The sequence below is a fragment of the Hyaena hyaena genome, unplaced genomic scaffold (assembly GCF_003009895.1).
Source record: "Hyaena hyaena isolate Hyena2069 unplaced genomic scaffold, ASM300989v1 scaffold_975, whole genome shotgun sequence".
NCBI classification, from domain to species: domain Eukaryota; kingdom Metazoa; phylum Chordata; class Mammalia; order Carnivora; family Hyaenidae; genus Hyaena; species Hyaena hyaena.
In genome coordinates this window covers 1-143,360 of record NW_024081609.1, presented here as the reverse complement: position 1 = coordinate 143,360, position 143,360 = coordinate 1, and the positions used below count along the sequence as shown (strand labels likewise).

At 35.2% G+C, this 143,360-nt stretch overlaps 1 long non-coding RNA gene across 1 annotated transcript; it reads right to left on the bottom strand.

The window, feature by feature from the left end:
- Positions 1 to 54,717: 54,717 nt before the first annotated feature.
- LOC120223276 lies at positions 54,718 to 120,038 on the bottom strand. Its single transcript, XR_005526258.1, has 3 exons — positions 119,896 to 120,038; positions 55,120 to 55,166; positions 54,718 to 54,817 (listed from the first exon to the last, which is right to left on the bottom strand). It is a non-coding gene; the product is annotated as an uncharacterized LOC120223276 (long non-coding RNA).
- Positions 120,039 to 143,360: the final 23,322 nt, after the last annotated feature.

The window sequence follows — 143,360 nt, the reverse complement described above, 5'->3', positions numbered from 1 at the left end:
ATTTTTGCATCCGTATCCATCAAGGATATTGGCCTGTAGTTCTCTTTTTTTGTTGGTTCTCTGTCTGGCTTGGGAATCAGAATGATACTGGCTTCATAAAATGAGTCTGGGAGTTTTCCTTCGCTTTCTATTTTTTGGAATAGCTTGAGAATAATTGGTATTAGTTCTGTTTTAAACATCTGGTAGAGTTCCCCGGGAAAGCCACCTGATCCTGGGCTCTTATTTGTTGGGAGATTTTTGATCACTGATTCGATTTCCTCACTAGTTATGGGTCTGTTCAGATTTCCTACCTCTTCCCGTGTGAATTTTGGTAGTGGGTGTGCGTTTAGGAATTTGTCCATTTCTTCTAAGTTGTCCAATTTTTTGGCATATAATTTTTCATAATATTCCCTGATAATTGCCTGTATTTCTGAGGGGTTGGTTGTAATAATTCCATTTTCATCCATGATTTTGTCTATTTGGGTGCTCTCTCTTTTCTGTTTGAGAAACCTGGCTAGAGGTTTGTCAATTTTGTTTATTTTTTCAAAAAAACAACTCTTGGTTTCATTGATCTCTTCAATTGTTTCTTTGGTCTCTATGTTGTTTACTTCTGCTCTGATTTTTACTATTTCTCTTCTTCTACTGGGTTTAGGGCGTTCTTGTTGCTCTGCCTCTTGTTCCTTTAGGTGAGCTGTTAGATTTTGGACTTGCGCTTTTTCTAGCTTCTTGAAATAGGCCTGGAGTCTAATGTACTTTCCTCTTAGAACTGCCTTTGCCGCATCCCATAGATTTTGGATTGTTGTGTTTTCATTTTCGTTTGTTTCCATATATTTTTGAATTTCATCCCTAATTGCCTGATTGGCCCATTTATTCTTTAGTAGGGTGGTCTTTAACCTCAAGTTTTTGGGGGTTTTCCAGGCTTCTTCCTGTGATTGATTTCAAGTTTCAAAGCATTATGATCTGAGAGTGTGCATGGTATGATCTCGATTCTTTTATATTTATTGAGGGCTGCTTTATATCCCAGTATGTGATCTATCTTGGAGAATGTGCCTTGTGCACTTGAGAAGAAAGTAAATTCCCTGACCTCAGGATGTAGAGTTTTAATATATCCGTCAGATCCATCTGGTCCAATGTGTCTTTCAAGTCCGTTATTTCTTTAGTGATTTTCTGTCTGGTTGACCTATCTATTGCTGTAAGTGGAGTATTGAAGGCCCCTGCTATTAGCACATTCTTATCTATATATTTATATCTATATATATCTATATATTTATATATTTAGGTGCTCCCATATTCGGTGCATAGACATTTATGATTGTTAGTTCTTCCTGATGGATAGACCCTGTAACTATTATGTAATGCCCTTCTTCATCTCTTGTTACTGTCTTTAATTTAAAGTCTAGTTTGTCTGATATAAGTATAGCTACTCCGGCTTTCTTTTGATTTCCAGTAGCATGATATATATTTCTCCATCCCCTTACTTTTAATCTGAAGGTATCTTCCAGTCTAAAATGAGTTTCTTGTAGACAGCATATAGATGGATTTTGTTTTTTTATCCATTCTACTACCCTATGTCTTTTGATTGGAGCATTCAGCCCATTTACATTCAGTGTTATTATTGAGATATGTGGGTTTAGAGTCTTTGTGTCCTTTGTGGAGTTCATGCTTGTGGTGGCGTTTCTGGTATCGTTTTTCCTTGCAACATTTCCTTCAGAGCGTCGCCCTCAGGATTTATTTTAGGGCTGGCTTAGTGGTGACAAATTCTTTCAATTTCTGTTTATTTGGAAAGGTTTTTATCTCTCCTTCTATTTTGAATGACAAGCTTGCTGGGTAGAGGATTCTTGGCTGCATATTTTTACTGTTCATCACATTGAAGATCTCCTGCCATTCATTTCTGGCCTGCCACGTTTCAGTAGTTAGGTCTGTCACCACTCTGATAGGTTTGCCTTTGTATGTGAGGGCCCTTTTCTCCCTAGCTGCTTTCAAAATTTTCTCTTTGTCCTTATATTTTGCCATTTTTACTATGATACGCCTTGCAGAAGGTCGATTCAGATTACGTCTGAGGGGGGACCTCTGAGCTTCTTGTATTTCAATGTTTACTTCTTTTCCCAGGTCGGGGAAGATCTCTGCTATAATTTGTTCCAAGACTCCTTCAGCACCTTTCCCCCTCTCTTCCTCTTCTGGGATTCCTATGATACGGATATTGTTGCGTTTGACCGTGTCACTGAGCTCTCGAACTCTTCTTTCATGTTCCTGTATCAGTTTGTCTCTTTTTTTGTCAGCTTCTTGTTTTTCTATAATGGTGTCTTCTAAATCACTTATTCTCGTTTCTGCCTCTTTAATCCGTGCATTGGAGGCCTCTAATTTATTATGTATCTCATTTATCCCTTTGTTTTAATTCTTCATCCCTATTTATATTCTCCATTTTGTCTGTAGCCATAGTTTCTTTGATGTCCCTTATGTTTTTTTCAAGCCCAGCTATTAATTTCATGATTATTAATCTAAAATCCTGTTCATTTATGCTGCCAATATCTGCTTTGAGCAGTTCACTAGCTGTCAATTCTTCTGGGAGTTTCTTTGGGGGAGAGCTTTTTTGTTTCATCATTTTAGTTTTCCGGCTCTTGTTAGTTTTTAAGACCTGTTATGCTCTCTGCACCTTTGTGCGCTGCTGTATCCAGGAAGACTCTTTGACTGTCCAGGGCCTCTCCTTTCATAGAGTGTTTTTTGAATGGTATCTCTTGGTCTCTCTTGTTGAGACCTTGGTTATTTTCTTTTCCTACTCGTAGTGATATCTGGGCTTCTCCACCATGTGTACTTTGGCTTGTTTCTTGAGGTAGCTGTTAGAAGTCTTTCTCAGTGGAATCTGCGTCCTTTTTCTCCCAATCTTTTGGGTTTGGTACGTTTTCCTATGGCTTCAGATCTTTTCCGTGTGATGCATGGGCACGAGTGCAGGTAGGAGCTCCCTACTTCTCTGCCATCTTGCCCCTCCTCCCAAAAGGTGAATTTGAAATAGATCCTGGTAGGTGTCAGAATGAGTCCCAGCCAGTGGAAAAGAGAGGCAGACATGCTCCCTTTAACAACTGGGTGGTATGAGGCACACTTCGTCTATCACGATTCAATGGGCAGCCGCCATCTTCCAGCTCTCCCCCTTCTACCATCCATTAATTCTTTATTGTCACATTTTCTCTCATTTTTACAAGTTTCCTTTTCAGTTTTATTTCCAAATCTGTCTCACATTTTTTCTGTTGGATGTTTAAGAAATTGCATAATTTGGTTCTCTAAGAATTTCATACATAAATACCCTATATTCTGTAATTGGCCTTCCAAACAAAAATAATCCTTGGAGTTAAAATCCGTTGTTCATTGTTTTTTTTTTTTTTTTTTTTTTTTTTAGAACTTCATTCATGGTTTCCAGGATTCTTGAGTGCTTGGCCATCTTTGGCCATGATTGTATTACTTTATGTAATTTTGCATGGGTTCTGGATCTTGTATTGAAACTTTTCTCCAGGGAATGCTTGTTTCTACTGGTGACTTGGAAGTGGTTATGTCTCTACTTTATTCCTGTTCCAAAGTTTACTATCCCCAAAACAGTTGCTGTTTCCTGAGGCAACCCTATCCTCCCTTGCTGCTTCTGAATCCTGGTAGTCTCCCTATAGCTTTCTGCACCCTTACTACCCCAGCCTGCATTGCCAGCCTGTGATGTCTTCTTTTCTGGCTGCTCTTTCTCCTGGCTGTCCAGCTCCATGCCCTGGGATGATTCCCACCCAGACACTTTTGTTTGTTTAAAGACATTGCTTATTTTTAAGAACCTTAAATGGATTTTTAAAGGCTGACAAGTGCTAATTGAAGAGAACTGAAGAGAAAGCATTGCTAGTAGACTTCCCAGGATAGTTTGGAAAGTGAACAATTTTAACAAGTTTTTATTCATTTTATATTTTAAGCATTAAAAAAGAAAGTGTATCTCTCACTGATGCCATATGGCCATTGACAACTGTGAAGGGATTCAAGCCATAGTAGTTACTCATAGAACACAACTGGGAGAAGCTCTATCTTAATAAATGGTATATGATTTTGGAAGGAGAGAGAAAAAAGAAAAAACATGTTTGGTCACATGACAGAATTTTCATATATGTATGACACATATCATATCAGCTCACAATTTTATTGGTAAAATAAAATAAAATGGAAATGCCTTAAAGTGAGTAGAGATGGTCCATGTTTCTAAAGTGATACTGTTATGGAATCTGGTCTGGAAAAACCCCAGTGGAAAAACCAAGCAGCATTCAGAGATCTTGGAAGGCAGGAGGTTTATTTTACACCAGCGAGCTCAAAGGAGATCATTCTCCAGAGATCTGAGCCCCACACATTAGTAGAGGGAACAATGTATAGCCTGTTACTTCTGCATTCCTCATTAATCAGGGACAGGTGTTTTCTTATTAGTCCTGTTGACCATCTTACAACAGATTTTCCCTATCAATACCACTACACATTTGTGGGTACTCTTAATGAGTAGAATATTTTGCCCTTATATGATAAAAAAAAAATCACCCACGCATAATATACTGACCCCTCTTCAAGGGAGACAACCCCAAAATCTCCATCACAAGTCATTTTCCATGTTCAGGCTCTTTGGAAAATCTTACATGTGGCCTAAGTCCAGAAATTTATGAACAAAGAAGACAAGTAAAAAACTCTCCACAAACCTAATAAAAGGTGATAGCTTTGGGACAGGGTAATTATAATAAACACTAACTTTCTGGAAGAAAGAATTGGGGCTATACATCAGTCCCTTTTTACAGCTATATTTAAATTTCAGAAGACAAATACTGGGTGAAACCTTTAACCTCATATTCTGAGAAAGGAGAATTTTTAGATTAGACAGATTCTAATCCCAGAGAATAGCTTCTTAGTTCATTCTGTAAATCAGCCTGTCATCATGCATGGTTCTTTCCCTTTTAAATTCTCTTTTCAGCTCCACCTTTATGGACTAAGGATCTTTTTTCCATCTGCCCTGCATATAGAAGGTAGCAAGCTCAAGGAAGGGTTTTAAGTACTGAACAGTTATGTTTTGTTTAATGTTTATTTTTGAGAGAGACAGAGAGACAGAAGCAGGCTCCAGGTTCTGAGCTGTCAACACAGCCTGATGTGGAGCTCAATCCCACAAACTGTGACATCATGACCTGAAGTCAGATGCTTAACCAATTGAGCCACCCAGGAGCCCCAGTTAATCCAAGATGGTGTTCCTTCATGTAGCAGTGCAACAGTCTTAGAAACATACTAGGCTTATTATTTATTTAACTTCAATCAGTTGCCTGTGCCAAAAATCGCACCCACAATTCACTGGACACATAACTAGATAAATTGTATATACCTTAAGCATATGTGACCTCCCTGGGAAAGCCACAATTGTCTTTTCCCTTAGACACTTGTTGTACTGAAAAAACATTTTCTGGGTGTCATATTAATCCAGTCAGAGCTTTTAGACAAGGTGGGACAGCTACACCATTTATTTTATGCTTATTAAGAGAGTAAGATAAGTCTTTGTAGCTAAAAGCATTTCTAAATTATGTCTTTGCTTATTTGACTTTAAGGAGTTGTTTTTCCCAACATGAAAGTCTCTGAATTTCTTTCATGGAAAACAGTTTTCTGTTTCTTTCAATTATTTCTTTGTAATGTCTTGTCTAATATAAGCAATAGTTACCAGCCTACGCTCTTCTATGCTCTTAAATTCTCTTTGTCAGCCTTCACATCCGGCAGGACACTTGTTTTGGTAAATAGCATTTTATTAAAATAGGGTGACAGCCATTTATTTACATATTGTTTGTGGCTACTTTCCTACAATGATGGAAGAGCTGAGTAGTTGCAACAGACCTCATATGGTCCAAAAACCTAAAGCACTTACTATCTAGTCTTTTATAAAAAAAAAAAAAAAAAAGTTTCCAACTCTTGATCTAAAGCTCCAAGTTCATTATAGAGAAGTAGTTTACTACATTTTTGACATTGCTTAACATGAATAGGTCGAACAGCTTCCACTTCCATTAACTCCCAAACTCCACTAACACTCATTTCACCATTCTCTGATTGATTCCCAGGGCCGTGGCACATATTCAAGGTTATTTGCAAATCACTTTTGGTTCCAATTTGCCTGTCATCTGGAATAAGCCTGGTTATGCTATGCAAACAATCAGTCTCAAAGTTCCTCATGGCATAAAACAATGAAGTGCATTCTTTCTTCATCCTCCATCTCTCATGGGTTATCGTGGGAACTCTGTTCACTGTCTTCATTCAGTCACAAGCTAATGTAGGCCTTGTCTTGATACATGCTTCTAAGATACGAGGGCAGACCCAGAAGAAAAGTGAGTATAGTGAGAAGCAATTTGGTTTTTCAAATTTCTGCCAAGATGTATATTGATCCTTCTTCACATTGCACTGGTTAAAATCAATCCAAGTCCATGCCTGAATGAAAATCATTGAGAATTGTGATTGTATTATGTGACTGAGTCATAGTGATCCACGTTAGAGAAAAGCTGGGTTTTACCACAGCTGGTAGTAGAAGGCACTGCAATGAATTCTTACCTAGCTCAATCTAGGATCAGACCAGTTGATTAAGAAGCAAGCATATGGACACATACATAATAAAAGATAACTGTTCATTCTCTGGAGGGCCTACAGAATGCTTTGCTTTGATTAGCTGCTATTAAATTTTTAAAAAATTTTTAATGTTCATTTATTTATTTTGAGAGAATGAGAGAGCATCTAAGCAGGGGTGGGGCAGAAAGAGAGGGAGAGAGTGAATTCCAACCAGGCTCCACACTGTCAGTGCAGAGCCACACACAGGGCTCAGTTCCACAATCTGTGAGATCAGGACCTGAGCCCAAACCAAGGTTCAAAAGCTTAACCAACTGAGCCACCCAGGAGCCCTGATTAGCTGCTATTTTAAATAGGAGATGGAAGAAGATAAAACAACTTAAGTAAACCATAAGCTAAAATTCTCTTAAGTTTTAAATTAGAAAGATGATGCTCGTATTATAGTCTGAATTTAATACCTTATTAACAAAGAATGAGGAATTACAGAGACCTCCTTTACTGAGGACAGCTGCATGAATATAATTTCTCTTCCACTTTATCCATGAAAAGTAAGACACTTGAGGGGTTTGGGGAATGCTCCAATTAATCTTAACCTATGTAATATTAAAAAGGATCCCTGAATTTGGTAAATTATTATCTTTTTGATTACACTCAATCATATTTCATTTGGGGAGGTCAAAATAGCAAACCCATCAACTAAATTGAACCACCTTTAATCAATGATAATGATAGCTTAAATTTCCTCTCCCTAAGAGAAGCTCTCAGTTGTAAAAATGGGAAGATTTTGTATCTACTGAAACGGTTCACACAAATTTTGTATTTTAAAAAGAAAAGTGATTATATATTTGGGCAAATAAGTTGTTTTATAACTGTAATCTATTAATTTATCTATTTGTTTTTTTTTCTGATTTATATTCCACATTATCTGTATATAACACAATGAGTTTTTACTTACAAACTTAATAAATGAGGCTATTCGGATTTAGGTAATAAGTACGTAGTAAATGCTATATAGACAGGATTATAATTACGTGCCACATTTCTATCTGTCCAAAGACTAAAAAATCAAAAGAGGAAAAGAAAACATATTATGCAGTTTAATAATATACACTGAATTTTGTACAATGTATCTATTTCTATTTACTTCTCTTCATTGTTGGTCATATTTTATTAACTTTACATATTATATAGACACAGACATAGATACAGATGTTTATGTATTTTAAGATATAATGAATATCCTTAATAAAAGAGCCACAGAACCTCTAGAGAAGGGGTTATCTTTACCTTTGAAGGGTGTTCTCTCTTTCCTCTGACAGGCAGGGATAGGTGATGTCCATTCACCACTCAGGCCATGTGCTGGCTGGAGGTTCTTTACATTCTCTACACCATCTATATCTGGTTCGCTGTGGCCTTCCAATTTCTGATTGAGAACGTGGCACATCTCCATTTCTATATCACCAAAATAATTGGAAGATCTGTCCTTTAGGGAATCCTTTAGAGTTCCCATAGAGGGAAACAGGTACATATCTCAGAAGGTATAAGGTTAATGAGTAATATGAGTTAACATATTTTATATAGTATATAAATTTTCATTAGGAAGGGTGCTATTTATTGAGAAATTTTAAACAAACTACATCTTTGCTCAATACCTAGGTATTATTCAAAATCTGGGGCGCCTGGGTGGCTCAGTCAGTTGAGCGTCCGACTTTGGCTCACGTCATGATCTCACAGTTTGTGGGTTTGAGCCCCGCATCGGGCTCTGTGCTGACAGCTCAGAGCCTGGAGCCTGTTTCAGATTCTGTGTCTCCCTCTCTCTCTGACCCTCCCCTGTTCATGCTTGCTCTCTCTCTCTCTCTCTCTCTCAGAAATAAAACATAAAAAAATTTTTTTCAAAATCTAACACTTATTTTTTTTTCTATTTTGCATCAGAACTTCCTGTTACATATATGTGAGACGATTTTAAGGAATTTATATTTGCACTTTTGCATTTTAAGTCAAGGTGTATTTGAATAGCATGTAGGGGAAAGAGTGTAACAAGAAGAGCCAGCTGTCGGCCTCTCAATTACGAAAACAAGAAGCTTCAATGTACTGACAAAGAACAAACAACCCAATCACAACAAGGCAGCACACAAAGCAAAAACTGTAACAGATGCTGTTTTCAATATTATCAAACACTCTATATAGAAGAAACTCCCTTGAAAATTTAGCAGAGAGAACATGCCAATTTTTGATTAATTCAGATTTTCCTCAGCTCTCAAGAGCTCAACCAGAAAACCTACTTGCCCCTGTGGTGCTTGAAGTAGAAGCAATGATCAAGTAATTCAAAAGAAATAAAACTTTGAGTCCAGATGGCTATAGAACAAACTATAAAACTTCCAAGGAAAGTCTAAGTGCACTCATTAAAAGACCTTTCTTTCCCTATGATAAAACAACATTTTATTACCTACCCAGCAAACAGTAACTTTCAATGTAATCTCCAACGCTGTTTGATTTCTGTCTACTAAGTAGGTTCACCACGATTCTATAGCAGCAACTCTGGTGGAAAGGTTCACCAATGCTCCTTCATTTAAATGCAACACCTTTCAGCATGTTGCATTCTCTGTGTGTGTGTGTGTGTGTGTGTGTGTGTGTGTGTGTGTGTGTGTGTTTGACTACTTAAGGATCTAATTAACGTTAAGGTTACTCAGAAGGAAATGCATATTTTAACTTACAGAGTTTTATGTAGTATTATAGATAATTTCCTGAACCTTAAAAGTGATAGCTGGCCTTTAAACAAGCAAGGTCTTAAAGTTAAAAAGAAAAACTGCTCTATAGACCACATGTGGATATGAGAACTAATTATGATACAGAAGTCATATTTCAAATCAGAGAAATATGTTCAATAAGTGATATTAGAAAATGTTTACAAGAGCATTCCATTAAATCCCTACCTCATACTATCCCCAAATCATTCCTGATGTATTAAAGATTCTCAATATTTATATAAAGAATAAAAATAAATAAATAAAGGAAACTATGGGAGAACAAATGTTTGCTCTTGGGGTAGGGGATGGATTTTTTTTCAAGAACACATTAAAAGCTAAACCATGGAGGAAAATAAAATGAATCAAAATGTGGCAAAGTTACAAACTTCCTTATGAGAAAAAAATGACTATAAAAATTATAAAGACTATTGGCCCTCAAGAAGAAATATTTGCAACACTATAATAGGCAAGTAATATCCAGAATATAATGATAATAATACTATTATTTTCAAAAGAAAAATAAGCAAATAATCTAAATAGTCATTTCATAGAAGGATAAATAGAAATGAGCATTAATGATATGAAAAGATGATTCTATTAATTATTAGGAAAGTCAAATTAAAACTTCAATGATCATTTACATGGCATCATTTTAGCCATCTAATTGCCAAAACATAGTTTAAAAATATTGACTATTAGCATATATATGGGAAAAAGAGTAAATCTTTAATGTAGCTAATGGGTTTATAAACAGGTACCGATATTTTATTTTATTTTATTTATTAAAAAATGTTTATTTATTTATTTTGAGAGAGAGTGCAGGAGAGGGTCAAAGAGAGAGGGAGACAGAGAATCTCAGCACTGACAGTGCAGAGCCCCACGTGGGGTTCAGGCTCACAAACCATGAGATAATGACCTCAGTCAAGATCAAGAGTTGAATGCTTAACGGACTGAGCCACCCAGGTGCCCTTATATAGATATTTTAGAGATCTACTTTGTGATGGCTATAAAATAAAGAAAACTATAAATGCTATGACTTAGAAATTTTGTTAGTGGGATCTACACAAGAGAAACCTTGCATATTTGCCTGATATTTTTATAAAGATGCTCATTACACTGTATTTTCTATTAATGACCACCCTGAAATCAGTCTCATGTCCATAAATTGAGGAAGTGTGGCATAAACTATGATTCAGTCTATGGTTCAGTTAGAAAATAGAGGTAGTTTCATACCTGGACACAGATAGCTCTTCACTATCTACTAAGTCAAAGAACAAATTATAGAACATGAGGTTGAACATTATACTATTTAGGTTAAAAGAAAGGGAAAATAAGCATTGAAAGAAACTGCATATCTACAGCCATACAGATCCTGTAATGTCCAGAAAGAGACCTGCAAGATATACAACAAAATAAGAACAGTAATTGTTTCAGATAACAGTTACTTAGTAATATTTGAATTTTTACAAAGAACATATAGTGTCAGATAACTTGTTCAATTAAAATAGTTCATTTCATGTGAAGCTCATTACAGATTTGAGAAAGTTTAGAAGAGCAATGTATAGTAATATAAACACTGACCACGACACCTCCAAATGGTACACATTTGAAATGTTACTTCTAGGAGGCTTAACAAGCACTTGGCATTGTGGTACTGGCCAAACAAAGGCATAAATTAAGTTTTACAACAACTCAGTGAGTTGGGACCTCATTTTACAGATGAAGATATTAATACCTGGTGATTTAAATAAATTGAAGGCCAATAATAGGAGTAAGATGCAGGTTTGTCTAATTCCTAATTAAACCTGGTTGCTGGCATCTAGCAAGTCTGTGCTAATAGAGAATAAAGCTAGAAATTTTGTTTTTAGTTTATAATAATTTTTGCGACCTGAAGGTAGTGTATTTGAAGATGTCCTAGACAAAGGTTAAAAAGTCACAGTCTTAGGTGGCTCAATTGGTGTGTCTGACTCTTGATTTTGGCTCAGGTCATGATCCCAGAGTCATGGGGTTGAGCCCTGCATAGTGCTCAACTCTGAGTGTGGAACCTGCTTAAGATTTTCTTCCTCTCTCTCTGTCCCTCTCCCCTACTCGTGCTCTTGCTTTCTCTTTCTAAAAAAAGAAAATAAAATTAAGGTTAAAAAAATTAAAAATTACTGGCGAGAAATGTATATGCGAATAACAGAAAGAGAATATTAATTGAAGATACTACAGTCAGGTCATGAAAAAGTTTATTTACATCCATTTAATTTTTTATTAACATTTCTAGAAGTAGATTGAATAAGCAATTATTGGGGCGCCTGGGTGGCTTAGTCGGTTAAGCGTCCGACTTTCACTTAGGTCATGATCTCGTGGTGCGTGGGTTCGAGCCCCGCGTCGGGCTCTGTGCTGACAGCCAGTTCAGAGCCTGGAGCCTGTTTCAGTCTGTGACTCCCTCTCTCTCTGACCCTCCCCTGCTCATACTGTCTCTCTCTCTCTCTCTCCTAGAAATAAATAAAAACATTTAAAAAAAAAAAGAATAAGCAATTATTAACATCATTGAATACACTACTCAGGAAAAAATTCTTTAAGACAATTATTTCATTATACATCTTTTCTTCAGAGTATATTTAAAGTAACTGTCCCAACAAATTAAAATTAATTATGACAGTAATAAAGACAAATAAATATGTGAACTATTAATGAAAGAAACTAAGAAAAATGATATTTAGACATAAATTGCTATGAAAGATAAGTAAATGATTAGGTACATGAAACTTTCATTTATGTAAGTTAAAAATAGTTGAATAACAGTGATTTCACATGGTTCAGGCTAATATTTTAGAAATTGCCCACATACTGTTTTTAAATTGTCCATTTCCCTCTTGGGGTGGGTATTGTTCTGATTGCTCAGTGACTACTGTATTTGTCCATTTCATTTACATTTTAAAATATTTTTAAATTATAATATATAGTGAAGTAGACATTCTCTCAATAATATTGGCATAAAAGTAGGATCAATTTATTTTATTTATTTATTTTTGAGGGAGACAGAGGGAGAAAATAAATGTGAGTGGGGCAGAGGAAGAGCAGAGAGGGAGACAGAAATCTCAGGCAGGCGCCATGCTGTCAGTGCAGAGCCAGATGTGGGCTCGACCTCACAAACTGGTGAGATCATGGCCTGGGCCAAAATCAACATTTGGGCACTTAACTGACTGAGCCACCCAGGCACCCCATAAATTACAATTAATTTAATTTTTTAAATTTTTTTAATTAAAAATTTTTATGTCTTTATTTTATTTTGAGAGACAGAGAGCGAGCGGGGGGTGGGCGGAGGGGGCAGAGAGAGAGGGAGAGAGAGGGAGACACAGGATCTGAAGCAGGCTCCGGGATCTGAGCTGTCAGCACAGAGTCTGACATGGGGCTTGAACCCATGGACTGTGAGATAATGACCTGAGCTGAAGTTGGATGCTTAACTGACTGAGCCACCCAGGTGCCCCAACAATTAATTTTAAAAGGCAGTCTAAAGCAAGGAAAAATTAGGGGATCTAAAAATGAACAAAACAGAGACAGAAATTATTTATCAAGGTGATAAAGTAATAGAATGTGAGACAGCACATTTCAAACTACTGGTGGCAAATATTGGATATAGTAAACAGTATTACAGATAGAATTTTTAATGGAAGTTCTATTTTAGTCTGACAAATATAGTATTTACATAAAATAGCATTTGCTAAGTAACAGTTGATTTATAAAAATTACATGTATAATCACTTAACATGTAATTTTTAACATTTATCATACATTAGGAATTCTGCTGAACCCTGCAAAACAGCTGTGAATAAGACAGAATGCATGTTTGCTGTGACTTAAGATCAGTTCATCGAAAGAAAACATCATACAACCCAGCTTCACTCTTGTATCGTCATGCCAGCATTACTGAAAAAGGTTCGTTGAAGTCAGAGTTGGTCAGAAACAAGTTATTTCTTCAATGATTCTATAACCACACCGACTCTATAACCACAGTGACTATTATTTACTGAGTCACAATAACCAATTTCCATCCAATAATATATACCTGTAAACTCCGTGTCAGGGCTAAAGCGTTGTTAAATAGTTTAAATCTCAACTTTGAGACCATTTATGTAGTCACCATGATTTTCCAGATTTAAATTGGAGTAAGATTCATTCTCCACATCAATGTGCTTTATCAATAATCCTCCGAAATCATTTTTTGAAGCCAGAAAAAACTATGAATCAGGCAATTGTGAACTATCATATAATAGCATCCTTTAGCAGGTTAATAAATCTATAAATACACAATTATGAAATTTATAATTTTCAGGGATGTTTGTAATAGTACATTTTAATGTGACAAAAGTCATATTTTATTAATAGGCCACAATATCTTTTTTCTTTCTGTAAAAATTCAAAAGCCAATAGTAAATAAATGAATGATTAGGAATTAATACCCCAGTGTATTATCTTATTTGGAAGTTATATAGATATTAAACAAATAGCTATTATTTAGTTTGGCTTATTTATATCTGCTTAAAAACCTTATTTTAACCAATTATGTTCAGATTAGATATTAAACAGCTAATCATCTTATTTTTTTTGTTGTTGACAAATTTTGTAACAGAGATCTAGCATGAACTTATTTCACTAGTAAACCAAGGTAGAAAACGTTGTATGTTTGCATTGTTTTTAATATTAACAACTCAGAAGATATGCCTGCTTTATTAAACCATCTAACATAAAGTAGCATTTATATATCAAAAATAATCCTAGATCATGTGAACTTGGAAATCATTTGGATTAGTTTCTACATTTTGAGAGTTTTAGGAATACTTTATTTAAGTGCTCACTTTTATTTAAGCCAATTAAATAGAAGAACTCTTTTAAAACTATTGCATATACATAATATACATATATACATACATAAATACACATAATATTATATGTGTACATATCTGCACATATATATACACACAGAGAGAGATGTTATAGCTTTCATTTTTAAATTTTAGCCATGTCTCAAGTACAATAATACAAAATTCAAAAGAATAGCTGAATCTGAATTGTGTTTGTGGCAGATGGACTAAGTGCAGTTTACCTGCTCAGTTGGCCAAAGGATATTACAAAAGATTATTTACATACTATCAGGATTCTTTTAGGGAAGTTGTTTTTGGAGTTATGTTGTCTTTTAGAAGCTTCTGCATACCAAAGAGTGCACTGCATTTTATCTTCTGTGGAATTTGGGATCCTCTTCTTTCAATCATGCCCCCTAAAGTGGATTATATTCTCTAAATTAAAGATTCCCAAAGTGGTGACTACAATTCCAAATTATCCAAAAATTTGCTCATTTTCCAAACAGGCATAAGATCCTTTTCCATAGAGGGTATACATATAGGAAGCAGCAGTTTGTTTGTTTGTTTGTTAATGTTTATTTATTCTCCAGGGAGAGAGAGGGAAAAGAGAGAGAGAGAGCACAAATGGGGGATAGGAAAAGATAGAGAGAGATGGAATAAGCAGGCTCCAGGCTAGGAGCTGTCAGCACAGAACACCATGCAGGGCTCGAACTCGCCAGCCATAAGATCATGACCTGAGCCAAAGTCTGACGCTTAACCAACTGAACCACCCAGGTTCCCCAGGAAGCAAAAGTTTATGAGGGGTGGGAAAAGAGTTTTCTACCTATAGACTTCTGTAGATCTTTGAAGACCTCTTAACAATGAGGAGTCCTATTTGTAACAGTTATTTCAAAACACAAGGCATTACATGCTTCCCCCACTTTTGAACAACATAGGGTGACTTAACAAGAAGCTTCAAAATCAAATTATAGATATGTACAATCAGATTGAAGAGTTTAAAAAACAAAGATAGTAGAGCTTGGCTCCAAGATAGACTTACCAGTGTGGGTGAGAAAGCAGTAAGAGCAATGGGGTCTTTGAGTCCAGCACCAACTTGCTCATCAGCCTCAGCATCACTGAGGGGCCTTCTTTGCTTCTCACTTCCTATTCCAGAAACTGTCACAAATCCATAACTATCACAATTAAAACTACCAAATCAATAGATGGTATTTAGAAGCAGGTTAATGTGCAAAAAAGAACAGTTCACGCTCTGGGAGCCTTCAAATTCAAAGACTGATAGGAAGCACCATAGCATGAAGTTAGAGGATAGCTCACCAAGTGAAAAATGAGGAGGAGTTTACCCTTTCCAATTGTTAGTTATTACAACGAGGGCTTCTAGACAGCAGAGGATTGGTTAAAAGTGATCATCACGTGCCATTTTTAGGAAGATGGCAAGTTTCTATTGTGGTTGTCAGAAGTATTTACAAGAAATAGCCTAAGAAATTTCCTGAGCTTATGAAATAAGATAGAGTTAGTTTTGCTTATGTGGTTTAAATGGTTTTGTCTGCTCAGGGAATTCTCAAATCTGGTCTTCATTTTGTATTTAATTTTAACAAAATAAAATTCATTTAAAACTCATGTAAACAATATATTATGCAGCAGTTAAACCGTTACATTGAATTTATATGTATTTTACATAAAAATACGCCCATGAAATCCATGTCAATTTGACTGCAAATGAGAGAGAACACAAAAATAGTTTTAAAAAGTCAAAATTTAAAAACAAATAAATTAAAAAAGTAGAAATGTCCTTCTTTCACCTAAAGAAAGGCAGAGAGTGCAGAGATGGTAGTGAAGTCTCATATATTATCAAAGTTCCCTGTAGTTTTAATCTTATTGTTCTGCCATATTGAGTGTGGTTTTTACCATAATGTCAAAATGTGATTAAGCAGGAAGCCAGCAGGAAGAATAGGGGAAAGAGAAGTAGGCATCTTCTTCCTCTAAGGTTCTGCTTCTCAAAGCATCCTCTCTGAACCAATAGCATCAGCAACACCTGCATATTTACCTGAAATGCAAATGTTCAGGCCTCATCCCAGATTTATTGCATCAGAAACTCTAGGGTTGGGACCCAGTATTTTTATTTAACAAGGCTTGCAGGCGATTCTGATACAGCTTATTTTTCAGTGTTTTAAAGATATTCTGGGAAGTTTTATACAACATTTAGGCCACATTCTAGTCATTCAATTTGGCCGCAACAAACTGCGAATCAGGATGAAACAAATAAAATTTAATCTAGGTGCCCATAAGAAAACCCAAAATCTTAGTTATATTAAAATAGAAAGAAGGGAGAACGAATAGAACAGTTTCTGCTACATCCACAATAGATTGTCAATTTAAAAAATATAAAACAATTTACAGAAGGAATATATAATAATCGTATCTAATAATATCTTTATGACTTTTATATGTAGTATATCTTTACGTAATATTTCTTTATGACTTTATATATATAATGGTCGTATTTATAGTCATGTAAAATTTATTAAAAATATTGATATATGCTCTTACATTTGTGAGTTTTTGTGTATCTAATATGGGTAGCTGTACGTATCCACATGTCTCTACACTGAAATGATGGGTTGAGTGGAAGTAGAAAGTGAAGATTTCTGCATTTTTACTTGAGACCTTCTTACATTTCTTTTTCAAAGATCACATGCTGCTTTCACATTATAAAACAGAAAAAGAAAAAATATAGCTTCAAGATACTGAATTGGCAAATTAACAGCTTGAGATGGACAAACTGTAAGCCAATGAGATAAAAATGAACTTGAAAGAAAATATCTGAATAATACATTCATTTTTGCCATTATACTTATGGGTGTTATTGGATGAAGATGGATAGCAACTCAGTGTTCTTTTTTTATGTTGTTATTTTTTTTTTTTTTTGTATATCAAATTAGGATAAGGCCAAAAAGGATGGAATGACTGTCAGAATTCTTATAAGATATCATATAAGGATTCATAAGGCCTATAAAAAAGAAAAATTAAAATCAGTCCATTATGTTTCTTGTTAGCAACTATGCAATGTTTTTTGAATTATCTAGGTCAACAATCTTTGAAGTATAATCTGTGGACCAGCAACAACAGCATTACCTGGGAACTTGCTAGAAATTCATACTTTGGGTCACTATCACACATCTATTCAATCAGCAATTCTATGGGTAGAGCCCCACAATCTACCTTTGTTAACAAAGCACTGCAGGTAATTCCAATGCAAGCTCAAATTTGAGAACCACTGACCTAGATAATTGCTTCACCCTTTTGCTTTGTTTCCCTTCTGCAAACATGTCAGTAATTGCTATGGAAATGTATTATAATATAGTCAACATGCAATTATCTCTGATATTCAGGGAGCAGAATGATTTGGACAAGAGAATACCATGGATAATCCCACATCTCTCTTTAGCTGTCAGTTTCAGACTCCGCCCACCCATACATTTTTTGCCAGAGCCCCTAATGAGAACTGTAATTGACTGACTCAGGTTTCAGCTCTTTTTCCCTCCTGCCCACTCTCTGGTGAAGGTGCTAATGAGCAGTGAAATAGCCTGAAGGCAAACAGCAGGAGCAAAAAAGAGGAGAGAGCCCTGTCCCTCTGAAAGTTTGAGAATATACTATAATATCAAAAACAATTTTTAAAAAAACCCTCCTTCTCCTGTCTTAAAACTTCCTAACATGCCAATATTAAATTCATTTTAAGCACTTTCCAGTAAAAAAATATTTTTGAGCTCTTATAATGGTATTAGTATTTTCTCATGATTGTTAGCTTTCCCTTCAACCATTAGTTGTTTTCTCCTTTTAGTCCTGTTAGACTACTTTCAATCTATTCTTTTCTATAACTTCTATCAACAAAACCTTTCTTTCCTTCTCTATCTATAAGCTTTCATCTCCCTGTTGAACTGGCTTTGAATTCTAGTTTATCAAACTACACAAAAACAGATGAGAAAAGAAAGGAGAAGTAGAATTACATTAAATACCAAGCCACTATTATAGGTATAATTCTAAAGGTGTTTCAGGAATTGAAACATCAAATAAACCTCAGTTTGAAGGTATTATTTGCCTTCTCTGTCTGTATTGCTTTCTGAAAAGTGATAGCAAGAAAAAAAACTCCTTTTAGAAAATTCCTTTGTGACTTGTACTAAAAAGAAAAATAAATATGATAAAAATATAATAAATATTGCCATAATAATGCCAAACTCTTCTTTTATATTCTTTTGCATTTCATTCAAAAGATAACCCTTCAAAAAACAACTCTACTATCAAAATCTCATAAATCTTAAAAATGACTTTATGAACTTCCCTCTCTGGACATCTAATAATATTGCAATATTACATATCTCTCAGTACAGTAGAGAGCCCTGGGTTCAAGAGAACTGGCACATTGATGCAATGATATTGATGAGATTGTTATCAGCAGTGATGCAGGGTCATCATTACAGTCCACATGAATAGTCCTATATTAATTCTAATTCTCTTCCTGGAAGGCTGAGCCATGGGCCATATTTGGTGCGATTTAACTCATTGATCTTTGTTAGACATCTTTGTTGAAATCAAGGTAAAGCAAAGAAAATTACAAAGATCACCATGATTTGATCATTACCTCCATGTTTTTAAAGTTTGCAACATAGAAATGTAAGCCATGAATGGGGTTTTGGTGTAAATTATAACTGCTTTTATTTATAAGTGTGGTAACTCTTCCTCTTCTAAATTGTTTCTTTGAGATGTTGTTATGTAAATGTTCCTGTGAATGTTTAAGATAAATTTGAAATAAAAAAATAAAATGGTTTTAACCTTATGTTCAATAGTTCTCAATGTTTTCAAAGCCTTATCTGTTGAAATTGAATTTTAATTCTGAAAAAGAATCAAAAATATTTGGGGCAAATTCTAGTGAATAAAATAAGCAATCAAGCCTCAGTAGAAATAAAACATGATAGGACAAAAAGAGAAAGATGTTTTCTAGTGGCTGTGTAAACAGGAGCTGAAGGCAATTCCATATTTTGGTCTTCAGCAGAGTTAAAGGAATTAGATATGAGCCATGTCTTTATTAGTTCCAAGAATTGTCTGATTTACCCATGTCCTATAAGATTATTGATGAAAGTGCATGGCAGATGCTACCTAGTGGATTCATATTGTACCAAATGTATTTAATTGTACAATGTAATCAATCATTAACAAAGCCACCATTATGCCGCCATAACTGATGGAGAGCAGGGGAACCAGGAACATAGCCCACCAAAGACTCTCTGCCTCAACTCTGGGAGTAAATGTCCTGAACTACATCTTGACTACAGGAACATAAAAAGAAACATATATGGGGGAATTGAATCTTGCCCTGTATACATCCTTGAAATTTCTATTTTTGTTTTGTTATTTGTTGTGCATGAATGTGCAGCACATTTGTCTCAAACAGCTCAAGACAGTATGTTCAATATCTTTTTTAATCTCTGAGTTTTAAATAAAGACATATGTATTTTGCACCTGTCATTTGACAGAATGCACAAAGCAATAATGCATTTTTAATAAACCAATATTAGTTTTGCTATTAAATATGTGCAACCCTTACTTTATAAAGCCAGCAGCTGTTCTCATACAGCAGAACTGTTGCCAGACTTTATAAAAATAATTCCTACCATTTCTAATTCAGGCTTATCCACATGCGTAGAGAGTTGCAAACATCTGGGAAACCAAAGGTTTCTGCCTATAGTTAAGTTTAAATCTTAACTATTTTTTTAATACTGTAGATCTTGACAAGAAAATCCACTTAAAATACTGGTATTAAAATGGCCATTAAATTAGAAACCAGTTACTGTTACTGAATACAAGCTACCAAAAAACTCAGTGGCTTTAAACAACATTTTATTATGTTCACAAATTTTGTGTATCAGGAAGACATAGCAAGAATGACTGTTTTATGCTCCATGACGTCTGGAAACTCAACTCAGAAAACTAGAAGGTGAGCAGTGACTTAAGAAATGGGTTTGGAATCATTGGTTGGCTCCTTCACTTACAGAGTAAGCTCCTGGGTTGGAATAATTTGCCAGTTAGGACTGCCATCAAAATATCTACACCAGCCCCTCTGAATGGCATGGCTTCCTTAACATGTGGCAGACTCAAACTGGTCAAATTTCATGCCCGGTGTCTCAGGGCTTTGAACCCAAATATTTCTGTGAATAAGACAGAAACTGCATTGCTTTTTACGACCAAAATTCAGAAGTCACTCAGTGTCAGTTCATCATACACTAAAGGTTGAAATATGTAGAAGTCCACATAGACCCAAAAGTAGGGAATGTAGACCCTCACCTCTTAAATGTAGGAATAAAAAAATAGAAGGTCTATTTTAAAATTGCCACACTATTATAATAAATAGTTAAATATTACTGAAGTTGAATGTTTTCGTCAATACCTAATTGTCTTTTATTTAAATATGGGAGACACAGTATGTAGCAAAAAATAAACAAAAAATCAGAAGGACATCTCTTTCAGCATTGTGTTCTATACTTAATTATGCACATACAATACCACTCAGTATTACAAACTAGAATTGTTATTCAGTATTGGTGTCCATACAGTGTTATTTATACATGAAATTTTGTTGAGTCTAAATACATGTGTATGTTCTCAAAATTGTATACTACTTTTTAAACTGTTTTTGATACATAATTGACATATAATACCTGCACATATTTAGAATGCATAATTTAATAAAATGTGAAATATGCATAAACCCCTGTAACATCACTGAGTCAAGATAAATCAACCCCAAAAGTTTTCTAGTGCCCTTTGTTCCCCAATCACTTCTGTAGCTTCAGGCCATGTCTACTTGTTTTTATTTAATAGTTTGTATTTTCCATAAAAAAATTTATGACCTGTGTATATGTGGGTAAATAGAGTGTGCATAGGATGCATTGCCTTCCGTCTGACTTCTTTTCCTAAGTACAATTATTTTGAGATCCACCCATATTGCTGTATACATCAATAGTTCAGTGTTTTTTATTGCTCAGGAATAATCAATGGCATGAATATACTACAATTTGTTTACCCATTCATCTATGGATGATTGAGTTATGTCCAGCTTTTGACTATTGCAAATAAAACTGCTAAGAACCTTTCATGTATAAGTTTTGAATAGAAATACGCTTTCACTTCTCTGGAATAAATGACTCAGAGTAGATTATCTGAGTGACTTGGTATACAGATATTAACATTTTTAAGAGCACACCTGCTTTCAAAACTGGTTATACTATTTCACATTCCCACTAGCTGTGTATGTATGAGAATATATATATAGATATATTCCATCTGTGTTAAACTTCATCTTCGAATACATATTTAGATATATTCACATATATAAACATATATATGTGATATTAATCAGCATATTTATATTGAAAATCAGGGATAATCCCACACATTATGAATGTTCAGAAAGTATGAATTCATCATTTTAGATGTGATTACTCTTTGGTTTAAATTCTTTAGAAGAATACATATTACAATTTTCACACAGATGAATTTTTATTGTTTGTGTGGTTATTAACATTTTTACTATCCAAATCTTGCTTTATTTCAATATCTTTTTTTTTAATATTTTTATTTATTTCTAGGAGAGAGAGAGAGAGAGAGACAGCGTGGGCAGGGGAGGGTCAGAGAGAGAGGGAGATACAGACTCTGAAATAGGCTCCAGGCTTTGAGCTGGCAGTCAGCACAGAGCCCGACACGGGGCTCGAACCCACGAACCGCGAGATCATGACCTAAGCGAAAGTCGGGCGCTTAACCGACTAAGCCACTCAGGCACCCCTATTTCAATATCTTTTTAAGGTCTTCACATATCCTTTTTTACAAAGGAATTGTTTTGCCTTAAAATATGATTATTTTTTCACAATTTTTTCCATAAGATAATATAAATTGTAGAATGCAGAAGTTTACTTGCACAATCCATTTGGGAGAGCTGAGTGTTTTACTGCTCTTTCCTTGGTTTTTCTGACAGTTTTTCTGCTTTATAGGATGTATTATAAAGCTTTGATTATATCAGACAAATATGATGAATGATCTTTTAATAAAATAATAATATATACTTACTCAAAAAATTTGATCTTTTAGAAATAGCCACGTTTTCTGACAAAATTTGTCCATATGCATTTGTACCACTGAATTAGTGAACAACTCTGTGAATTTTTTGCCAGCAAAATTATTATATGTTTCATAATTGGAGCCAGACACATTTCTGAGTAATTATCAATAAAACTTTAACAAACAGTATTTTTTTTTTACAAATAGTTTATTGTCAAATTAGTTTCTACATAACACTCAGTGCTCATCCCCACAAGTGTCCTCCTCCATGCCCATCCCCCCCTCCCCCCCACATCCATCAGTCCTCAGATTTTGTCAGCATTCAAGAGTCTCTCATGGTTTGCCTCTCTCCCTTTCCCCCAACATTTCCGCCCTTCTTCTCCCCCTTGTTCCTCCGTCAAGTTCCTCCTAATCCTCCTATATGTGCAAATATATGATATTTGTCCTTCTCTGCCTGACTTATTTCGCTCAGCATAACACCCTCAAGGTCCATCCATGTTGCTACACATGGCCAGATGTCATTGTTTCTCATTGCCATGTAGTATTCCATGGTATAGATAAACCACATCTTCTTGATCCATTCGTCCGTGGATGGACACTTAGGCTCTTTCCATGTTTTAGCTATTGTGGAGAGTGCTGCTATGAACATTGGGGTACATGTGCTCCTATGCATCAGCATTTCTGTATCCCTTGGGTAAATTCCTAGCAGTGCTATTGCTGGGTCATAGGGGAGTTCTATTGTTAGTTTCCTGAGGAACCTCCACACTGTTTTCCAGAGGGGCTGTACCAGTTTACATTCCCACCAACGGAATAGGAGGGTGCCTGTTTCTCCACATCCTCGCCAGCATCTAGAGTTCTCTGATTTGCTCATTTTAGCCACTCTGACCGGCGTGAGGTGGTATCTCAGTTAACAAACAGTATTTAAATAGTCTTGGGGAATCAAATTATGGATCCTCTGTCTTTCATATCACTTTTTTTCATTTTTTGATTAGAGGAGGAGCAGAGAAGAAAAATTGATTATGGAATACTTAGGAATTTAATTACAAGAAAAAGTATGTAAGTAAACAATGATCTAATAATAGGTACTTGTATTTGAAGAGAATAAATATGATAGGTGAGGAAGACATATTAATTTATATTTTCAAAGATATTAAAAATGACTAGCAAATATCTAACATCAAAAATTAAACAATGTGCTAAAAAATATCTGTACAGAGAATACTAATGAAGTTTAGAATTTTAAGATGATTGATAAACAATTTGTCTGTAATCTATTTTAGAGTAAAATATTTCAAATTGTGATTAAAATTTCAGCTATATGTTGGTAAACTACAAGAAATTAATGATACTATGATACTACGATGCCAAAATCCTTAAGATTCATAAAAATGCTAGGTTTTGGTGAAAACAAATCTAAATAAGATTTAATGGATTACATTTTATTTAGCAGAAAAAATTAAAATATGTTGATGATCTATTATCTTATAAAAAGACTATAAAATTTTGTTAATTCTTTTCTTCTGAACACTAACTTTTGTCATAAATCTTTATCTTCTTTATTCTTTCTTCAAAATAAGCTTTAGATAGATGAAATTCAAAGTGTGGAGCTAACTTACTTCCTCACTTTGTGCCAATGTCTTGTGCTCTTACCTTTACATCTACCTGAGAAGAATATTACCTTTTTTTATTTTTAGAACCTGTCTCATAATTTATCTTTTACATAAAATATTTTGCATAGTATTGTTAAGTAAACACCATGATATGTCTTCTATCCTCTCCACTTTATAACCTTCATTCAATTCAAAGCTATTTTCTCTTATTTGGCCTGCCGTACCCAGAGATTCCTCAGTCCACATAGTACTTTGTGTGAATTAAAAAAGGAATCGCATTTGTGTGGTCACAGCCTTGCCAAAGTCCTCAGCTTGCCAAAGTCCCCTTTATCCTCTTGGCCAAGTGCCCTCGTGCGGGACACAACCTCAAGCTTTATGTTGTGGCCCTTATTTCACATCTCTCTTCCTCTGTCACTACTCTCTCTAAAGGACATACTTTTTATCTTCATTTCAGAGCATCACTCTGCGCCACTTGTCATTTCAAAATACTTATAAATCCCGTGGCCGGATTGCAAAAGAAAAACAAAATGAAACAAACAAAAAATCAACCAACCAAACACAAAAAATTCTTCAAATCAAATCAGACCATAATTTTCCCTTCTGAGTTTGTTTACTCTTGTTCTACACATCACTTACACTGTGGTCTAAGAATGGTGCGAGTGAGTGCCTACAGAGACCAAGCGGGTAAATGGTTGGAGTGAAATAGACAGTATCAGGGGCTGTTGCTCAGCACACAGATATTTGTCATTTGGAATAGGGAATCGAAGCTTTGTAGGTTGTAGTTTTCAAGAGAAATCAGAAATCCATTATGTTGTGAAATCTACTAGTTCTTAATGTTAGCAATTAATTCAAAGATTGAAAGAAGCACTATGTGGGTCAAGAGTGGAAGACTATACTAGAAAACGTCCAGCCACATAAGACTATCCACAAGTAATTTCTGGAAGTGTCTGCTTTCCCACCTCTGTGCATTTTCTCAGGTCACTGGGTTCTTTCCCTACAATGCTTTTTCCCATAATTCCCTGACCTATTCTCTTTAAAGCCTGAATTCAAGTTTCACCAATATGATGACTTACTCTTACACAGTGTTTACTTTCCCATACTGTGGGTCCAAAATTCCATCCTTAGGTCTCTGGCAATGCGACAGAAAATTAAAGGGTGGTATGGAATATTTTAGATATTTGATATAAATACAGTGATACTTGATATCTGTCAGACACAATGCAAAGTATTAGCTTGAGAGAGTTTACGATTTCATTACGAGATTAAACCATGATCCTTTGAATCATTTCATACCTACGCAAAGTTGAGTTCTTGGCAGTTGCTGTGACAAAATAAAATAATGGTGCAAAATTTACTATGGAAGAAAAAAAAGGGTAATGGTGTCCAAGGTGATTATCAGGTTTGTGATATATTCAACAATGTACACATCCAAGTAGTAAGTAATTTTGGTTATTTAAGAATTATTTGTAATTTCAAGTCAGCTCTATGTTCAAACAAGTACCAAGTTGTTAGGATATAAATATTTAAATGTTTATTTATGTATTTATTCTGAGAGAAAGAGAGGGTGAGCGGGTGAGAGACAGCACACCCATGCAGGGGAGGGGGACAGAGAGAGAGGGAGAGAGAATCCCAATCAGGCTCCATGCTATCAATGAAGTGCCTGATGCTGGGCTCCATCTTTCAAACCATGAGATTATGACCTGAGCCTAAATCAAGAGTCTGATGCTTAACTGACTGAGCCACCCAGGTACTGCTAGGACATAAATATTTATAAAACTGCTTGGACCTAATTAGTTAATACACTGAACTGTTAGGAAATTTCTTTTACTTCGATGATATCATTTAAAAAATATTGCTTAGAAACTGAGACACGAATAGCACTTTCTCTTTCTTTAAAAAGTTTTGAACAGGGGCGCCTGGGTGGCTTAGTCGGTTAAGCGTCCGACTTTCGCTCAGGTCATGATCTCGCGGTTCGTGGGTTCGAGCCCCGCGTCGGGCTCTGTGCTGACAGCCAGCTCAGAGCCTGGAGCCTGTTTCAGAGTCTGTGTCTCCCTCTCTCTCTGACCCTCCCCTGCTCATGCTGTCTCTCTCCTAGAAATAAATAAAACATTTAAAAAAAAAAAAAGTTTTGAACATTTTTTTTGAGATACAGAATGTGAGTTGGGGAGGGGCAGAGAGGGAGGAAAACAGAGAATCCAAAGCAGGCTTTAGGCTCTAAGCTGTCAGCACAAGCCCACACAGGGCTTGAACTCACACATCATGAGATCACGACCTGAGCCAAAGTCAAATACTTAACCAACTACAAATACCACATTATCTTTCTGCACTGACATGGTTTTAAATGCACACCCTTTGGAAATTTTTGAAAGTGTCTGTAGTATTTATTACAAATTTGAATATTTGGTCCCATATGAATTTTAACATTTTTTCTAATTTTTTTTTTTTTGGAAAAGCGTCAGTGGTATTTTGATAAGGACTGCTTTGAAACTATAAATTACTTTGGGTCATATGGATGTTTTAACAATACCAAGTCAAAACAATCCATGAAGTTTTAATTGTGCAAGATGAATAAATTCTAGACATTTGCTGCATTATATTGTGCCTATAGTTAACAATACTCTATTGTGAACTTAAAAACATTTGTTATAATAGGTATAGATATTCTACCTTTTTTACAAAAAGATATATTTATGTTTTAGAGAGAGAGCACAAGCAGGGAAGGATCAGAGAGACAAAGTGACAGAAGATCCAAAGCGGGCTCTGAGGTGACGGCAGCGAGCCCAGTGTGGGGCTCAATGTCTGGAACCGTGAGATCATGACCTGAGCCAAAGTTGAACATTTAACCAACTGAGCCACCCAGGCGCTGCTTACCTACAACCATTAGTAACCATTAGTTACATTTGGTTTTGAATACCTGAAAAGCTGCTAGCAAAACAGGGGAACTAAATTTTTAATTTTAATTTAAAGTTAAATAGCCACAGAGTGGTAGTGGTTACAATGTTGCACAAACCAGACACATAAGCAGAACCTGAATGAACCTGGGGGAGGTGATTTTCATATATCCAGAAGAACATTTCATCAGGGAGAAAGAACAAAGACTGAGCCAGGTCATGTTCCGTTGCTTTGCAATGGTTTAAGAAGTTTGCTTGTTCTAATATTTGCTCACTTCAGATTGACCAAAGCAAATGCCAATTTGGCTGGTTGAAACAAGCCATCATGTGATTCTAGAAATAAAGCTTTCTGCCTCATACTCATTATATCATGAATATTGTCAGTTATTTTGAAATATAAATACCAAATAAATAAATAAATAATTAAAAAATTAGAAAACTGCATTTATTAAGAGAGTAGATCTCATGTTAAGTGTTCTCACCACAAATAAAAAAAACAAAAGAGAGAGAGAGATAAGGAAATTTTTGGAAGTGATAACAATTTCTATTATTTTCACTATGGTGATGCTATCATTGGTGTGAAAGAACTATTGATTCTAGTTACATTTTATTATTAAGGCACTGTATTTTTGAGACTTATTTTTCTATAGAAATATTGATATTTATATGTTTCACTTTTATTCTCATTATTCTTTCCATATTCTCTAGCAGAATCTCAGTGTTAAGAACTGCCTACTTGGGTACACAACCTAAAATTAGAGATTGGTTAAAACTAAAAGAAAGTGTTCCATTTTATCTTTCTCACAGGTTGAAAATACAAAATATAATTGCTTCATTTGGCAATACGAGTTCAGCCATCCTGGCAGTATCTGAAGATATTTTTGGAAACATCCCAACTTCATGTGCGGTGATTGCACAGCAATTTTGATGACCTTCATCAGACTTGATCTGGGACTCCCAGCCTTTGGCAGGGTCACTGATATTTTTGATAGGACATAAGGAATCTGGTTAGACATTCAAGCAAAATATAAAGTGAGAAATTATATTGAAGCTAACTATGAAATCTAGTAACTCACAGAAATAAGTTGTTAAAGAAGATCTAGTTCTCCCCCAAGGACTACGCAATTAGACTTTTTGCACTTAAACGGTTACCTGAATAATTATTAATTGCTATTTGCATGTAATTTAGTTCATAAATGACTTATTACATCGACTCTGTGACAGCTATCATTCACTGGCACTATGTTATACTCCAGTTTGTTCATTTTTTTTTTTTTTATCTTTCCAACTAGAATATACACCTCTCTGATGCAATGATTTTTATATCCTGTTCACTGCTGTATCCTTAATGAATAAAACATTGCCTGGCATGTAATAGGTTCTCAGTCTGTGTCAGTCAGATAAATGAATACATGAGTAATGTGTAACACAAACTATGTTTCCCTTGGTGTGATTTTCACAACCCCACATCTCTATCCTATACATAAAGATTTAATTTTAGGGGTTCCCCACGTGGCTCAGTTGGTTAAGCTTCCAACCTCAGCTCAGATCACAATCTCATGGTCTCTGGGTTCGAGCCTCAGACTAGGCCCTATGCTGACAGCGCAGAGCCTGGAGCCTGCTTCAGATTCTGTGTCTCCTTCTCTTTGCAACCTTCTTGCTCATGCTCTGTCACTCTCTCTCTCAAAAAAAAAAAAAAAAAAATATATATATATATATATATATATATATATAAAACAGTTAATTTGGATATTGCATTAATAAGGAATCCATGAGTATATGATGCATTTCTAAAAATATCTCCTGATAATAGTAACAGTAGTAGCAGCAGCAGTATTGTGCTAGTATTAATGTTAGAAGTATGACTGGAGGTGAGAAAAAGGAATGCTGATATTCTTATTATTAACTGTTGGTGTTTCAGACAAAAGTTATAGTGAAGTTACTTCTCAGTGCTCCTCTGTGTTCTGATGCTCCTGAAACCTAATTTATGGAGTATTTTTTGAATGAGAACCTTCCAAACATACCAATTAAAAAAACAATTTTTATCAGCCATACAACTTTACCCAGGAGCCTCTGCATCCAACAAGTATAAGGACACCAAGAGAAGTAAGAAATTAGGAGTTACAACAAACCAGAAGTTCCACATGTGCAATTCATCTTTATTATTTTTAACAGCTTTATTGAGGTTTAACTATACACTGAAAAGCTACACATTTTTAATGATTTTGTAATTTTGGACACCTGCACACACCCATGATAGCACCACCATTATCAAAATAATAGAAATTGTTATCACCTCCAAAAGTTTCCTTGTGCCTCCTTTTGTGTGTGTGTGTGTGTGTGTGTGTGTGTGTGTGTGGTAAGAACACTTAACATGAGATCTACCTTCTTAACAAATGCAGCTTTTTATTTATTTATTTAGTATTTATAGCTCAAAATAAGACAACATTCATGATATAATTAATATGAGGCAAAAAGCTTTATTTCTATTATTATTTTTTTTAATGTTTCTTAATTATTTCTGAGACAGACAGTGTGAGGAGGGGAAGGGCAGAGAGAGAGGGAGACACAGAATCTGAAGCAGGCTCCAGGCTCTGAGCTGTCAGCACAGAGCCCGATGTGGGGCTGAACCCACAAACCGTGAGATCATGACCTGAGCCGACATTGGACCCTCAACTGACTGAGCCACCCAGGCACCCCAAAAGGCTTCAAATCTAGAATCACATTATAGCTTGTTTCAACCAGCCAAATCGACATTTACTTTTGTCAATCTGAAGTGGGCAAATATTAGAACAAGCAAACTTGTTACACGATATTAAGAAGTGATCTCTGGCTACTGCTGTGAATTGGTTTCAAATTTAAAGACATTTATTATAATAAAGAATATAAACTCAAGTATAGGATATTTCAAAAATATAATTCAGGTGGTGTTTATAAGATTATCTCTGTTTTGTCTTTTTTTTTTTTAGTTTTTTGTTTGCTTGTTTTTTCTTTTTTACCTAATAAAGATCTATGATCACTGTTTTGCCTTTATTTACTTCATTTGAACACTTTGGATGATGTACAAAAAAGACATATAAAATAAAATGCATATAGAATTGCAATTTTATCTTACTAAGTATCAATTACATAGCAGAATCACTGGAAATAACTAACATAGCAAAATCAGATAGTTGTATGCTTAAACAGTCATTCATAAGTAACAAGCAAACAAACCAACCAAAAAGCTATTTTGAAACATATCAGGGTTCAGATCTCTCATTCTAAACCTCTGCTGTTTTTCTCGCATCTTTAAATTATAAGTCCAGTTAATTTTTTTCCTTTAGTTGCATTTTTAAGCATAGTAAGCTTTCTTCATAGATTTCTGAAAATCTTAAGGATTTTCTGCTGCTTTTGTTCTCCTTAATTTGATGTTACATTTCTCTTAAGGCTAAGTTTTTCAATTAGGAATAACTTGACCCTTAAGCTCATTATCTATTTGGTATAGAATATTTCAATTTTAATTTTACTAATCAGTGCATTTGGAAAGATTCCTCAAACCATTTTCAATGATAGTACATTATTTAAAGTAACTTACTTCCTCTAAAACTATGCTAATATTTTATTGACTTTTCTATTATGCAGGTTCAAATAGAAAAAAAAAAACATTCTCAGGATTCGTGCTACATTTACATTTTCATTCCAAAGAACTTTAATTTTTTATTGTATTGTATTATTAATTGATTTCTCTCTCTATGCTTTTTAACTCAAGAGAACAAGTTATCTGTTATCTAATAAATGTTTAGGCCTTAATCCCATTCATTTATTGAAAAAAATATCTTGAAGATTGGTACATTAGTGACATCACAGTGATGCAAACCTTTGTAATATCTGGTCTGATTGGGCCACTGGTAGCACTGGACCTAAGCAGAACTTTCTGGTGACCTGTGATGTGGCCTGACACAAAATGATGAGTAGGCAAAATCAATGGCAGATAGAGAGAGAGAGAGAGAGAGAGAGAGAGAGAGAAGTAGATCAAAATATCCAATCACTAACACCAGAGCTGCTGTTGTGTGACATTAAGTTAATGAAACATTTTTAAGGTAAGAAGAGTACATATTTACTTGTTCCTTGCCATCAAAAATATCTACCAAAAGGGTTAAACATAAGACTACAATTTAGATCTCAAAATTCAACAAAAAATAATGGCTTTATTAACAGCTTTAATAGAATCAGAGAGGGTAAGTATGTAGTTTGTGATAGCAAAAACTCTTGATAGATTATAAAATTTTAACTTGTTTTTTTTTCCATATCCATATTGGAATAAGTTAGAGTGAATTATATAAAGACAAGATATTTTTTCTTTGTTGCTCAACAGCCTATCTTAAGCACCAACATTTATAAATTGAGTACATTTTAACACCTTCTTTCTATTCTTTTTTTCTTCCTTAGTCTGTTTTAACATTTTCCTCCCTTCCACACTTCAATAAACATTTCTTGATTGTATTAGGTATAAAATGGCTTCTGAAGTAAGATGTAACAAAACTTTTAAAATTTCTGCAATCTTCAAAAAATGTATAGTTCAGGAGTAAGGCAAAACAAAATAAGCTTTGATAGAAAAAATAAAAAGAATAAGAGGTTGGGAGGGAATATTTAACCCTGTTCCTTAAATTTCCATTGGAGAACCCCAACTGGATTAATATTACCAACCTATTTCTACCGTGACATATGTTTTTATCCAGGTATGATCTATATAACTGGAGAATTTAGTAGGTGGAAATTGGTCCACTCAGCTCGGGAATTTTTACTATTTATTCTTTTCTTGAAATTTATAAATGGTGAAAACTTGCATTCCCAAAAACTCCATTTTTAAATGTTAAATAACTCTTTCTTACAGGAGACAAACTTCAGTTGTCCAACAAGATCACTGACAGTTTAACTCAGAAACAATTGTCAATCCACTCAGAATCATAGATGATATTATGTTCTACTTTATCCCTATGTCTATCCCTAACTACCTCTTAGAGAAGAAAGGGTGCTATTCATTAATCTTTCAAAATCCTAACAACAGAAGTTTAAAAAGTGAAAGGATATTCGTACGACCAATGTTAAAGAACATTTTGATGTCATAGTTCTACTCCAAGTGTATAAATGGTTATCACCACCCTAGTCATTTTCATATCTAAGCTATTCTCCATTGTTTTATTATTATTTTTTAATTTTAGTGAGTAAGAGTGTGTGCGAGCATGGGGAGGAGGCAGAGAGAGAGAGTTAAGGGGAGAGAGAGAGAGAGAGAGAGAGAGAGAGAGAATCTCAAGCAGCTCCAAGCCCAAGTCCAACTTGGAGCTCGATCCCATGACCCTGGGATCATGTTTTGGATCTGATCTGAGCCAATACCAAGAGTTGGGTGTTCAACCAACTGAGCCATCCAGGTGCCCATAAGTTATTCTCCATTCTTGAGCCTCCTATGAAGAACCTCACACAATCATTGATGTCCATTCTCACCCAACTGGCTTCGAAAAATTGTATTCTGGCATTTATTCATGGAATATATTCAATGTATTTTAGCATTTTCAGTCAATTATTTTCAAATCTTATTTCTTTTTTAAAGACCATTCTAGTAAGTGCACATTATAAAATCAGCACTAATATAAGTAATGATACAACAGATTTTAAGAGAAGGATACCCAATTTTGAAAGTGACAGAATAATTACTTCAAAACAAATCTCCAAGTGAAATACCTACAAAAAACTGGACCACACATATAAACATTAGCAGTTTGGAAGTGTCAAAGAGACTGTTTTAAAAAGTTATAAATTAGTTGGTCTAGGAGTCAGGGAAATGGACCACAGATTTTTCTGGGGGCATTTTCTAATTTTAGAAAAGCAACTGAGAGAAAAAAACTAAAGGACACTTTTGCTGTGCTCTAATCAAGAAGTGGTAGAGGGGAGCCTGGGTGGCTCAATCGGTTAAGCATCCGACTTCGGCTCAGGTGATCTCACGGTTCGGTTCTTGGGTTCCAGCCCCGCGTCTGGCACTGTGCTGACAGCTAGCTCAGAGTCTGGAGCTTGTTTCGGATTCTGTATCTCCCTCTCTCTCTGACCCTCCCCTGCTTGCGCTGTCTCTCTCTCTCTCTCTCTCTCAGAAATAAATAAAACATTAAAAATGTATTAAAATAATAAAAGTAAATTATATATATAAAAAAGAAGTGATAGAAACACTTGAGACAGATATATGCAAAAGTATCTGCCATTCTCCCAGCTCCAGGTCTTGGTGACTGTGGAATTGAGTGACTACGCTTATTCGTCCACATGAGTTCCTGATCAGAACTTCCCTGACAACCTACTTCAGAAATGTAATAACAGTGAGAAATAAAATTTTTTAAACCACTGATATTTAAGACTGTTGGTTGCTAAAGCATAATCTATCCTATTCTGACTGATGCATCCTGAATTTTTTTAATTGCTCTGCTTGTAAATGTGAGCTTTTAAAGTTAACAGAATGAGCAAATATGTTGTAGCACATGTACTTATGCTGGGGAGTGCACCTTTAGCTTTTAATTAAAGTTGAATTAATTATAATCAGAAGTTTCTGGCTTCTGGTAATGTAGAAGTAGCTTTGTCATATTTATCATTCCAAGACAGCAATGATGAAATCAAGAAATTATATTGAAGAAAAGAATTGGAAGTAGTATGGGGGATTAAAAATGGGCAAAAACTAGAAGATGATACCACCATGTATGAATTTTAGCCCTGTAATTAAACATATGAAATACTCAATATTGATTTTTATACTTTTTTATTGGGATAAATGCCATCTTCTTTTTGATGCTTTGGGAAGGCCACCATGCTTAGCACTCCCTGATTTCTGCACATCACAGCCTTTTTCTGTGGCCACCATACCTGAAGGATTGGCGGAATAATGGATAAAATATTTTGATTGGCACTTTTTCCTTAAATAAATTTTTAAAAATCATTAATTTGATAGCAGTTCAATTCTCTTGCACCTACTGGGAAAGGAGAAAATTCTTGAGTCTCCATTAAACTATTTTATTATTTATTTTTATCTGTAGTATCTAATACCTTATACCATACTATATAATTTACTTATTTATCATGTTTTTATTTTTATTGTCTGCTATCTCCCCACTAGGCTACAAGTACTTTGTATGCTATTGTTGTTTTAATGATTCATCCCACATACCTAGAAGAGTGCCTGACATATAGTAGGCACTAAAAATATATATTGAATAAGCGGCCATATATATTACTTTGAGAGATCCAACCACAATAACAATTCAATTTAGCATTGTGAGAATTTTGCATTTCATAACTACAGAAGGAGGAAGAAGGTGTACTCACCTGTTTTAAAAGTACTACTGTTAATGTTTATGTTCATTACATCAGCAATGGAAACTTTTGAGGTTCTAGGTATATTTTTGTGACTCTCTGTATGTATGAAAAGAAAAATAGCCATGTTCTTAAATAATTTAGATAGTATTTCAATGAATGAAGCTCTGCAATTTAAAAACATGCTTGACATTATCTTTCCAAAGTGCTGCTAAATATGCAAAGACTATGAAATATATTTTCTTTTTTATTTTATTTCTTTTTTTTTTATTTATTATTTCTAGGAGAGAGAGAGAGACAGCGTGAGCAGGGGAGGGTCAGAGAGAGAGGGAGTCACAGACTGAAACAGGCTCCAGGCTCTGAGCTGGCAGTCAGCACAGAGCCCGACGCGGGGCTCGAATCCACGAAAGTGAGATCATGACCTAAGCGAAAGTCGGAGGCTCAACCGACTAAGCCACCCAGGCGCCCCAATTATTTTCTTTTTTAAATGGAAGCTAATGGGGACACCTGGGTGGCTCAGTCAGCTAAGCGTCCGACTTCAGCTCAAGTCACAATCTCACAGTTCGTGGGTTTGAGCCCTGCATCGGGCTCTGTGCTGACAGCTAGCTCAACGCCTGGAACCTGTTTCAGATTCTGTGTCTCCCTCTCTCTCTGACCCTCCCCTGCTCTCGCTGTCTCTCTCTCTCTCAGAAATAAATAAAGCATTAAAAAATAAATAAAATAAATAAAATAAAATAAATGGAAGCTAATGCTACTTATATTTTAAAATTGCATCTTCTAATTTATCTAGATCCATTAGGTCAAAAGCTATATGCTGATTTTTCTAACTAGATTTCATTCTTCTTATGCATGTCATTCCAACTACAAATGGAAGATTTGTGCTTATCGTTCTGTCTGACACATCTAGCAAGCAAGAATGGACTTACTAACATCTGTTCAAAGCAGCAAAAAACTTATGGCCTACATTGGCCCAAAATGGCAGTCTGTCTGTTGAAAGAGAAAACTGAATAAATGAGCTGAGTAGTAGAATCAACACAGCTGACGGGTAATTTGGTCAGCTACTAGATTGAATCAATGAATTCTCTGAAAGTGATTGATCAATCACCCTAGCTTTTATAGTAACCCACTTTACTCCCTGATGATTTAGCAGCATAGGAGACAAAAATGGCCAGTGACAGTGGTGGCGTCTAATTTAATGGAACCATGACTATGTTTCTTGGTGGAGGCTTTTCTCTCTTCAGAATAGAACTCATGGAGTCCAGTATTATAGGAACAGGGGGAAACTTTACTTTAGCATATTATGTGGCTTTATAGTGAGAGAGCCACATTCCTCTCCCTTGATTGCTGGACCCGTGCATACCTAATCATGGTAGAAAGACCATTATATACTGAGTACTAATTTAAGACATATATAGCACCATCAGAAGTGCATCATAAACCTTAAGATTTTTTTTGCCTCCAAGATGATCTCATAACTAACACTACAACAGTTCATCTCACAATTTTCTCAAATAGCCGTCTCTGATTAATGAAACATGTGGCTGCACCAGTGAATTTTTGGCTGTGAGCCAGTGGCTCCAATTCCTTTATCATAAAACATGCCTCTTTACAGGTAGAGATGCTCTGTGAGATACTTTGGCATTGGATGCAACTTTCTGTAAGTTTATAAATGGTGGAGCTGGCAGAAGCACTCTAGGCAATAAGGAAATTCTGTACTTCTGTGGACACATGTTCCAAATCATTGCTCTTTCCATGATGAGAAGAGTCCAAAGCAATCAATCTGTCATGATGCTTGGCTGGCACTCTGCAAATAATGCCATGTAGATTTTGTCATTGGCCTCTGTCATGCACAGATTGGCACTCAGCAGTGACAATAATCAGATCAGTTTCAGTCTGAAAATATATAGTTGAGCCCTTGTATAGCTTCCATCTTTGTCATCATGGCTACCATGTATATGCCCACTGAGCAAACACCAGTACGACTGCGACTGGGGAAAGGAGTGAATAGTAACATTTTCCATCTGTTTATTGAGAGCTTCATCTATTTTATAACCCACCATGTTCATTTAACTGGGACACTTGATCATCATAAATCTAGTCTGAATAAAAGCTTAAAGCACTACAATAGATAATTCTCAAAAGCTCTAAAGAAATACTCTAATTTGCAAGGGTGTATGAAACATCCACAGACCGCCTTTGAATGCAACATGCAAGTGGTTGCTGACAGGAAGCCATTGAAGTTTCAATGCAATTCAGGTTTCAGCTACTTTAAAGAAAATTAGGTACATGGTAAGGCTAGTGAATTTCATGAACATGAACCCATTGCTGCCATTATTTTTCTGTAGAATAAGTTTCTCAGTCAGAAAAATAAGCCATTCTGTAAGTTCAAGGATATGGTTTTAACAAAAATATTGTGGGCAATGAGGTAAGTCCATACACAGAGTATATTTTCCGAAGTATAAAAATTTGCAGTCTAGGTTCTTGGTATAATCCATCCAATGTAATCAACCTGCCACTAGGTGGCTCACTTTTTCCTCCAGTGAGCATTTCTTTCCCTGAAGCTATGTTGCAGGTGGGGCACAGAGCTAAACTGAAGTTTGGGAACTGTGATTCAGGGGGAAAAAAAGGTCAGAAGTTTTTCTTAGCCTTATGTAAATTTTCCTTTGCAGCATGACTTTGGAAGATAGATCTCTTAATTAGAGTCTAGTTTTCTTTCTCTTAAATTTGGACTAAGCTATGATTTGCTTTGACTGAAGGAATGTTAAGAAATTGGGAAATTCTCACTTTCAACTTTTGCAACGTGTCTACCACATTGTGGAGAAACCAGAACTACAGTGTAGAATGTTAAGTGACATAAAACCTTTGTCCCTTGACAACCCAACCAATAGCCAATCAACTATGAGACATGTGAGTGAGGCCATCCTAGATCTTTGAATACCATATGGCCAATCAAATCACTGGACATTCATAAATGAAACAAGCAAATATTAGACAAGCCAGCTCAGAGAAGAAGAAATACTAGCCAACATATACAGAATTATAAGATAAATAAATTATAGTTATTTTGATGCACTGTTTTAAGGTGTATATATGATATATAATATAATATATAACATATATTACATAATATATAATATATATAATAATATATTAGTTATATAGATAACTGATGAGGACATTTAAGAGTGACTAGAGCCAGATCAGCATTGGTGAGAGGAAACCCATATTGATTAACTTATACATAACCTCCATCACTATCACAATGGCATTTTTGTTCATGAGCTCGTTGGAGAAAGAACAACATCCACAGAACAGCTAAGGAAGTCTGCCAGATTATTGAGAATTCCATCTGATCCCCTTTGATGAGTGTTCATGTGAGATATGATCATTCTTACATATTCTAACCCTTACAAGAGTTCCATCCACATATCTCTTTTCCAGACTTTATTGTCATCCATTTTATAAGGCTGTTCCTTCCAAGCTTTGGCCATTTCACTATATAATTATTATCAGTGCCAAGTACCTAACCATTCAGAAACATTTATTAGCCAATAAGTCAACATAGATCTTTACATTTGGCCATTCCTCTTTCCGCAAAGTAAACAATGAAATATACTATTCACAGATATGCAGATTAGGATTTCCCATTACGATTGTCTTTCAGAACTTGAATGGAACTATAATGCTATCATGATTCAGTTATAAGTGGTCCAGCTTACTGTACAAAGTCTTCTATATTATAGGCTTTATTAACCATGTTTCCAGCTTCAATACTCTTGATGTTTTAATATCTTTCCCAGATGCATATATTGGACCCACTTTATTCTGGACAATCTATAGGTCACCCAATGAGTCACCCATCTCTTTGTCTTATCCCCCATCCCCCATGCCAACACACACCTCCTGGTGAGAAGTCTTCCTCCCATTGGCATGTTTTTTAATGCAAACCATCCAATCCTGAGATCACACCTCCAATCATCTGTTGGAGGTCAGGCTCTGGTACTCTGATACACTATACACCTGTCTTAATTACATCAAGTCCAAGTACCAGGTAACAAGCAGCAGCCCTTATATCCCAGACCCTGCTGAAATTATTGAAATGAACCAATTCGAAGTTTTCTTGCATTGCCTTACTTGTTCTTAATCGTGGACAACACAATAAAAGCTCCTAAACAGTCCCCCTCCTCCACCTCCAACCTGGTGACAAACCCTTGTGTTTGTCCTCTATGTCATGGTAAGGCTCGTTTTCTTGGGCTTTACTATACATAAAATGTTCTGTTAATACACAATATTTTAAAACATGGGTCGAATTTAGTTTTCTTCAATTAACTACCCAATGGGCTACTTTATGTGACTATGGTTTTGAGAAGAGTAAGAGGAGATATCTGAAGTATATGGCTTGGGGATTTAAGCCATTTGCTCATGCAACTCACTTGTGCTCCTCCTGCTGAAGACTGATCTCACGTGTAATATTTGATGCATACTAAGTGAGTTAGATAAGAGATCATCATGAGCAGCTCAGGTCACGTGGTAGGTTAAAAGCTAAAAGTCATGCAATCAATCTCTACCAAGGCCTCGTACACATTTGAAAGTGGTTCTTGAAAGTAAGGATAATTCTATTCATAAATGTGACATCGTGTATTCCAAAATCCTGACGTTATGATATGTGATTCACCCATAGGGGTTGCCAAAGGTTCCACACAGCATCCCTACTTATAACAGGTATATGGATACCTATAATCTCTTAAATCATATGAAGAATTGGCAGAGCAACTGTCACTTAGCCTTGACCTACTGAACAACTTTCTATTGCATAAGACCCTGTTTAGAACTGGCAAGATTTGGGGGCACCTGGGTGGTTCAGTCGGTTAAGCATCCAGCTTTGGCTCGGGTCATGATCTCATGGTTCATCAGTTCAAGCCCTGTGATGTGCTCTGTGCTGACAGCTCAGAGCCTGGAGCCTGCTTCAGCTTCTGTGTCTTCCTCTCTCTCTGCCCCTCCCCAGTTCATGCTCTCTCTGTCTTGCAAAAATAAATAAACATTAAAAATAATTTTGAAAACTGGCAAGATTTTTACATATATAATTATCCTGGTAAATAGCCATATCTCAATTCGAGGAAGCATAGGAAAAATGGTTTACAGTGTGCATTTTTAGTAGTGCATGTTTAGTAGTGTTATAACTTACCTCAAGAAGAGTCTCCCTCTCCTTTATGCAAAGCATTTGTCTGTGAACTGACTTATATCTGAAAACTTTATGAACAATCACAACTCTCCAAGATGATGAGTCTGGAGTCTGTGGACCACACCTAGCAGATTTTAATCATGCAGTGAGACTTTAATTGTCAAGTGAGGCTTGACTAGGATACATTTCCATTTCAGTCCCAAAAACCTCTTTAGGAACAAATAATTCTAGTTATTGTTCTGGTCCTACCACTCATTAGAACCACTATATGCTCTTTGCATCCAGTAGCTAAGTGCAGCCAGCTGACCTCTGTTTGTGCATAACTCCATCATTGGCATTGAATTCGGGGAGCCCTTTGGAAGAGAGGTTTTTATCTCCATCATTCCTGGCCTAGAGAACTGACACACCAACCCTTTCAAAGATGCTTGTATCCTCCGCATCGAAGTGCTGCAAAATGGTGGGATTTTCTGGACTTTCCTAGAGACATAGATAGAAAGTAGGAGAAAAGATTGAACAAAATAAATTCATAGTATCATTTTTATTTCTCTAAGCTTCTACATAGCATCCTTGGCATTTTAACAAGAAAAATTGGACATATAAACTTTCCTTAATATAGGTCACCGCTGAGCCCAGATTTCAGGCAATTGAGCAAACTTCTCAGCTGCTTGAAGTACATATCGGGTCCAGAACCTATGGTCATTGCACCCATAAAAATAAATCCAGCCTGATCGTACATTACTTTTTTCCTCTCTCATCTAATACTTTTATTATTTATTTATTTTAAAAAATTTAATATTTTTATTTATTTTTGAGAGAGAGATAGAGACAGCATGAGCAGAGGAGGATCAGAGAGAGGGGGAGACACAGAATCCGAACCAGGCCCCAGGCTCTGAGCTAGCCATCAGCACAGAGCCCGACGCAGGGCTTGAACCCACAAACCGTGAGATCATGACCTGAGCTGAAGTCAAATGCTCAACCAACTGAGCCACCCAGGTGCCCCTCATCTAATACTTTTAGAATAGATATATGTACACATATATTATATGAAATATTTAATATGTTATATGTAAATATCAGTTGGCAAAATCTTATAATTCTTTTGGTATATGTGGTAACTCCTTGTCAGACAATATTCATTCTACTAAGGAATGTCAAGATTTGAAACTGCTTATAAATTATGCTTTTAGACTAGAAACAAAGACGTTTGGCAGAGTATGTCTTGAAAATATTGCAAGGGAACTAACTAACTTAAGTGAAGTCTTGATAGAGTTTTGAAGCAAAAAATATATATTATCTTTTTCGATAGGGCTGCTTTGTTTGGCAAGATAAGCTTGGCTGAATGTGACAGTTCAGGGTATGCAACTCCACGAGCATCTGTCAAGTTGCGTCCATTTGAGGCTCCCATTTTCTCTTAATCATGACTCTAGCATTATCTGCACAGAACTTATAACACTGTGATTTCAACTTGTTTGTAACTGTAACTCAAGTTCAAGATAGATCAGAGTCTAAGTGAGTTTTTAGAAATCTCCATCCTGCAGGTACAAGAAAAATGTATATACATATATTAAAAAGTCACAGAGGATTTTTGAATCCTTATCTAGGCCTTAAGCTGGGAATTTGATGCCCCAACTAATAATTTACTTTCTCCAAGTTTTTAAGCATGGATAGAAACAGAAAAGTCATTTCATTTGATAATCTTTGTCTTTGTGTTTTCCCTGCAATATTCTATTACAGAAGCTACCTAATTTCCCAAAGCCTTGCTTTCTCTAGGTCTTCAACTCCAAGGAATACCCACTAAAGGTAACAAGTAACTTCTTATCAAAGATTTCATGGGCTTTCAAGACCTCATCCTCAAAGTTCTGTTCTTCTGGAACTGCTTCCAATACCAAATTTCTATCAATTGTGTTTCATTAGGAACACAGAGCTATTCTGTTTTAAGGAAATAAAGGAATTTAATATAGGAATTAGGGTCTAAAGAAACATGAATACAGTTGGGAACTTAATAGTTTAAAAAGAAACAGTTACCGATAACCTCAGCTTAAAGAGCAGAAAATGGTCGTTTGCAAAATTTTACTGGGAAATTAGGTAATTCTCAGAAGTCTCTAGAAATTGTTGACCAGAGGGACACCTGGATGACTCAGTCGAATAAGCATCTGACTTCAGCTTAGGTCATGATCTTGCATTTTGTGAGTTCAAGCCCCATGTTGAGTTCAGTGCTGACAGCTCAGAGCCTGGAGCCTGCTTGGGATCCTGTGTCTCCCTCCCTCACTCCCCCCCCCCCTTTGTACTCTGTCTCTCCCTCTGTCAAAAATAAACAAACATTAAAAGAAAAGAAATTGTTGACCAGAGAAACCACTGTATATTTTGGAGTTGTCCCTTTGTCTGGCCATGTAATCTCTGGATAATAATTCCCTCTCCTCAGTTCCACCTTCCAAACCCAATGTGTGTACTACTCTCATATGGAATATTAAAAGGGGAAAATGTCCTTAGAAATGCAGTTTCTGGCTTCTCTTCTGAAGTGCAGTTCAGTCCTTAGATGTGGTTGGTAGTGATAGAAAGCTGGCAACTGACTGTACGGATTGAATATCTTCACCTTGGTTATCCATCATAGAAGGTTCAGCTACATGTCTCCCACTAAGACATCCTTGTCACCAATCTCTCAATTTCTTATTCAGCTAAAAAAACTCTTAGCCACTGCTAGTGAATCAATGCAGACTCATACTTAAATCTATCATCCCAAGTAATGTAAGCAACTAAAGGTTCTGCATGAAATTCAGCTACTGGAAGACATTTCTTTCTCCATTATCTTTCAGGGACACTCCTCACTTCTTACTGTGTGAATATTGCACCTGTCGGACAATTCCAGATAGTGCCAGCACACAGTGCAGATCCATCACTAAACCAGGCTTATTATTTTTTTCTTTTGTTCTCCATTACCTGATCATACTGAATTTCCGTAGGTATGTGGGTTGAGGGAAGGCTAGCAAAGCAGCAGGAGCAGAGACCATGAAGTCTAGGGCAGCAGTGGTGAAGTTTGTGCCTGGCGTTGCATGGACTATTTCAATTTTATAACAGATTGCTGCTGTGCATGATTGATTTCATGATGCTGTAGATGAGATAAAACTCACTTTATGATAGGAAATTTAGGTTGCATTGTTACTGGTGTCCCTTGGATATGTTTACAGTCTTGCCGAAGCACAGCAGCAAACCAGAAGCTACTTTTCAAATGGAAAACCGTTGGTCTGTATTACATGAAGACTTTAAGGGTTTGAGCTAGTTTCCCTATTTTCAGAGGCTCCACATTGCATCACAGACATGGGGACCATTAGCTGGCTGGAGGGAGAACTGGGGGTGCCTAGACTTGTCACCATATACTCCTTAGTTTACCTAGAAGATGGGTCAGAACAGCATCCTCAAGTACCTTCTGTTTGAATTAAGTTAAAAAATATCCCATCAAACATTATAACCTTTCTCTGCTTTGGGTATCAGAAGGTACATAACTTTATGTTTTTTTTTTTTTTTTTTTTTATTACAAATAGTTTATTGTCAAATTAGTTTCTACATAACACTCAGTGCTCATCCCCAAAGTGCCCTCCTCCATGCCCATCCCCCCCTCCCCCCCACATCCATCAGTCCTCAGTTTTTGTCAGCATTCAAGAGTCTCTCATGGTTTGCCTCTCTCCCTTTCCCCCACCATTTCCGCCCTTCTTCTCCCGCTTGTTCCTCCGTCAAGTTCCTCCTAATCCTCCTATACGTGCAAACATATGATATTTGTCCTTCTCTGCCTGACTTATTTCGCTCAGCATAACACCCTCAAGGTCCATCCATGTTGCTACACATGGCCAGATTTCATTGTTTCTCATTGCCATGTAGTATTCCATGGTATAGATAAACCACATCTTCTTGATCCATTCATCTGTGGATGGACACTTAGGCTCTTTCCATGTTTTAGCTATTGTGGAGAGTGCTGCTATGAACATTGGGGTACATGTGCTCCTATGCCTCAGCATTTCTGTATCCCTTGGGTAAATTCCTAGCAGTGCTATTGCTGGGTCATAAGGGAGTTCTATTGTTAGTTTCCTGAGGACCCTCCACACTGTTTTCCAGAGGGGCTGTACCAGTTTACATTCCCACCAACAGTGTAGGAGGGTGCCCGTTTCTCCACATCCTCGCCAGCATCTAGAGTTCTCTGGTTTGCTCATTTTAGCCACTCTGACTGGCGTGAGGTGGTATCTCAGTGTGGTTTTGATTTGTATTTCCCTGATGAGGAGGGATGCTGAGCATCGTTTCATGTGTCTGTTGGCCATCTGGATGTCCTCTTTGGAGAAGTGTCTGTTCATGTCTTCTGCCCATTTCTTCACTGGGTTGTTTGTTTTTCGGGCGTGTAGTTTGGTGAGTTCCTTATAGATAACTTTATGTTTTCTTAAACGGATTGTGTCTTCATGAAATCTAGAAACCTCACTGCTATATGAGGGTCTTACACATGCATGGAGTTTACTTTCCATTCTCCACCAGGCATATAAGTTAAAAGTGTATCTGGGCTGCTTTCTACATCCTGCTCAGCAGTACCACATTAATGTACCAGATGGCAAGAAAATCAGTGCCATCCTTGACTACAGCAAAGGCAAGGGATTTGATATATCAAGATGAAAGACAGTGAAAGTGGCCATCCTCCCACATGAAGGCAAATAGCTCCCACATTTTTTGTTGATAGGAACTTAATTAAAATCACGTGCTTGATCAATGTCTGCACACGAGTTATAGAAACTTTATTTGCTCCAGTAAAGATACTACATCCAGAAATACAATTGTAACTGGCACTATTACTTGATTAGGTTTTGCTATAATGAGCGTTCTTCAAAGAACATGTGCTTTTTGTACTAGATTAGATACAGTACAAAACTGTATCTGGAATAGAACACTTGAATGTGGCTATTGTAGGGAGTTCAAGGAATTTGGGGAGTTAAAGAAAAAAAACATGATCATAAGGTCACAGTATGACACACAGTTTTATCTGGGAAACCCTTGGACATGAAGTAGTCTGAATACCTTCTTGGCTTATATACGTGTGGGAGAATTGTAAATGAAAGCCTATGTTTATGTAAGGACAGTATATAGCTTCCATACATGTGAGGAAAGGCCTTCATAGTATGAGACAATCCAGAGGCTAAAATTTGGGGCTTACTACCCAGAAGGGGAGAATAGTAAGGCAAGTCCAGAAGAAAGGGGAATCAAAGATAGGATTTATATAGCTAGGTGGTGTCTCTTAGCAGCTCAGTGGGGAACCATTTTTTTCCCCAGTGCAGACTCTTTTGGATAGAGAACCCCAAAGGGTACAAGTGGCATGATATCTTTATAGTTATGGGCCTTATCTAACTTACGGCTAACACATGTAGGGAAGTTTTTCAGGATACACAAAGCAGGCAAACTCAAAATAGCCAAAGATCTGCTCTTTCGTGCTATGTTTAAAATATTAGACGTATCAAAAATTGAATTTGACACTGGTAGGCTTTTGAGATAACAAATATCAGCTTATATATAGAAGTTAATAACTTAGGGGCCAATATACAGAGACCACCATAAGCTCATTCATGTAACAGCTTTGTTATAATCACTGTCCTTGCATTTTCCAAGTATTCCCCGATGATTCTAATCACTACATGACACCCCAGGTGTGCAGTATTGCTTTTACCTTGGTAGCTAAGGAATCAGAGGGAAGTGTGATTAATCAGGGATTCTTCCTTAACTATTTCTTGATTCTCTAAGTAAAGTTAGTAAGACAAAGATATTGTCACTTACTAAGATGATCCTCTTCCACCATTTGCTCTGAGTAAAGTAAAATAATTGTAGGATGGTATACTGTCTCTGTAAACTCATACTAAGATGAATTTTGCCAGAAGCATCTTTTCTGCCCCATCCTGACTGGTGGAAAGTGAGGTTTCTGGTCTTCAGAGATATGTGTGTCTTAAAAGGCAGTAGCTTATAACTCTCAGAAGGGATGAGCAACTCATTTTTTACAATGCACAGGGCCTTAGTAAGTGACAGCAGTTTCCTCTGAGGAAAGCTCTGGGGATGAGTCATGGTGTATAACTATTACAGCACTGTAGGATCCTTTCTTAAACATTTCTGGTCTCCCTTTAATGTAGGATATCCTTGAGTAAACTTACCTTAGTATGAGGACTGGATAAGAGAGCATGAATGCCCAATTGATGATACAAGTTAATTTTCTTCCCACTAGGCATAAAAAATTTTCACCATAATATAGCAAGCTATTCCACTACTACAAATCCAATAACCGTTTAACCATTACCACAAATCCCTGCAGGTCTCAAAACACTCTCGATTACCTTTTCATCCCATAGCTTGATGTGGCTGGCTGTAACTAATTTGTTACCGGCTGTTAGGCACCACTACCTACCATTTACAACTGTAAGATTTCATTATTTCTATTGATATCAGAAAATGCAAATCCGTTAAGGCACCCCTTATAACATCATAGCACAATCTCTTAAATATAGAGAACAGTCACTGCAGAGCTCTTCGAGGATGCCTCTTCTCACAAATAACTTCCTACTACATGTTCTAAGTCCACCTTTATGTTTTACTCCTAGGGCAGCGTTGCAAGATTCTGAACGCTTCACATAACATTTTCATTCCAACATTTCCACTTCCTTAAAACTTCATACTCCTTCCATTATGGATGTTATTTCAAATGTATTTACTTTAGGCCGCTGTTGATGTTGGGTTTCTTTCACACTCAGCAATGCCGAATCCACTGTGAGTGTACGCCTATCAACACATTTGACCTGTCTGTTTCTACCAAAAGGCTTCTGGGATTCTTGGAATTCTGCTGAATCTATAGATGATCTGTGGAGTCTTGACATATTCATAAGGATAATACTACTGAATAAAGAATACAAAATAGTTTGTATTTTTAAGCTGCAGGATGTTTAAGCTAATAATAGGTAAATTAGATTTCATTGAGAGAGTTCCAAAGACAGATTTTATAATGAAATAATCTGAGTTTACTAAAATAAAATATTCACATATTAATTTAAGCAATGTGCTGTAGTTGTTAAATACAATGGATATTTTTATATTGGCCTTTTGTCCCATGACTTTGCTGAGGGTTTTTAGTTCTAGGATTCTTTTTTTAAGATTCCATTAGATTTTCTATAAAACAACCGTTTTATCTATAAAAAAGTTACTTCTTTCTTCCTTATTTTTATGGTTTTTATTTATTGTTCTTGCTTTACTATATTGATTAAGACACCTCATACAATGTTAAATATAAACAGAAAGCAGACATAGTTGCTCTCCTCCTGAGCAAGAAAGCCTTGCATCATGAAACATTAATGCTTGCTCCAGGTTTCTGTAGATGTTCTACCAAATTGAAGACATTCTTTACCATTCCTGATGGGCTGGTAATTTTTCTTCATAACAATGGCTTTAAAAAGGTTTTTTGGGGGCGCCTGGGTGGCTTAGTCGGTTAAGCGTCCGACTTTTGCTTAGGTCATGATCTCGCTGTTGTGGGTTCGAGCCCCGCGTTGGGCTCCCTGCTGACTGCCAGTTCAGAGCCTGGAGCCTGTTTCAGAGTCTGTGACTCCCTCTCTCTCTGACCCTCCCGTGCTCACGCTGTCTCTCTCTCTCTCCTAGAGATAAAATATTTTTAAAAATTATTTAAAAAAAAGTTTTCTTTGAAAAAAAGCTCTATTACTTTTCTCCTTTTACTTTATTAGACAATAATTTTCAAATACTGGCCTAACTAAATTTCATGAATAAACCACATTTGGTCCATCATGTGTTCCCCATCTCCTCTTGATACTGGTAATTTGTGTCGTCTCACTTTTTATACTTTTTCCCTGATCAGCTTGCCTGGGTTTTATCACAATCTTTCTGAAACCAAGCTAAATAAGATCCATATGTTTAGTTTTAAATTTTTACATTTTTTTAAAATTAGGAGTTTTATTTTTAAGCCAATTATAATAGTATGTATTGGGCTTTTGAATAGGTTAACTACCTTATATTCTCTTAATTTGTGAATGTTAATCCCATGGCTTCTCATCGATTTCATACATATATAAAATTCATAATATTACATATTAAATATATTATGTATATGAATGTTTTATTTTTTATTGCCAATTTTTAAATATAAGGAAAAGCTGTATTTATATATTTTGATATTTTAATCAAGGACTTTCAAACGTTAAAAAAAATCTATGCTGAAAATCTTTCTCTCCATTTCCAAAGGTATCTTGTGATAGCCATCTACCAGTATTTTAAGGATTGCTATACACTGGCTGTAAGCGGATGCTATCTCTGGAAGACCCAAAATATATTTTGATTCATATTTTTAAAAGACTCCACTTGTATTATTTCCTTACCATGTAAGTGTATCCAAGTGTCATAATCTAGTTTTGTCTCAGAGCTGTCTCCGAGTGGACTCATTGAGTCCACAAATCTGGCTTGTGTTTTTTCCTCCTGTTTTTGAAGATGTAGATGAGATAAGGTGGGCAGAACACTTGTGTTGAACCCTAGTAAATGGAGTGGGGGTTATTACAGTAGAAAAGGCCAAGTGTAGCCCCTACACTTGTCCCTCTCTTCAAAATATTAAAGCAAAGCCATATCATCTTTCTGGAGGAATTAGCAACATTAATGCCACAATTAAAACTATTAAAAATGAAGCAGTGAAGAATCCCATCACATCCCTGCTTAGATTGTTTCTTTGAATGGTGCGGAAGCTAAGAGATCTAGGAGAATATTAATGAGTTACCATGAACCATCCGATGTTGTTGCCAGTCACAGTTCCTGTTCCAAATATAGTCTCTTCGCCAGAATAAATCCCTGTGGTCTCCAGCATCCGGTGCGTAGCTATTGGCAGGCAGGTCTAAATCATGCTGATTGGACTGATAGGCAGAAAATTTAAATACCACAGCTGTTTTGATAACACACATATGTGTTAGAAGTGGGAAATCAACCTCATTCTTCTTACCAAAACTATAGCCATCTAAAATCCCGGAGCAAACAGAAACCACATTAAATTTTTCAAGTATGAAAGAGTTAATATAGGTATTTAAGGCTAATAAAATTAATTAATAAAAAAAATTAATAAAAATAGTAAAAAAAAATTTTTTAGAAAGTATCTGCTAAATTTTTAGTTTGATGTAATATTTTAAGAATAAAACGAACAATGTTCTTTTTCTCAGAAAACTTGCTTAACAATTCTTGATTTTTTAAATTGAGATATAGTTATTATACAACATTATGTTATTTTCAGGTATACAACATAATGGTTTGATATTTGTGCCTATTATGAAAAAGTCACTATAATAAATCTAGTTAACATCTATATCCACACATAGTTACAGATTTATTTTCATAGTTACAAATTTTTTTTAATGTTTTATTTATTTCTAGGAGAGAGAGAGAGACAGCGTGAGCAGGGGAGGTTCAGAGAGAGAGGGAGATACAGACTCCGAAACAGGCTCCAGGCTCCGAGCCGGCAGTCAGCACAGAGCCGGACGCGGGGCTCGAACCCACTAACCGCGAGATAATGACCTAAGCGAAAGTCGGACGCCTAACCGACTAAGCCACCCAGGCGCCCCCATAGTTACAAATTTTAAGGATTGCTTATCCTCTATCTCTTTTCCTTAAATGAATCTGGATTTATTTCTAACACATATTAAACTTCAAGATCTATCCTCCAAGTTTATTAAAAGTTCAAATGTTCAAGGTGTCTTCTTGTTAATGATTTTCCTATGTTCTTACATTACTCCTGGCACACCTCAGTCTGAAATAGAAATGCTGGTGTAGTTTTATTCTGGATATCATTTTCGCTTTTTATTCTTGTGGTCTTTTTCTTCATATATGGTGAATTGATTTCAATCTGTGATCTCTTTTCTTAAGTTTACTTATTTTTGAGGGAAGCAGAGAGAGGGGGGTAGAGAGAGAATCACAAGCAAGGATCCGTGCCATCAGTGCAGAGCCCAATGTGGGGCTCAATCTCACAAACCATGTTATCATGACAGGACCCGAAACACAGGCGGTTGCTTAACTTACTGAGCCACCCAGGTGGCTCATCATAGGTTTTCTTATATAACATTTATATTCTTTCAGAGTTCTCTAAGAAGTTTTCAAATGCCTCGTCATATTCTCAGACTTACTATTATGTATTATTTAACTTGCTATTTAACGCCTGTGACACATTTCAAATGTGTCAATTATGGGATCAATTTCAAACTAACTTACTGATCTCAGATTTGTGGATTTCATGGTCTCTCACATCTTAATGAGAAGAGGAATACTAGATACTAACTTTTCTCTATTTTTCAGTAACTGTGTATCAGAAGGATCTTATTTCAGTTTCTTAAACTGATGATTTTCTTTTAGCTACTTAATCACTTTGTGTAATCTTATAATTTTGAGGAGAGCAGATTGGAATGAATGAAGAATTGTTTGTGTCCTGTATTGACTCAGCAAGCTCAATTTTATGAGATCTTTATTCCAAATCTTTTAAGAGAGTTGAAATAAGACAGAGAAACTTAAATTTACTGTAGTTTAATAATTAAAGAATAAGGATCCACGTGTTTATATAGAGAATTAATGAAAAGGGAGGAAATGGCAAATTTGCTTCTTTGTCAACACTTAATATTTGTATTTGTTGTGGTAATTTTAGTAATATGATCCTAGTGATATGCTGTCATTCTCAGATGAAACTGTCATCTATGGGTCCGCTGGGACAAACAGTATTTGACCACGTTAAATATAAGGAAGAGGAAGAAACATGTGCTACAGGAGATAACTGCCATGATGACATTAGTCAGGTTCTCTTGGTCAAAGTGACTACGGAATAAGTTTTGCTTTCCCTCCAACAGTTGCACCATAAATTTATTATTCTAACATCCCATATCACTTCATGTAATAAGTGCTAGAAAATTTCTTCTGGGCATATTTTGTTAACCGTTGTTTGTCTGGTTGGTTGTTTCTCTTATACTAACCATTTCCAAAGTTGTCTGATAATCAAAATAAATGAGACAAACAAAATAAAATACATTCTAGTTCTATTGTATTTTTCAAGTGTATATATGTATGTACTTATGTATGTATGTATATATTTATTTGAGACACGGAGGGAGAGCATGAGCAGGGGAGGGGCAGAGAGAGAATGGGAGACAAGGAGAATCCCATATAGGGTCTGCACTGTCAATGCAAGCATTCAACAGGGGGCTTGAATTCACGAACCATGAGATCATGACCTGAGCTGAAGATGCTTGACGACCTAAGCCAGCCACATGCCCCTTCTAATGTATTTTTATGAAACTCTCCAGATGCCTCTGTTTTACACCTAGATTTGGAAGCACTGATCTTTTTGTGTTAGATGTGGGTTTTTCTAACCCCATACCTTGTTCTTGTGTGTATCCAGTCCTAGTTTCTGGTGCAGATACAGGTTCACTCTAATTTGTATATAATTTGAGTTTATTTAATAGAAATTGAAAGGAGAGGGCAAACAATTCCTCTGGCTTATATTGTTTATACTGAAGGAGAAGCTATCAATGTTAATAATTTACCTTTGGAATTTCTTTCTCAATGAACATAGGTAACCTTGGTTATTTAAGATTATCCCTAGTTTTATTTTTTATTATGTCAATAATCTCATATCATTCATTATAATATTAAAAATTTTAGTGATAGTGTAGAATGATAATTTTTAAGTAATAGTTGTTCTAAATATATTTTACTGTAGCAGATTACTTACGTTAAAGTGGGCTGGTAAACTTTTATTTTTAGAAAATGATTAAAATCAGACATGAGAGCAAAATATTTAAAATTACTTTTATCTTGTTTTATAATGATCATGTGATTTTTTGCCAATTTGATGTGACATTAAAGAATTTTTATCACGAAACTCTTGTTTCATGGAATAAATCTAATGTTTAGGGGTATTTTTAGATTTTAAATTTAAAATTTAGTTAAAAATGCTAGATTCATTAAATATGTTTTTTCAACTTTTGTAATTTAATATAGCTATATTACCTTTTGAACAGAGAATAATTTGAATGATTGTTGCTAGAGTTGACTTATATGTAATTTCATGAAATACTCGATAAAATTTAATCATATCTTATTGATGCTTAAAATGAGATATAATCTTATTGTTTTTAAAAAGTGTGTGGGCTCTCTTTGTATTTCAATTTCTTTCTTAATTAGATTTTTTAAAAAAAATTAGTATCTCCTTAATATCTATATCACTTTTCAAAGACTGGGAGAAATATATGCATGCAAAAATCTACAATACCAATAAATTTCGGATTTTTAAAATTTTTTACATGTTTTGGGTTTTTTGGATATAAAGTTTTGTGATATTTATGTTTTCTTCATCGGTTGCAATCTCACTTATATAATATTTACTGCCTCAGTCTCTATTATGTGTTCAATAAAATTTTCACTTTTTTCTCTGTTAGACTATTTATAAATATTTATGGAATGGTTATTTATTGAGTACTATGTTCTGGGAACATATAAAAAGTGACCTACGGGCACCTGGGTGGCTCAGTCTGTTGAGCATCTGACTTTGGCTCAGGTCATGATCTCACAGTATGTGAGTTCAAACCCTACATAGGGTTCCCAGCTGTCAGTGCAGAAGCTGCTTTCGATCCTCTATACCCCTCTCTCTCTGCCCCTCCCCTCTCCCATTCTCCCTCAATAATAAATAAACATTTATAAAAGTGACCTAGACAGAGAATAGCTAGTAGAAAGGCTTGGTCTGTTCTGGGAGCTGTCAGATCGGAATGACTAGTGCTTAGCAAGTTGGAGGGAAGCTTTAAGATATGCAATCAGATGGTAACAAAGGCCAAGTCTGGGAGGGCTCTGAAGGCTTAAGGAAATTTGGGTTTCATCCAAACAGCTGTGGGAACCCAATAAGCAGGAACTTATTGAAGTATTTTTTATATGTTTAAAATATCTCTATTTAGTATAATTATTAATTGTTGAGTAATTACAGGATATTAAAAAATAAAAAACAAGAACAATTATGACTTAAACAGGGTAGTCCAGGTGAGAGATAATGGTGGCTTGCACCAGGGAGATTACAAAGTAGAATAGGTAGATAAATAAATGAATATGAGTTATGTTTTGAAGAAAAACCCCAAAGTTTTTTAATTAGTTAGATATGATAGATGGGGATAAGACAATCTTGGGTATTTATTTGGACTTCTATGTAGGTAGCACAGCCATTTCAGAACTTAGGCAACCCAGGAATAAGAATGGGTTTATTTGCTAAATGAAATAAGTCAGTCAGAGAAAGCCAGTCATGTGATTCACTCATCTGTGGAATTTAAGAAAACACAAAAGATGAACATAGAGGAAGGGAAGGAAAAATAAGGTAAAAACAGAGAGTAAGCAAACTGTAATACAGAGAACAAAATGAGGTTGCTGGAGGGGAGGTAGGTGGGGGGATGGGCTAAATGGGTGATGGGCATTAAGGAGGGCACCTGTTGGGATGAGCACTGGGTGTTATATGTGAGCAATGAATCACTGGGTTCTGTTCCTGAAACCAATACTACACTGTATGTTAACTAACATGAATTTAAATTAAAACTAGAAAAAGAGAAATACGAAAAGATTGGGTTTATTTGGAGTGCAGAGGGGACCAATCTTGATCTCTGAGTAAACTATATTAACTGGGAATGTCAAATAAACATTTGGATAAGTGATATGGAAAACAGGAGGAAGATCTTAATTTGTGAGACAGTAACATCTGAGCAATGTGTAAAATTGTGAACTCTCATAGCTGTAAGACAAGAGTAGAAAGCTTAAAACAAAGACAAGTGTTATAAGTAATACTAACACGAATACTAGCATACAGAAACATTTGCTAAATACTTATTATTGCAGAGGTCCAGCCTCTGCAAGCCAGAGTTGGCCCGGAGAGTGATGGTTGGCATTGACGAAGAAGACACGGAGCCAGCCTCTTCAGGTGCACTGCTCAAATTTATTTTTCAGCTTAGGGTTTTTATATAGCAGATTCAAACAATCATGCTTAAACGATTTACATTTTTTGAGTACAGTCATAGGACTTAACATGTCTAAGTTTTCTTGGCAACAGTGATTTCACGGTATGTAATTTCCACTTCAACCAATAAAATGTAACCAGGTAGTCATAACAAAGTTTTACATATTCTTTACTACGTATGACAGGGTATCTAAGGATAAGTGAAGCATATTGTCAGAATACATGAGATCACAGTGCCCTTTAATTGTTTAAATTCAGTGGGCATGCAAACACAAGATATACTTGTACCCACGATTGTAGGTAACAGACTCTCACAACCCCTTACTAAGAAAGAACAATGTCAACATTTATCATAGATGACGTATGGAAATGTTTTACGTGGATCAACTAGAATTTGGTCTCTGCATTTACCAATCTCATTCTTTGGTCAGAACAATCCATAAGTTGCCTTACAGGCTTGAGGTCAGCAGGCAAATATTTGTCTAACCCTTTTTTGAGAAGGCCCTCCAAAACTAGTAAGTCCTGTTTTTGTCTATGCTTATGGCGTAATATGTATTCTTACTGGCAATTAGACCCATACATGGAAAATGAATTCTAGGTCTCTTATAGACACCATGTGTATGGGACTGTCTCCAATTTTACTAATTGCTACAATAATCATTAGACAACATCTGATTAAGGGGGCAGACATGATATTTAGGTACATTTCATTTTGGAGGAAGGGGGGGACTTTGGGCGATTCTGGTTTCATATTAACCCTAGAATAGACTAACAGCAGAAGTGAGAGTAAAAGGTACAGACTAAGTAGAGAAGAAGAATTCTTCAGGGGGTTCTTCTGACTGCCTTGCAATCTTTTCCCACAGGTTTTTCCCTGGGCCTTGCCATCAGGGATGACCTATGCAGTTTCGGTCTCCGGCAAATTATAGGTCAGGAAATGTAACTATTTACATGATTCACATCTCATTTAAACTTTGCAAAGGCCAAACGAGGTCCATACTATTATTACACCTAGTTTACAAATGAGAAAATTCAGTTCATAAAAAAAGTTAAGTAACCTGACAAGGAGCACACTAAGCAGTTGTACCGGAGCCAGCATTTGAAACCTGAAGCCATGATCCGAGGGTCAACACTCTTTTCCACTGTAATAACTATCCCTGTACATCTATGCACACTCTTTTATATGCTATTCTAAGAAAAAAGAAAGAGAGAAAGAACTTTTTGAGGGGCAGAGGATTACAGTACAATGATCAGATAATTTAGACATTTTCTTTACTTTTTTTAAAAATTTTTAATTTTTTTTTAAATTTCTGAGAGAGAGAGAGACAGTGTGAGCAGGGAAGGGTCAGAGAGAGAGGGAGACACAGAATCTGAAGCAGGCTCCAGGCTCTGAGCTAGTCATCAGCACAGAGCCCAACCTGGGGCTCAAACTCTCCAACTGCAAGATCATGACCTGAGCCGAAGTCGGACGCCTGAGCCACCCAGGCACCCCGATTTAGGCATTTTCTTTACCATCTAGGAGCTGAGAGTCTAAAGAGAAAGAAAGACAAATAAATTCATAATCACAGTAAAGAACCCAGACTGTGAGGGAAATATGCAGAGCTATATAATAAGTCATAATAGGAACTTCTTTTTTTTCTTAATTTGTTTATTTATTTTGAGAGAGAAAGAATACAAGTGGGGAAGGGACAGAGTGAGAGGGAGCAAGAGAGAGAGACAGAGAGAAAGAGCGAGAATCCCAAGCAGGCTTTGCACCACCAGTGCAGAGCCCAACATGGGGCTGGAACTCATGAACGATGAGATCATGACCTGAGTGTAAGTTGTGCACTTACCTGACAAAGTCACCCAGACATCCTCTTACAATAGGAACTTCTAAACCCTGTGGGAGAGAAATGCTGAACTGAATACCTGAGCTAAGTACTGCTGGATACATGAATAATAAATTATGACATAAAGGTAGCAAACAAGACAAACAAAGTAACAAACAGTGATTCTGACCACCTTTGTATATAGATGATTATTTTTCTAGTATCAGTGACAATGACAACATAATATACTCATTTATAGTACTTTTTTTCTCTAAGAAGTATCTAGGAAATGCTTCATTATAACATTTTATTAAACTAAAAAAAATTTTGGAGCTATATTTGAATATGTAAAAAAGGTACAGTCTCAATGGAATGTTAACATTAGACTTAAATCATTTGTGTAACCATCAGTATAAGATAGTAGGTACCATCATATTATGTAGACTATGACTAATTTTCTGTCCTTATGTTAAAAGAAATTCCACATTATTTATTTATTATAATGTTTTGGTCAAACCAAAATATTTAAATGTTTTATCAAGTGAGAAGCAGTATATCCTGAAATATTGACTATGAACACTTCTTTGCTTTCCATTATTTATAATTAAATGGCATTTAGTGAATATGTCAAATAATGTGCAATGTAATTGAAAAGGACAATAAAAAGTTTGCCTGCATTTTCATTGCATGCATCTTACGCATGTTACTCTGTAGATGTTTGCAGCACTATTGCATCTTTTACTCTCTGTGATATACAATCCATTACTTGTGCTTTGAGAAATCTCAGCATTGTAAGAAGTGCTGTAGATTACAGAATATGTCAGCTATTTAATCAATTCTTTAATCAAGAAAAGGTCAGAATATTCCTGCATATTTTACATTTTAATTTAGGAGTAAACATACAAACTGTGCAATGTCTTTAAAAATATATCCCATGTCAAAAAAATATATATATATATATATATAATATGCAGCATCTGAGTGGCTCAGTTGGTTAAACAGCTGATCTTGGCCCAGGTCATGATCTCGCGCTTGGTGAATTCAGGCTTAAGGTCCTGTTTTGACACCTCAAAGGCTAGAGCCTGCTTTGGATTCTGTGTCTCTCTCTCTCTGTCTCTCCCCCCCCATGCTCTATCTTTGTCTCCCAAAAACTGAATAAATGCTAAAAAATTTTTTTAATATCCCAGAAAATTCAGGAAATGTTTTTACATATATTTGTTTCTTGTGGTTTTTCAATAAGTGATAATTTAAAAAAAAAAATTCTCATGGTCTACAGAGTAAGAAAGTCATGGTACAGAATGTAAATTATAAGCTAATTGTAATAGTAGATCTTTACATTGTTTTAAGCAAATGGATGAGAACAGCTCACAATTTTGTTTTTCAGACTTGTGTCTATGATATACTTATGTAATTTAGACATTTTTTTCCTAAACAATGTAGGTTCAAAAAATTAAATACCTCTCCTAAGCTTTGGCCAGAATTGGCCAAGATATAGAAGATACATTTCAATTCTAACATCCTCAATTTACTATTGAACAAATAGACGTAGACACTTAATTTATCTCTGTACACAAGGAGAAGTAAGTTGCAGAGTGAAGAATGAAGACAAAGACTTGAAATTGTTTATAACAGCTCCCATCTGGCTAAGGAAAGATCGGTTACAAAGTCATGATATACATTTTATCTGGAAAATAAACTGCCAGTCATAAAAACTTTAAAGCTTGGTATTTCTTAAATACATATATTATTTAATAAATGACTAAGTCAAACATTTAATACTTATTCTGAAACCAGCCTATTCTGCCAGTAATGCATCACCCTAGTGTAAATCATCTCACACATGACCAGCGAATAAGAAATAATATTAGTATAATTTAGAAGTCAAGTTGTTTTAGATGTAATTTGTTCAGTTAGATTAATGTTTTAAAGTTGCAGTTGACAAGCTTTTTCACAAAGAAAAGGCAAATATGAAATGTAAAAAGGATATCAAGTATAAATTAAAAATTGTTCAGAACTCCTTTGTTTGGTGGAAATAGTAGTTAGCTTATTGCTTTAAGATTTCCTTTGAGTCTACTACATTAAATTATTCTGAGAAGTTGAGAGGAAAATGTGAAAACATTTTCTCCATATTAAAAAAAAATGATGTTGCCTGAATGGTTCAGTTGGTTAAGTGTCCAACTTTGGCTCAGGTCATGATATTCCGGTTGGTGGGTTTCAGCCCCACGTCTTGGGCTCTGTGCTGGCAGCTTAGAGCCTGGAGCCTGCTTTGGATTCTGTGTTTCCCTCTCTCTGTGCCCTTCCCCTGCTTGTGCCCTCTCTCTCTCTCTCTCTCAATAATAAACATTACAAAAAAATTGTTTTTAATCTTTAAAAATGATGAGAAAGTAGTGCGTATCTGGTATCCTATAGTTTTGAGAGTAAATAACTTCAAGGATCCACATTTGATGGACAAAAGAACAATTCAAGTTTTTCGGCTACGAAGGATGAGATGCTGCTGATGAATGCCGATGGAGAGCTACCTGTGCTACTGTATTTATTTAGATTCTGTCTCTTTGTCTGTCTCTCTTTTTAAAATCTCTACAGTTAAAGAATTGCATGAGTTTTCAGTGATCTGCTTCTAACCTTAACTTTTTTCTTTTTTAAAAAAAAACTTTGTTATTTTAGTGTGCTACACGGCAAAATATGAAATTACTCAGGAATATCTATATAGTGTTACAACTAAAGTATTTGTATAGGATCCTTATCAGTATGGGGCTGAAAAACAAGAAATGCAATGCTAATGTGTCATATAGATCTATAATATTTAGTAGTTCCCTTCCTCAGTTCTCAGCCTTTTCTCTTTTTTAAATGCACCAAACTCTTGTGGCCTCAATGTTCTTGCGTATGATGCTCTCTCCACGGGACCAGCATCTCCACCACTGACGCTTGTCTAAGTCTTTCACTAGAAGGATATTGAATGAAATGAAACTTCCTCCAGAAGGTGACCTTAATCTACACCATGGATTTTAATATCATGGACTCTGGAATCAGAATCTTTTTTTTTTTTTTAATTCTTAAAATGTTTATTTATTTTGAGAGAAAGAGAGAGCACAAAGAGCAGAGGATGGGGAGACAGTGGGGAGGGAGAATCTGAAGCATGCTCCTCAGTGTCAATGGATAGCCTCACATGGAGCTCAACTCACATGCCCTGAAATCATGACTGAGCCCAAAATCAAAAGTCTGACGCTTAAGTCACTGAGCCACTCAGGCGCTCCCAGATTCTTTTTGTTTTTAATGACTACTTGGAGACAGTTACTTTAATTAGGCAAGACTCTTAACTTCTCTCTGCCTCTATTTTCCCCATATGTAAATTGAGGACAATAATGGTAATTAATTGAAATCATTGCTGTAGGCATTAAATGATTTAATATGTGTATAGAACTTGCAATCATGCCTGGCACATATTAGTATTCACAAAGTTTTAGCATTAGTGTTAGGTTTTAATGTTCATAGTTATTGATGTTATCTTGATTGCACAGACAAGTTGCACTCCATGAGACAGATTTATTACTTCACATAATAAATGTTTACCCCCCCACTTTGCCCTAGTCTTTACTCCTGAGATGAAGTCTGTGAACCAAGGATGGGAATTTCCCTGTATGAGCAAATAGAAATCCCACAGTAAGGCATGATGAAAACTTCTTTTCCTCTGTTCACAAAGTTGAAGGTAGCTGGTCCCCTCTCCTCTGAAAAGGTCTTCCCTCTCCTCCAGCCATTTGAGATGTGAATAAAATCTCTGCAGGTATCTTAGAACTCTCTTTGTTTCAGCTTTTAAGACTGGAGTTTCCTCTGGGTTTCTGGGCTTTATTACTCATTGATATGTAAATACTTAGGAAGATAAAGCTCTGGTCTCCCAAGGTACTTACTATGGACCTAGTTCAGGGCTGAAACTGTTCCGCTATCTCTAGGAAAAAGACATTTTACTACATTTTCGATCAGAACAATTAAGTACATAAATATCTACACATTTTAAGAGATATGTAGGGTTTTTCACAAAAACATTGAGAAGTTCAGGGAAGTTTGACCCTTTAAAATTATTATTACCATGGGTATTAACATTAGTATGGATTTTTAAATATTTTTTTAATGTTTTTTTATTTATTTCTGAGAGAGAAAGAGACAGCGTGAGCAAGGGAGGCTCAGAGAGAGACGGAGACACAGAATCGGAAACAGGCTCCAGGCTCTGAGCTGGCTGTCAGCACAGAGCCAGAATGGGGGCTCGAACCCACGAACCAAGAGATCATGACCTGAGCTGAAATCGGACACTTACCCGACTGAGCCACCTAAGCACCCCAACGTTAGTATGGATTTTTGTTATATGTTCTCACAGCAAACTATTTTTCCTAACATTTACCACTATTGCAGTTACATTTATGTTTATTGATTCTTGCTAAATGTGTGTATAAACTACCAGTTAGTAAACCCCATGATGGGGAGGATCACAGAATGCTTTGCTTACTCCTTTGTCCTTGGCAATCAATTCAGTGACTCATCTGGTGAGCACACGCCCACTTATATTTTAGGCCTGCTCTGCTCTGTCTTATGCAATGAAACACTGCAATGCTCAAATTGAAATTGACACTTCTGAAATAACTTATTGTAAAGTGTTTTTACCAGGTCAAATGATCAGTCATGAATGTCTTTCTAATTTAAAAGTGTAGTAAGTGTATTACTTACTAAGTATATTGGCTTATAACACACAGGAGAATTATAAATGTCTTTATTAAAGACTTATTAAAGATTTATTAAAGATTCAAAGAAGTTACATTTTGTTCAATCTTCTCCATATTGTTAAACCCATTAAAATGTTCAGAGTGTTAATTCATGATTGCATTTAGTATGTATTTCAGTAATTAGCATTTAGTAGTTGCTCAATAAACAATTGAATGGATTAATGAATCAACAAATTATAAACAACTTAAATTTAAACTGATTGAGCAGTTTATAAAGTTGTTTTAAATAATAGTTATCATTAATAATTTTATTAGTTTTATTTGCTAAAATTATATAGAATCATTTTGTTTGCCCTTATTTTAGCATCTTAAAATTGAACTAGTGCCTCTCCAGAATGTATGTAATTATCACCAAACAGGTGTTATACTCCTTTTTACTTATAAGATTTTAAAATCATTTTATTAAATTATATTATACTTCACAATAGTACACTTAATCATGTGTACCACTTGATGTGTAAAACTCCCTTGAGACAAAAGGTGAGGGGCTTGCAAATGAGGACATACCAACCATTGTTTGATCTCAAACTCTATTCTGGTAAAAGGTCAGGGGTTGAGCAACCTAGCTCCTCCTGGCTGCAGCAAGCCCCTGAGATGTAAATCTTTAGTGAACATTGTGATTAGAACAAACATGTTCTTCAAGCGACTGTTAAGCAATCCCCACCTCTAACCGCAAAATTCTCGCTTCTGTACACCGGCTTCGCCCCTCTCCCTGTATAAGCCCTGAGCTAGGGCTCGATGACGCACTCTTCCAAGGACTCATCTGGCCGGACTAAAATAAACCTGAATAATCAACTCCTTTGGTGTTTGTGGGCTTTGTCCTCAGTGATTCTCCTTTGGAAAAGGTGGTCTAACAGATGAATTATCACAATGTCAACATATTTTATACCTTCCACCTGATTTGGAAACACTGCAATACCAGCAATGCAGAAGGCTCTGTGTCACCCTCCCAAAATCTACACCCTTCTCTTCTTGAAGAAAACCACCCTCCTGGCTTCTAACAGGGTAAATTAATTTTACTTTTATTGAACTGTATTAAAAAGTATATAATACATTCTTTTGCATATCACCTCTATCATATATACAGTTGTACTATAGTAACAATATTCATATTTGTCCACATTGTTGCATATAGCAGTAATCATTTATACTTATTGTATGTACCATAGTCTTATCTAATTTACTGTGGATGGATAATTAGACAGTGTTTAGCTTTGTGGCTATTAATGATAATGCTGAAATTAATATACTTGTACATTTCTTTTGATGCTCATGAGAGTGTCAGTTTATATTCCCAAATGAGGAATGGCTAGGTCATAGTGTATGTATTTGTTTAACATAGAAAATGTTGTCAAAGGATTTTTAAATATAATCTTGCTAATTTACAGTCTCTCCCATAAAGTATGGAAATGCTTATAATTTATCTTTCTCACCAACACTTGATGTTTTTTCTTAATTTTGCCTTTCTAGTGGTATCTCTAGTGGTATCTCATTATTTTTACTTTTATTTATTTATTTTTAGAGAGAGAGAGAGAGAGAGAATGAGCAGAGGAGAGGGGCAGAAGTAGAAAAAGAAAGGGAGGGAGGGAGACAGTGAGGGAGGGAGGGAGATAGAATATCTAAGCAGGCTTCTCACTCAGGGCACAGCCCAATGTGGGCTTGGTCCCACAACCATGGGATCATGACCTGAGTTGAAATCAAGAGATGGAATTAAACTGACCAAGCCACACAGGTGCCCCTCTCATTATATTTTTAATAGAGCATTTACCTGATAACTCTGGAATTCTAGTATATTTTTTTCTGTATTTTGGCTATTTGGATATCATCTTTTGTGAAATGCCTAAAAAAGTGTCATCCATTTTTTATTGGACTATTTATCTTTTTGTGTGTGTGTAGAATTTCTTTTTATATTCTAGATACAAGCTCTTTGTTAATTATATGCATTACAAGTTTATTCTCCCACTCTCTAACTTTCCTTTTTCCATTATTAACAGTGTTATTTGATAAACTGATTTTTATTTAATGTCACCCAATAACTTCCATTAATTATTATTATTTTTGTCCTGTTTAAGAAATTGTTCTCTGCCTAAGGGGGATGAAGATAGTTTTATATGTAATTTTCCAGAAGTTTTATAGTTTTACCTCCAAAATTCAATGTACAATTTATCTGGAACAGTTATGTATCTATCTAACTGGCTTTTTACTGGACTCTTCACTCATCTTATTCAGCAGAATTTTTTATGGTGATGGAAATGTTTATAGCGCTGTAGTCTAACACAATAACCACTAGCCATGTCCTATTAGGCATTTGGTATGCATATAAGTATATATTGAGAAACTGGATATTTTGTTTTATTTTTATTTCAAGTCATTAAAAGTTAAATTTAAATAGCAACATGTAACTGGTGGTTACCTTATTGGACTGCACAGTAAATTCTGTTCCAATGACCTATTTTCTTATATTTCACACCAAACTGATAATTACTGTACTCTTATAATACAGTTGGGAACTATCTGAGATCATCTTCAAGTTTATAAGAAAATAGAAAGTCTCACAGAACTCAGAAAGAGTTGTTATGCTCATGGTTCATTATGACGAAGGCATACATATTAAAATAAGCAATAGGAAAAGGCATATTGGGCATGTAAAGAAGAGAATAAGAGTCAATGAGACTTCCTGTTGTCATTTTCTAGAGAATGCTGTGAAGAACTTGTATTTCTCTCAGCAGTGATGCCTGGCAATTCTCATGGAAAACTGTCAACGAGGGAATCCCATATACTGGTGTTGACAGTTTTTACTAGGAGTTGATCATGGAGACATGGTTGAGCACCCACATCTACCATAGACTCAGTGGCATAACCCAGTATCTCAAGGTAAATAAAGACACCTTATCAAGAGGACTTGGAGGTCATCTCTCAAGACTTGGAACAAAGGACCAATTGTTCTTTGAGCAAGTTTAATTCCTTACTGCATATATATTCATCTTGAGACTCAATGGATTATGCCCACTGTATTCTTCTTTCTTCCAGATTTATTTTGATATTGTTGGACCTTCACATTTTCATATAAAATCTAGTCTATTTGAAAATATTCTTTTTAAAAAAAAATTTAATGCTTATTCTTTTTTGAGAGACAGAAAGAGACAGAACATGAGCAGGGGAAGGGCAGAGAGAGAGGGAGACACAGAATCCAAAGCAGGCTCCAGGCTCTGAGATGTTAGCACAGAGCCCAACATGGGGCTCAAACTCATAAACTGTGAGCATGACCTGGCTCATGACTGAGCCACCAGGTGACCATTTGCAAATATTCTTAACAGACTTTCTCAGATTTGTTGAGCAAAGGTGGAAATAAAATCATGATTCAATAAAGAAAATTATAAGTTTTTCAAAATGTTCCTGCTGCCTTTACATTTGGCATGGAGTTTAAAGAAGAAAAAAATTTGTATGGAGTTTGAATAATACTCTATGAGGAAGCTGATGTTTTAATCAAGGTTTAAATAACGGCAAGTTTAAAATTGTTGAGAGATAGAAAAAACATAGTGGTCAGGGAGATGACATCTTGAAATTACCTTGAAAATTTGTTAGATATAAAATCCATCACAAGTGCTACAATTTTGATTTATGATACCAAAATATTTCAATTTGAATAATCAGGCAACATGGCAAAGTCCTCCAAATACCACCCTACTGTCTGAAAAACCTGAATAATACATTTAGTGAATCAGTTCAATCATAGGACTCAATCATGTCCAGTACCACTAGTTATAAAGTAAAAGAACAAAGGGAAAGTCATATTCAAAATATGAAATTAATTTAATCTCATGCTTCATACCGACAATGTAATAATTTTGAGATATTTATACATTTCATATGTTAAATCTAAGAAATATCAACAAACTACTTACTAAGTGTCAGGCACTGTTCTAAGTGTTTGATAAATGTAATATCTCTGTTGAAAACAATCTTATGAGGGTTGTTCAAACACACATTTTCTCAATTCACAACACAATTAATATACGTATTTCCTTTGTATGTTGATTTAGAATATTGTGAGTCTATTTCTCTAGTTAATTGGATGAAATGATCACAGGTTACTCATCATTTTTCAGAAGGAGAGGAGCACCTGATTTTCTTTCTCAAGAAATAGTGTAGGGAACTAGAGATCTATAAACCCCAGAAAGTTAAATTATCCTACATAATACACTTAGGTATTACCTGAACACAAATTTTCAACCTTCCTCAAAGAATACACAGTTCACTAAATCTGTAGTCAGTATTGTTATTTTACATAGTCCACTATGTGATTTGCAGGAATTACTGTTACAACAGCAAAAAGCACTTGAAAAGTATCTGAAATTATTTTTCACTCAGTGCTATATATTCCTCTATCTAACTCTGACAGAGTGCCATTTGTATAAACATATTTATGGCTGTGTCAGTTCATATCAAGCATATTGGGACAGTGAGAAAATGTAATCTAGATGGAAGAGAATTTCATGTGATTCTCAAGGGTCCATGCCCTACTGTAAGGCATTAGAAATCACTACCAGAATGTTGTAACCTGCATATCATCACAACTCATGCGACATTTGTTAAAATAATAGAAGTGCCTGAGTCTTCTTTTATTCTAACACTGTCTTTGCAAAGCACCTAAATGAATGGACTGTTAGGGGAAATATAGTTTAGTGCTTGCTAATTGTTATTTTTGGAAAAGAATGCCATAAGAACAAAAATAATCTTGACACATGTTTATGTCCCTTTGTGATGAATGTTGATGTGGATATTCCAAAGAAACCCTAACCATTTTTCAAACATTGTATATCTTTGTTCTTAATGCCAGTGTTTAAATTTTTCATCTGTAACTCACAGCATTACCTTAACTTGTTAAGATAAAACACATTCTTTGCTTTATAAAGCATTTTTAGAGAGTTTGTATGCATTACCTCTTTTAATCTTCACACCTTAGCATGCATTATCATTCTGTTCACATAAGGTCAAGTAAAAATAAGAAAATAAATGGTTCAATAACATTATGTTTTCTTCTCCTTAGGAGATATTATGGTTTTTAATTAAACAAAAAATAGTCTAAGACCATGAGAACGATTTGTTGTTAATATATGCATTATACATTATGCATTATATGGATAATATGTAATTATACATATCTTAATTTACTTTTTTAAATAACACCAAGGCATTCCAAATGGTGAATTATTTTTAGTGTAATTATTTTTATTTCCCTTATACAATTAGCATAAATTGCATTTTTCACAAAATAGCCACCGGGTATTATTACATGTAACTTCAAAAATTATGCCTTTTTTTTTTCATTTATTTATTTGTACAAGATATGCTTTCTATGTAGTGTATATTTATTTCATTTCATTTGTATCATACATTTCTAGAAGCTGATTGCATGTCATCCTATTCATGCTATACTTTCTCCCCTCTCTTGGATACTGTGGCTATAAGCAATGAATTTTATCTTAGAACCTAACTTCTCAGAACAAAATGGTAATATTTTGAAATAGCCATATTGAACATGAAAGATGGTGTTTGAATATCAAATTCAGAAATAACAAAGAATGAAGTTAGAAAGCAATGAAATATCAGATATCGTGATGATGACTTTAACATTTCTTTGGAACAATAATTTTGAATGATTGTATTTCTGAAGAAATACTTGCTCCACTAACTTCTCAAATTCTCTTATTGCTTGTTAGGTATTGGATTGTGCTTTTTGTAATCTCATTAACCTTTTGTGGCTATTGAGTTATCACATGAAAGACAAACTTAGAGAAAGTTATAGAATGAATCTTTCACATTTCAGGTCAAGGCAACTCAGTGCTCATATGTTGTGGACATTTCTCTACCTTAGTTTCTATTTTTACTTCCGCTTCAATACTCTTTTTTTACTCTAATTTTAAAATGCTTACCCCTCACTTAATGCCAGATATCCTTCCTTCTTATTGGTAGACTTGTTTCATCTCATCTTGTGGGCAAACATTCATAGCAGTTTAATCACTTAAAATTAATTGATTGCATAATTTAATAGCTTGATATAGATAATGTTATTTCAAATCTACAGTATTTCATCCAAAATAAAACAACCTTCATTCCACTGTAATGCACTATTACATACTCCATGTTGTAAACATAGAATGTTCAGAAAACTCTTAGCATTAAACTTTTTGCATGATCTCACTATGCAGAAATACCTTCTGATAGGCAAAGAAAGCATTTAAGTATTTTATTCTGCTTCTTACATCTTTGGGATAAAGGAAATCATATGGACTCCATTTTCTGATTCTTTATTTTCCTAATGATATTTTTCTTTGTAATTGGAAAACAGTCTCTTCCCATTTACAATCTTAACTAATCCCTTGAAAATTTTCAGAATTTAATTAAAGAATATTTGTTTGTTCATGATACAACATATTCAAAGATCTGGAGGTTGGTCTAATGTTTCACTGGAATATAATGGCTTTCGTGTGTTTAATACACTTTTCTGTCATTAAACAAATTTACATCTAGAAGACATTGTTCTAGAAAGAAGGACTACATTTGTGAGCAATGTGGATAAAAACCCTGCTCTTGTGGACTTTATACTCTTTTGGAAGAGATAGCTAAAAAAACAAATATACATGGAGATGACATAATTTAAGTAATAAAATGTGAAATGAGAAAAATAAAACAAGGTAAAGGGTAAGAATGGAGAAATGATTTTCTGAAGAGATTTCCCTAGTGTTGGAACCTGAATCACTAGCAGGCCTAGCCATATTGATGTACTATATTGATACACTATATGTACAGAACTCACTTATATTCATCATGCTATTTAACCCACAAAACAAGTTATTAGGTAAATATTATTTTTATACAATTGAGAATTTATGCTCATAGAAATTAAATGCTATGTACAGGAGTATGTATGCTATGTATCTATAAAATGGCAGAGACAGATTGCGAATACAAGTTTAACTGATAGTTAAAGCCTGTAGTCTATACATTCCCATATTTTTGATGGTTCCTCTTTCTGTTTCTTCCTTTGATAAATATATTGATTTCCAAATTTCCTTTGTTCCATGACAGTAAATTTGAGCCCCAAAAATTGATCACCATTTCTCGTGCCTAGATCTGGTCAGGAGGCAAATCAATCCTATAAGCATAAGTTTACATGTAGAATGAGATATGTTTTGCTGATGTGAAGTGTGGCCACGTTGGAGTTGGTTCAGTGAAGGAAACTCTGAGCCATGCTCAGTCATTGAGAAGCCCCACCCTGAAAAGTTAGGGAGAGAAAGAGAAAGGGAGAGAAGGAGAAAAAATAATCTTTGTACCACCTAGAATTGAGTGGCTGTGTTTCTTTGTTTGTTTGCTTGCTTGTTTTGGTTTTGGTTTGATCACGTGGATTGAATAATAGGGAATATTGCTATGCTGGAAAAGCTGAATGAAGCCAATTCAGAAGAATTAGACATTAAAAGCCAAAGAAAACTAGTATGTTCTGTATTTTGGCTACCTCTTCTTATTTGGTTTCTAGTCTTTCTTAAGGATTAGCTACATTTGTATCCTGATATCAACATCCGTTTATACTTAAACAAATGCCTTGTTTTCCTTAAGCTAGCTCAAGTTAATTTCTGTTACTAGAAATGTAAAATGCTCTAGCTAAACATAAATTAATTACAAAACAGTGGAGTTAAAAAGGAGTCATGTCAGGGTGCCTGGATGGCTGAGTTAAGCTTCTGACTCTGGATTTCAACTGAGGTTATGATCTTATGATTTGCAGGATGGCGCTCCACATAGGGCTCTGTGCCAAAAGCGTGGAGTGCACTTGGTATTCTCCATCTCCCTCTTTCTCTGTCCCTCCCTTGCTCTCTTTTTTCTCAAAATAAACACTCCTTTAACAAAAAGAGTAGTTAGCTAGAAGCAAACTATTAAGAAATTGTTTCAGTCCACATTTTACTTAAGAATCTATAATGATGGAAAGGAAGAAAAGAAGTTGAAGTTCATCATGCAAGTCATGTATGATAGTTCAGAGGAAACCACCAGTAGAATCAAGTATTTTCTGATGTACCCAGAGGGCCCTTTGTCCAGATATAAAGGACTAATTCTCTACAGATTACTTTTATCCAACATATGCAATTTAAATATATTAAGCCATGGGGTACCTGGTGGCTCAGTGGGTTAAGTGTTTGACTTTGGCTCAGGTAATGATCTTTCAGATTGTGAGTTCGAGCCCCTTGCTGGGTTCTGTGCTGACAGCTCAGGACCTGTATCCTGTTTAAGATTCTGTGTCTCCCACCCTCTCTGCCTCTCTCCTGTTCACTCTCTATCTCAAAAATAAATAAACATTAAAATTTTTTTAAATAATATTAAGCCTGGGTGTTTATTTGACAAGACTTTTTATAATGAAATTTTAAATGCAAAGTAGGATGCCGTGAGTGACAAGGCAAGTGGAATACATTTTTATTTAATCCAGTGTTTAGCTAGGAAATTCATGTTACTGATTGGAAATTAAGTGACTAACAGCTATTTTCTGAATTAATAATTTTAACAAATATTCATCTGATTTCAAGAGCCATTTTATGTTTTGGCAAAGCTGGTCTGTATAATAGGAAAGTCATTAGGTTAGGGCTTTAAATGGTAGTAGTTTACTGAAGAATATGAACTGAAGGATGTGTGAAAAAAAATGTTAAGAGTTAATAAGAGTAAGCAGTGGCAAAATGACCAGAGTGATCAAATGTATGATTACCAGATGCCAAAAGAAATTGTAATAACCTGGATACAGTACTTTTGAGAACATTAAAAAACAAATCAACAAGGAAGTAAACTAACAAAAATGACTTTCCTGAAGTGGAAAGTGAAATGCTAACAGTTAAAATAACATGCAGCAGACTTACGCAGTTTTCTAAATTCATATGTTTTCAATAGACCAAATTATTGCTTAAGCTCCGACGGACAATGCATTGTGATCCAAGGATTACGGATTTCATTCCATGATATAATGCCATTTTTTTTCTTCATTTTCTATCTGTAGGAGATACACTGTACTTTTTTTTTAATGTTTTATTTATTTCTAGGAGAGAGAGAGAGAGACAGCGTGAGCAGGGGAGGGTCAGAGAGAGAGGGAGTCACAGATTGAAACAGGCTCCAGGCTCTGAGCTGTCAGCACAGAGCCCGACGCGGGGCTCGAACCCATGAACCGCGAGATCATGACCTAAGCAAAAGTCAGACGCTTAACCGACTAAGCCACCCAGGTGCCCCAGCTGTACTTTTTTAATATTATGACTTCATCAAAAGAGAATTAAGACAATTTTTCTCTGTTTATGTTTATTAAATAGCTGTAATTAAATATTATAATGCTGAATTTTTTTCAACAAAATAAACCAGTGGCAACAGAATAGAATATGTTAGTTTTATGATATGCTAGGAAATGAATTCCTAATTTTAAAACACTCTAGACTTATATTATTATGTTCATTTTGTTATTATTATATTTTATCATTTATTATTACACACTGCGTGCTTTCTATGTGATAATTTATTATTATGTTGATTCTTATTATATTTAAACAACTTTTATAAAATGGATCCTGGTGCTTTTTATATTAAAAATATTCATATTCTTAATTACTCAATGTTAAGCTAACTGAGACATTTTAGTGTTCCCTAGATTAGAATTAAATTAAATTTAGCTTCTATAAGGTGGCTAAAAGATATCTAGCTCTTCATTGTACTACCTGCCACGCTTTGTTACTTTCCTGCCAAACCAAATCTCAAGCAATGGTGCCTTGCAGAAAGGCCAATATCCACTTCCACGAAACATTAAGTAATCCTACAAAGCATAAATACACGATTTAAAAATGATCTAATTCTTCTTAAACACATAAGTCATTAGGTACATTAAAATGATATTTTAGTTGTGGCCCTATGTATAGTCTAGCTGACTGTGAACTTGGAATTTTTTTCTTCTAAAAAAAGCTCAGGGACACCTGAGGGACTCAGTCAGATAAGCATCCGACTCTTGATTTCAGCTCAGGTCATGATATCACAGTGTGTGAGTTTGAGCCCCACGTGGGCTCTGAGCTGACAGTGCAGAACCTGCTTCAGATTTTCTCTCCCTCTCTTTCTGCCCCTCCCCTGATTGTGCTCCTTTTCTCCTTCTGAAAATGAATTTTAAAAATTTAAGAAATCATAAAAATAAAAGCTCCATAGCCTGGCTGCCTACCGAATTGCTATCATTGATGCTACTGATTCCCATTAAGTTACTCTAAGTCCAGAAAATTTTAATATCAATGGGAGATGGTATAAGTAGGATAAGAAATATAGCCCACAAAATCCTTTGGCATACTTCACCCCAATCTATTACATGAGCAGCTCACCAAAGCAGAGACTGAACTCTGGGATAATAGGGCCTCAGACAGAATGACTTTTGATAAAAGATAGAAAAGGAGAATCTGTGATAGGAACAGAGACCTGCACACCTAAACCTACGTGGTGTTTGGAGCAGGATGGAAGGCTTATGCCTGGGGTTGTCTAAGAGCCCCTTTAGCAGTGCAACAAATTTACCCTGAGGTATCTTATCGAAAATCTTCTTTGCTCTGGTGTGTTATTAAGATACATTTGAGAACAACAAGGATGTTAGGCACCATTAGTCACAGAGTTAGGAGTGAAGGTGGGAAATAAGATGATACAATATTTTGCATATCTTTAATTCAACTGAAACATGATCAAATATTCCAAATCTTATATTGAAAACTTACTTTTATTCATTTTTTTCTCTTCTCATAATGTTGCAGAAACAAAGTAATGCATTAAGATTACAGAATTCCTTTCAGAACAGTGATTCTAAAGTTTTGGTACCAGTTAATTATTCAAATACTTCTTTGGTTTTCCTTTCTTTTTTCTTTTAATTCTTTCTTTAAAATTCACAATTCAAGCTTAACTTAAGCATTGGTTAATCAAAATCTCCAGGATAGGAGTGAATCATGAATCCTAAGAAAATACTTATGCCAAAAATCACAAAGTAAGGTTATGGGAAGTCACGTAACAATGATGGAGAGGGGGACAAGTAAATATGCAAGTATAATATAAAAACTGTACTTGTGACAAGAATCAAATCAAGTTAACACACCAAATACTCGGGGAACTTGATTACACCTCAAAGCCTGGAAACGGCAGGCTGCAAAGTTGAAGGAAATAAAACATCAGCCAATGTTAGAATATAGAGTATTGGAGAAAGTGTGATAAGAAACGGGAATAAGCTCTACAAGCCTAGGGAGGAGGCTTTGCAAAGGTGTGAATACTATTAGGACTCGTAGGACTGCTTCTCTGACATTGACAAGAAATTCAGAAGGCGAGATAGGTACATAGATGTCACATTGACAGTCATCAAAGGAGAGAAATTTTAACATTTCTTCTGAGATTTGGAGAAAACAAAGGTGTACTTTTTTAAGTTTGTTTTGTTTTGAGAGAGAGAGAGAGAGAGAGAGAATGAATAAGGGACAGAGAGAGAAAGAGAGAGAATCCCAAGCACTGACAGCTCAGAGCCTGACCAGGGGCTTAAACTCAAGAACCTCAAGAATGTGACCTGAGCCCAAATCAAGAGACAGATGCCTAAAGGACTAAGCCACTGAAGCACTCCCAAAGATGTATTTTAAACAAAATTGTACAATGACTGAATCTGCATTTTAGATCAGTCTACCAGACATGGACTTTATATTAAGGTGGTCTGTTTTCCAATCCAAGAAGATAAATTGCTAGTAAAATATTACTTCCATAGTGATGCAAAATAATATAAATTTTGCTTAAACATTATATATGAAAGGCACTCTTAAAGCAAGTGCACGTTTACCCCATATTAGCACTAATCCCATTTTACTGAAGTTACTATTTAAATTAACAGCAACCTCTTTTTTCCCCTTGCTGTTATATATGCAAATGCAGCCTAATTCTATTAATTGCTAACTTCTACTAATAATTATTTTTGCTCATAAACTCATAAATGGCTTCATTATGCTATATATTCATTATCTTGCTGCTGAGTGAGAATTTTATAGCAGAGATGTATCAAAAAATAAAGCTTCTTTTCAATATACATAGTACCATTTGAGATTTACTATACATAGTAAATGAATCTACTTTAAAAATAAAATAATGATGGGGCGCCTAGGTGGCTCAGTCGGTTAAGCGTCCAACTTGGGCTCAAGTCATGGTCTCATGGTTCGTGGGTTCCAGCCCCGCATCAGGCTCTGTGCTGACAGCTCAGAGCCTGGAGCCTATTTCAGATTCTGTGTCTCCCTCTCTCTCTGACCCTCCCCTACTCATGCTGTCTCTCTCTCTGAGAAATAAATAACACATTAAAAAATAAATAAATAAATAAATAAACAAAATGATCTTTATTTATTTATATTTTTATTTTCATTTTCATTTTAAGAGTACTCTTCTGTACCCTGAGTCGTCCTCCCTTCCTCCAGGTTTGAGAACCATGTTGACCTACAATAATTTCTGGGGTAAAACTCTTATCCTTTCAATGTAAAGCTAGCTTCTCCAAACAAATGGTATTGAAATAGAGGTCACATAATAGAAAAAAAAAATACATCTGACAGAGAATTTGATGATGTTAGGTAATTAATATTAGTGAAATTTATTTTATATTTTTTTAAGTTTATTTATTTGTTTTTGAGAGAGAGAGAGAAAGAGAGAAATCACAAACAGGGGAAGGGCAAAGAGAGAAGGAGAGAGAAAGAGAATCCCAAGCAAGCTCCACGTTGCCAGTGGAGAGCTCAACACGGGATTTGAACTCACAAACTATGAGATCATGACCTGAGCAGAAGCAAGGGTTGGATGCTTAACCAACTGAACCACACAGGCACCCAATGTTTAGTCAGCGGGTTGGGGGTGTGAATGTTTTGGGCTCTCAGCCACCATTGCGTAAGGAGCAGCTAACCATGCCAGGATAAAAAACATATTATAGAGGTTGTTATTTTAAGCCAGGTTTTAGAGCAAAAGTCAAGGATTTTTAAATCTGAAATTAAAGAAGATTGGGAGCAGCATCCAAGGAGCTGGAGCAGAATATTCAAAGGAAGAGGGTAGGGGAGGAGTGTGATGTTTGAGGAACTGGGAACATGTAAAGCATCATGTCCAAGATCGCTAGGAAAGAAGCTTAATTTTAATATAAGGAGTAAGAAATCACATACAAACCTTCTAACTCTACTTTATCTCCTATCAATTTATATCCCACTTTTCTTCTTTATTATTTCTTTATGTTTTCTTGGGTAGAGTGTATCTATATAGATTTGTAAGTAAATTACTATATAATGTATATTTATGTTCTTTATTTCTCAGTTGAGTGTTTGCTCCAAAGGACAATGTCTTCATTTTAGTTTGTCTTACTACTCTGTGCTCATGAAATAGAAGGATACCTGGTAGATAGAGGGTATCCAATAAATTTTTGATGAATAACTACATGGGTAAAAAAATGCGTTAAAAATGCAGTTAAAAAAACCTAGATGAGTAAAAAAAATGAGTAAAAATTAGTAAAAAAAAATGCAGTCAGATGGAGTTTTTGCTTTACCCTTGAGTAACAGAGAGCCAGCTAATATATTTTCTCTGTGCCAGTTTCCAAATGCCCTCTTCCATCAGCTGTATAGAAATTAACATAATCCCTAAATCCAGATCATTTTGTTTGTAACTGGTAGCATTTCTACCTGTGTTTATGGCCCTTCTAGTCTTAGCTTTTTAAAACATATGCCTTCTCATTTTCTTTTTTCCCGCTGACCCATTTGGTCCTGGTGTGTACTTTCCCTCTGTCTGGCTCATATGACACTCACCTTTATGGTTACAACAGTCCTAAACAATCAAACAAATGAACTAAATCCATGGTAACTAGAGTTGACATGCCTGTGCTGTTTACATTATATATATAGTGCCCAGTACAAGAACCACGCAAGAGAATGTGCTTGATACACGCATGATGAATAAAGTTGAGTGCTGTGCATTATTACTCTGAGCTCAAGAAAAAATTTAATGAAACCTTATAGAAAATCACAGACAGACTTATCACATTTGGTTTGCCTTGGAAGGATAAACCCTCAAAATTATTCTCTGTGATGTTAATGTCTTCATTATAAATATATTATTCAATATTAGAAGTGGTATAATTTTCAAAGACCTACAAAAATTTTTGCATGAGAACATTGACTTATTTAAACCTTTTATTTTTATAACGTATTTTTATAAGTATCAAGTAACCAGAAATATATGATAGAGTGCCTATTTAATAACATGATTTCAAAAGGATTCTTTTTTGGCCACTCTAGAATCGGTTTGTAGAAGAAAATATGTATTTGGTTTAGAACCTTCATAACATAACTTTATCCTTATAATGCTAGAGATATGTTTTTTTCGTTTTTAGCAGAAATATGTAGCTTTAACTTTATTAAATTTAGAACCACTTTTGAATTATCTAGAAACTTAAGACTTTGACCTCCTTTGAAAACGTGAAATGCAGCTCTTTTAAAATAATGCTGCTGCCATTAAGCATTTATCTCAAACTGCAAAGACCCACTCATTGAACATTTAAGCGAATTTTTAGTGTTAAAAGATTATATTCAAATTACCCATTAGTACTTTCTATTACTTTAAAAAATACCTGTTTAAAACACCAACCAAAACTCTCAGTTGTGATACTATATAGCACAGGCATAAACACAAAACCTCGATACATATCTTTGCCTCTATTATTAGAATTTCCATAAGGTGACCTCTATATGTATCAAAATTTGATTTGGAGTGATATCATTTCTAGTTAATGCACCTTTTCCCAAAAGTACTTTAGATTTCAAAATAAATTATGTGAGAGCTTTTACTATAATATGACTGGCTTTGTACGTATTTAAATATAAGCTGACTTCCTGCTTTCTGAAGGAAAGTTTGGAGGACAAAATACCCCATGCCTCATACTTGGACGTATGCATTTATTTATATTTATCATCACCGACCACTACAATGCCTGATCCTAGTAAGCACTCAGTAAATGTTTTCTTTACTCAGTAAACATTTCAAGGATACATGCAGTTCACAAATGTGTATGCATCTCTATTTGTATCTATATACATACACTTAAAATGTCATTGGGAAAAATTGACTTGGTAAATGAATCCTGCATACATCATTTCCATTTTCAAATTTCTATGATTATTTTAAGGCATAAAATATACCTGGTCATAACCTGAGGCAAACTCAGACAGTGCCTGCCCCCTCACTATGGGACATTTTTTCCCCTAGATGACAGGCAGATCTGTCACAGGACGAGATGATTTATCTCCTCTGATTTCATCCAGTAAAGACGCCCTATACAAGGTGAAGTGATAATTTTCCTCAGAGTTAACATGTCCAATGTCTCATTTTTCATTCCAGTCCTTGTGAAATGACATCGAACACTAAATTGGGAACTAATTTTGGTTGTGAGATTTGGCTGCCTGCCCACTTCTCTGGGAAAACAAGCAAATTATCTGTACTTCTCAGTCATAGAAGTTATACAATACTTGGAGCTGACTGCTCAGTACAAGGATTTTTTTATTTTTCCTTTTAACCCACACTGAGAAAGCAAGATAAAAAAATACATGGCAGAGAATTTTACAAATAATATATTTTTGCCTGAAAACATCTTTGATCAAAAAGAAATATGCAAGGCACCTGGGGGGCTCAGTTGGTTAAGTGTCTGACTCTTGGTTTTGGCTCAGGTCATGATCTTGTGTCAGGCTCTGTGCTGATAGTACAGAGCCTGCTTGGGATTCTCTCTCTCTCTCTCTCTCTCTCTCTGCCCTTCCCATTTGTTTTCTCTGTCTCTCTCAAAATAACTAAATAAACTTAAAAAAACATGCAAAGTGTACCTGTAAAAAAAAATAGGACCCTTTAGGGTGAATTTTAGATGAAGAAATAAGTTTGCCATTATATTTGACTGCAACACTAAGATATGCAATTAATTCAGTATGATTTTTAGGAAGAAAAAAACCTCACAACTGTTTGAGAGTAAAAATTTAACCAGCCAACATGGTATTTTCATTCAGCAAGAAAACTTGTTTGTAAATATTTGTCTAAAGATGGAACACAATTTTAAAATTTACTTTCTGAATGCATTTATTTTAGTACTTATATAAGGTAGTGAATTGCACAGAGTGTTTAGGGAAAAGATTTATGTGATATACAAATTTCTAACCTGCAGTTATACATTTTCTCCTGAATGAGTAAAATTTATCATGGCTTATAATTTATTGGGTAAGTGTATCAGCAGACAGGCACTTAGAAGCAGGTAAGTTGTATCATTTGAAGAAGTCATATAAAGATAAAATAAGAATATAGAAAGTTTGTGCTTTATAAAGTTATGATTCTTTTATAAGATGGACAAGCTAAAAGGATCTGTGTTAGTTGAATTGAATATAAGTTAATTAAATCATTGGTGTTTGAGAATTGGGGAAGTCATTTCCATGAGCCCTGACATGAAGGTCATAATCTAAATAATCTAAATAATGATGATAAGAGTGTATATATAGAAAATAGTAGAGGAATATCTAGTGTTTATTGAAAATTGTTTTTTAAAGTACTCAGTGGGTGACTAGGTGGCTCAGTCGGTTAAGCATCCAACTTCAGCTCAGGTCATGATGTCACGGTTCATGGGTGCGAGCCCCGCATCGGGCTCTGTGCTGACAGCTAGCTTAGAGCCTGAAGCTTGTGTTAAGATTCTGTGTCTCCCTCTCTCTCTGACCCTCCGCTGCTCATGCTGTCTCTGTCTCTCGGTCAAAAATAAATAAAACATTTTAAAAAATGAAGTACTAGGTGAAATTCTTCATGTGGATTATTATACCTCCATGAATAGGGATCATTAATTGGATCACTTCACGGTTGGGGAAAATAAGACATAACAAGGAAAAATAATATTCTTATGATATACCACTAAGAAGAATCCAAACCTTCATTTTTTAACCTTAAATTAATACAAAGCAAAGTAAGATTCCTTTTTTAACCTTAAAGCTTCATTTTTTAACTTTCAACTGATAAAAAAGCAAAGTAAGGACACTGCATACAAGCTTCTAGTTGCATGAAAGAGAAAGGTGAGAAACCTACAGAGGAATCAGAACAAGAGGGGTCATGTCAGTTGCAATTTTAATGGGGGTAACATTTCCTCAAACTGGAATACAGAAAGGAAAAGTTTCTTCAAGCAGATTAAATTTGAGGAGCAAAGGCAAGTAAAGACAGAAGATCTTTTTCTCTATAATAACACGCTTTCTAGATTGTCTGGAGCCTACAGAAATTGAAAAAGATCAAGCCTGGAAGAAGTATTTGCAGCCATTTCCTTGCTTTAAAAAATCATGCCAAAACTATGCTAAAAAATAGAAAGTATGTTGTGCAAGTACTCTTGTTTGCATCAGCAATGACATCTCAAATTAGTGGGAAAACGAGCAATTATTTGCCCAAGTTGCTAGGAAATTGGTTAGTGATATCAAAAATAATTAATTTATATGCCTACCTTACATAATCTAAGTAAATTAAATTTGAATAGAAGAGTTAGATGTCATTGGTCTAGAGTTCTTCAAGTCTACCAATCACTTTTTTCTTCTTCGTTTTTTCCCCTTTCTTAAGAAGATAAAATTGTAACAGGCTGAATATTTGTCCTAATTCCCGGAATCTGTGAATGTCATCTTATGTGGTAGCTAGGACGTTGCAGATGTGATTCACTTAAGGCTTTTGATATTGTGGGTATCACCCTGGGTGATCAGACTGGAAAAGAAGTCCAGTGACCATGGAAGTAGGGCAGAAAAAGTGAATGTGATATGTAGCCATTGTGGGAGCCCGACAGTGACCACAAGAAAGCGTGGTTAGGGACGGGGGATGTGCCTGCACATGGGGCTCCCTCCCTGCGCAGATCATGCCTGCAAACAGGATGCTCTGCCAGGAGGCCTGCACACAATATCCAAGTTTAATGGTCCGCTCGCAAACGAGGGAACATGCCCTCCTCAGAAATAAGGAGAAGGCTAGAGTTGTGGGCAGGCCTCTTAGTAAACATGTTGTGGTCGCTTCCTCCCTTTGCTCCCCCCTGTCCTTGGAATGTGTTTGGCTATTTGCCCTTGTTTTGTAAAAGAATGCATCTTGTAGATTTCAGTTTGTATCCAGTTACCAGGGTATAAAATAAACCGCAAGAGGGGCTTGCATAGAATTGTTCCTCCGGCCGGAGTTGTGTCTGTGTCTGTCCTTTGTGTGTGTCCTGTCTTTGTGTCATTTTGTTTGCAACAGCCATGAGCCAAGAAACAAAGACAACATCCAGAAGCTGAACAAGGCAAGCAAATGGATTCTCACCTAGAACCTCTAGACGGTGTGTGGTGAAACCAATTATGGACTTCTTGCTTCTACATGATATGTTTGTATAGGTTTAAGCCACAACAGTCACGATTATTTGTTATAGGAGCCAGAGGTAATTAATGCAAGGCTGTTCGTAGATGTCTTCATCGTATCACTACAAATTTATATGTTTATAAAATATTAACATGTTCAGTGTGAATTAATGAAAATAATTTAATACAGGTAACTATAATTTTTCTGATTAAAGAACATAAAACCTAAAAAAGTATAAAATTAATCAGTGCAACTACTGGATATGTTGTTTATATAGAAAATTAAATACATATACTTTTTTAAAAACATAGAATTGTATAAAAGCATAGCCAATATTGCAACAAATATGTCACAGGGTTACTTATATAACACATGGAGCATTTCTATAAATTAAGGGGAAAAAACTATCAATACAAAACCTTGAAAACTCTTGAGCATAGAGCTTATAATTCAAGGCATGTATGGTGCTTTGAAAGAATTAATGAAATAGGTAAGTCCCTGGCAGGAAAGAAAAAAGACTATGTGCCAACAAATGGGGCAATCTAGAAGAAATGGGTAATCTCCTAGAAACATATAAACTATCAAAACTGAAACATAAAGAAAGAGAAAATTTGAACAGACCTATAACCAGCAAAGAGATTGAATCAGTAATCAAAAATCTCCCAACAAACAAAAGTCCAGGGCTGGGTGGCTTCCCAGAGGAAAACCACCAAACATTTAAAAAAGAATTAATATCTGTTCTTCTGAAGCTGTTGCAAAATAGAAGGGAAAATCCAAACTCATTATTTGAGTCAGCATTACCTTGATTCCAACTGAGACATAATTCAAGGCAGGTGAGAGATTATTAACTAATAAAAGTGCACTCTGGTTATTAGAAAATAACAAAATCAAGGGAAAACATTTTTAATTCTACCAAAATGGTGTACATTAAATCATCTTATTTGAACAGTTTATTTGTAAAATCTCTAGCAAGTTTATACTACAATTACCGTCTCTTAGAATTCAGTTTCCGGGACGTGGTTCAGTTGACTTCGGCTCAGGTCATGATCTCACGGTTCATGGGTTTCAGCTCCCCAACGGGCTCTGTGCTGACAGCTAGCTCAGAGCCTGGAGCCTATTTCAGATTCTTTATCTCCCTCTCTCTCTGATCCTCCCCTGCTTACCTCCTCTCTCTCTCTCTCTCTCTCTCTCTCTCTCTCTCAGAAATAAATAAAAACATTAAAAAAAAGGAATTCAGTTTCCTAATTTGTACTTCCTGTTGCTAATCCTCAAACCTTTGCAATCAACTTGCGTCCTACACTTTTCTTACACCCTATGTTTTTTCTTTCAAGACATCTTGGCTTTAGTTACAAAATATAACTTTTCATACATACCTCATACATACCTGAATGTCCATGGTTCTTGCTTAGATTTTCACTCTAACATCCTAACTGATCTTGTGCCTTGACCTGTGTATTATTACAATTTATTGTGGAAGCAAAGATCAATGCGATCCTGTGACACTGGTAAAATCAATTCTTCATGGCATTATCATCCAGTAGTTCTTTGCAATGGTGTCTGAGGCCCTACAGGATTTTATACTCCTCCCTTGATTCTCCTCCTAGCTCACTACCTTTCAGACATTTTTACCTCCTCATTATCTATGAACGTCCTGGGTTTGCTTTGACATAATGAATGGGTGTTTGCACTGACTTTTCCTGGACTCTTGGAACCATTTTCTTTTAAAATAGTTTTATTGGTTACTTCCTCTCATCCTGAAAACCCCTTACTAAATGACACTGCTCCTGAATGTCCCAAATAAAATTCCAAGTTCCCCAACACTCCAAATGCCTGTAACAGTCTCCATCTGATTTTCTATGGTACTTATCACATTCTACCTCTATATATTTATTTACTATTTCAACATGTCTACAATACACAGTTTTGCCTTTCTTCATATTTTAACAATAGGAAAATCTTGATATAGCTTACAATTACTGTCAGCTCAATATCATTAGTGTTCCAACAGGGTGAAAAATAGTCTAGTTACACCTTCGATTATGAAAATGGCAGCATTAAAGTAACATAGATTTGAAACTATGCTTATTTTTTCCTTGCCTGCCTCTCTTACCAGAAGTAAGCTTCATGGATGCAAAGATTTCCTTTTTTTGTCTTTTGTTTACCCATGCATCTCTAAACCCAAGAATACTTTCTGGTACATGAAGAAATCAAATAAATACCTGTCCAGCAAATTTATGAATTAGCGAAAAGTAATTATACTGCTTCATTACATAGTAAATATTCAATAAACGTTGACTGTTCTAACAGTAATCCTCAAGGCATGCAGAAATATGCTTGCTAATATGTTTTGAGGGAAATATTTGATCAAAAGACAAAGGATCTGTCCAATCTTCTAGTTACTTCTCCTTTCATGCTATTATTATATGATTAGGAATATTTTAAAAATTCTACTGAACTAGGATACTAGTTTTTTGTATTTTAATAAATTAAAATTTGAAGTAATTATTGTCTTCATTTGAAGACATCACTGCATTTGAAATCCAAAATCACTGATGAGTTTTCCAAATAGTATTGCACTGAATAAAAATGTTTCTCTCATAAGAAAATTTAAAGAATTGAGATCATCTAACTTGCTATTAATTTTACATTAACATTTTAGGTATATTGTTTATGGTCCAATTATTCAGTCATTAAAATCTCTAAGAGTTTAACCTTTACATTTCTAAGATATGTTGGGAAAGTAAATTTGTATTCAGCAAGCTCTCTCAAATGGCATAGGAAAGCAATCTTATTCATTGAACTATAGTCACTGAGCAAAAATGCCTGAATCTGATAGAATTTGTCTCTTATTGTTCCAATCTCAAGACAAAACTTATAACTTACAGATATTAATCTCTATCATTCAAAATGAAATGTAACTTCCTCAATCAAATTTTGATATCTTGCATGAGTATTTGTCATTGCGTAATGACCCCTGAAATTTTATCTTGCTTCCAAAACACTATCTCAGTTTAAAAGCTTTTATTACCAGTAGCATCCCCATCAAATTTTACAGAATTAATTATTTTCAAAATAGAATCAAAATAGCAATTTCACACTTTGAATTTTGAGAGCCCAATGAAAATATAAACATCCATGTTGAGATTTTCATGACGTTCGATCTGAAAACACCTTAATGTATTTTCACATTGTATTTTATTAAATCCTTTTTATTATTTTGTGAGGAAATCATATCCAATAAAAGTCAGAGGGTCTTAAAAAGAGCTATACATATTAGAAGTCTTCATATAACTAATTAAATAAGTATTGGCTTTAAGTTGTCATTTTTATTAATTATTAAAGTGATGCCCTTGAGATATTGCCATTTTTCCTTCATATGTTGACACAGAATATATTAATTAGTATAATATTCTCTTGATTTATATCCTACATTCAACTCCAACTTGATCCAATTGCATCCAGGTAACACTGAAATCTAAATACAGGTAACAAGTTTAATGTATTAAAGTCTATATTTATTTCCACTTTAATTATCAATTTTGCTAAAGATATTTAGTTAGCTTCCATTTCCATCTCACTGGGTTATATGAGATTAAAAGGGAAAAATTAAGCTATAATGTTTTACAGACTTTTACATTGTATCAAAACATAAGGATAATTATATTTAACCTTATATCTGGCTTTCCTATCCTTCCACAAGCTTTATTAAAACATTATATTTTAAGCAGTTTTATTAAGCTATTTTTACATAACATAAAGCTAATTTATTTTGAGTATAAAATTCAATGATTTTTATTAATTTTACTGAATGGTTCAACCATTACCGTAAGTTGGTTTTAGAACATTTTCATCCCCTCAATAAGATTCCTTCTGTCAATTTCTTTAATTCCCATCTCATCCCCAGCCTTAGGTAATCACTAATTTATTTTCTGCCACTATATATTTGTCTTTTCAGAACAACCATAGTAATAGAATCATATGGTATAAGACCTCTTATGTATGATCTCTTAACAACATATTTGAAGATCATAGCATGTGTCAGTATTTCATTTTAGTAATGCATAATATTGCATCGTATGGATAAACGACATATGATCTCTCCACTCATTGCATTTTGATTATTTCCGGTTGGTGGCCATTATGAATAATGCTTCATACTTAGGTCTTTGTGTAGAAAAATTTTTTCATTTTCTCTGGTTAGAGAGCTACCAGTCAAAATGCTGGGTCATATTGTAGCTTCATGTATGACATTTTTAGAAATTACTATATTTTTTAGTGACTACACTACACAGCTTTACATTCCCACCAGCAATTAATGAGAGTTTGTTTCTCTATATCCTCACCAGCATTTGATATTGTCTGCTTTCTTTATTGTAGCTATTTTAGTAGGTATTAAATACTCAAATCGTGGCTTTCACTTTCATTCCCCTAATGGTATTCAGCACATTCTATTTGCTTATTAGCCATTCCTATATTGTCTTTGATGAAATAACTATTTATACTTTTTGCTCACTTTTTGATGGTGCTGTTGTATGCTTATTAATGAGCAATAGGAATTAGTTCCAAATTCTGGATACAAGTCATTTATCAGGTATGTGTTTTTCAAATGTTTTCTCACAGACTGTTGATTGTATTTTTCTTTTTCTTAGTAGTTTATTTGAAGTAAAAGAGATTTGAATTTTGGTGAGATCCAGGTTTTTTTTCTTTTATGCACCATGCATTTTTATCATATCTAAGAAATGTTTTCTTAATTAGGTCTCATGGGTATTCTCCTATGTTTTCTCTTAAAAGTTTATTTGTTTGAACTGTTACAGTTAAGTCTACAAGCCAGTATAAATTAATTCCTGTGTACAGTATGAAGTGAGGGTTTTTTTAGAAGTTTTTATTTATATATTATTTGTGAGAGAGAGAGAGAGGGAGAGAACATGAATGGGTAAAGTGCAGAGAGAGAATCCAAGGAGGCTCCATGCTATCAGCGCAGAGCTCGACACAGGCCTCCATCTCAAGAAGGTTGAGATAATGACCTGAGCCAAATTCAAGAGTCAGGTGCATATGGGCTGAGCCACCCAAGCACCCAGTGAGGTCAGGTTTCAAGTTCCTCCTATGTGTGGATATACAATTGTCCCAGCATCATTTATTGGACAGAATATCTTTCCCCAGTGAATTGCCACGACACCTTCATCAAAAATCATTTGACTTACTTTTGGCCACTTAGTCTTTTTATTGAGTTGTATATCTGTCTTCCAGCACTACACTGCTTTCAAGCTGTGGCTTTATAATAGTTTTTGAAATCAGGAAGCATAATTTCTATAACATTACTCTTATTTTTCAAAAGCGCTTTTGCTATGCTAAGTGTTTTTCATTTCCATGTAAACTGTAAACTCTATTTGTCAACCTATGAAAAAATATCCAGCTAGAACTTGTTAGGAATTTCACTGTTTTGTTTTGTTTTGTTTTCTTGAATAAGTACTCTAAATTGCTGAAAGATTTTGGGTAACTTTTAGAATTTTGAAAATTTGATTTTGATCATTCTTCAAGATTTTTATTAGTTTTTACAGAGGAAAGGATTTACAATGGTCCTCATATTGCCATTAAAGTCCTGCCTCTTTCTAAAGTGTATATATGTATATATATATTTAATAATTTACTATAGAATAGCATATAATTGCAATAGTTAACACTTAACCTTTCTAAATGCCAGATCCTGTTGTAAGTACTTCATGTGTATGAAAGCATTTAATCCCCAGAACATTCCCACAAGCTAGAAAGCCTCAGTAGCCCTATTTTATGCATGAGAAAACCAAACCACAGAGAATTTGAACACATAGCCTAATGTCAGTGAATTAGTGAGAGAGCCGGATTTGAAACCAGAAAATATGTTTCTAGATGCCATGCTACTAACTGCTGTGTCTTCCATGTTACCATGTGCAGTTGTCAGACTACTTTCGTGGGCATGTGATACTTGGGTCTAATATGATCCATAGAGTCACCCAGACCATTCATCTACCAGTCAGTCACTCATGGCTTCAGTGCCTTTGTTCATGTTTTATCACATCAACTGCATTATTTTCATCAGTGTTGACCATCCTTACCCATACACCCTAAATTCTATTGTTTCTTTAAGCCTTTACTAAATATTATTTACTTGGAAGAGAACATTTATTCAGAGCAAGCCATATAGCATTATTTAAAACCTATAAAATGTTTAATTCTGTCTTTCCAAGTTTATGATAACTACATTGAGGACAAGCCTGTGTCATATCTACCAGTGTTCCTAGAAGGAATTACACATTGTAGATTCTGTAAAGATTGGATAAATAAACACACATCAATTCTTGAGAAACAGCTTAGCAACGAATTGTTTGTTCTGTAATCTCATATGTTATTTTAATTCATTGATTGAGGTCTCTGATATGAAAAACATTCTGATAGGAATACCTTAAACGCATCTACATTGTATACAATCATTTCTTATATTCTGTTAGTAGCTATATATTTTCATGCACCTTATTTTTTATTGTTTTATTTCTATATCCTGAAGTAATGGCATCGTACAATTAAACTAGAAAATGAAGTGCTCTATCTGCAATAAATTATATCATCAATATAAATTATAATTTATTTTTCACCATGTTTTGGTTTGCTTTTTAGATTTTTACAAGCTATACATTGCTAACAACTGATTCTAATGTACAATATTTGCATAACTTCAGGTAAAGCACAAGACTAGAATTAATTTCCCATAGTTTTAATATTGAATATAACTTATTAAACACATATGTTCAGATTTTAATTCTTCAACTTGTCAGTTCATTTATTGCACTGAAACCTGATACGCATGTGAAAATATAGAAAAATTAAAAATATATAGAATAAAAATATCATGCCCTATATATGTTAAGAGGCTTTGTGATGAAGATAAATGTGTAATCATAAATATTTCTGTTCTAATTTGATGATCGTAGTTTGGAAACCACTATGCAGTGTTTAGTTTTCAAGTTATTATGATTCACTGGTTTTTCATCTTTAATTTGCAGGAATGTGTGGTTGTAATATTAATATGTTACATGAAATTTGGGCAGACAATATTTTATGAAACCACTGTTTCCTAAAAGAATACTTATGCTTTGGACATAACAGAAATAAAAAATGTTCCAAAGGAGGTTGAGCTAGAAGTTTTCATATTAAAAGATGTTTGTAGTTGACACTCACTTCAGAAAGAGGAGGTTAGAGCATTTAAAAGCCAGAATACGCAAGTCAGTTTTTACAGAAATGACTTTCACCACATTCACATCTGGTTCATCCAATTAGGTTCACAACTGTTATACTTTGGCACTCACATTTTAGAGGGCTCTACTTGCCAACACAGTATTTCATTCACTTTTGTTTTTCAAGGGATCATATGTAACCCTTAGGATTTTTTTTATTGTTGACTTTCTATTTGCTTAACTTCATGTCTTATATTCCTCTAAATGCTAAAATTTTCCTTTAACAATTTTTGGAGGTAGAATCTCTAGCTAGCATTACATTGTTTCCTGTTTCTGGTTTGCAATTCTATTTTCAAAGTCCATATACCCTCTGAGTGTGATTTGTCTCAGCATGGAGCACCATGCTTATTTCAAAGTAGCCTCACTTCATTTTTCTTTCAAGACTTTCAGTGTTTTTAAGAATATGCTCAGCAGGGAATAGCACTTTCTGGAAAGACTGTATTTTGCTGCTTCATCTGACAATTTCTGTGTTTACACAATGAGTGACATTCAGATGCAGACTGGAAACACTGTTAATTTGAGTTGAGTCTTTCAGTCTTTTCTTCTTTCAGCGTATAAATAAAAACTCAAATGGAGTTCAAGTACCTTTTAAAACTATCAGTTAACAGAGATATGTTAGATCACCAGGTGTTGCAGGAATAAAACTGTTTAAACATAAAAGAAATGGGAAAATTACAGGAAAAAATATAGTAGAAAGGCATCCATTCATTTAATTTCATTAATATTATTTTCTAGTGTAAATGAAACTAAGTCTTCATAATAAAGACTACGAAGGTATACAAGAGTAGGCAAGAGTGTCAAAATAAATTATTAAGAGAGGGAAAAACCCTCTGTATTTACAAAGGAAGGTAAGTTACAGGTGTTAAGTGAATTTGTAAATAACACAAATGGTGATAGAACTTGGGTCTCTAGACTCCTAATATGGTGCAATTCTACTATCTCAGGGATAATTACTGGACTAACATAATTGAACTTTTAGTCTATGCCTCATTCTAAACATGTTATTTGGAGAAATATATGTGAATCATAACAAGCTTTAATCTCTTCATCACAGAATGATTATAACTGTTTTGAGTAAATCACCAGTTTTATCAAGAATTAAATGAGAATAAAAATATGTTGAAGGGAATAAGCATGATTAGATACATAGATATAATTAGTTATTATTGCTATGACCTTCTATAGTTTTACTTTGCAAAGTATTCAATTATTAGTACTTAGATAAATAAAAGCATAGCTTCTCGACAAGCCATTTGACCAAACACAGTGTAGATAGTGGGAATCTACTCATTATTCACATTAACTCTCTCTCCCTTTTCTGGGGATGGCTACTTTCTCCGAAGCTACTCAAATGTACAGGTGGGATTTATTAGCATCCCTGATTTTTATTGCTCCTGAGGGCACATTTGGTTGGCTGAGGTAGTGTACAGTTGGCTTAATCAAAAGTATTTTCCCCTAAAATTGGAATTAGAAAAGAAAAAGATACAGAGACAGAGAAAGAATTCTGTTTCTCAGAGGTATTCAGTGGCTATGATTGTCATCATGTGGGCCTGCAGTGCAAAAGTCTATTAGTGGAAACAAACAATGAAGCAGCTGTTAGAAGTGGACACATAGATTGAGAAGGCTCTAGATCTGTGTGCTCCTCCTAGAACCTATTGATTCACATGTTCTGCTTCGGGACCTTTGTCTTCCATTACCCAGTCTTGACTCTTTGATTACTAATTGCCTTTTGTTTAAGTTAGCACAGATGAGTTTTCTTTAACTTGCAACTAAGGGTGTTAGTGTAAAAACTAAACTGCAGCCATCGAGGTCATCTCTGTTGGTTTTCTAGATCTCTTGAAAGAAAGTACCATAAACCAAGCCTAAACAGAAATTTATTGTATTTTCAATGTTAGTAATAGTATACACAGGTTAGGTTTTTGCAGAAGCTTCTGCCTTGTGAGACAATCTTTTTCCAGGATCTTTCCCTATCTTCTCTTCTTGTCACCAGAATATTTAAGGTCATAACATATCTGTGGTACTCTGCTGTCAGTCATTAGAAAAGAGCATTTCAGGAGCAAGATACACTTCAATGGGATCAATGGGATCAACGATATTAGTGGGTCTGCCACATAATTAAAATTTTAAAGATCCAATTGTTTGGAGCATACCAGCACTTTTTCTCCAAAGTAAAGGGTGTATTTCATCTTGTACCTATCACCACTAATCAGGAAGTGCAGCTCCTAGGAGTTCCCTTCACTGTAGCATCTTCCACATTGGGGAATCCTGCTTTGACTCATTTATTGAGTTTAGTCTATCAGCTTTGAGAGAGGCCCACAGTGAGAAAAAGCTCTGCAGCACTCAACACCACAGTGTAGATCCTGTGACATTAGGGGTGCATTTTTCAGGAAAATAGAGCATGGCAACTTTAGGGTAAACATCAAAAAGAGAAACTCTATGTAGAATTACTATGAAAAATCCCCTAGGATTCTAGTGTATGGCTATGTCATGTGCAGCAGAAAATTTTACACCACTTGAAAAACAGCAGGTAATTGATTGGAGTTCAGAAAAGTAAGCTTTTTTTTTTTTTTTCATGAATGGTAAGCTTATTATGTGGTACATGCAAAATCTGGGTAGCTACTCCATTATATCTCTACTCACTGGTGGTTTTGAAGGTCAATGATGAACAGAAACCTGGACAATGGGAAGAGCTCTACGTGGTGCTCATCTACTTTGGAAAAAAAAAATGTCACCCATAGTACAAATACATATGGACTCACAGGCAGGAACAAATAGCTTTGACTAACTATACTCTGATGAAAAATTGAGGCATTATAGAGAAAGAAGTCCGAGAAAGAGACACATAAATGGATCTATTGAAAAGACATGTTGTGCATTTCATTGTCTACAAGAATCCACCATGCAAAAGGCAATGTCTATTCAAACTCCAGTTTTTCAGGTGGGGCAGTATTCTGGCAGTGTTTTGAACTACTGCAAAGACTCTCATCCATCAGTGTCTTCTGAAATCTGTGCTCTCCAGGTGTTCACTTACTGTGGCCAAATGGAGCTGAGGCCAGGTTACGGCTTTCTGCTGGTTTCACAGTCCACACCAAGGTCTGTCTGCCTATTACTTAATGTGTAGATGGACAAGATTCCTCTTGGGTCTGTACGGTGCTGAATCTCGTAACTTCCACAGAGGCACTTTTGTTATGGGAGGGTGCCAGTTATTAAAAGGGGAACAAAATGGAGGGACATCTTATGCCACCATGATACTGATGTCACTCTGGTCTGTTAATATGAAAGATTGGAAAAGAAGGGAATACATGTGAGCAGATAGATTTCCATTCCTCATTTTATTCTAGTCTCAAACAAAACTTTGAAATAAGGAAAATAAGCTAATTTTAATGACAAAAACAATATAGTTTATCTAAACCTGTCTGTAAAGACAATCTGGACAAAATGAACACAGTTAATGGGGGGCAGTTGTCTGTCCCATGGATTCAAGACATCGATACATCTGTGGCAAGTATATCCCAAATGTGGAAGTAAGTCTCTGGCAATAATCCTTGATGGCATTAATATTTAAATTTAATTGCCCTTGTTTGAATCTTCAACCAAGTACAATTTGGGGGGAGGTCAACATAAATAATCCTATTACTGATTATTGTCAGGTTTTTAATATTCATCTTTATTAATTTCATCATGATACACATATGAGAAACTTTGGATCAGAGACAGATTTCTCTTAAATGGCACATAATACATTTTACATCTATTCCGTCTCTTGTGCTATGCTTATGTGTAGTGTGATGTCATGAGTGCAAAGTCAACTGTCCTACATGAGTAGCCAGATGCCCCATAGGGTAGGAACAAGAGAAATTATCCTTCTCTGCTGATAAAGGGTAAGAAGGCAGTTCCCCTCCTCCCTTCTTGAAGGCCGTCCTAGAAAATATAATTAACTCCAAATGTTTGGTATATGAGTAAAATCTCTCCAGGAGCCAGATAGACCTTGGTGTTTCTGGATTTGTAACCAAGCAGTGTCTCCAAATTCTGGGCTTTATCCCTTTTGACATGCAAATACTAGATAGACATTATTCCAGCCTTCCTGGTACCTTGGGTTTTAACCTTGAGTTATGGTCTAGGTTGTAACCATTTGGCATCTCAAAAAAGAGAAAGAGAAGTTTTTATTATCATTTTGATCAGAGTCATTAATTAAACAAATGGCTACACATCTAAATTTTATGATAACTGAAGATGTTTCTTAGGCAAAAGAAAGCATTCTCTTTAAATTTTAGAGAACATGTGATTCCATTGCCAGAATTGAGGGCTTTTTGAAGGAGCAGAGAAAGTTTATTTTCCCAAAGTTATGTAGATTGAGATTACAGGTTTTATATTCATGTCTATCAGTTTTGTTAATATAATTCAACAATTAGAGAAAGATGCACTCATCCTATTTTCAAAAAATAAATATCCGACTCCACAATGGTGAAACAAAGACCCCAGTCAGGGAAATTTATTCATTTAAACATCACCTTGTTAAACTAAATTAAAAAATACATATCAGTTGGTGAGTTAACTGGATTAATATTTAAGACAGCAGACTGCACTTTTTTTGCTAAAAAATTCAGTGTATTTGACTTAGTTGTATTTTTGGCAAAATTGACCACTAATGTTATTAGACACTTTTTAATTTATTTTTTTAATTTTTTTTAACGTTTATTTATTTTTGAGACAGAGAGAGACAGAGTACGAGCTGGGGAGGGGCAGAGAGAGAGGGGGAGAAACAGAATCTGAAACAGGCTCCAGGCTCTGAGCTGTCAGCACAGAGACTGATGCGGGGCTCAAACCCATGGACTGCAAGATCATGACCTGAGCTGAATTGGACTCTTAACTGATTGAACCACCCAGGAGCCCCTAGACACATTTTTAGTGTTAAAAACTACATGCAGCAATTTTTTTAAGTAATCTCTTTTAATTTTTACATTGAAAAACGGTTTAGCATCTTAAATTTTGATGTGTCTTACTGAATTACTATAGTATTATTACTAAACAATATAACGTTTAAGAAAAAGTAATATCTATAAGGTTTGGACACACAGCAGTGGCCAAATTAGATGTAAGATTTTCATAGGTCTTTAAATAGTTTAAATAATTCACATTTATATATGTTAAAAAGAGCAGAAAGTATGCAAAAAAGTTATTTTTTTAAATATAATTAAATGTTGCCTGAAGAACTTGAAGTAGAATTTTATCATTAATAGTAATTTCCTAGCTTGAAAAAAAAAAGGCAGGAGGTAAGACAAACATATCTGTATCAGCCACATTTCTATAAAGTCAAACTATGAACTTTAAATTGGAAGAAACTGAAAATATTCCTTTTTCATTGATCTAGAAATTGAAGTCAACTTTTCTTTCAAAAATCAGATTCAGTAAATATGTTGAAATAACAACCAAGATCAACACATTTCCTAAAACTGTTAACATGGACACTATGCACAAATCAACCTTCAGCTTTTTACCAAAAGAGAAATTTTTTCACAATTTGAGAAAGGAGTCTGCATGCTGAAGAAGATAAGCCATTCATCTATTCTTATTATGATTTTTGCTCTCATATTTTCTACAGTATATTGAGTTAAAATTAGCTTTCGATGGCTTTTGTTTATTTTGCTTATGTTTTGTTTGTTTTGTTTATAGTGTAATTGTATATATCACAAATCCTTAATTAGTAACTAAAGCATAGTATCATCACCTTATCACCAGTGAGACAGAGGCTACTAAAAGGGTTGGGAACAGTATTGTTTAAAAGAATATGAAGCAGAAGCATAAGATTTCTCAAAAACACTATTAAATGATAGAAAAAATAGAGCAACGTCTTCAAATGTGATTTTCAGCTGGAATTACATACTCAGCCAAAATATTAATCAAATGTAAGACATAAAAATACTTTTAATTCTAAAAATACTTGGAAAAATTACTCATATGTACCCATTCTTTGAACACAATCCAAGAAAACAAAAACAAAACAAATACACAAACAAATGAAAAGGAAAAGGGGAAGTAGAACATACTATCTAAAGCCCTGTAGGGAAGTCAAAGGAAGTATGAGATCAGAACCATGAGGCCAAAGTGCAACCATCTGATGTGTAGTTGAACTTCGTCCTAGACTAGAGCAGAGTCCAAGAAGTTAGGCCTATGGAACCATAGATCTTTTAAATCAGTTTCTATTTAAAAGTATAGTTCTTTTCCTTGCCAAGTTTGTGGTTTGTGACCTGTTTAAATATATATTCTTTTGATTGGCCTACAGAGACATTAAAAATATCTTCAGTAATTCATTGAAAAGTATGATACCATTAAATGTTTTGGTATGTACTTGCTGATTTTTCATAGATTTCTCTTTAACAATATCAACAAAATGACAGGTGTGCGGGATAGTCGACATGGTCAGGACTGTCCACCATTTTGAAATAACTTTTCTTCTATTTGGGAATATTCTCATGTTATGAGTTTCGGTTCCCCCACGTCCTTTTTTTTTTTAAAGTCATGTTTCTGGCCATCCTTTAGCTATGACAAATACAGATTACCTAGGTTTTAATAATTAAATGTACTTATAAAAGTGTAGGATTAGGAACAAAGTGAGCAGACAAAATCTGGACAGAACTTCTATTATTTTGCTATCAAAGAGTGTTAAATGTGGGGCGCCTGGGTGGCTTAGTCGGTTAAGCGTCCGACTTTGGCTTAGGTCACGATCTCGCGGTTCGTGGGTTCGAGCCCCGTGTCGGGCTATGTGCTGACTGCCAGCTCGGAGCCTGGAGCCTGCTTCAGTCTGTGACTCCCTCTCTCTCTGACCCTCCGCTGCTCACGCTGTCTCTCTCTCTCCTAGAAATACATAAAAATATTTAAAAAAAAAAAAAAAGAGTGTTAAATGTGACAGTGATAGTGAATTCCCAGTAGTTACAAGTGGAGACTTTTAATACATTTAATTTCTGTAGGTGAATATCACTTTAGGGAATTAAAATAGTAGAGTGGTAAGTTTAAACATGAATAAAAATCAATCTCTGAGTCCATAGAATGTTTCCAGGAAAATTTTCTTGGCTCAGATTCTTTGTCATTGGAATGATCTTTCCACATATTTACATAAAAGTGATATTGTTTAATCTATTTTCCCCTATTTAAGTGGCTGCTGAAATATCAGATATCAGCATTTTGACTTATATTGGTATTTAATATATTCTCAGAATATAAGGATTGAAAATTAAATAATTTATATGGATTTTACTTGTTGTAAACTTGTTTACTATGTTGTATATATTTAAACTTAAAGAGCTAAAATTATAATTTGTGCAGAGATTTTTTTTTACCTCTTTCTATTTCTAAAAATTTATCATAAGTTACTGTCAGAAAAATAATGTTTGAGAATATTCATAGAGTTAATAAAATAGTTATGCATTAGAACATTGCTTTATTGAATGACTGACCATGAAAACTTGAAATCATAAACCAGCAATACTGTTATGTATGGCAAAGACATCCAAAGGGTTGATAGGGTTCCCTAAAATTGAGAATTATATTTACTTATAGAAATTGTCCTTTTATTTTTTTTTTTAAATATTTTATTTATTTCTAGGAGAGAGAGACAGCATGAGCAGAGGAGGGTCAGAGAGAGAGGGAGTCACAGACTCTGAAACAGGCTCCAGGCTCTGAGCTGGCAGTCAGCACAGAGCCCGACGCGGGGCTCGAACCCACGAACCGCGAGATCATGACCTAAGCGAAAGTCGGACGCTCAACCGACTAAGCCACCCAGGTGCCCCTAGAAATTGTACTTTTAAATAGCAAAATATATCTAAAAGCAGGGCTACACAAATTTGCTACACAAATAACAGCTGAAGTGATCGTTTTTTCTCCCACTTTTCAGTGGAAATTCTCATTGAGTATCAAGTAGAAGGGGTTTGATTTTTAGGTCACATCTCTCTTTTAAAGAGACTTCAGATTTGTCACAATGTGGACTCCCCCTTAGTGGAGAATCTAGAAATGGGACCTCATCAGGGAGAAATGGGGGAAAGCCAACATGATCTGGTTATCAACTGGGGGAATTTTACCTCACTGGATGCCATCAGACTTACTTGAGATATGATTGAGTAAATGCTGTGATGTACTGAGTCTTGTCCTCCCCACTCACTTATGCACTCCTCTTTTCTTTAAACATTTCTCAGAGAGCCTGGGTGGCTCAGTTGTTTAAGTGTCTGACTTCAGCTCAGGTCAGGATCTTGTGGTTCATGGGTTTAAGCCCTGTGTTGGGCTCTGTGCTGACAGCTCAGAGCCTGAAGCCTGCTTGGATTCTGTGTCTCCCTCTCTCTCTGTCCCTCCCCAGCTCCCTCTCTCTGTCTCTCTCTCTCTCTCTCTCTCAAAAATAAACATTAAAAAATGTTTTTAAAGTAAATAGATATTTCTCAAATAATGAATGATTATCCTTTCAGCTTTAAGATATATATTTACTCCAAGAAAGCTTTCTGTTGCTACTTCCAGGCATTGAAACTCATTTCTCAACCTTGATAGTGTGAGGTGAGGTATGGAGAGTACCAGGAATCGAGAGGTGGTGTTAAGTAGTGCAAAGCTTTTTTAGGTAACTATTTAACATGAACTCTAACAGCAAGTGTAAGGAACTTAAATATGAAATATACTGAATTGTGTTATATATACTGAAAATCTTTACTCAGAACCAGAATGGGTGCCAAGAAAATTTGAGTCTATGCATTCTCACTTCTCCTTAATTATTATAGGAGATGAAAGGAACAAGGCTAGTTTGAATTATTTTCTTGTCAGTCATGTGAGAAAAAAGAAAATTCTCTTTAGGAATACATTTCTTTCTCAAATCCTTTGCAACTGGTCTTTTGGGAGACTAGAGAAGCTATAATATGGAAAAATAATAATAACAACAACATCTTCACAACACGCTTGAAAACGCCAAAAGTATTTAGAACTCAAAAATTACATCTTCTGATGACGGCAAGTGTAGGAATAACATAATTTCAACAATCTTTCTTTTATGAGAATTTGGTCACAATGGTGATGTTTATCTTCTCAATGGAATTAATATTATTAATTGTATTAATATGAGTTCCTACCTTTTTTAGAAAAAGATATTGGAATGCTTCATTGGTCTAAATTAAATTTTAAAATAACAATGAATAAATACATAGTAACATGGTTATACTTTAATGTTTTTAAAGTTTGATATATTTTATCATTTTAAAAAAATTAATGTTTTATGTATTTCTGAGAGAGAGAAAAAGAGAGAGACAGCGTGAGCAGGGGAGGGTCAGAGAGAGACAGAGATACAGAATCGGAAGCAGGCTCCAGGCTCTGAGCTGGCTGTCAGCACGGAGCCCGACACGGGGCTCGAACCCACGAACCGCGAGATCATAACCTGAGCCGAAGTCGGACGTTTAGCCGACAGAGCCACCCAGGCACCCCAAAAGTTCCATATATTTTAAAACTTGATTGCTGATAAATCTTGCAAAAACCAGTCAGAACTCAAAAGAGACAAGTTAGTTTGCTTTAAAAAAATAGAGTTCAAAGGATCACTTTAAAGAAAATATTAAATGGAATGATGCTTCTTTGATTTCCAAACAACTCATTTATGCTAGATACGCTTCTTACATCATTTAGTGGTACAAGTATACTTCTACATTGTTTGCAATAGTCATCTTATTTATCACTCCACTGAAGCTTTATTAAAAGGTTTAGTTTGATGGGTTTTTCTCTCTCTAAACTCACATAAAAAGGCTTCAGAAGTTGAAAATAATTCATCACTGATGAATGATCAGGGTAAATTGCATTGGCTTCAGAGTTCTTTTAGACATAAAAATACATGGCTAATAGCCAGTTAGCAAACATCAACTGAAAATAAAATATAAATGCGGAAGTTAACCAATTAAATATTTTTGCATTGGTTTTAACAAGTGCATAAAAGTAACAGGAAATAGAATATTTCTAACATTGTTAAAAATTATTCTGGGGGCGCCTGGGTGGCTCAGTCGGTTAAGCGTCCGACTTCAGCTCGGGTCATGATCTCACAGTCCGTGGGTTCCAGCCCTGAGGCAGGCTCTGTGCTGACAGCTCAGAGCCTGGAGCCTGCTTCAGATTCTGTGTCTCCCTCTCTCTCTCCCCTTCCCCCACTCACTCTCTGTCTCTGTGTCTCAAAAATAAAATAAAGACATTAAATAAAAGAAATTTTTTAAAATTATTCTGCCCCTTTTTGTCTACATATTTGTATATGCATACTTAAAACACTAAAATAAAATCTAATATCTCCCTAGAGTGCTCAAAACTCCAATTAGCAGAATTACTTAATGATTCTGTTATATTAATATCATTTTGCCACTTTAAAATGTGACCTCTTAGAGGCCATTGAATATTTCAGTAAATTTTGTTTTTGTAATGAAACTGGAAGACCTCATTCAAAATGTTTTTCTTCTGTGGCTAAGGATTTGTTTCTGGGTGGGAAAAAGAGGGACAGAAAGAGATGCCGATTATGGCTGTTGTCTTTTAAGACATTACATTGGATTGAGATAGACAGAACAATGATCTATCTATAATTCTTTCTAATGTAAGGATGTTTGTTCAGGTTTTGACTATTGGGAGCACAAAGGTGGAGAAAGGAGAAGAAGGGTTCAGGAGGAAGTCTAATTTTCTGGCTGGGAATTGGATATGAAATCCTTGTTAAATAATTTTAAAATATTAAAGAGAAGTTAGGGAAAAAGTCTTATGTAATTTCATGGATCAGAGACACTCTCACATCTGTAGTGGTCACTTCATCTATCTGTGTCTATCTCTGTGTCTATTTATCCATCCATCCATCCATCCATACCTTTTCCTTTATAAAAATATCTGTATTTGAAATCATCTTATTTATACATGTGAATGCTGTTTTTGCTTTACAGTGTAATTATGTGAACATTTTCCCATAGCATTAATACCTTGAGAATATGATTTTAATGTCACTATAGTATCTAATCTTATGTGAAAAGTATAAAATTATTTTATTTTCCATCTGATTAATATTAGTTTATTTTTATACTAATTATGATAAATTATTTCTAAAAATTTCTTATCAACATTTCTAATTATCAAAAAAGAATAAATTATTAGGAATAAAACAATTCTTCATATGGCTTTCCCACCTACACTAATGAAAATTTAAACCACTTTATTCCCCTATCTACTGTATATGTATATGCCAAAAGATAGTTTCATTTTTAAATGTGTAATACAAAGCTTCTTATTAATCATGTCATTTTTGCATTTATATCTTTGTTTTTCAGCACAATGCCTTAAGTACAGTAAATACTTGACAATGTTTGTTTCCTTAAATGGTTTCTCTAGCATACGCCACCAAATTGGAGATGACACGGTTAAGTGGTATTTACTGGGATGATTTTATCTAGAATTCTTCCATTTGACAATCTTGTTATAATTCGATTATACTTAATTTTTTTAAATGAAAGAGTCTCTGTGCCTTATTTACTAAAAAAAATATAAAACTAAATATCATGCTAACTCCAAATTTGAATTGAGTTTAATAGTAAAAACATTCAATATAATGTCATCATTTAATTCAATTTCAGATAGAAAGATCTTTTGTCTATCTATATATATTATCAGATATAAAGGTAAAATATAGATATAGATATATATTTAATGTGCCTTTCCAAGACATTTTGCATAAAAGTCTGGTTTATTGACTTTTATAAAAAACAATCAGAAAATCTCTACAACACGAAAACACTCTTGACACAGTAAGAGTTAACCAGAGCTGAGTAGGGCTTGCTCCTTATAGACAGTATCCTAACTGTTTACTTTCATTTATCTTTCGTACGGTGTTGGTCCAGGAAAACCTTCAAATTAGCCATTTCTAAGCTATATAATTCCAAAGCAACTAGTTTTACGGGAGTTTACATTAATTGATTTATTTAAAAGTAAATAAAAATGATTGCCTAATTGGTTATTTTATTGTGCCTGAAACACAGGTATGTGCTTTCTAAACTCAAGAAAATCTTACTTAACACTCTAATATGTATCCTCTATTCTCTGTATTCCTCATATACCTTATTTCATATAATTCCTATAATATCCATTCAAAGCATGATATAAGTAAAGACTTGAAGGCTCGTAAGGAGAGCTACTATTATATCATGTCTAATATTGTGCTCTAGTATCTCTAGATGCCCCCTTCGCCATGCATTCCTGCATATAAGAAAAAAGAACTCCGGCATTTCATCTACTACTATAAAAAGTAAGTTATGTTAAGTATAAGATCCTTTAGAAGTCTGAAACTCAGGATGACAATTATATGAATTTGAGTTTATTTTCCTTCTCTTTGGTGATGCAATAGGCTATCCCCAGGTAGTTTAAATTGGTGTCTTGGCAAGGCTCTTGGATTGGCGAATTGAAAAGTTTGGCAATTTTGTAACCCCAACATGCAATGAGAAAACTGTAACAAATTGTCAAAAACTACTATTTGAGGGTTTTCTAAGTTGACCAAAGGCACACAACAGAGATTCATTTGTTTAAGAAAAGCTATCGAACATTAGGTCAAAACCCTGGAAGTCATAGCAGTCTTAACTGGACCTCCCTTATTTTCCTCAGTCCCAACTCTTCGTGTGTAGTATTTCTGCCTGAATAGACAAGCTGTGAAAATCAGCAGCTTTGCTGCTGAAGGGTGCTCACTTGTTTTGGAGTGGAGCATGAAAATACCTTATGCCTGAGGCTTTGTGGGAAAAAGTAGCAATATCAGTGGCAACCAAATGGGAAAGACCAATGTTGCAGGAAACTGAAGTTATAGTCTTGGTTTGGTGAAGTTAGCAGCTGGAAGACTATCCAGAAATTTAACAGGAAAAATCCGAGAAATGAAACTGCAAAAATGAGCCTCAATAAGATGCTGTATATCTGTATATATTGTACACAAGTTAGGGAAGCGTCAATGGCTGAGTATGAGGCCTTGCATAGATATAGAAGAGATATGAGATGGCCTGGAGAAAAGTAAAAATCGAAATAGACATTCTAAACTGCTTGATTTTTTCATTTGCAGTTCCATCCTACACAAGATCCATTAGCAGGAAATGGAAATCTTAATTTGCTTAACACGTTTAACGTCAACTTTTGACTAATTATGAATGACCTCTAAGATCTACTGGCACCAGGCTGACCTCTAAGAAGACAGACTTAAAAGTTAAAACAAGAATAATAAAAATTAACCAGTGACATCGCATCTGTACTCAGTGATCTCTGTATCTAGAAAACTACCTTAGAAATATATATATAATTAATCCACCACATAGATGATCTATATAAAATGTGTGTAATAAAGGCAGTATTTTAGAATTGTACTTGTATAATTAGTTACTATTTATAACAGTATTAATAATAATCGAGAGTTAATAAACAATTGTTTAATATTAAAGATAGTACACTGTTGGGGTTGTAGTTCCCACAAGTGACTTTCAGAGAACCTCAAAGTGCATCAGGCCAGGCATCTGAGCCTGGACGTTGTCTCTACAATTTGCCATCTCTCTTATAAACATTCAACGTGAAGGCTCTGTGTTACCCACAGGTTCACAAAGGAGCCTAGGTGGCTAGATGTTGTGCAGAAAAGCAGAAGATGAGTGATATTTTCACTTAGGTATTTATTTGTGAGGAAGCTGATCTTGTTTATGAAATCATAAATGATATATTTCTGTTATCTGTGGCAGCTGGCAGAAGAGAATAAGTTGTCCTTTAAAAGCTTGACTGTAAACCCACCTTTCTAGAGTGTCACCAAATACACCAATCCTCACAAATTGTTTCCCAAAAATGTTTATGAAATATTCTAATATTATCTTTATATAATTTTAGGTATGAATGATTTACCTATGCTCAAGGAAGAATATATACATTTATGAACAGTACATTTTGAAGTAGATAAAACGAAGGAAATTCTGATGGTAAGATGTCTGAGGACAAAGTAAGAAACCAGGATGAGAAAAACAAAAAACTATTATGCATACTTGCATATATGTTAATAAACTTGTTTTCTAGAACTTATTCAGATGTTCATAATTTTTCAGATAAGAAATGAGTGCAGCTTTGAATTTATTATGATTAGATCACACAAAGCTGCATGTAGGTCCACTTGCTGATCAGAGATTATGTGATCACCTGGAGAAAACAAAAGAGACTTTAGAGATAACAGAAATGGAGTTTCACTGAAGATGTGCAAGAGTGAAAACCTTGCCGTTTTATATTGGGGGGGATGAAAATTTAGTCACAATGGAGCTTTAAGAAAGAACACTGCCGTCTACTCTCATGAAAACTGGGTATACTGAAATTCTATGTATAGCAGCGTTTCTAAATAGAGGTATGTGGAGCAAGTGAGAGAATGTGTATGGGCAAAAAAAATCATAAGGATAGCATAATTTTTAAAAAGTAAAGGCTTAGGGTGCCTAAGTGGCTGAGTCGGTTAAGCCTCTGACTTTGGCCCATGTCATGATGTTGCAGTCTGAGAGTTTGAGCACCGCGTTGGGCTTTGTGCTGACCGCTCAGAGACTGAAGCCTGCTTCGGATTCTGTGTCTCCCTCTCTCTCTGCCCCTCCACAGCTTGCTTTCTCTCTCTGTCTGTCTCTCTCTCTCAAAAATAAATAAACATTAAAAAATTGCTAAAGTAATGGATAGCATTATTTTTAAAATAGTCCAGGTAATATTTAAGTGTATTTGATAATTTAGAAATACCTAACAAGTTCCTGAAACTTCATGAGACAGAAACAGGCTGGCAATTAGAAATGCTTGAACTGATTCTTGGCCTTCATATCTGTTCAAATCACTTTTAAATGTGACACTCTTTGAAAAAAAAAGTGTAAGTTTCTAATGAAAAGGGAGAAAAAGAACACTGAGAAATTCTCTCTCTCTCTTTTTTTTAATTGCACTCTTGCTATATTTATTTGTTAAGTCTAACATCAGAGTAAGGTGTTAAACCTGCAATGGCATGCCTTATGTTCTTCATCAATTAACTCTGAAATTACTTGTCATCAGAATCCTTTATGTTTATGCAAAATCACCAAACTAAAATGCAAAGAGGAGGTGAGATGCTAGTTTGATGGAGGTCTATATGACCCATAGATTGGTTGTTTTCTTTTTTTTTTTTTTAGATTGGCTGTTTTCTTATGATTAATTTTTGAAATCAAAATGTACACTTTTCAAAATGTAAATTTTGAAATTTTTGTAATGTACATTTCAAAAATTTAATAAGCACATTTTAATGTTTTAATGATTTTTTAAAAACCAAAACCTACAAACTTTACAAAGTCATATCTACCTTGTGGCCTTCAGTGAGAAGGTTACCTATTGTACTATTAGATACTGTGCATCCTTCATAACTAAAAAAGTCCTTAAAAGGAACAATTAACAGATTTATATACATATACTAAAATTTCTGTAACTACTTCACAAATATAGGGTTGGAAAAAGACTTTAGTGATTACTAAGATTAACCTACTATTACATTAATGAGAACATTAAGAATCATAAACTTTAAATATTTTGATCAAAGTGTAATTAGTTTTAGAACCTATAAATATGTACCTCCTATCTTACTAAACAACTACTTCTCATCCTGGGATCTGTGGACTCATGTGGTCATGCAGAATCTCTCAAGGAATTCAGTCTCCTGTTGGATGTGTTAGTCTTCTCCAACACTAATCTGTCCCACTGTAAGTGACCCTATTTTAATAAATATCAATAAATGGTAACTGAATTTGCCAGTTGTTCAGGCTAACAATGGTACATTTTTTACTTCCATTATTATTTAATACCACACAAGACATACATTAGAAAATTCCTTGATCTATACCAGGGATCAGCAAATTTTTCCTATGAAGAACAAGATTGTAAATGTTGTAATCTTTGCAAGCAATGTGATCATTGCCACAATTACTTCACTATGATGTCATAGTATGAAAGAAGCTATGGACAGTACATAAAAAAAACAAGAGTAGTTGTGTTCAAATACAAGTTTATTTGGAAGACTGACATTGGCCCTGATTTCAACGAAGGGCCAAGGGCTGTAGTTTGTCAACCCTTTGACAAGTTTTCAAATGCATCTTGACTGTATAAACCTATTCTTAGCATATCTACCTCTATCTCCCTTATATTTCAAAGCAAGTATTATAATGTTATCCCACCTGGTCTCTGAATTCAACACACAAATTCAAATGCACTGAAAGATCTTTGTAAAATTACATTTTGATTCAATTTTTTGAATAAGTGGAAATTCCTTGTGATTCACAAAGCAAAAAATAGAAAAAGGTACATTCAGTGGATCATGTCTGTGTATATTTCTTGCTTTACCTTACAAACAGGTAATCACTGTTATTATTTTCCTGTGATTTCTAAAATTCTAAATAGATTGCAAACATGAACTGGTGTTTAATAAATGATAGCAGACATATAAAATAATCCTCTCTGTATCTTTTCATTTATTAATAAAGGGTATATAGTTTTCCATTTTGTTATACCATGAGCACATTTATTGTTTTATTATGGCTGTATTATGCTCCAAGTCATTGGCATTTAGTGAACAAGTTGCTTTCAAAGAGTGTTTAGGATGTTTTATCATCTTTTGTGATTCAAAATAATATTACACTATGGGGAATCTGGGTGACTCGGTGTGTTAAGCACGTGACTTGATTTCAGCTCAGATCATTATCTTACGGTTTGTGAGCTCTAGCCCTGCATCCAGCTCTGTGCTCATAGCACAAAGTTTGCTTGGTATTGTCTATCTGCCTCTTTCTCTGTCCTTCCCCCGCTTGCTCTCTCTCTCTCAAAATAAATAAGTAAACATTTCAAAAAAATAATGCCACATTGAATATTATTACACTTATTTATATATGGGCATAATATTACCTTTAAATATATAACCTATATACAATATATTTATTTACATGTATATATAACATTAAATATAAATATATATATTTATAATTTATATAGCTCTCTCATATATCTTTATATACCACTTGTATACTTTTATGTATGTAGTACTGCAAGGAAGAAAGAAATTCTCTTTATCTTTGCTTTTGTTTTTACTTCCAAAATATACGGATATAGAATTATTGCTTCAGCTACAAAGTAAGGCCTTACTAATATTAATACTATACTACTACACTAATCTTTAAGTATAAATTGATAAATATATAATAATATATTTTTGTTTATTATAATATATATTTTAAGAATAGATACTGAGAAATTACCTCTTAATTTGATTTTTGAGATTAAAGATGTTTTGAATCCACAGTATTATTTTGATGAGAAAAACTAGTAAAGCTAAGAAGGGCAATTAGAGTTCAGCAAAATATTAATTGTGACATTAAGTCTACATTGTTAACTTTAATATTGTTAACTTTATAGTGTTTATAATTAATTTCTGAATTACTTTTGTTATATAGCTATATAAACATATGGAATTTATACCTAGATCTATGTTTTACACTTCTTAAGAACTTTAAAATAAATGATTAAGTCCGATGCAAAGTACCACAAGTTTACATACAGATATATATCTATATTTTTTCTATTAAAAGATAACTATATATTACATAAGTTTGACCAATACTGTCTGTGTACTTTTTTCCTTTCAATCGTTTATTTGTTAAACCAAAGGCCAAAGTATCTTTACCTTCAATGTATGTATCTCTGGACCATTTCTCTATAAATGCTCTTCAAAATGCTGTGAAAATAGTATTTCTGCTAATTTATTTAGAATCAAAACAAAAACAACAAAGAAAACCTTACTGAAAACTGTCTAAATTCTGATTTTTATTTTCTTTATCAGTTTGTTTATTTATTCATTTATTTTGAGACAGAGAGAGCAACAGAGAGAGCATGAGCCTGGGAAGGACAGAGAGAGAAAGGGACAGAATCTCAAGTAGGTTCCATGTTGTCAATGCAGAGTCTGATATGGGGTTCAAACTCAAAAACTGTGAGATCATGACCTGAGCAGAAACCAAGAATCAGAGATGCCCTACTGACTGAGCCACAAAGGTGCCTCTAAATTCTGACTTTTAAAGTCTATAAAAATCAGTAGTCTAAAAATAAAATCAATGCATTCTTTATATACAGACATGGAAAAAAAGCGATTCTATAACGTTGACATCCATGGAAAACTTCTGTTTTGTGTGTAAGTAAAATATGCCTGTATTTAATATAGTAATTGGATATAAAATTAACATATAAATTCTACATATAAATTCCCAGAGGAGGGGCTCCTGGGTGGCTTAGTCGGTTAAGCGTTTGACTTTGGCTCAGGTCATGATCTCATGTTCTGTGGGTTCGAGCCCGCATCAGGCTCTGTATGGGCAGCTAGCTAGGAGCCTGGAGCCTGCTTCGAATTCTGTGTCTCCCTTTCTCTCTGACCCTCCCCTGCTCACGTTCTTTCTCTCTCTCTCTCTCTCTCTCTCTCTCAGAAATGAATATAATATTTTAAAAAATTTAAAAAAAATAAATTCCCAAAGGAAAGAGAATAAATACCATATTATTAATCCTGATTTCAAAGCTTATTTTCCCAAGTGAATAAAACGGATAATAGTAGGCTGCTAAGTTGTGTGTGTTCATGCATTAAAAATGTAAAATAACTTATAAAAATAAAATGTCATAGAATCCCAAGTTATTATTATTATTATCAATATTAAGGCAATTGAGTGGAAGGAAAAGGAGTGAGCTATTTAAATGTGTTGGACACTAATATAAGATATATAGCTTTTCAATATGTAGGAAATCAGCCATTTAGATACTGGAACCCCATAGTAGTAGATATTTAATTTTTCTTAATTTTCACATATTACTTGGATAATTCAAATTGTATAAGCTTGGACAAATTCTATACTCTCACTATGATTTATTTTCTTAATCTATAAAATGAATGATAATTTATTCTCAAACAACTGTTAGGAAGTTTGAGTAACTTAGGAAGTACAGGATCCTCAGACCATTATTAGACACTGTGGAGCAGAAAGAATTCTGGAGCAGGAAAAAGGCATAATTTGGTATTTATTAGAAAATACTAGCCTTCCTATTTAATGTGGGCTTCCTTGTTTCTTCCATGTGTAAGCTACAAAGATCCTATGCATCCATGTCTTATAAAATTGTATTTTCCAGTCCCTTTTTATATTGCAAACAAGGTAATTTGTTTTGCCATGAGTTCAAGATAGTCCAGTATCTACCCATTCTTAACATAGCAATATAAATGAAATACATAAAGTATTATTCATCATTAAAATAATGCTTAAACAAAGAATGTGTATGAGATTGGCAACGCCAAGAGCATGACGCATTACTCTCCAGAAGAGTTGCTCCAACACATGCAACCAGACACATGATTCACAGTGGCTCCTGGCAAGCCAATGAGCACCTTTAGCTTGAGTGTTTCAGTTTTGAGATGACATCATCATTGCCAGACTCCTGACCTTTGCTCCCCCAGCTCTTCCAATGGTTTTGTAAAAGTACCCTAATTTCTTCTTTTTTAATTTTCATTTATAAATTTATTTATTTTTGGTAGAATGCAAGTGGGTGAGGGACAGAGAGGGGGTGAATAGGATCAGAAGAGGGCTCTGCACTGACAGCTGATAGCAGCGAGCCCGATGTGGGTCTTGAACTCACAAACACTGAGATCATGATCTGAGTTGAAGTCAGTTGCTCAACCTGCTGAGCCCCTCAGCTGCCCCATTGTGTGCCCTAATTTCTTATGGTTTCTGTCGGCTTGACCAAAAATTGCCTGTAATTTAATCATGTAAAAACAATGAAGTTAGTTGGTTAATCAGTTAATCAACATTAACCAAATTGTAATCAGAGGTAAAGTTCTGAATTATGAATTGCCTTATTTTATGAGACATGAAAATAGTAATAAATCATTCATGAAAATATGACTTTATTGTCTATTTGGTTATTGCTAAATTACCATCCTATGTGCTTATGGTTGAGTCTTATTTTTACATAACACTGAAAAATAATCAAAAAATATGACAAGTTTTGATCCAGAGCACATTACTTACAATGTTATTTTGAGCACAAAAGATTTATCATCTAAATAAAGGTCACTAAGAAATGTATTCCCTTTAACAGGGGAAAATATGTCCATCACTAAATCATCATTGATTCTTGGAAGGTATGAATAGTTTACAAATAAATTAACACAACAACAACAACAAAATAGCCAATGCATTTTACCTTCCTTTTAACCAATGATTTGTTCTTGGAGCTATATATACCACATAACTAAAAGAATCCTTAAAATGTAATCAAATACTAAAATTTACCTTTGAGGACCGTAAAGGATTTGTCAGACACATAAAGTTAAGACTGGTTTTGTGTAGAATCTCATACCACCTATAGAGCCCCCATGAAGAGGTCTATTCTTTTTTTTTTTTTATTATTGTTTTTATTTATTTCTGAGAGAGAGAGAGAGAGAGTGTGTGTGAAAGAGAGAGACAGCGTGAGCAGGGGAGGGTCAGAGAGAGAGGGAGACACAGAACCTGAAACAGGCTCCAGGCTCTGAGCTAGCTGTCAGCACAGAGCCCGACATGGGGCTTGAACCCACAAATCATGAGATCATGACCTGAGCCGAAGTTGGATGCTTAACCGACAGAGCCACCCAGGCACCCATGAACAGATCTGTTCTAAATTTTATTTGCAAAATAAACCTGTTTTGCTTTGTTCAAATTAAAATCCTGTCTTGTTCAAATAAGGGTTAAACTATACCATTCCCGCATCCTGTCTTACCTCGTAATTTTCTTTGCTCAGTAAGAAAATGCATTGTTTAATGAATGAATGAAGCTTTTTCTTTTGCAGATTTCAGTGGAATATGAGGTTTTCCACTAAGCTTCTCTTGGTAATCTTGATCATTTTATTCAATGGAACCAAGAGACTTGAAAACATAACATACATTTCCTGAGTATTTAGTAATCAGAACCCAACCATTCTTTAGTCTCCATCACTGATGAGTCCACATGGTAATCTGAGATCTCAGAAAAAGTCTGTAGAGCTCACACCAACCGGATCTGGATAAATTTATCTTGTTATTCTAAAATTTTGTAGCCTTTAAGTCTGGAGTTTATTGTTTGTTTGTTTATATTTATTGTTGTGCTTTTGTGTCCATTGCTAGACTCTTAATCCTTTCAGAATTCTAATTTGAAAGAAAGTTGTGATGAAAATTTCTTTCTTGGTGAAGTACTGTCTTTCCACACTATCACTTTCTTTCACTAAGAAAATGGGAAATCCCAGATTCACTTGTCCTGTTGGTTTGTTTATATGTATATATGTATGTATATAAGTATGTACTTTTTACCCTTTTCTACGTGTTATAAGGGATTTTCCTGAGTACAACTGTGACAGTATATAGATCTGGACAATCTTTAATGGCTTCCCCTGAGATCTAGCCAAAGAGGGATTAAGAGAAGGACAGCAAACAAAGAAATATACTTGCCTGAAGACATCGTTTGCGCATACATAGGAATTTGTAAATCCTGCTCCTCTTGAAGGATACGAATCATGTATATGCAAGAAACTCAGAGTAGTCAAAGACTGTCCTGAATCTCTCTCATTCAGTAGACCCTGTAGGTACAGATCCACTCTGGATTGAAGAATACACTCATTCATTGATAAGCTCTAGTTAAACTTCTGCTTTGTTTAAATCAAGGTCAAAATCCTCTTTCCCCCTACAAACTCAAATAACTTCTCATCGTCTGTGTTCAGTAAGAAGCTAAATTTCTATATTTACAAGCACTTTCCCTTTAGTCAAGAGCAATTTTTAAAACATTTTAAATAAATTCAGCCCTTTTAAACATATATTACTGATTTGAGATTTCTGTCAACATTATTCATGTGCAACATCCATTTTGCGCTATTTCTAATTGATATGAAAAAAAAGAGTGTAAACTCAAGATAGCATATGACTAGAATGTGCTTCACTAGATGCCCCCTCAATTATACTGACTTGTCCTGTTGCAGCCACCACGGGATACTGGTAAGAAAGTTGCTAATCGCCCTCTGGCATGGGAGGTACCAGCCTCTGGGTGAAGGCAGGAAAGCATCCCACCTGGTAAACTAAACGGTTTGTAACATAAAAATTCCAAACACCAAAGATACTTTTCAGAGCTTGTTTTTGGGTAATTTAATGATTGCTAGAATAAGTCACCCAGAAAAGAGATGAAATATTCCTCTCATGGAATCCATTCTGGCTAGAGAGTTGATCTGACACCTTTTTTTTTAAATAAAGGTTTTCTTTTAATTTTTTAAAATGATTATTTATTTATTTTTGAGAGACAGATGTAGAGAGAGAGAGAGAGAGAGACAGAGAGAGCAAGCAGGGGAGGGACACAGAGAGAGACACAGAATCCAAAGCAGGTTCCAGGATCTGAGCTGTCAGCACAGAGCCCAACATGGGGCTAGAACCATGAGATCATGACCTGAGCCAAAGTCAGACGCTTAACCGACTGGACCACCCAGGTGCCTGCACCTGGCATTTTTTATTCACCATGATCCTGACAACTCATATCGAATTCCTCACAGGGGAATCTTTTCTCATCTACAGGACTTGATGCTTTTTAGCTTCAAACTGATGAATGGATGAGGGTCCTCCCAGAGAAAGGACCTTGGCCTCTGGTCCCTATCCCGTTTTACCTGAGTAACCTCCTTTTGCTCTAGGGCCTCAAGAAACAAGAGCTTTTATTTCACTTCCTTTTCCATAAGTTGAGACTTAAGTTACTCATCAGAAAGGCCTAAATTGGCCCTTCCAATGACAATCCCATACTTACATAAGGCAAAATAGTATCTAGTCTCCCTGAGTATGTGAAAATATTTATCTTTAAAATCATACATTTCCTTCTAGATAAATCACTTATATAGGCTGATTAAAGAATCCCTGGCATAAGCAACAGCAAATTAAGACCGCAGGTGAGCCTCTATGCCACTGTGCCCCCCGGCTTCTTGATCCACACTCCATGCGCACAATGACCCTCTCACCTATCTCCCTCTATGCAGTATTTGAGTACAGACAATTTGATAGCTTTTAAAAGCTTTTATCAAGTGCTAACACTATAAAGTGCTTACTTTCTTGAAATAAAAATAAGTCTTCACTCATGTACATGAGTGAAAAATACTTACTGAAACTGTCAGTTATTGTGTTTTTTTTTCTGAAACACTTCAATTGCTTTATGTTTCAAATGAGACAAAGACATTTACAAAATCCTCCTCCAAAGTGGATTTTTGCAAACAAATTACCCATGTGGGTTTTTAGGAATGTTTATATGAATTCAATTTAAATGAGAAAACCAGAGAGATAAAGGTCAATGTGTCATAGAAAGAACTACTACTGAAATTTATAATTTAATTAGAGAATACAAGATTCTTTTATGAAATGGTCCCTTCCTTTTAAACATAAGAATTCAAAAAACATAGATTTAATGTTTGCTCAGTGAGATTAGTAAATGAGTAGAACTCATTAAACAGGTCTATAAATGTGAATGCATTATGTTGAGTTTTTGGTTTTTCCTCTCATATTATTTCTGTTAATAAATAAATCAACTTATTTCAAAGTAAATTTTAATAAAAGAGTTACATAAAAGATACATGCATTTTAATTTTTGGTATGCATAGTGTAGCAAAGCCATGGGATGATATTGTCCATTGTGATCTACCTAGGGTATAGGAAAATTGTGCTTTTCTTTGGCTTTCTGAAATTTGGATATAATAATTGACTTCTATTGGTAGGGGTGACCCATTAGAGAGGTGTTTTTGGAACTCCAGAGAACAGAAGCCAATTGCAAGTCACATGCACGGCATGATAATTAATATCAATGTCTTTAGCCTGTATTCTGAAAGTTTCAATGCCTATTTTCTGTGATTGTATGTGGATATGCTCATAAATGTATATAAATATATGAATATGAATGATATATATATATACAGTTATAATAGATGCATATGTCTCTGTAACTCTGAGTTTATGTTCAGAACAATAAAACTAATCTCCCTGATTCCACTATAAATTAATGCTAACTAGTGGACCACATCAAGGACTCAAATTTCCCTTAAGATCTGTGTGTCCCTTTTTTCTCTCAGTTGCTCCTGTAAGGTTATGCAAGCTGCTCTTCAATTTTCAAAAACTTTCCATTGTGTCTTTAAGTCATGGTTGGTCATCAGAGAGCACATTATATTCCAAGTCTCTTCTCTCCACATTCCCTTCTTGGTGGAAATGAAACTTGGACCTCTCTCAGGACACTATTCCTCATGTAGTCCTCAGAGATGGCTGCGTTCTTTTATACATTCTGCACGTAACACTCATGCTCCTCATTGTTGTATTCAGGATATTCCTCATCTGTAGTCACGGAACTACCCCAGTCATAAATTTCCTTACACCAGATTATGCCACTCATAACCCATCCTTTTTACGGTCATAAACACAGGAATGCATAACTGAAAACCTCTGGGTGTTCCTGGCAAGACTCTGATTCCTCCTTTCTCCTCACCTTGCTGTCAATCTTATCACCACCGTCTCTCAGCTCAGTACCCATCATTCATAGGTGATTTTAGCACCTGCCTAATGGCCATCCACTCTAATACTAATATTGCCTTTATTTCTGATTAAAGACCAATATGTATAATTTACCTAAACTTTCCTACTCAGTTTCTTGATCACTAGACTTCTAATAATCATATTCTTCACTCTACTTCAGTTGTTGATTATCAGACAAAATCCCACCAAACAACATTGTTATTACGAATATCTTCAACATCCATAATCTAAATTGTAAGCATTCTGCTCTGAAGCAACAACTTTCTATCTTGTCTGTCAGTTTAACTTCTTATCATTTAGTTACATCCATCTGTAACCACTTATCAATCGCACCATCACTTCTTTTAATTATTTAAAATTGTTATTTAAATGCCCATGTTCTCAGTGAGGCTTTCTTTGCGTACCCCATGCAGAATTACAACTTTCTAGCAGCCTGGACTCCACATCTTTCATCTCAGTTTTATATTCAACCAAAACATCAATGGCGGATGCGTCATAAAACTGATGATATGGGGAACCTGGGTGGTTCAGTTGACTGAGCATCCGACATTGGCTCAGGTCATGATCTTCTTGAGTTTGACCCCTGCATCAGGCTGCACATTGTGTGTGGACAGCGTGCTTGGAGTTCTCTCTCTTTCTCTCTGCCCCTCCCCAACCGGCATACACTCTCTCTCAAAATAAATAAATAAACTTAAAACAAAACCTGATGATACTTAAGTTTCAAATCCTTCATTTACATTTCAAGTCCTTTTTTGCATAGCCCCTTCCAAGTCTGTCTTATTGAGTATTTATGATTTTTATTACTTCTCTTAGAAGTACCGTCAAATTCTTTTTTTTCTTTTTAAGGTTTTTTTAATTTATTTCTAGAGAGAGAGAGCGTGAGCAGGGGAGGGTCAGAGAGAGAGGGAGTCACAGACTCTGAAACAGGCTCCAGGCTCTGAGCTGGCAGTTAGCACAGAGCCCGACGCGGGGCTCGAACCCAAGAACCATGAGATCATGACCTAAGCGAAAGTCGGACGCTTAACCGACTAAGCCACCCAGGCGCCCCAGAAGTACCGTCAAATTCTATACGATACACAGGTAGATATATAGAGATATAATATTAAGAGACTACACAAATAGTGGATCTTCCCTTGCCCTTAACTTATCCATCATCTGTGTATATTGCTCCCCCTTCTGTTCCCTTATGTATTGTGTCTTTTCCCTGAGTAGAACGTAAGCTTCATAAGGACGGGCATTTTTGTCTGTTTTGGTCACTGTGATATCCCTAGTCCCAAAAAGATACTTGGAATATAGTAAATGTTTGCTGTATATACTATACTATACTTGGAATATAGTAAATGTTTGCTTAGTTAATTATTCTTTTTCATTTTCGCCTCTATTGTAAATGTTGTTATTTTATACATTAAGACAGAAGTACAATTCTGCTAAACTGAGAGGTCAAAAAGGAGATAAATGCCAAGTTCTTAAGTTGACAGAATAGGAAACTTTTAAGGTATAAGATACAGAGTGTAAATAGCTTATGGAGCACCCCTGTCAAGAACACAGAACTAAAAGATACAACTGCTGTAAAGAGAAGAGAAAAATTATTTATGCTTAAAAAATGCAAAGGGATATGTAGTACAGTTGACTCTTCTCAGTGCAAAGGCAAAGTAGCAATCTGTGCATGGTTGCCTGGCAACGAAGCTGAGGAATCCATGTAAGTGGAGAAAGTTCAAGGCAGTTTCACAGAGGGCAAAATCGTACTTCATTCAGAGTCAATTCTAATTAAGCAAAGTAGTACAATATAAAAGCACTGTATACTCTCCCATACTTCCTGAAGATAGTACAGGTATATTAGGACAGTTTATATAAAAGGTGAGAATACAGACGTCTTTTTTTTTAAGTTTCACTGTGTGACATCAGTAGAATACATGAAACAATGTGCATCTCCCTAAGCTCCAGGTGACTATTATTACAGATATCGAGGTGTCAAATTAACAATAAGAAAACAAGAGATTTTCCTAGAAATGATGCCCCATTTATTTAAAATCAAGAGCTTCTGAGGTCTATTGATGAAGCCAAAGGTTGTATGCCTTTGCTGTAGTAGCTTCAAAGGACATTCAAGAATGAGTTTTAAGGCTCCAGCCTACAAGATGCATTATTCATAAAGAGATAAATTATCCAGTGATTAGAAAGAAAGAAAACTTAATAAATGTCCACTATAACATATGTATCTGTTAAAATGTCTTTTTTTTTTTAAGAAATCACTTCTCAAATCCACTGCATAATTCTGGTTATAGAAACCATGCGAATAGTGATTTCAAGTAATTCACCAATTTGGGAGATGCTTAGAGTAAGGTAAGAACTTTTACTTGCCATTAGAATATAGGAACATTTTGGACATGCATAAATGCAAGGCAGTGGGAAATTTAGGGTAAGAGAACAAGAGGAAAAAAAATCTCAGAACCCAGAAAAAATTACTTTGGCCAGGATAAATATATATGAAAGGATATACTAAAAAATATGGCTGAAATGCAGATTGTCATGAGAACAAAGGAAGATTATCATGAGACTCTACTCTACAGAATTTGCATTGCTACGATAGGCTGAGAGAAAGTAATAAGAACATTTGAACAAGGATGTTAAATGGTAAAATCTGTGCTTCAAAAAGATAAGTCTGTCAGATGAAAAAATGCTAAACTGGAAATCAGAGAGAGTGAAGGAAAAGAGATGGTTAGGGAACTGTATTAAGACTCGGTAAGAATAATGAAATCCAGGATGAAAAAGATGGAAATGAGAATAAAGAGAAATTATCCCCACAGTGCTTGGCACGGGCTAATCCTCTCTTGTTTCCTCACTCTGGAATGATCTTTACATGTCTGGATCCTTCTCAGCATTTGTGTTTTATATCAAATGGCATCTTTAAAAGGCCTTTCTGACAGACTCCCTTCACAACTCTCACTTCATGGTCTTGTTTGATTGACTTCACAGTAACTACCTTTTTCTGAAGTCCCTTGCTTATTTTGGTTTTATCCACTTACAGTCTTTCTCCCCTGAAACCACTCACTATAGTCTTAGCACCAAAGAACCAGGGTGCTTTTCTCTTAGTTCACCTCAGATCCACAGTCCCTGGGATGTTCTAGGCACTCAGTAAATGTATGTTGAGAAATAAATGAAAGAATGGATAGCAAGCACTCAGTAGACGATTGTTGAATACATGGGTACACTTCCAGGATGAATAGAGTCTTATGAGCTCATGGAGCTTAGATTATAACAAATTATTTATGATCTAGTCAACAACAAAATGTTGGATTGTTGTTGTTTAATCCTAAATTAAGGTTGTAGAATTTTAAACGGATTTTGTGAGAGATTCCGACTGCAGTGAATAATTATTGTGCATGTAGTTGCATCTGATTTTCAAAATCACCAACTCTTTAACCTGTCTAAATTGCTCCCCTTACCTGAACACCCAGTTCCCTTATTTATAAAATAAGAATAATAATATTTTTAAGTATTTAGTGTACCTCACTTTTTAAGGATTAAACAAGCAAATTCATTGAAAGTCTTGACTGCAGTGACTGGAACATACGATATCTGATGAAAAACTAGCTATTATCAGGGTGCCTGGCTGGCTCAGTTGGAAGAACCTGCAATTCTTGATCTCAGGGTTCTGAGTTCAATCCCCATATTGGGTGTAGAGTTTACTTAAATAAATAAACTTAAAAAAATAAAACAACCTAACTACTATTATGAAAACCACCATGAGCCATTGTGCATGGGAGAAAAGCCCAGATTCAGGAGTGATACTGCCTGGTTACAAGTTTGTTCTCTTTTGCTGTTGATTTCTTCAGCTTTATTCTTCTCATCCATGTTAGCATTATTTCCTCTTAGGCAATATAGCAGAAGAACATGCACAGGCAGCTTGGTTTTGAATTGTGACTCTGCCACATATGGGCTGTGTTTTGCGCAAGCTACTTTAGGCTTCTGTGGTCAATTTATTAATCTGTAAAATGCATATAATAGCAGTGCTACTGAACAGGGTGGTTATGAAGATTAAAGGTGTGTAGTGTTGCCAAGGTCTGAGAATGGTGCTTAGCACGTGTTCTCCCACAGCCACGTGAGCTGTTAAAGGAAATGACAACTCACAGTGGTGTTAAAGGGGTTAAACAAGTTAGTTTACAAAAATCACACAAAACGGTAGCAGAGAAGATGTCCTCAAAACACACACACACGTTTTTCTTTATATATATATAATATTATGTATTTTGAAAGAGAGAGAGAGACAGAGCGAGAGAGAGAGAGAACGAGCAAGGGGCAAGGAGAGACAGGAAGAGAGAATCCCAATCAATCCTGGTGTCAGCACAAAGCGCGATGCAGGGCTCAACTGTGAGATCATGACCTGAGCCGAAAGCAAGAGTTGGATGCTTAAGTGACTGAGCCACCAGGCACACTCCTAACATGTATTTTAAATGCAAACATAATGGAGACTCAGATTGGCAATGGGTATTCAAAAATTTAGGAAAGCCTGAATGACAATGTATAATATTTTTTTAAAAAACTTTAATCAACTGCCTTTAATTAATACTTTACTTGCAAATACTGACTATTATGAAGAAAAGCACACATATAGATTCCTAGCCTTCAAGCCAGAATTTTCAAAACAGCTTTTTTCCCCACTTTCATTAAAAATATAACTGACAAATAAAAATTTTAAGTATTTAAGGTGCACAACACTACACACACACACACACACACACACACACACACACACGTAAAATTGCCAGAACCAAAATAATTAACATATCCATCACCTATTCTTCTCTGAGGCAACTATGAAGAGCTATATAATACTATAGTCATTTCCTTTACAGTGGTACTATTTATAGAAAAGCCTTATCAGTTTATAGTTTCAGGTTCAGAGGGTGGAGGTAATTTAAGGGTCATGGGCATCTATATGTAATTTACTTATACCTTCATTATTTCTTCAAGCCCAATAACATATATACCACTTCCATTTGGTATGTAATTTACTTGGCCATGTAATTTACTTATACCTTCATTATTTCTTCAAGCCCAATAACATATATACCACTTCCATTTGGTAATGGAATTATGCTGAGTATGGTGCCCAATCTTACAATTTATTGGATTAAATACAATGAAGTTCATGCTTAGCATCTCAGGTCCCATGCTAAGTTGCTGACTAATAGTCAGGTTTTCAGTTTCTAGTAGGCTCTATAACAAGCCAAAAGCTGTTTTGTAAAAAGGGAATAGTTATTTTCAGATGAAGGTACAACTTTGCTTCAATGCACTTAGAGAGTTCTGCCAATGGCTCTATATGGCACTGCTCTCTGTAACAGGTACCTGAAGCATCAATGAATCTGCCGTGCCACATGGAGCAAGTGGGAGAATAGCTTCATGTTGGCCTAGATCTCTCACAGACATATTATTACATGACCCCAACAAGAAGTTATAAAGCAAGGGAGATCAGTTAAAATAGCTCATAAAGTCACCTCTATCCCTACTCAAGACATACAAAAAAGTGAAAAATGGTGGACAGTATATCTGGACAATATTCATCATGTTAAAAAAAAAAACTATCCTATTTGTGTCTCAGTACTGTGGTATATTTTTAAGATCCATCAATAAACCAACCCAACAAAAGTCCTACCATCATAGATTTTTCACTGAAGTAAGAGTGTTTTTGTGATCTTGAGCAAATTACTTTATCCATCTAGACCTCTGCTGCCTTATGTATAAAATGGGAAAAATAATAGTTCCCACTTCAAAGGATGACTGGAGTATTAAAATAAGATTAAACATTTAACCCAATGTCTGAAAAAATATACATCTAACACACTTTAGGTGTTATTATTGCTGATAATTTAAGAAAAATTTTAAAGAGTAAAGGGGAAAAATAGAAGTTTGGCTGCATTTGCTGACATAGTTTATCAAGATTCTGAGGTGTCTGGATGAGTATTTAGGACTTTTTCTGCATGCAGTCAGTACTTAGTAAAATACCCAAGCACTATCACCCATTTGATGATTGTACAAAGAATCCTTTAACAATTAATTGACTTGGAAATTATTCAGAACAATGAGAAGTTTCAGCTTACAAGGGTGATAGGTTAAAAAAATGATTAAAATTAGCATTGTGCCAATGTAACCCTTAAAGTACCAGATATAAAGTTTTACAGTAGTAACACCTCAGGCAGATGCAACAAGTTAGGAATAACTACAAGATAGAAAGACTCTTCATGCAGGAGAGAAACATTTTCAGATTCAACCAATTTGAAGTCAGCTCTCATCTCACCATAATTCAGACCAGAAAATAAACCACATCTGCTTTCATAGCACATACCTTTGAGCATATAGAATAATTAAAGAGGCTCTGAAGTGAAGTTCACAGAGAGAAAAGCCATTCTTCTATAAAAATGAAAAGTAAATGCTGTGCAGAGTCCAACTTGAACACCTAAGCTTTATGTGGCCAGTGCAATAGTTACTTGAAACTGGAAGTCTAGTACTCCAGAAATGCTACAGAAGAAGATTCTGCCATTACACTATGAATTTTGAGACAGTTTAGTTGAAGAAACTGAGAATTTTGTACTCATGTAATATGGATTGACCATAACAAAGATAAAGAAGACAGATACAATTAAATAAGGGGAATAAAATAAGAATGCAGGCATATATTTGCTACCTGGTTAAAGATTTCACCAATATATCAATGAAGAAGCATTAGAAATAAAAGTTGATGCGTGAATAAGGCAAATGTCTATTTCTTACACTTGCCCAAGTTCCTGTCACTACTTTGGAGTATATAACGTCCAAAAATATTACATGGATGGGCATCAAAAGAGCCAAAATATCAGTCAAATTTGTTAATGTAGGGGCACCTGGGTGGCTCAGTCGATTAAGCATCTGACTTTGGCTCTGGTCATGATCTCACAGTTTGTAGGTTGAAGCCCCACATCGGGTTCTGCATTGACAGTTCAGAGCTTGGAACCTGTTTCTGATTCTGTGTCTCCTGCTGTCTGCCCCTCTCCTGCTCACTCTCTCACTCTCTCTCAAAAATGAATAAACATTAAAAATTTTTTTAAAAATCTGTTAATGTATAAGAATGTAAAGAAGATAGAAATAGCTTTCTTTAGATACTCAAAGCAGTTTAGACCTCAAAACAATAAAAATAATCTCTTATACTAGCAAATATGTAATTGATTTTTTTCCAAATGAAAAAAGAAAAACAATTTGGGGGGAAAGCAATCCTTCCTTTATGCTGCTGTTCATATGTGAATGTCTACCTACTTCTCTTTTGTACTGAGGATCAGTAGATAAAGGAGTAGGTGTGATGATTGATAGCGCTCTACTCAGACTCACAGAGTGGCAGGAAACTTGGGGACAGAAAAGAAAGAAAAAATAAAACAAACAATACACAAATCAAAAAACTTGTTTCTCCCAGTTGCAAATTGAAAATTTCTATCGAAATCATTGGTTGGCTTAACTTGGGTCATATGTTTATCTTTTGTAAAGTCACTGTGTACATTTGAATGAGGCAATTATCCTTGGCCTAGACAAGGATCTTGTTTACCCCTGGGAGCAGAGAAGCAGAACATCTCTATAAAAAGACAGATGAGAAGTAGCAGTGCTAAGTACACAATGTAATGGTCTTCAAAAATCCCTAAAAACATGTCTGTAGCTTACCTTTCATCCATTCAACAAATATTTATCAAATGTCTAGAGTGTGATGGAGGCTATGCTATCTCACATTTATTTGCACTTCATCCTGACACTAGATGCCAAGATGATCTGGATTCACCATCTTTGCTAAACAGACCTGTATTGCTCTGTATCTTTAATCATTCAGTGTCTTCTGAAAGCACATTTCAGTGTATTTACCAAATTGAATTGAATTGAATCAGGTTAATATTGACTTTTAAATTTATATCCATCTCAGATTCTGTGATTCTTCAAACATTAAAAAAAATCCACAAGACTAACAGTGACTTTACTTCTTCTTTTCCTCCTTATACTCCTTTTTGCTTTCCTTTTTTATTTTAATTGTAATAGACAATTAAATTCTGAATTCTCTTGGACTGTGTCAAGAACCCAAATTCAGCATGTTTTCTGATATTCAGGAAAGCCTACGTAAGTTTCGACTGAGTTTTGCCACCTTTAAAAATCCATAGTCATACAATGTGAATAACATGCCAGAGTAAAAAGAATGAGCATTTAAGTATTCTCTTCACATTATGTACAGACATTCATATGAAAGTATTTCAAGAATTAACCGTGGAAGAATACTAATGAAACTGAAGTTTTAGACAATGAGTTTAATTTTTTTTTTTTTTTTGAGAAAGAGAGATAGAGACAGCGTCAACAGGGGAGGGTCAGAGAGAGAGGGAGAGGGAGACACAGAATCCGAAGCAGGCTCCAGGCTCTGAGCTAACTGTCAGCACAGAGCCCGATGCTTGGCTCGAACCCACGAACCGTGTGATCACAACCTGAGCCAAAGTCGGGTGCTTAACCGATGAGCCACCCAGGCGCCCCTAGACAATGAGTTTAAAATCTAGTCGTGGCATTAAATTATTTCTTGTGTTGCTTTGAGATTTTAAAAATAATATAACAATCTCGAGAAAGAGAATTAACCTACACATTCAGATTTTACATTTGATATCTATCTGTTCTATACCAAACACTGGTTGTACATACCAAGGACTTCAGAGCAAGACAAGTGTGGACACTTCTGTCATGGAGTTTACAATTTAGTAGGATAAACAAAGACCAAACAATGATTAAGATTGCAGTAGATACTTCTAAAAGCTACGAAATGCAACAGCTAGTGAATGGATTAAGAGCGTTGGAAGTTGTATACAGTAGTTGTTGGGAGATCAACAAGGGATTCGGATACAATTCTGACAGTAATTTGACCTGTATATGCTTATTCTATGTTCTGAAATCTGTATTATCTTATATTGATATAGTCATTTGATCCTTCTTTTGATTAGTATTTGTATGGTATATGTATTTTTTATTTTTAATGTACCTATATCATTGTATTTAAGGTGAATTTCTTGGGTCATTTTTAATCCATTCTGATGATCTTTAATTGTATTTTAGTTGCTGTATTTTAATTGTATTTTATTTGCTGTGCCTAGGCTCTCAATGCAATTAGACTTTTACTATAATTATTGATTTGAATTTAGGTCAACCATTTTTATTTGATTTCTGTTTGCTATTACTCTTTCCCATTTTCTGCCTTTTTTGAGATTGTTTCCGCTCTTAGTATCCCATTTTAATTCACCAACTATGTTTTGTATGTATATCTTTGTAGTTTTTTTTCATGTTTGATATAATGATTATAACATACATACTTAACTTTTGGAAGTCTATGTAGAACCAGTGTTTTACAAGTTTAAATGGAATATTGATCTATCTTCACATTCACTGACTTTTCTCTTTCATCTCAATTTAGCTATTGAGCCCATAAAGTGAAAACTTTGTTGTGGTGCTGGGGTAGTCTTTTAGGCACTAATTTTTTTGGAGTATTTTATAATAGTTACTTTATTTTTTTAATGTTTTACTTATCTGAGAGTGAGAGACAGGGTGAGAAGGGGAGGGTCAGAGAGAGAGGGAGACACAGAATCCAAACCAGGGTCCTGGCCCAGAGCTGGCTGTCAGCACAGAGCCTGACACGGGGCTCGAACCCACGAACCGTGAGACCATGACCTGAGCTGAAGTCGGATGCTTAACTGACTGAGCCACCCAGGTGTCCCGATAATAGTTACTTTAAAAATCTTTGTCAGATACTTACATCTATGTCATCTCAGTGGAGAACATATTGGTGGTCTTTTCTCAAGTGCGTTGACATGGTCTTGTTCTTCATTTTCCAAATAACTTTGGATTATATCCTGGATATTTTGAATATTGTCTTACAAGATTTTGCCTGTTGCGTAATGCCTGTGAAGAATGGCATTTCTGTTTCAACAAACAATCAACCCTCAGCCCGGTTGGACTGAGGCTGCAAGTACTGATCAGCCTTTTCTGTGCTCTGCCTGCAATATCAGTTCTCTTTTTAAAGTCTTTGCAGTATTATTTGAATATGAATTGAATTAGTGGCCAGTCTGGGACCTTGCTGGAGATATAGTTTTTGTTTTACTTTTAAGTTTTTATTTTAATTAAGTTAGTTAACATACAGTGTCATATTCATTTCAGATGTACAAGGATCATAAGGTAGATCTATTTTTAACTTTTTGAGGAAAAGTTTTTCATAATGGCCAGACCAATTTACATTTCTACTAATAGTGCACCAGGATTTCCTGTTTTTTATAACCTCAACAGCATTTGAGATCTCTTGTCTTTTAGATAATACACATTCTAACAGGTGAGCTGATTTCTCATTTTGGTTTTGATTTGCTCTAATGGACTGACTCTACTAAAATAAGACCTTCACCTGCATGTGAAGACATAACGGAGCATGCTCTGGCCCTGGGTCTAGTGGGGCAGTTTCCTGGTGCACGAGCACATGTTGTCTCTGGATCTGGGGGGCAGAGAAGGAGGCAGATGTTTCCTGGTGTTTGGTAATTGCTATAGGGTTCTACAGACACTATGAGAATTGTAAAAGTCCTCAGTGGCATCTCCAGGCTCAATGATCAAGAACCAGGGCAGGCAGCCATGGTAGCTGGAATCATAGTATGCACACAGTTGGCTGTGGGAGCCCACTGCAGGTGCTTGTGTAGCAGCAGAGATGAGTTGTGGACACACACACACACACACACACACACATACACACACACGGTCAGCAGCAAGGGCCACAGTCAACTGTGGGCACTCTAGCAACTGCCTGGGCCATGGCTGCTTGTATGTTCTCTTATGGCTGCGTGGTTTTGTGCATGTATAGCAGTGGAGGCTCATGACAGGTTTCAGACTAGAGAGACACAGATACATAGATGGAGAGCTAGCTGCATTTAAGCCAAGAAGTACTGGCCAGTGAAAGGAAATAGGCCCATATCTAAGCTCACAAGCAATTGATGGGGCCCTGGTTGTTGGTGTACAGTATTGTGGCTGCGGGGTCGTGAAGTAAGTGGATACACAGCAGTGGATGCAGGTGACGGGAATCAGGCTGGGGCATGCAGGTGCACAATGGAAAGACTAGATGTGCGTGAGCCCAGGGATGCAAGCCAGTGTGCACCCTTAGTCATCCACAGGCCTACAGACAACAGTAAAGACAGTGATAAGAACTGGGTCAGGAGTGTTCAGGTTCACAGCTGGGGGGACTAGCCCTGAGTGCCAACATGAAGAGGGATCGGCTTCATGGATCTAAGCTGGTGTCTTGCACTCACACAACCACAGAGGCCTGGACTATTTGCTGGTCCAGGTCCTGGCCTTTTGCTGGGGTTTGGACGGCAAGGAGTGGGAGGGATTCAGACAGCTATCATCTGCAAACTCAAATATTTATAGGGTGACAACCAGTGGAGTCTGTTGAGGGTCCACAGAGGCTGGCCCAGAAGTTGATTTCCTCAATGGCATAAAATGCTAGAATACTTTGCAGAGCAGCAGATCCCTGTGGCTCTTGACTGATATATTGGTAGTTCCCCATTCTACTTGTTTCTGGCTAGCCCTGTATGTCTCAGCTCTTGGTGGGGTGAATTAAGAGGAGTTATTCCTTCAGTGCCCCTAAAAAGCCAGAAAAGCTGGCCACTCACCATAATCCCCTTTCCCAGCAGGGAATCTCTTTCTAGCTGGATTGTTTCCTCTTGGTGTTGAGCAGTGCTGGCCCAGAATGAGATACACCAAGCAAAATGAGGCTGTTCTTCTTTCCCTTTCTAGCATTACTCTCAGAGTTTTTGTTGCACTGTGCTGCTGAGGTTTCTTACCTAGACTCCTAGGCTGTCCCAGAGCTGTTTTTGTTCACAAATAATTACTTGCTGATCTTTGTCCAGGATTGGAGCCCAGGGTCTCCTGCTCCACCATTTTGGTGATGTCATTCTTTCTTAACTCCTATTGACAGCATTGTAAGTCACTTCTGGCCCCCAATACCCCAGAAGACTCTCACACAAGGCTCTACTTGAGTACATGTGCTTACTATAATACTATGCTAAGTCTCATATTAAAAAAAAAATTGAGGGTGATGGATTAGAGAGTAGCCTTTAAGACATATATCATTAAAGTTAAAATTGGAGGGGTGCCTGGGTGGCTTAGTCGGTTAAGCGTCCGACTTTCGCTTAGGTCATGATCTCGCGGTTCGTGGGTTCGAGCCCCGCGTCTGGCTCTGTGCTGACTGCCAGCTCAGAGCCTGGAGCCTGTTTCAGAGTCTGTGTCTCCCTCTCTCTCTGACCCTCCCCTGCTCACTCTCTCTCTCTCTCTCTCTCCTAGAAATAAATAAAACATTAAAAAAATTTAAAAAAAATAAAGTAAAAATTGGGGATGAGTCCAGATAGGCACACTGTATGGTAATTTTTGAATATTTGATTAATTTTTCAGAAAGATAGCAAGAACCTTCAATATTTTCTTGACCAAGAGAATGACATAATGAACAACAATTTTTGAAAAATTTGTCTAGAAATGTAATATGTTCTAGAAAGGGGAGAAGCTAAAGGTTAAAACAGTATATTTGAAATCAATACAAGTATAGTTTTACTATTGGGATATAGTGAGAACTAGCCAGATTAGAGTACATTTGGCATTTTTAAATTGAAAGACAAGAAGATATTGTAGATATATTGATTTTGAGGAGTCTTGGAGATCGTCAAGGAAGACATTATCTGCTTGCTTCTAAAATTTTGATAGAAGAATCCAGATAAAAGCCTGAACATTTAAAATACACAGACACCATTATAATATTGATTGAAGTTATGGAAAAAGAGAAAGAAAATTAACTGTCACTGGAAAACATAATATTTTAGGTCTCCACCTAAAATGACTGTGTATCCTAATATCTGTTTATAATAAAACATGATTTGTATGTAAAAATGCCTTTGGCAGTTTGAATGATACTTTTTAATATATATTTTCATCATTTGGTTACATTTTAGAGGGATTTTTTTACTTGCATTACAATATTTTGAAATTTTATTGCGTAATTAGACTTACAGGATTTAAAGTACTACCTTAGATCTAGGAGCCTCAAATTGTCTTTTTCTAGAATCAGGTTAATAACAATGTTAAAATATTGCTTAAATCCTATTCTGCCTTAAACACGCCTCCCACGTATTGATAATACCTTGTGTTTATGTTTCAGATGCTGAATTTCCTTTTGTGATTTTAAGAAATATTTTGACCTCTGTGAAAATGATTTAGCGAAATTATTATTTTAGTCATAGTTGAATTTAGAGTTCAAATATATTAAACTTATTATTCAAAAGAAAAAAGGAAAGCCAACGTTAGTAATGAATGAATAGCGATTTCTTCTATTATTATTTAGAGTTAACCTCAGGAAACAGAAGGATGTGGTAGTTATGCTGAAGAAAACAAAGAATGATCACTGACAATACCAAATTTTATCTGTGCTCTCATTTTATAAGCTCTTTTAGATAAAAGAAATTTTTCCCTTTAGAGTCAAATATGTTAACAAAAATATATATTTTTAGATAATTGGAGAATTATCAGTTGAAAATATTTACTATTATTTACCAAATGTGAAAATGAACACAATAAATAGCATTACTGAAAAAACATATCTGAAGATTTTGTGTTTGAAATTTAAAAGTTTTTTTTTCCTCCAATAAAACAAACACATCTCATTTTTTGTAATCAAGAAATATGTGTACAGTGTTTTTGAGTGCTGAAATGTATCATTCATATTATAATATAAATTCTAATTCACAAATGTTAACTTTGAAAAATAATTTCATTTAGAATAAATTTACATATAAATTTCATAGTAATTTAGTAGTAAAAATACTGGGGTGCCGGGTAACTCATTTGGTTGAGCTTCAGGCTCTGGATTTCAGCTCACATCATGATGCCAGGATCATGGGATCGAACCTTGTGTCAGGCTCCATATTGAGCGCGGAGCCTGCTTAAAATTCTCTCTCCCTCTGTCCTCTCCCCAGCTTGCACTGTCTCTCTTGCTAAAATAAAAATAATAAATAAATAGTGTCACGTGAGTTGCTCAGTCTGTTGAGTTGGACTCTTGACTTCAGCTCAGGTCATGATATCACAATTTCTGAGTTCAAGCCCTGTGTGGGGCTCTGCACTGAAGAGGCTGCTTGGGATTCTTTCTCTTTCCCTCTCTTTCTGCACCTCCCTTGCTCATTCTCTCTTGCTTGCTCACTCTCTTTCAAAATAAATAAATTACAAACAAATAAATAATATATAAAAATATTTTTTTCATTATCGTTACCAAAAATAGGTACTACAGAAGCTGTTCAAATTTAATTATTTTTTCCTAAAATATTATGTCCAAATAAAAAAAATTTAGGTTGACATAATCAGGGATGTGATAATAAACTTTTCTGCACTGATATTTAAATATGTCCAAGTTTCCAACATGAGGGAAAATTTATAGAACGCTGTAATAGAAACAATGCCATGATAAAATTTTACTGTTTTGCTTTGTTTTCTTTTGTTTTTATCATCAGTATTATCTTCATAAAATCAAGAATATCAAAACTTTGAGGGCATTACCCATAAAAATGTGTTATCTCAATAGTCTTGATGTGATGTCAAACCAACATGACAGATGTAATTTCCTTTTAGCTTGATTGTCTTTACAGGCCAGTTTGAGTTTCATTTGGATGAAACCCAACAAACTTCGTTTCTATTTTTATTTTGTTTTCTCACATAAACCTTTGTTTATTGCTTTGGAAGCCAAAATGAAACAAGTTTCCAACAATTCTCCTGGGATTTAGGTTGTGAGATCTACTTGATATCTTTGTATTGAAGAAAACATATTTTTTTGTGTGTCTTATTCCTACAAGGTAACTAAGGAAAGTGTTGCTAACTCTAACTCAGGTATCTCTTAACTGAAGAAGACAGCATTGTGCATACTTGAATTTTTCTTATTTGTCTTTTTAAAATAAAAATTAAACAACAAGAATAACAGGGAAATTTTAAAATAGGTTTTTAAAAAATAATTGAAACTCAAAAAAGAATCTGGCCTAAGGCTTTATGGTACAATGACTATAAAGTCAAGAGAGGACATGGCATAGCTATTTTTACTTATTATGGTAATTTTTTCTCAAGCTAGTGGTGATTTCCTATCTAACAGCTGACAGGTTGCATGGATATCCCTGTAGTAAGTTAATCATGTAGATACTTATTAAAATCAGGTTAAATATAGTTGTTTAAAGCCAACTGGATCTAACATATTAATTTAATGAAAACGTACCAAAACGATAAATGCACTACTTAGTCCACTTTATAGAATTAAATAAAATAGAGAATTATGTCAAATAAAATGTGGTTTGTTTGTTGGATGGCTGTTTTTTGCTTTCCTCATATAGATCGTGTACATATTTTGTTAGATTTATAGCTATTTCACTTTTATTGGTGCCAAAATAAATGATACTGTGTTCCGAATTTCCAATTTCAAATGTCCCTTGTTGTTAGATAATAAAAAAATTAAATTTGTATTAACCTTGTGTCCTACAACCTACCTATAATTGCCTATTAGTTCCACTTACCCTTATTTTTAAATTTCTTTCTTTAGCAGGCAATATTTACTTCCTTGAAAGCATCATGTTCTTTTACCTTGAAGATACTCACATATACTCTCAAGATCTGAAATATACCTCTCTACTCTCTGTTTCTCCTTTCTAACCCCATACTCATCTTTCACCCTTTGCTTGGTACTACCTTAATGATGATTTATCTAAATAGTTTTTTCCCACCCATATAAAAAGAGGTTAATGTAAATTTTCAATTGCTGTGCCTCTGTAACACTTTAGATTTCTCCTGCTTAACAATTAACTATAGTCAAAGTAATATGTCTGTTTTATCATACTAGAAGATTTGAGAAGTAGACATTATACAATTTTCTACACATTGCTACTCTCTTATTTCTTATATAATAGACCTTCACTACATATCTATTGATAAAAACGAGTAGCACCAATCCTTACATGCAAGCACAAACTCTACCCACTGGAATAATTTTGAAACAATGAAGACACAATATTCTCCAGCTTTCTGACAATTCTCAAGATAATAGACATTTTAATTTTAATAGTAATGCCTTGAATTTTCAGGACATTATTTGAATATTTTTTAATATAATCTACAAATACCAGTCTGTGTCTTTCCTCTTCACAGTTCTAACTTTTGCAAAGATCCAAGAACAAAATTTATTTAAAAAGTTTTCATTGTTGGGGAGCAAGAATTCCTGTCCCTTCAAAGGTCCTTCTAGCTGGACTAAAAATCAAATTGACATGAGAGAGAGAGAGAGAGAGAGTGAGAGAGAGAGAGAGAGAGAGTTTGATTCTGAACTAAAGAAAGGGTATAGGGGTTGGGATGTCAGAGGAAAATAATGCACTTTACAGTGAGATAAGAGCAGATGTTTGATAATTAAATGTTTGCCCTTTCATACAGATGAGTCACTCAGATAAAATTTATCAGTTAATATCCCTTATTCTGGGATAGACCCCCAATTTATATTCTTCCATGTGATTAAGGAATGGATAAAAGTTTTTCTTGAGCCCACAGGGTCTCAAGTGCCTTCAACTCAAAATAATCCACATGATAAAGTGGCACATTTGGGGATGGGCTATCCTGAAGTCTTTCATCATTATGTCCACTCTCTTCCTTTTTCCTCCTTAAAGTTAATGATTTCTGAGTTCCAATTCATAAAAGCAACATGACTGAAATTGTTACATGTGTCACCTTAATGTGCAAAATATGAATTGTAGTCATGAACTTAGAGAATTAGTTAATCCATGTCTCAAAGATATGCATAAATATATAAATTAATATAATTTAAAGATATATATATAATCATCATACCACAGAGTATAATATACTTTTTGTCTCATAGCTAAAAATAATAAAACACAAAGAATAGTAAACCTCATCAAAGTGATAGACTTCTTGTTATCTGGAAAGTATATTGGACCAGAATTACAAAACCAAATTAAGTTGTGTCATGGCTACATCTGACATGTGTATTTCTTTGTTTTTGACTTCATTGTTTCTAAAGTTATATGGGGTAGATATTAGTCTATTTACCATATTAGAGTTAACATTCTTAGTTTTGAAAACAAAGATATCTAAACTATATTCTTTTCAATGTTCATTTTTCCTATTTTTTTTAGGAAGTTCAAACTCAGGTCTTCTTGATTATTGATTTTTCTTCAATTTTTATCATTAGAAAAATGAGATACATAAGAGCAATGGAGGAAAATCCCATATCTAATACATCGTCCTTATGAATGAACTCCTGTGTTTTTGCAAATTATCATATGTAATATGACTTATTTAAGCAACTTAGTTTGTTGTCTCTTTACATACAAAATATTCACTACTGTCAGTTTCAGTTATTTAATGCTTTCATTTTTGTTTTTAAATGTTTAATTTTGAGACAGAGAGACAGAGTGGGAGAGGGGAAAGGCAGAGAGGAGGACACAGAATCTGAAGCAGGCTCCAGATTCTAAGCTGTCAGCACAGAATCTGAGGCGGGGTTCGAGCTCCTGAACCATGATCATGACCTGAGTTGAAGTCAGAGGCTTACCCCACTTAGCCACCCTGACTCCCCTGTTTAATGCTTTTCTATGACCTATATTCAAAATAGCATACGACAACAACAAAAATGATGTCCTTAATGTTCAAGGATGCATGTTATGATAGAGGCAAAGTGTCACAGGACAGGAGAGACCACGACCTTGTGCTTAGTCAGGAAATGCTTCTAGAAGGGGTCACATTTGGGATGCTTTGAGTCGATATAGTCATGCAAATCTCCTGCACACACATGCAAAGTATGCCAGAATCCAATCTTCAAATGACCTTGGGAAGAATTTAGAGTTATAAAATTCCTGGCATTTAGATCACTGAGCCCTTGTCAGTGATTACTTTGAGCTATAATGTTTGCCACACAAAAACTCACAGTGCTGAATGTTAGATTCAATTACATTTCATTAAAAATTATTTGTAGCTGCATCTGCTATTTTCAAAGTATAAATGTAGGAGCTTATAAGATGCAAGATGGAAAGGAAATGGCCCCTGTTCTTATTAATCTTAAAATCCAATCGGAAAATTCCCTCTGGCTTACCCCAACTCATTTATAGAAGAGAATGCCGAAGTTCTTTTAGCATAGTTTTCCTAGTTGATTTGTACATAGTTATTTACTTTTTCAACAGCAATAGTGTTATTTGAAGATAGTTTCAATGAACAAATTTTACTTTGTTAACAAAGTTCAAAAGAGTAAATTTCAAGATCAAATTTTTTTATTTTTCTACAATTCATGAATTGGGCCATATATCCCAATCAGCAAATAGAAAGGAGACCCCAAAAAGGAAGTTTATTAGCAAACAGTATAGTGTTTCAGGCAAGGTGCCCTTCCTAAGGCAGATGTTAGGGGTCTTCTAAGCAGATTTATTTCCTCACTAGTGTGGATCAGGTAATTCCAGAAAGTCAGAGAGAGAGGCTGAAACTGCAGAGTTTAGATATTAAGCTTGGTTTGCTGACTTGGGGTTTAGCACAAATGACAATACTTGGGGCCTTTTGTCTGTTTTTTGTTGTTGTTAACAATTTCTAAGCCGAAATAATGGTTAAAATGTTACAAAACTTACAAAATGATTGAGCATACTCTCTTATTTACTAAGTTATAATAGGTATTTTGGAGGCCTGCTACTGAATTTATTAAAAAAACAAAAACAAAACAGAGAGAAAAAGAGAGAAAGAGGGAGAGAAACTTATGATAGAATCAAGTGCACTCTAAGTGTAATTTGTTAAATTAAACCTTTCTGGGGATGAGGGCATCGCTCCTGGGAAGCTAATAAATAGAGAGAGCATGGCGGCTGCCCTCTTTGCTGTGATAATAGCAGGACTCTCTATTCTCTGGCACTGAGATGACTGACAGACAGCCCTGGAAAAATGTTTCAGAGTGACTACCTTGGACTCCAGAAATCCAGGCAAGGGGCCACAGTTGTCGCTGACATTATTGTAAGTCCTTTCCACTAGGATCACTTGACTATTTACCTGAAATATTTCATTTATTTAGAATTATTGAATTCTAAAAATGTAGTCAGTAAATAGGGTAAAAGGCAAATCTTAGGGGAAAAGTATATCATTCAAAAAATTGAGACTTCTGGGGCACCTGTGTGGCTCAGTCAGTTGAGCATCTGACTTCGGCTGAGGTCGTGATCTCACAGTTCATGAGTTCGAGTCCCGCATCAGACTCTGTGCTGACAGCTCAGAACCTGGAGCCTGTTCCACATTCTATGTCTTCTTTTCTCTCTTCCCCTTCTCCACTCATGCTGTCTGTCTTTCTTTCAAAAGATAAATAACCATTAAAAAATTAAAATTTCAAATGAACTCACATGTTATTAAATAAAAGCCTTGAATATGACAAAAAAGGTTGATTTGGGGAAAAGGCAAAGGGGGATTAGATAGAGTTAATTCATTTTATTCAATATTGTTCATCCAATAAATGTCATTTACTGACTTTATGATATGTATGTACAAGGAAGACAGCTGGCTGAAACATACACAGAATTGATGACTACGCCACAGGAACAAGGATGAAGGACTTTGGTGGGGAAGACAACTTAATCAAAATTATGTTGTATTTATTTAAAAGTAATGTAGAAAATAGAACGCTGAGAAAAATTTCTAAAGCAGAATAACCAGTGAGAACACGGGTACATTTTCTAGATTAAGTTAATGAAAGACCCAAGTTAAAAATGTGGCAGTGGGATTTCATAGTTTAGAACTATATAATTGATAAAGATAAACACATTTTAAAAAGTAAAGTTGTGGGGCAGCTGGGTGGCTCAGTTGGTTAAGCGTCTGACTTCAACTCAGGTCATGATCTCACGGTTCGTGGGTTCGAGCCCCGCGCTGGGCTCTGTGCTCACAGCTCAGAGCCTGGAGTCTGCTTCATATTCTGTGTCTCCCTCTCTCTCTGACCCTCCCCTGCTCATGCTATCTCTCTCAGAAATAAGTAAAACATTTTTAAAAATTTTCAAAAAGTAGAGTTGATAAGATGACTAAGAGATAACAAATTTAGGTGACTCTACTGTTAGAAGCCTGGATGACAGAAAGAATAGCAATGACATTAACAAGGATAGACAATATACAAATAGGAAATGACCAGATCACATGTAAAAATAGAACTTTGGCCTAAAATTTACACAAACCAGGGCAGCAAACCAAACCACAAGCTCTGCAGCAATTGGCCCCAAATTGCCAGGACTTGATCAATAACTGACAGCTTCCCTACATTTTCTCCCAACTTAGGACCAACTGAAGAAAGCCAGATAAAAATTGTTTCTCTTTAAAAAATCAAAGAGAACCCTCTGCTTCTAGTTATCTTCCCTCAGGCTTTCCCAGACCAACAGCCTCCAGTCAGGGCAGACCTCAAGCATTCCCCTTTATCCACTATAAAACTTTCCCGCTGTTTTATGTCTTGAGCCTTTGCCAAATACAAGGGATGTTGCTGACTATTGCTCCGGTAAGCTTAGAATAAACAGCTTTTGCTTGTGCTCATTTGAGTGGTCTTCACTCATCTCCACAATAGAAAGAAAGAGTGGAGATTAAAATAGAGTCAAGAGGGGGTGCCTGGGTGACTCAGTTTAGCATGCATTCATGGTTTCACCTCAGGTCATGACCTCACAGTTCGTGAGTTTCAGCCCTGCATGGGACTCTGTCTGCACTAACAGTGTGGGACTTGTTTGAGATTGTCTTCCTGTTTCTCTGTTCCTCCCCTGCTTGTTTTCTATCTCTCACAAAATAAATGAAAATATTGTTTTTTAAAAAAAAGAGTCAAGATAAAGACTAAACTTTTAAGCTTGTTCATTAAGTATTGTATGAATACCTTCATTTAGACCTGGCTGGTAGGAAATTCAATAGGTAACACAGTATACCTATAACAGCCTTCCAGCTGATCTGTGGGGTTAATGTGCTTCAAGCCAACACGTTCCTTCACTCCTGAATTATGGCCCTTAATTTGTAACAGAACTAACTTATTTTTGTTGAGGTTTGCAGACCACTGGCTTTGAGGAATAAAGGACAAGAGCATTATCAGATCATAGAGGTCACCAAATCTGTTTGAAGCTGCCTCGGCTTTCTGATTAGCCCAGCTATCTTTTAGCAAAAATGTATTTTTCCTCTCTCGTTTTAAGGTCACACATTGACTTTACTGACCTCGCTTTGTGCATCTCTAGACTTTGCCCTCCTTTGAAGCAAGAACCGTGTAATCTTGCACAAACCCGGTACCAAGGAACCAGACCTTCTTGTACATGCAATCACTTCTAGACACCAAGGAACCAGAACTTGCAGAACTTCCAAGCACCAAGATAACTTTGTACTAACATCACAGAGTCCACAACAAATCAGGAAATGTCATAGACTACTCCCCTGTCTTAACTGATTAAAAAGGAGTTTAACTAACACGTGCATCACACATACATATAGTCACTCAGTCATTAGAAGCTCAAAGGTATGGTGCTATGCAATGAATTTTGTATGTTTCCCAAGATTTATTTGTTGAAATTTAATCCTTGTTGTGATGGCATTTGGAGGGGGAGTCTTTTGTAGAAGACCAGGTCATGAAGATGAAGTCCTCATGAATGAGCTTCGTGTCTTCATTAAAGAGACCCCAGAAAGGTTCCTCTCCCCTTCTACCTTGTGAGAACACAGCAAAAAGATAGCCATCTCTGAACCAGGAAGCTTTTTAACATACACCAAATCTGCTTGCACCTTGATCTTAGACTTCTTAGTGTAAAAAATAAATTTATATTGTTTATAAACCACCCAGACTATGGTTTATAGTATAGCAACAGCCTAAATAGACAAGGGGTTAGAACATGGGCTTTACAAAGAACAATTCATGTTCAGAGAAGTAACAAGACAAACAAACAAAAAGAAAGAAAGAAAGAAATATAAAAGGAAAGAAAACGAAAGAAAAAAAGCTTTGAGTTTCTGAGGTAGCAAATTGTGGGGAGGTAAATATCTGGGGAAACCAATGGTAGACGAAGGCCTGTTAATAAAGTTTGTTAGTTGTGTAGATTTCTCTGGTGACTTCTCAAGGCTGATACAGGACTCAGAATTGTCTCTCATGATAAACTCCTGCCCTTGCTGGTAGAGAGAGGAGGAACACCTTTACATATTTTTGTCCTGTTTTTAGGCAAATAGAGGTTATGCCGAGAGCTTTTCTTTTACCTGCTTCTTTGTAATTGCCTTTGCCTTAAAATAAATATCACGTCAAAGTGGTGTATTTGGAATGGTATATTTTGGGATGCCATATTCTGCTATTCTTCAACAGTGAACACATTGCCTAGTATGTAAGAAATAATGAATAAAATCTCAAGTATCAGTAACATTAGTCACACATATATGAATTCATAAATTCAGAAGTTGAAGATTTGTGAAGACAAGACTATGTATAACAAAATAGCAAATGAAACATGTCTGCAACAGACTACAGACTTTTCTATGGGTAACAAAGAGAAAAGCAGCCTAGTGAGTGGAAATTCAGATTCAGAAAATATTTTTTCTTGATTGTGTTTCTCAAAAGACTATACAACAGTACTTTCTTCAAACATATGCAAGGTTGGTAAAAACCGATCTATTTGGGCAGAGGAGTAGACACCAAAAAAATAAAATAAAAATAAAAATAGAGAAGAAAAAGGGTTTTTTTGTTTGTTTGGTTTGGTTTGAGAAACAGAATATCCCAGCTTGGTGAAAATGGTCTCACATGAAAAATTCAACTCTTTTCAATAAGTAACCAAAAATGGATTCACAAACAACCATTCGGGAAGTTACCATTTTTCATTAGCAAGAGAACGTTACCTTGAAGCTAAAAGAAGTATAAATTGGGTAGGAATTGGCAGAAATAAATTATATGGAAATGAAACTTGTATTTGAAGACACAAAGTACAGATCTTCCTTGACTTAGGACGGGGTTATGGCCCAATAAACCTAATGCAAATTTAAAATATCATTACTTTGAAAATGCACTTCATACCTAATCTATGGAGCATCCGAGCTTAGTCTAACCTATCTGAAATGTGTTTTAGACACTTCCCTTAGCCTACACTTGAACAGAATCATCTAACACAAGGCCTTGTTTATAATAAAGTGTTGAATACTGCATGTAGTTTAATGAAAACTACTGAAAATGAAAACCATTGTGTATGGGGACAGAATGTATCAATTGTTCAGTCTCATTATAGCGTGGCTGACTAGCGCCGCCCAGGATTACAACAGTCACATTGCGTATCACCAGCCTGGGAAAAGATCATAATTCTAAACCGGAAGTATGGATTCTATGGAACGTGGGGAGTTTGCACCAACATAAAAATCAAAAAACGGTAAGCCAAACCATTGTTAAGTTAGGGACTGTCTGTACAAGAAATAAACTGTTTTGCCTAAAGCAAAATGCTGTCATTGCTCCTGAAGTGGGGGGAGGGGGTCAGGATGAGGTTGGTTTTGTTTGGGTGAGGGAATGCAGTGAGCTCGGAGAAACTCCAGGAAGAAACAGAAGTCTGAGCAGAAAACGCCTTTCAGATCATTAAAACTAGAACGGAACCACTAATGGCACAGGAATTGCTTTAGCCTACAACACAAAATGACTTCCCTTTAAAGTTTTATGAAACAAACCAACTCAACCAAAATAATGGCTTTCTAACTAATTAAAAACAAAACTGGTTATCCTCCTTAAGTGTGTTTAAAAATTCTAATTGGAAACTGCAAGTCTGCTAACATCTGTTAGATGTTTTGCCAAATGTATCAAGATGAGAAGTTACTTTAACCTTTCTTCTTACACATTTTCATGTCTTCAAAAATAACAATTCACATATTCCCTGAATTTCTTCATATTAAATGAGCCTCCAATTAAAATTATATTTAAGATCCTGTTACTTAATTTCCTGTAATTGCTCCTCAATGTTAAGAAAGTGAAAAATACTTAATAATTATTTTATATTTTCAAAATGAGAAATAGTTTTAAAAATTTCCTTTAGAAAACTAGCCTGCTTCACTTTGTCTTATTTATATGTAACATGTATTTAAGCAAAAAAATATCACATAAATAAAGTGCTTATTCAGTAAATTATTTAAAATTTGATTGTATTTGGATACAATTGTTAACAATGTGTTAACTTTCTCTGCTTTTGTGTTAAATGTATTTCATAATGAATTATCAGCAAGAACATATCTACTGGCTGGTAAGAATCTTATTTCTTTTTGATATTTAATGATTCATTAATGTATCATTTCTTAAATAACATTCTTAATATATAAAAAAGAATAGTTATTTCATCTTTATTTTTTAAGTTTATTTGTTTATTTTGAGAGCAAGTGAGAGATAGAGAGTGAGAGAGAGAGAGAATGAGAGCACAAGTGGGGAAGGGATAGAGACAGAGGAGAGGAAGAATCCCAAGAAGCCTCTGCACTGTTAGAACAGAGCCTGAGGTGGGGCTCATTCCTACAAACCATGAGCTCATGACCTGAACTGGAGTCAGGAGTTCAACATAGACCCAACCAAGACACCTAGGCACTCCCATTTTTATTTTTTTAAAAATAGAGAGAGTCTATTGCACACAGTACCATCTCTCTTTTTAATGAACTTTTTTTTCTAGAAATCAAAATAATTGGTTTGAAAGCAAGAGTACCCATTTTTTTTATCATATTCAAATATTTATGTCTCTCATCGAGGAATAAAAGGATGATGCTACAGGAACTGCTACAGAAAATGCAGAATATTTTTTACCATGGTTTATTTAACTAACTCACAGACTAAACTATTATTCTCCATTCCCTCTGTAAACTGGTGTGGAGATATAAAGGATTCAGAATACTGTTTCTTGTGCTTCTTAGGCTATACTGTATAGTGTCTTCATCCACCTGCAATTAAATTTTTCTTCCTTTGTATTGGTGATATTTATTCAAGAAGTCCTATATGCCACATGTATAAGTAGCTGCACTTAAATATCACCAAATAAATATGGGGGTAAAAAGTAAGCGATCTCTTGAAGGCTGAATACATTAGGAAAATTTCCTTGGGAAGATTTTATGGTTTTTTGTTATTTAAAATTTATTTATTTTGAGAGAGAAAGCATCATGCACACAAGTGGGAGAGGGACAGAGAGAGGGAAAGACAGAATCCCAAGCAGGCTCTGCACCTTCAACACAGAACCTGACACAGGGCTTGAACTCACAAACAGTAAGAACTCACAAACCAGAGCCAAAATCAGGAATTAGATGCTTAACCAAATGACCCAAAAAGTTGCCTGTAATTTTCTTTATTTCAACAAATTAGCAAGAAAATGAGTGATTAAAAGTTAAGGAAGATTAATATGTCCACGAAAAAAAAAAAGATAGCAAAATGGTAAATCTGATTTTCTATTTCATCTCTGCCGTGTAAAGTGCATAGGTGTCATTACTCCTGCCATACAACAAGAAGTAAATTGAAGGAAGTGAAAATCAATGACTTTTCTTGGATCCATTAAAGAATCCAGGTCCCAGGACAAAGTCCCTGAAATCTGGAGAGACGAGCAAGTCCAGGAAATCACAACCGATACATGTGTTTAGTGGAAAAGCAGCTACTGAGGCAATAAATTGTTGGAACACTTAAATGGTGATGTTGAAGAATACCTGGAGGCTTAGTGTGGACTAGCCTGAGACTAAGAAAATTCTGGGGGTCATGGTCTTAAGTGCCTCCCAGATATTATTGGATTTTACCTCCAGGAACTCTACCAAGTTCTCATAGTGAGGAGCCAAGAAATATCCCCTCACAGTAGGGAGAGGGGAAAAGTAAGTATACCCAGAACATTTCTCCTAACAAAGACCTACTCTCTAGGGGCAAAGGCCACAAGAACCTTATCCCACTTGCAAGAAGTGTATTTCTCTGAACCCCAACCTGCTCCACTCTAGTCTGCCTCTCTTGCCTGTGGGTTGAGGGGGAAAGTTGAAAAATATGTATGAAGGTCAGAGTCGAGGGACATAGACCAACTAAAGAAGTGAGACTTATTGATAAGATTGTAGAGTTCCCCCATTACTGAAATACTTCAATATTTAATTAAATATCAAATAATATTAAAGAATATGCCATATTATATTTAAATTTTCATATTTAATACTAATAATTAATATTTAGTATTAAGTATTGATATATCTGTGAATCTATCCTGATAATAGGTCAATAAATAAAGAAATGGTAGGAAAGAGACAAATCCCACGTGCAGTGGAATTATAAGTATTTTATGGAGATGCTCTGTGCTGAGCAGATAGGACAGGAGACTTCTCATTCCTCAAACATGGTCTGTGCATCATGACTCAATTCCAAACAGTACAGGTGTAAAAAGAGAAGAGAATAAAAAGAGTAATTTTATAGTGGAGAAATCTGACAAATGCTATCTCAGTCAGGTCACCATATCTCTCTACACTGAAGACTCCATGCCAACAGTATGTGCCTGTGATATGATATGATGCTGGCTATTAACCTCTGTGGTCTTGCTCCCCAAAACAAATAACTGCAATCTCATTAGGCAGAAAAAACAATCAGGCTCACCTGGGTGGCTCAGTCGGTTGGGTGTCTGACTTTGGCTCAGGTCATGATCTTGCAGTTTGAGTTCAGGCTCCACGTCAGCCTCTGTGCTGACAGCTCAGAGCCTGGAGCCTGCTTTGGATTCTGCGTCTCCCTCTCTCTCTCTGCCCCTCCCCTCCTCGTTCTCTCTCTCTCTCTCTCTCTTTCAAAAATAAATAAACATTAAAAATTTTTAAAAAGAAAAAATCAGATAAATCCTAGTTGGAGGTCATTTTATCATATATCTAAGCAGTATTTCTCAAACTAAGACAGTCATGAAAAACAAGAACAATGAGAAATTGTCTTAAGCAAGGGAAGCCTGAGGAAACATGACTATTGAATATAGGGTGACCTATAATAGAAAAAGTACCCTATGTACAAACTAAAGAATTTTAGTTAATAATGATGTATCAGTATCAAATGGGGGAGGGGAGGGAGAGAATCCCAAACAGGCTCCATGCTGTCAGTGCAGAGCCCAATGCAGGAGTTGATCTCAGGAATGGTGAGATCATGACCTGAGCTGATATCAAGAGTTGGGCACAACTGACTGAGCCACCCAGGTGTCCCCAAACTTTTTCTTTTAAAATTATTTTGACTTATACTACAGTTGAAATTTAGTAAGCAATTCCTCTTCACCCATCTCCTCCTAATGATAACCTCTTGCACAAACATGGTACATTGATAGAAACTTCAGATTTACAGTGATACAGCATCATTAATTATGGAACTCACTTGATTTTCACTGGTTTCTCACTACTGTCCTTTACTGGTCCAGAATTCAGTCTCAGATCCACATTACATTTAGTCATCATGTCATCTTAGTCTCTTCTAACCTGTGACAGTACATCATTTTTTCTCTTTATCATCCTAACAGTTTTGAAGAATACTGATCAGATATTTTGTAGAATGCCCCTCAGGGCATCTTAGGTGGAATTTTTCTGATGTTTTCTCATGATTAAGTTGAGTTTGTACATTTTTGGCAAGAATGAAACAGAAATAATGTGAAACTCTTCTCCGTGTGCCACATCTAGAGGTATACAGTGACTATCTTATTGGCGATGTTAGCTTTGATCACAGGGTAAATGTGCTGTCTGCCAAGCTTCCCCATTATAGAGTTACTACATTTCCCTTTTAATGAACTAGTCTCCTATGGGCAGATACTTTGAGAATATGATTTATCTGTCATTGATTCTCATTTGCAATGCTCATTTTATACTAGTGTTTACCTAAAGATGATTTTCTATTTCCATTATTCTTTCTATATTTATTAATTCAAATTCTGCTTTAAAAACCTGTCCTTCAAAAATAAAAAAAGAGCTGTCCCTTCTCCCAATGTATTATGCATTCAGTTATTTATTATCGTGTTATATGTATATAAATATATAAAAGCTTGCTAAGTAACTGTTTTTTGTTTGCAATCATTGCCATTGATAGTGGTTAACTGTCAGACAGGATGAGATAATTAGAAGAAAATGTAATGGTGCATACACAAGAAACAGAGAAGTCTGACATGAAATTAGTATCAGATTGCTTACATATTAGAATCATGGGATATTTGTAAGATGTTAGTTTATGCGATGTTTGTCACTGATTTATTAAATTACTTATACATTTTTAAATTTCTAGACTTGTATTTCTCTGTGAAAAGGAATTAAAAGGGAACAAACTGTAAACAGCATAGCTGATATAAAAAAAAAGTCCACAGAGGGAGAGAGAAAAGGAGGTGGAGAAGTAGACGGGGTAGGGTGTGAGGTACCCATTCCAGCAGCAGGAGTCAGTGACCTCTTCCCTGATGTGGGTCATGTCTGGCTCACAGTGAGTCCCAGGGAGGAAAGGGCCCACAACTAGCCAAACATTGTGCTTGTCTCTGAGGACACAATAATGACTAAAAGTCTACAAATCCAGGGTCTAGTATCTTGCAGCCTATGGAGGGAGGAAGTATAAATTAAAGAACATCCCTAAATTTGAAATTACAAAACAGGGGCGCCTGGGTGGCTCAGTTGGTTAAGCATCTGACTTCGGCTCACGTTTCATAGGTTCGAGCCCCACATCGGGCTCTGTGCTGACAGCTAGCTCAGAGCCTGGAACCTGCTTCAGATTCTTTGTCTCCCTCCCCTACTCTTGCTGTTTCTCTCTCTCTCTCAGAAATAAATTTAAAAAAAAAAAGAAATTTCAAAACAGCACATATCTGAGTAGCACATTAACTACCCTACATACTACAGAGAAGAGATACATGTTTCTTTTTTTTTAATTTTTTTAAGTTTATTTATTTTTGAGAGAGAAGTAGAGATAGAGAGCTGGGGAGGAGCAGAGAGAGAAGGAAAGAGAGAATCCCAAGCAGGTTCTGTGCTATCATCATGAAACCCGATGTGGGGCTCAACTCACAAACTGTGAGATCATCATTTGAGCTGAAACCAAGATTCAGAGGCTTAATTGACTAAGGCATGCTGAGATACATGTTTCTAAAACAGAGATGTATCCTAATCAAGAATATGAGAAGCAGAGAGGCATCTTCCCTGAAACAAGAATCAAAGCAAAATATGAATAATAATTCATCTTAATTAGATGAGGATGTTAAGAAGAAAGTATCGGGGATCACAAGTTATAGAACACATGTCCTGGGGACTTAGTATGATTAAAAAGAAATACATGTGATTTGTTAGCATAGATAAATAGATATAGAAATGGAATAAATACAAGAAAATAATTAGAAAACCTTTAAAAAAACAGTATCGTTCTTTAGTTAGAAGAAGGCTAGAAACTCATTTCTGATTAAAAACTTGTAAACTGTAATGCTTTTGAACAATATGAAGAACATTTAAATGGGGTTTATTATTAACAACCTAAGAAATACAACTTTTACCTTCTCTCATAATGGTAAGTTATACCAACGATGAAACAAAAACAAAAGAGAAATACACACACACACACACACACACACACACATATATATATGTGTATCAACTCGAGGTTGATATTAGTATCATTATTAACAGATGATATTGTCTACTGGTATCTCTCCCCACAATGGCTGCGTTTCAGAGGAACTGAGACACAAAAACTAAGCAAAGTGTGCAGAAAGGCGATCAGAATCAATATCCGTTTCCACTATCAACAGCCTTGTTAGATACAATATATAATCAGTACTATAAATTATTATTTATCAGGAATGAAAGACAAAGTGCTAAAGCACACATGCATTAAAAAAGAAATTTAAGGGAAAGCTCTTATTTTTGGATAGGGTCTTTAAAGAATTCTTTCATAACCTACAGAAACATATTTTTCAATAAAATTCATCATTGTTATTTTAAGAACATTAAAAAAACATTTAAAATATGCCTCTAAGACTCAGAAAAAGAATAGCCAAAAAGATTTCAGAGTCAAGATAAACAAAGGAGAACTTTCCTTGGCATATTTTAAAACATGTTATAAATCTACTTTATGTAAATAGTTAGACAATGGAGATTTTAAAAAAACAGAGATATATGAAGGAGGGAAGGAATCTCTTAAGCATACAAAAATTTGTAGAAAACTGCTTATGTCACAAATCATTTTAAAAATGAGGAATGTTTAAAATTTGCTGCTAAGAAAGAGGGAGAAACATACACATGCTATAGTGACCCCCCAGCCACTGCTATAGGAATTATATAAGTAAAGAGGGTGGATGGAAAGAGTGTCTGATCTCTGGGTCAAGATGGGACTTACGTACATTGAGCAATTAAAAGAAATTGCAGAGAATTACACCTTACTAATTTTTTCAAATTTGTAAATCAAAATTTCCTAACAAGTGAAATAACATGAAGAAGTTGACAAGGCTTTTCCACAGATATGACAGGCAATATTAATGCTGTAGAAGACAGTGAAAAACAATGTATTCTGATTTTTCTATGGGAAAGTTCATGATCAGAAAATCCACATAAGAAGAACTGCAATGGGCAATAACATAGGACAAAATGTTCAAATTATTATTGGTAAAAACACATCACAGTATATGTAGAATGATATTCATTGTTCCAATATACATTGTAGCACAAATTAAATGACATTTTTAACTTGCCAAATGAAGAAAATGTTTTAGAAAATAAGACATAGTGCTCATGAGGGTATAATAAATGTCTATTTTTATAGCTCAATGTTACCAGAGTAAACCACTAACCTGTTTGGAATGCAATGTTACAATATTCATCAGTGTTTCTTATGGAATACAGACCCCTGGATAAAGGAAATATAGGTATTTAAAATAAGAAAATAATTTAAGATTCAGGTAATCAGTTAAGTAAAAGAATGCTTATCACAGTGCTACTGTTCAGTAACAAAATATAAGAAACAACAAGAAAAATACCTTCTAATGGTATAAAATAGTAGAAGTAGTAAAGTACCTAGTAAGGGAATAATGTTTACTTAGATCAATTTTTATGCATCCACACAAAGTAATTAAGCAATTAAATAATGTTTTGATGAAATAATATGAAATAATGTTTCATGAAATGGGTCATACAGTTATGTCATCGATTTTGACATTCTATGATCAAATCAATCTATGTTTGATTCTATGTTCAAACAGGGTTCCATACAATGTCATATAATCTAAATGTAGAATATATGTGTATATATAATGTATATGCATAAATATAATTTATTTATATATATTTGCATATATCTATACATTTATGATCAATATATTAGATAATTTTATTAGCAATGGATGCCTTTAAGTAGTTAAAGTGTGACTGATTAATTTTCTCTTTGGAGGTTTTACATATTTTCTAAATTTAATATGATTCGTTTTCTAATTTTCTTACAACAAATGTTTATTATCCTTTTTATAATCTAAAAAATAAACAGCATCTTTTAATAACTTGATTAATTTTATTTCTTTGAATTATATTCACCAAGTATAAAGGGAAAAAAGACAGCTAGAAAGACAAAGTTCAAATCTTTATCTTCTTTTTTTTCCCTCATAATCTTCAAATATTTTGACATGATTCCCAGGTGTTTGTCAGAGTAGTTCTGAACAGAAAAGTACATTAGGCCAAATCCTTGAAATAACAGGAGTCAGACTATCTCAATGAACTGTCTAGGTCCTCTGATTTCTTCTGCAGACGATAGGGAAGATGTAGTTAGACCAATTTTATATAAAATTAATGTTTTTAGATTCCTTAAAAATGTACATATATAAGTCTTGGCTTCCAATTTAATCCATTGAAACACTAGCTAGAAGAGAAGATCAGTGTTTGGCCAACGTCTAGAATATATATTTCCAACTTGAGTGTAACCTCCAAAAAAAGTACATTCCACTACAGGGTTAGACAGAACTTTAGCCCCCCATCCTGAAACAGAGTGTATAAGAGCATGAAATATTATCTCATAAAAACTATAATGATTTTACACATATTTACTTTACCATACATTTACTAAAATATGCCATTCCTCAAAAATAACGTAAATCACTGTATTCCCTTTACAGGCTATACAAGCCCTTAGTTAACAAAGGTGAAATCTAGGTGATGTAAGGAGAGATTTAGTAAATGGTATACATAGCTCAGTGAGTCATACAGAGGACTTGAAATGTCTATTGTTTAAACATCATTTTATTTTATTGTAGAGAGAGAGGGCATGAGCAAGGAGAGGGACAGAGGGAGAGAGAATCTCAAATGGGCTCCATAATCAGCACAGAGCCCCACATAGGTTCGATCCCACAGCCCTGGGACTGTGACCTGAGCTGAAATCAAGAGACGGATGCTCAACTGACTGAGCCACCCAGGGGCTTGTTGTCTATATCTTAAGTAACAACTCTCAAACAACAGCTAAGAACCAAACTGAAAAGTCATTGTTACCTCTGCCCAGTGCAAATGATATAGAATCAGAAAGCCTGGTAAATCAGGACCTCAATGCCATAGTTGCTGACTGTGGAAACATGTTGTCTCCCTAACTATACTGGAGTAAGATGGGATATATGTCGTTTATAACATAATGCTTGTGATTTGTCAGATTTAATATAGACATAGAATGATAATACATAAACATTAATATATCTATGCATTTATATAATATGTTCATTTCTACAACTAAATGAGTATTGTTTTATAGCTTTCCAAAAAAATCTTCAAGTAAATATGGTGCACATACAATTACATGGATTATATTTTATTTATCTGTTCATTTATTTATTCCAAAGTCAAACAAATAATACTTTCTAATTAAATATTAAGTGCACTATACCATACTGTTATCTATAGACACTATGTTGCATAGCAAATTTCTAGAATTTATACATCTAGCCGAACTGAAATAACAATTCAAACTCTTATGTTAAGTACTTTTACCATTATGCGTGCAGGTGCACACCCACGCACACACAAAGGGACACAGAAACTCTGGAAATGTTGGATAAACAAACCTATCAGCCTTGGTGGTGATGATAGTATCATGGGTGTTTGCATATGCTCAAATTCAGCAGATTGTATTTATTAAATATGTATTTTTCTTTGAATATCAGTTAAATTTGGGGCGCCTGGGTGGCTTAGTCGGTTGAGCGTCCGACTTTCGCTTGGGTCATGATCTCGCGGTTCGTGGGTTCGAGCCCCGCGTCGGGCTCT